The following is a 117,796-nucleotide window of genomic DNA, read 5'->3' as shown; positions in this document are numbered from 1 at the left end:
TACTCATTTGTGTGTTTCCCATCCACAAATCAATCAGAAATATGCTGGATGGTTACAACATCCAACTCAAGACCACCATGCAAGCAATTAATCCGAGAAACATCCATAAAATGATACTTATACTAGAGCTCAGTCTGCAGTCTGATCCTACAGCTGACCCCTGCATCTCCTGTAGGACTCAGGAATTGCTACTTGTGAGTGACATACATCTAGGAAAGAAGGTCTGCTAACACTAGTCCTAAAGTGAGGACAATGAAACTCTCAGGACCCCGAAATTGAACAGACTTTAACATGAACTGGGTTAGTGTTAGAACTGGAGTCTATCCTTAGTGGGTTATACTTGGTTTTCTGACTGATCGGATATTCTGATCTTTTAGTTAATAAGTTGAATGGTTGTACAATGTAGATTTGTATTTGGACTTACTGGAGCTGACAAATTGTTGTTAATACCAGATTTACAAGCAAGGGATAGTAGAGGAATGCAGGCTGAGTCTGGGAAAGAAGACTACATACATTTTAGGTTGTGTCAGGTGCTGTGCCTCATCCTTGCAGTGTAAAGATTTGGACTGATCTTTTGCTAGGATGGGATTGTTAAAAGCCGTACAGCTTAGGACAAGAGGAGTTTGCAGGGCCAGATTTCATACTGACTCCTCTCTGTTCTATAACTGAGACAAGAAGAGGTATTTGGAAAAGGCTCACAGCTGGCACCTCTGTGAATTCCTATCTGGATTTTTATCTGTTGTAGACATAGATCACTGGGCTAGAGCAGAGCAGGATTATGAAATGCTATACTGAGAGTTAACAGGCACAGGCAGAGCTGATTTTTGTATCAGGCTGTGACACCAACCATAATGAAATTTCTTCTTTGTCTTACTAGTAAGCAAGTGTTTTATAACTTGTAGTACCAAAGTTTACATCTCACTTAACTTTTTGCTTTCAGGGCTTTCTTTTTTAATATATAGAAGCTTTAAGGCCAACTTAAGCCCAGGTATTTTTGTTGTCCAGACTTCCTATCCTTTTTTTGGACTCCTTATGTTCTCATGGCTTTAGAAGTTTGTGGTAGTGCTAAACAGCATGTGAGGTAAACAGTACTTGCTTCTGGATGCAAAGAAGGTGACAAACTGCCACACGTAAAGTGCATATCACAAGTTTATTTTTCTGCACAAACAAATAGAAAGTGACTGTAAATTGCAAAAAAAGACAAAACAGAAAAGGAAAATGTCCTTCCAAGAACGGAGACATCAAATCTATTCACCTTTTGGGGTCACGTCTGCCACCAGACAGAGCACTGCTGTGGAACTCCCATTTTCAGAGCACTGATGAGTATCCTCTACGAAGAGGGCCTGGTAGGGTGTGCTGGATATTATAGCAGAAAGGGAGTAAATTCAATCAGAGGAACAATCCTGGATGGCACTGTGCTTGTGTCTGGTGATAAGTGACTCCTCGTCACATCAGTCTCTTTTGAGATAGGTCCTCTCAGCTGCTGCAGGAACTTGAGGTTATCCCTGGCAAGTGTTCCCATACATTCAGAGGGAAGAGACTGACACTTCTGAAGCCAAGATAAACCCTCATAATTGCCATAGCAGCATGCTAGAGAGGAGGGATGATAAGCAGTTTTAAATCAGAACACACATAGATGTCTTCAGATGCTTAACTAGGGGATACTGGGGTATGGCCTACCACTGCAGCTCATAAATTAGCAGGTGGGAGCTAAAACTTGTCCAACAACTGTTTACATCTGTGCTTGTTTAACAGCTGAGGAATTAGAAATTTGGAGAGGTTCAAGTGAATTGTATATGATTCAGCTGTGACCTAGCAGGCAGCCACGTTAGTTTCATGAGCAGACACTAGCAGACCTGCTTGAAGCCAGCAGTTGTCAAGTTTCTTCCCTATAGCTTAGCAGATGCATCTCAGTATTAGTTCTCATCTCACATTACTTGCAGTTACAGGCCTTGTTTGGGGTACTCCACAAGCATTATAGGCCTCATCTGCAGCACCTTCTCTTCTGCAGATCCTGCTCTGTCCTCAGCATAGGATAGATAGCTTTCCTTCCAAACCTGGCTTTGAATCAAGAATGGTAGAGGTGAAATGCAGGATTCCCAGCCTCCTGATTCTTTTCCTTGCACTGATATTTAATATCAGTTCTCCAGTCAGACCTGAATATTTTCCGTCTTCTGTCCGTTACTTATCAGAAGCGATGGACCAAATCCAATTATTCCACTCAGATCCTGTCATGTAACAGTCCACGGTGTTTGGCCATCATCAGTGTATCCTAGAAATCTGGAGAAGCACCATCCAGATACAGGCCAGATGCAATCTCACAAACATGATAAACCCAGACCTCTCTCTCTTTTTCTTATTTTTTTTTTTTCTAGTGGCAAAACAAAATTCCTTAGGTGCTCAGGCCCTGACAACACTTGATCTTTAAGTCCATGAGAGACAGGAACGCTACAGTAAGATTCAGAATTTCTGAGATTATTTCTTCACTGCAGAATTATCCTGAGCACCTTTTCTCTGGTCCACATAACCTCCCTCTACACCTGAGTTCAGTGATACTTTCTGCCTGGGCAAGCTGGTCTGTCTAAGGCTAGTGGCTAAAACTATCAGCCAGTGACAGCCAGCCGGTGCTCCACAAAAAGATTACAGACAAAGCTTTTGCAACACTACCAGTCCTTTAGTTCCTCTCCATAGTTTTTCTAGGAAAATAGAAGACTTCCTTTCCTTGGGAAGAATCACAGAGATTTAGCTTGCTAGGCACCTGGGATTTTTTTCCTGATATGATGGCAATGCAGCGCAGCATAGGATGAGTGAGAAAGTAATGGTGCAAGTCGGGTTTTGTAGTGTGGCTGCTCTCCCTCACCATAGTGAAGTGGGTTCTGGTGGTCTGAGTTAACTCTGCAATGAAGACTTGTGCTAAGACCTCCCTTCTGGGGTTTTCCAGGAAGAAATAGCACCACCTCATCATTTGGAGTTGGCTGCTGCCATGTCATACAACCAGTTGCATCCCTTTTCTTATTAACTCAGGACATTCCCAAAGGTTTTCTCTCCATCCTTTCCCACAGCTGATAGTTTGCCAAGAGAGAATGTAATTGTTTTTCTCCTTCTCCAGCATGATTTTCCTACATTCCAGGGTCCCCATCAGTGAATGCTGCAAACACAGGTCCTCAAAGCAAGCCCAGCCAGACTGTGAAGGATTCAAAGAGATCTGGTAGTACTGTGTATTGCTTTTACTTTTCTCTCATTTTCTCCCTCTCAAACTTGTCCAGGACTAGAGTTGCTAGTGAGATTCTCCAGCCCAATGTGTACTGGTACAAAAGGAGGAGAAAGGGCAGGGATGTATAGACCAGAGCATATGTGATATGCACACGCACATGCAGAGAAACCCTACTGATATCCTGAATTCTTCCTTAGTGAAGGGAATGCTTTCTTCTTATATGCTACTGATCTAGCCTGGGACATTCAAAGAATAACTAGTCCTATTTCCCCAGCACTGCCAGCAGATTGAGCTCTGCATGCACGTGTAAGAATGCAGATCCTCTGGGAATCTCAAAACACTTCAGTTTTTATCAAATAATCTCATGGATAATTAAGTCATTTAGTATGAAATTCCACTGGTGACTCCATTTCTCTGTCTCCCATTCTCCTGCTGAGACTATCTGTAAAGAGGATATATTTTCCAGCTCAACAGTTTTCAGGAAGTTTTATGTAGTGAATCATTTCCAATCTAGCTATATTTCTTTCCTAAACTAAACAAAAAGCTCATGTATAAATGCATATTCAATCCTGCTTCCTTTTAAAGGCAACTTTACCTTTTCCTACACAATCCTTCTTTATACTTACAGAATCTATATCCTGTTCCAGTGGGACCAGTGCTGCAGGGCTTGCTTGGAGCCTACCAGCCATAGCCTGAGCTTAGCTTTGCTGTTTATTTATCTCCAAAATTTAACACTTCCTTCCGTGATTCCTCCAGGTTGTGGTAGCCTAGCAAGTACATTGAAGGCCCCACTGTCAAACTGCTCCCAGACCTTACAGCTGTGTTTAGTGCCAGCTAGATGACACCCTTTCAACTCCAGCCCTGGTGACTAGAGGAACAGGCACCCATAGTCATCCTCCTGCACAGTGCACGCTGCTTCCATGTGTGCGCGCAGACACTCCTGCTCTGCTCCCTTACCTCCTTTCCCATGCCTCTCAGAAGGGGTATCCGGCAGAATTGTACATGGTAGAGCCCACTTCTCCTTTTGCTTCCTACTTAATGCTGTTCTCTGTGTGTGTACATGTGGACATACAAGTGCATGTGTGCAGACTAACAGGCTTTTAAAAAAACAGTTTTATGGGAAAGGTAGGACTTCTGCATTGGAATCCTTTCTTCTAGCAAGGCTTTTGTCCCCTCAAGACTTCTTCATTCAAAGCTGACTCCAAAGGCCTTAGAAGAAAACCACTTCACATCCTCTTGTGAGACAACACCTACAATTCACCTCGCCAGAGGTGGGCTTTGTTGCTATATGTGAGTTCCCAATCCTTGAGTACCACACATGCCCTTTCTGCACATTCTTCCTCCATCTGTAGCCACAGCCATAAGCCTTGTCACGAAGCTGCCTATCCAGGTTCAAAGAGAGGTGGGGGGAGAGGGTGGTGCAGAAGGGGAATAATTTTTTTTTCTCTTTTCTTCATTTTGTGTCACACCACCCCAACGTACTGAGCTGACAAGAAAGACAAAATGAACACTACCTCTGCAGGGCCATGGATGGGATGGGAATGATGCATGCCTCAGTGGTGGCCAAAGCTTGGCCTCCACACATTCGCCTGCATTCCTGTTCTGGCCGCTGAGAATTTGGGCCTGGCCACCTGAAAACGAGAGGCTGAAGCTGGGTTTGGGGAGGGCCCCAGGCTTGCCTGACCAAACTCTGGGGAACTCTGATATGGCTTAGGGGACTGGCTGAGCTCCATCTGGAAGGGTGCTGGTGTAGCAGGGGCAGAAGAAGCCATTTCTGTTCTCCACACGGGCTCATCCAATGTGGTGGCTGAGCGGGGCACAAGCACAGTAGGTGCCAAGCTGCTCGAAGCAGGCATGGGAGCAGGAGTGGAGAAGCGACGAATCTCCTGTGTCTTGGCTGTTTTCACAGGGACCTGCTTGGCTGCAGTGAAGGATGAGCTGGCCTGCTGGCCTGGCTGACCAGGAGACTTCTGAGTGCTGGAGTTTGGGGGATCTCCAAAACAGAACATGGCTGACTTTAATTGATAGGGCTGATGGTGCATTAAATCAATGGCCTTGTTCCCTGACTTCTGGCCAGGTGCCTTTTTCACTTTGCTCTCTGCCTTACTAGCCTGAGACTTGCTGGCTGCCAGAGGATAGAAAGGGGAATGCATTGGGTTGTAAGCTATTGGAGGTGGAGCCCGGATATTGGGTGAATATTTCCAGGATGAAGGCAGAGAAGGGGAAGGTGAAGGGGTCCTGGGCTTGGACTCTGGCTTCGTTGCTGTCTCCACCACATACTTGTCCATGCGGCTCTGGCGTTTGGCAAAGAGCTGTGCCCCCTTGCCTTTAAGCTGAGGCATGTCATGGGCTCCATTTACCAGTCCACCATCTTGCTGCTGAGGTTTAGGAGCCACTGGAGGTGGGGTCTTAAACTTGCGGCCTGAGGACTGCATGAAGTTGCAGGCCTCAGCACCCAGGCTGAGGAAATCCTCTTCAGGCCCAGACTCAAAGCCTGCCCCAAGGTGGTCACCTTTCGGCTTCTCATCCAGGTTCTGCACCAGAGACAGGAGCTCAGGATTGGGGGAGTGCTTCTTTTCCTCAACCTTACTGAACATGGGTTTCTTGTTGCCCCGCCGGCGAGCCTCCTGCAGAATGCCTGTGCGGGGAGCTGGCACGGCAATCCTCTGCTCTCTGGAGGTTAAGGGCTCAGAAGGAGGCCGTGGTGTTGCTGCTGAGTTGGCAGAAAGCTGCATTGGCAGCGGGGAGGTGCTTACCGTGTGCTGTGCTGGTGCTGGGCTAATATACAAGGAAGAAGAGGCTGTTCCAGGGACTCGTGGCTGGGATGCTGCAGAGGCCGCCTCCCCTCCTGGCTTTGAGGGAGTTGACAGGAATATAGAGGCAGTGGATGTCCGTGCAGGGCTGGCAGAAGGCTTGGTCTCTGGAGCGCTTCCTCCAGCTCGTGGCTGTGATTCTAGTGGTGTTGTTGGCCTGCCTGGTGCAGGAATATACAGAGATGTGGAGGAGCTCACTGGACCACGGTGTGTCGGTGCTGCAGCACTGGCAGGTGTTCCTGGAGCCAGAGATGAGGAAGGGGAGATCACCGTGCTTTGTCCACCAAGGCTTTCACTAGTTTTTTTGGGTGCAGACGGCCTGAAGATGACTGAGGATGTTGCTGGGCGTTGGCCAGAAAAACCAGGAGTGAAGGGCCGTGCAGATCTATTGAACATACTAGTGCTTGAAGAGAAGGGGTCAGGTGTGCCTGGGGGGTGTGGGAAGACAGTGGGGCTGGGGGGAGCCAGGACCTGAGTAAGTGTGGTGGCTGGCATCTTGCTGGGCACTTGCACACCTTCCAGATGGATGCTGAGGGGCACACTGGCTGTCTTCTGTGGCACAGGCATATCTCCATTCACCATGCCCGGCTGTGGCTGGGCAGCTGGGGTGAGCTGGGGGCTCCTCTGTGCAGGGACTTTCTCCACTGTGTACTTCCCTGCCCGTTCTCTCTGCTGTTCAAATAACCGTGCTCCTTTACCCGAGGCTTCACTCAAACCTTTTTGCTTCTCTCCTTTCTGCTCAGAGTCTGACTTGGACTTTTCAATGTCCAGGTAAGTGTTGTCCCAGTCGGAGTGATTTGTTAAGCTTCGGGCATCAGAGAAACCTTCCTCGTCAAATTCAGACTCACTAGTTGGAAAAATTCCGTCTTCCTCCTCGTAGGAACGGTCTTCGTCGACGCTCCCAAAGCTCACTAACGTATATTTCTTAGCCCTCTGTCTGCGCTTCTTGAACATCAACACCCCCTTGGAGTGGGGGTTGGGTGCGTCTGTCAGCAGGGATGCAATGGTTCTGCACTTGGTTTTGGCTTCTTTCACGTTCTTCTCTTGGATACTCTCGTGGCGGTGGAGCTCTGCAAGAGACAGAAAGACAAGCTCAGAGTTCCACAAGAGGCTAGATGGGCAAAGATGGGCAGTGATATGGCTATAGGTATTCTAGTGCTCAAAAAAGGAGACATACTGACACCATCTGCCCTACCTTTTTTGTCCAACCTTTGCCGATAAGCATCGTTTGTAACTGCTGATAGAAACCCAGGTCAGTTTCCACTTTCCATGCAAACACTATCAGTGAAGTTTCTATGGGTGCAGAAAGAGAACTGCCTTTGCTTCAAAGGATGGTTTCTGTTTTCTGGTCAGATCTGGGACTTCCTAATTCTGCAGCATGTGGACTGTATCTCACAGTGTGTTTGCAATTTGTGTCCTTGATCCTGGGAATCTGGAGCATTTACTTATCACCCTGTTACTTATCATCCTGAAGGTGGAGCCCTGCGATATGCAGACCTTCCTCCTACCATATGGAGGATTCCTAGGAGCAAGCAGTTCCTCTAGGGGTCTGGAGAGCAGCCATCAGTACTGTTAGTTTAGATGTGTGTGTGCAACAAGAGTCATAGTTTTTAGGTGCACAGCAGGAACAGCTGGTGCCTGGGCCCTGCAGTGCCAGTTCTAGTCTCTGTCTTACATCAACACTGTGTGCAGTGACTCACTGCTCCCTGCAGCAGTCCTGCAGAGCAGGAGTCATGCTTTTACCCTTGCTGCAGTCCCTTGTCTGTGCCCCAAGCCCAGCAAGGAAACAGACCATTTGCTCCTGAGCAAGAATCCCAGGACTCTATGACTGATCAGCCAGCCCAGAAGGAATCTACTTACACAGGCTTGCCTGGAAAAGCTGACACCTGTTGGGACACTGGCATGAAAGTGCAGGATAATCGTTTTCCATCTGCTCTGCCAGTCCAGTGGACAGCAAAGCCCCAGGGAGGAACACTGTGTTCTTTACCCCATGTGTAGGGAAAGCACGGTGTGAGCAAGATTCAACAGAAAACCAAACTCAGCTACCCTAAGGAAAGCACGGACTTCCCTGTAATCGGTATTCAAGTGACAGAAATCAGCACTAACCTTGCAGAGAAAAAAGGCAGAGCAAACCCAAGCTGCAGGATAATCTCCAGTTTCTTTCATTTTATCGTTTTCTTTAATCCCATTGTCTTTTTCCCAGCATGGGAGTACAGATGAGAAATCCATCCACTGTCTGCCTCTAATTGCCAAAAAACTGCATCACTTTGTCCAGCCTCTTGACTGTTTTATCTCAGAGCATTCATTCAGTGGGGACTAGCTAATGTGGCAGAGCTACTTGCATTGGGCAAGACCCCAATGGAGGGAAGGAAGAAGGAAGAGGAATTTATCTGGGAAGGACACGAGTTTTCCTGAGGGCTGCAGATACTCCCCAAAACCTGGCTAGGCGCTACAGGTGTGGTAGGTTCTATACTGCATTAGTGTAACCAGAGCAAAAAGAGCTCTCATAGTTCATGTTGAAAACAAAGTGTCAATTTGCAGAGCAGTCATCCTTGCAGAAGCTTAAGATAAAGCCAAAGGAAGACTGATCTCAAGGCTTGCAGCCATTCACAGCACATGCTGCTACCCTGTGATTTCAGCAAGGGCACCTGTTCTGTTTGTGATTACCTTAGCTGGATGCTCAGTCCACTCCTCCCCTTTGCACCAAGAAAGCTAGAAGAAGCCAAATCAGTTCTGACCTGAACAAATGGCTCATGATTTACACTTGCATTTGGAGGGTAAAGGCTCTTTGAAAAACTTTCCTTGCATATTGACTCCACCTTGCTGAACCAAGACTAACAGTGTCCAGGATTTTGTGGAGACTTAGTGCTATTCAGGACAGTTGTGGACTTCCCTCAAAGATCAGCTGTCCATGATGGAAATTAATTACAATCCCTGAAGGTCTGTTCACTCCGCGTAGAAATCTGCATGCTTGTGCCAGGGGAGGCTGGGTGTTCCCAGTGGAGGAAACAAGACGTTTCTTTCTTTCTACAAGCATCCAGTCACTACACCTCACCAGACTCGTATTTTGCTTCTACATTTACAAAGAGGAAGAGCATTGCTACAGAATTTAAATCACATTCAGGCTATGTAAGTTCTATGCACGTGACTCACAGGAGGACACTGTGCATCGGGAGCTAACAGCTAGGGAGCTACACCATCCAGAGTGAGTGCCTGAGCCCCTTTCGACACCAGTGCACTGTGAAAGGGTTCAACTCTACAGTGTGGGCAAGCAAATACTGTGGATAGTCTTGGTTATGCCTCCACCAACAGCTGGGCCAGACTCAGCATTAAAATCTACATACAGCTTCCTTAGGATGTTGGTCTGAACTACTCTATGCTATGAAGCAGCTGGAAACGGAGGCCCTGAGACTTGCTCTCAGGGCAAGACCTGAGACTTGCTTCCCTTTTCTCCCTACTTTTCTTCTTATCAAGATTAAAGTGCAGAACAAATTACAGCCATTCTCCCAACAGAAAAAATGATCACGGTATTCAAGCTACAATCTCTCACAATGGTTTAAGAAAAAAAAACAGAATCTTCCTGAGATGACTTGTTGGAAAAAAACAGGAAGAGTGAAAGCAGAACAGAGAAATTAATGGGGAACAGAGAGGTGTGGAAACGAGAGAGGAGAAGAGAGGGGAGGAGAGGAGAGGAGAGGAGAGGAGAGGAGAGGAGAGGAGAGGAGAGGAGAGGAGAGGAAAGGAGAGGAGAGGAGAGGAGAGGAGAGGAGAGGAGAGGAGAGGAGAGGAGAGGAGAGGAGAGGAGAGAAAGAGGAGAGGGAGAGGGAGAGGAAAGGAAAAGGAGAGGGAAAAGGAGAGGAAAGGAAAAGGAGAGAAAAAGGAGAGGAGAGGAAAAGAGGAGGAAGAGGAGAGGAGAGAAAAAGGAGAGGAGAGGAGAGGAAAAGGAGAGGAAAGGGAAAGGAGAGAAAAAGGAGAGGAGAGGAAGAGACAAATGAAAAAGAAAAAGAAAAATGAGGAGACACCTGTACCTGCATAAGGCTGATCCAAGCTTGAGAAGGCAGAGTCCAGACCTGGAGAGCTGGGCATGTCACAAAGCCTGTTTAATTCACAACTCCCCATAAACAGAGAGAGGCAATTGGAGAGAAGCAAAGCAGCTTCCTGCTGGATCAGAACCAAAAACTCTGAGGTGTCCAAGCCCTTTGCTATCAGTTCCACAAGCCTTTTAAAGCCTCTCTTTTGTCTCGTAGGCATTGCTGCCAAAAGCCATGAGGTCACTTTGTCTATTTTTGTCTTCTTAGTTTCATCACTGAGCAGTGTGATGGACATTGTCACCTGGCACTTAAGCATTCTCCTTTTTTTCTCCTCCCTCCAATCCCTGGGAGAATAACCTGTTCTTTTTTGTCTTAAAACAAGAAAATATTCTCTCTGTTCCCGCTGCTTCTGTGGTGCAAGCTTCAGGCTAGTTTCTAACTGGTACCTCCACAGACCCTTCAAATAGATGAGGCTAACAAATATCCAACACAACAAAGTAGAGAAATCCACCCAGGATGGAAAGAAACTTTCCTTCTCTGAACCCTCAGGGAGCACCCAGCTTCAGGCAAATATAAGGAACAAAAGAAGATGAGGAAAGGCTTTCTTTTCCTTTATACATCAACTTCCTTTCACATCTCAGGAGTATCAGCTCATGATACCGATTCCTGTCGTATGCCAGGACTAAGAGACATTTGACAGAGGAGCATTAGGATACTAAGTACCTGTAGTGAAGTGTTTGACTGAATTAAAATGGCAAAGGCTGTTACCTACAAGGAAGAGTGTGGCTATGCTCATGGAGGGCGATGAAGGGTTTGGAGACCAAGTGTTTTGGCAGCGCCATTCAGAGCTCTGGCACCAGAGGCTGAGAAGTGATGAAAGACAAGATGATGATAGTAAGAACTGGGGTGGACAAAGAAAAAGGGAACAGAGAGTGCTGGGAATCTACAAATCTCTGAGAACATCATCTCCAGTGATAGTGAGTCTAGAAAAAGGAAGGTCTGGCCATAGAATCATAGAATCATAGAATCATAGAATTATTACAGTTGGAAAAGACCTCAAAGATCATCTTGTCCAAACATCTACCTCCTGCCAAAACTACCCTCTAAGCCCTGCCCCTCAAATGCCACATGATGCCTCCTAAAATCCATTTGCCATCGCTGAATGCCAGGAAAGACGATTTCCTCAGGCAGTGTTATTGTAATAGAGACATGTCATGCCTCATACAAGGCTTTTACAGCAAAAGCAGTAAAAGTGACTCAGTTCCTTCTTCTCTGATTAATATTTATATACACAGGGATACAATCTCTTTGAGAAAATCTTGTTGAATCTGATATATATATAATATGCAATTGGAAATCAAAATATAGCTCTATATTGCTGAAAAAAAATAAGAACATTCAAATGGATACAACAGTAGACAGAAAGATTATGAAACTCTCCTGAATTATGCTGACATGGTGGAAAATTTCTATAGAAAACATTTTGTTAACTTTTAAAGCACTCAAATTTTGTCTGAAGTTCTGCTGGAATAATCTACAAAAAATAATCTATTAGCCAAAGCCTACAAAGACTTTTCTGTGCCCTAATTTAGCTAAAGCCCACTGAAGTGGAATGAATTAAGTTACTAATTACAGTAAAGAAAAGTGCAAAAGCTATACATTTTTTCAGGATAAGGACCCATTACAGAAAGGAATTTTAATGAATACTCAAGAAAACTACCGAACAAGCAGGCTTATACAATGTCAAGTAGTGTTTGTTTTCACTAGGAAATAAGGCTGGTAAATTTTATTACTAAAGACCACATTTTAGAAAAGCCAATACCAAGGCTTTTCTAGAAAATAAGGATGCTGCTAATTTCAGAAATTAAAAAAATATTTATGTGTGGTGAAATTCTACTTTATCTACTACCTTTCCATATGGGATCAACTAGAATTTTATTCTTCTAGCTATTTATGTTAGACAAGGTCATTTTTCCATGGCTAATGTTGCAAGTATCTCAGTAAGTCACTGGAGGATATAGACATTTCATGCTCTTCATACCTGGAGTCCTTTCAAAATAGGATTTTAATAGGTTATATGGGCTTTTCAAGTATGTCTCTCTCAAAAGCCAGTCTTTAAAGTTATGCCAATGATTGAATTGCAAAGAATAAGGAAGGAGACTATATATTCTTTTACTTAAAAGTTGTGGTATAACTCTGGGGGCACAACATTTATTTCTCATCCTTGTATCTTTGCGTACTTTTATCACATATGCTATGCAAACTATAAGGCATAAGTACTGGCTTTTCTTCCAAATTAGCATGCTACAGACATTCAGTCTCACAACATTTAAGTCTATCTATCAACTGTTTAATGTATAATTTAGTACTTAGCAAACCAGTATGTTTTCTGGTTGGTGATTGAAAGAGTTCCAAGTGAGACACTGCCCCATTACAATGCCCTGGTTTTAGAAAAAAAGAAATTAAGCTTTTCTGCAGGTGAATTTACAGCCACGGGAAAACAAACAAACAAACAAATAAATAAACAAACAAACTTAGTGGATTTTGGACCATTTATAGTCATTCTTTGATTCCCACACTGCTACAGCAGAACCCTGCTAGGCTGAGAAGGTTCATGCTATGCATGGCTGCAATTAGTTTGTGTATTAGTCTCATGGTATCCTGCTGGAGATCTGAATAGTTTGTTCACTCAAAAAAATCTCCCTTACATGATAGAGAGTTTGTGTTGGTTTTTTTTGTTTTTTTTTTTTTTGTTTTGTTTTTCCTGAGCTGGATGGAAATGTGTCCTCAGTGCAAAAGGCAGCATACATGGTCAGCATTCCTATGCTGCCATCTCACTCTAAGGCCCTGGATATTCCCTACACAGTCTTCTACAACAAGAGTGCCAGGACAGCACCTGTTGAATGTACTGGTGAATCTTGCATTTTTAGCCTGATTAACCAAGAAAGGTTTATGCAGTCATGCTTTACATCTTTTGATCTATCTGATTCATCCTAATAGCTTTTGAGACCATTTGTTAATTTTAGTCAAAACTCACAAAGCTACAAAGCTCCTTTGTGTTCGCATGAAAAGAGGTGGCTGGACAGAGACAGACCCCCCATAGGAAGCAAAAAGCCTGAGTGTGGTCTTAATTGGGCATCAAAAAATGAAAAACACACAAAGGATTAGGAGTTCCCATATGAGAACCATCAGGCAGATTCGCATCTACTACAGAATGAGATATCAAATCTGAGACACAAATTAAAAGGTCACCAGGATCTGTTAATTCTGCTGCTCACAAATTGATGTCTGACAGCAGGATAGTACTGATTCATCGTCTCTTTGTCCTTCAGTGTTTCCAGCATGCACACTGGTAATAAAGAGAAGCATATGTTCACCATCTGTGCACTTGATTAATCCTGTGGCACGTGTCATACATTCTTACTATCTAATTGATTTTAGTCCCTTTCTGCAACCTGCCAAGCTCCCATCTCATTCTAAAAATCCAGCCTTCCACAAGACAACTATATGTACTTTCCATGCTTTATGACAATTTCTGATTAACACATCACAGTCTCTACTCAGTCCTCGGGTCATCCATTAAAAATGGTTTTATTGCCATTTGCTATTACTGCTTGATAGATAAAACACATTCAAGAGAAATAAAAATATTTTAAAAGCTTCACTAGGAAGAGTTCGCTGTTCAAAATCAGATACAAAGGCCTGAGAACAATTCTGATCTCCTCAATCCAGTTAAACCACCTCCCATCCCAATGTTCCCCACACACCTGGGTTTCTGAGGGAAGAAAGAGCAGAAGAAAGCTGCAAAGTGTCTGAGCCAGGTCCCAGTTCTGAATAACAGCAGTTTAGGGACTGCAGGTTGTCCCACAGCACATGCTGCCTGTTCTGTCTAGGTGTAGCCAGAACACAAGATCCTCTAACACAAGAGAGGAGGGTTGGGATTTTTAATCATCTGTCTTTTCACCAGTCATATAACATTGAGGTGGAGAGGACATTTGATTGACATATGTTCATGTTCAAAGCTCCATGGGTGAAAATATAGAGGTAGCCCCGCTGGATTTAGAAGCCAAGTGAAACACTACTACCAACTTAGCCAATTAGCTAACCTGACATCATGAGCCATTAATAGTTATGTTTTCTGTTCTATTCTTAGCCAATTGTGTGGTCACCTTACAGTAGTCCCATCTCATCCATATTTCTCTAGTTGGAAAAGTCATGTGGAACCATATCAGATATCTTACAGAAGTCAACACATGCTATGTCCACCTTATTTCTTCAGCCACAAAGTATGTTACCTTACTGAACAAGTCACTGACTGGTTTCTTTTTTTCATTTCATTACTGATCATTTTGTTTTCCATGAAGTGTGTTCAAAATAGTTACTTCATTCAGCTAACTGAACCTAAACATTTTTTAGTCATCACCAAAACCCATATCTATAAGAAACGTGACGTTCTTGGTCTTTTTCCCTGAGTCTCTACCCATTATTTGGAAGTACTAACCAAGAGCTGAGGGTCATTCTGATACAATTTTCAGTGATTCCTTACATTTTACTTCTAGGGAGAATAAGATTTAGACTTGTCTTTTCAGTATACTCAGTACATCAAGGTCTGCTGAATTTTCTCCCCCTTATTCCTGCTTCCCTTTCCATTATACTAAGGGCCAGTTGCTTGGTTAACATCAGCAGTAGATACGCTTATGACAGTAAAGCTTTACAGATTTCACAACAAACTGATCTCTCTTCCTGTGATGGATTGAAGGAAAACTGAAGAATGATATCTGTCAGATTGATGTTTTTCTCCTCCCTACCATTAATTTTGTCTTATTGAGCAATGACTCTGTTATTTAATTGCCCTTTGTCAAAGTCCATTTATGACTCACCCTTTTATGCCTTTCTTTCCCACATCACTATCATTTTTTCTCATTTCACTGTTGCCACTGAGTAATTTTGCCTACTTGTCCCCATGTTTTTAGTGAGTCCAGTGTAACTTCAGATATGATGGAAACAACATTGGACAGGAAGAGGGATTCTTGTTGCCTGTTTGCATTATAATTTCTTCCAATTCAACTCCGAAAATCCTGGAACCTAGCAATTATTGGGCAAATTCTGCCCAAGGAGCTATTACATCAACCATGAAAATAACACCTCTGTGCTTGTGGTAGAAGAATATAAGCCAAAGGTATGAACTCAAATGCCATACTCAAACCTAAAACCGGATAAAAAGTGTTCCAGATGCACAGCATTGCTCTCACTGCTGTCTTTGTTAATAAATATATTTGAAGAAAAAAAAAAAAAAAAAGAATGTTAATACTGAGAGATTCATAAGCAAAGGCAGCAAAGGCATATGACTAGATTGCATACAACAGTGTATGTAAATTGATTTCCCTAGTGAAGGCAATTTCCAGGTCAATGCATGATGAAGTGAGATCAGACCCTTCATCAGTGATTCACTCACGGAGGTTGTTGTCCTTGTTTCCCTAGTGGTTGGCTGCTTTCTGGGTAGCAAGGGCCAAGGGCTATTCAACATTGCTTCATACTGCAAGGAGCAAACTTCCTGTAAGATCAATAGTTCAGGTGATTAATTTTAAGCTCCTGGGCCAAGTAAAGTGTTTTTCTGCTCTATTTCTAAATAGAAAGGATGGAGACCTAAACTTTTGGGTCTTCTACATTGCAGAGAATTGCAAAATGATTAAGCTAGCCTACCAACCATGTAGCTGCAATTATCAGTCACAGCTGTTGAAGGTGAAAGCCAAGTAGAAAATGTGGTGCAGTAAGTTCAAACTGCCATTCAGATACTTTATCTTCTTCACAACTCCTGTGACCCGTATGCATTGTAATACGCTGATAGCTGGCTTGTTGCTCTCACACTCTCTGCAGAGAAATGTGGCTACGCTGTTACCAGAGGTAATCTGTAAGACCCTCCAATGAACAGGCAACTTATAAATAAGTATCCTATCTCATCAAGTGATGCTGCTGTACATCCGCTTCAAACAAGAATGATTTCCTTTTCTGATACAGAATGTAGCAACTTTGATGAATCTGCTCTTGCAGTCAGGCCCATATAAAGCAGAAGAGGAAATTTCCCCACCCATTCTTCCCTCCCTTCCCCTGCCGTATATGGAAAGGCTCTTGAGTCCTAGGAATTAAAAATAGTCCAGAGGATAAGCTTAAATTGAGATATTTTGAAGCACTTCTTGCACTGACACAAATTCCTATGTGATAGCAAGTTAGGACCAGACTGCTGTCCTGGTATGCTTGTCTTCTGACAGCAACTGGTGTCTGCTGTTATGAGAAAGCCTGAGCCCATTGCACGTGGGAGACAACTGAAGATTGAGGGTGAGAATACAGTGCACCTTAGAGAGGCAGCTCTGGCTACAGAATGATCCCAAGCCTTGTTATATCTTCCTTTCTTTTTGCATTATCCAAACAGCACAGAAATCATATCAGGAAGAATCTGGACTGGCCCGTTACAATGAGGATAAATGGAGATCCTGAAGATACCCAGTGTCTCCAAGGATTAATTTATTTAAAATGGGCAAATTTCTTCTTTAGTGAAAAAGAAACACATTTCCACTTTTGTTTATCCAGACTAGGCAACATACTGGTTATTCACAAGTACGAATGCTCTCCTGTAGTTCATTTGAAGTACAGCAGAGTCTCCATTTGCTGGTTGTTCTCTTGCCCTCCTGAGCAAAGCATTAGGGTGCACAGTAGCCACTGGGTAGCAATGAAAACTGAAGTCTTATTATTTGTAGGGCAAGTTACTCACACTTCGAGGGTATGCAGCTCCCCCCTCTACCCCACCAGTCTCCATCAGCAATACTCTGAGTGAGTTTTGAGCAGGCATGTCTCTGCCTGTGTGTCCTCTGGGGAGCTGGGATGATATAGGTGCTTATTCCAGACTTTGGGAAAAAAAAAGGGTCAGTCACAATATGCAAATTGTGATAGAGCAAGAACTTTGAAAAGAGACAGGCTCAAATCTGTTGCCTGAAGAGACTATAAGCCCTTACACCTTCTGGAAAAGGAGAGCTACAATACAGCAGCTGACTATACATGGGGTATCCTAAGGTGACACCACTAACTGCTGAACCCCCCCCCCCCCCGTGCTGCTTTTGTTCCATCACATCCTCTGCCAAATCCTTGTTCAGGCTGTTTGTAATTGCCACTACACTATGTTCTGCTCCTGGGGTCAAACTGTTGGCTACAGTGAGTAAGTGAGCTACATTTGTTTTGTGTTCCTGCTGTTCAAAGCAGACATCAGACAGCAGTGTCACCTCTGGCAATTGCCAGATGATTTACAACAACATAGTACGGAAATAAACTGTGGTTGTCAAAAATTGGTAAATTTGATGCAAAAAAAAGTGTGTGCTGAAAAAATGTGAAAATTAACAGAAAATGAGCCAGTAACAACCAGAGAATAAAGACTGATAATCTTTCGTGATGAGGGTAGGAAAGAGAATGAGGGAAATATGGGAAGCATTTTGTAGTTTCGCTAATGTTCTCGGGTATGCAATCAATCCAGATCAGAAATCTGCAGTTCTGTTTGCCTGAGGTACAGGAAGAGATAAGAAAGGGAGAATGTAGCTTAAGAATGACAGTGAAAAGTTAAAAAGAATGAATACAAATAGAAAGAGAAAAAAAAAAATTGGAGAAAACATCACAACAAGCATGAGAAAGCTGTATGAGTACATTCTAGAAAAGAAAGGTGAGGAACCAGTTGGTTGACAGATCCAAAAAAAAAAAAGAAAAAAGAAAAAAGAAAAGGAGTTACTCATATTCTTACAGCGTAGTGGTGGAAGCCATAACGAAAGTGAAGATCAAAGAATCATAGAATCATAGAATGGCCAGGGTTGAAAAGGACCATAAACATAATATAATTTCAACCCCCTGCCATGGGCAGAGTCACCAACTACTAAACCAGGCTGCTCAGAGCCACATCTAGCCTGGATGGTCAGGCCAAAGCAAGGAGCATGGGCACCAAAAGGCAAACATCTGATTAGGTAGTCAGAATGGTCTTTAAATGTCTCCTGTGTCTATATCAAGTTCTAGGCTCCTGTGATTGATCATCTAAGTCAGAGCTCTCTTCATAACTCTGTTTTTAATAAGTTGTTTAGCTTCTAAACCATGAGCTTGGTTTTGTGTTCTGGTTTGGCAAAAGCCAGAAGTTCCCCTGTCCCAGAGTAGGCTACTGTGATTTGTATACTGCTAAGAGAGGGCAGAGAAACAGAGCTTTAAACTCCTCTGGCTCTGGCTCTGGCTCTGGCTCCATGGGAGCCTGGAGCAAGTGTAGGAGCTAAGGCAATTCATGTACAAACATCCTTGCAAGGCTGCATCTTTCTGGCAACGGCTGCAGTTCCTCCAACGGATGTGGCATCTCTACAGGCAGTCCCTTTGCAGGAATCAGTGCCTCTCTGCAGTCCCACACCCTCCTGTGTTTCTTCCAGAGGTAGCTCTGCTCACCGCATACTGAACACCTTTCATACCTCTTCATTCCTTGCTTCTTTCCTTCCTAGACTTACTGGCTATTGACGATAAATTTTTTTTAATGGCTACTGTAGTCCAGCATAATTGAGACAGAGTTTTACACTCACACTTACTGCCAAGATGCCTAACTCAAGAAAAATCCAAGCTGGCATTGTGAATTGCAATCCATGGCAGAACAACTCTTACATAAGGACGCTCATAGCCAAAGATGATCCCGAAGGGGGATGAGGGGTAGAAGGAGTGATAGGAGAATAAAATACAATCTCAGTCTCTAATGTTTCTAGGAACCCTACCTCTCGCTGGCATCGCAGTTGCATCACCTTCTGCCATGGGGTATTATTTTGCCATCAGAAATGTTCTGCATTGAATACCTGGTTTTCCTGGGAGCCTTCTGTGCTGACACTATCCATGGAAATAAGCCTTGATGTAAAGCATTTGCTCATCCACTGCTAGGACTATCAGATGGCAGGGAGCAGCTGAACATGCCTTTCTCACCATTCACCTCATGCTTGTACATTATTCAAATGGGGAAAAAATAGCTTCATCGTCAGAGAGGCTGAAACTGCTGCTTTCTTTGCTCTTCTAGGAAAAGTGAATGTTATAGACCAGGAAGAACTACTACAAGGCACCAAGTCAGTTGTACTGCCAAGCAGGACATAAAGCACTCAACTGAGTCTGTCCTCAACACAGAGCAGAGCAGATACAGCCTAGATTTGACAGTTACCTCTAAAGGACCAAGAAAAAGAGGAAAGAGTGGTGTAACAATAGCTTTGAAATATTATCTGGTCTAGGGAAAAGATGTCTAGTGTTTGAAGCAGAGAACCGGAAGTTAGAATCTGTGTGTTTTATTTCTGATTTGGTCTAATAACTTTTCTATGTCTCAGTTTCCCCGTCTGTTCTACAATTAAGTCAGTTTTTTGAAACCTGCTTAATTTCTAGGCTCAGAGAAGTATAAATTAATCATTTGACTGAAATACTCGTATGAAAAAAAAAAAAAAATTACCTCTTATTTGATATTATTGGCTAGATCGCCACTGTGAAGTCGAATAACATCTTACCCTGTCATCATGTTTGAGTTTGAAATACCATAAATAGCAGAAACCAGGAAAGATATTCACAACTGAGGTCACTTTCTGGTCCATCACCCAAGAACTACGCTAAATTTTTTAGTGTTTTATTCTACCTGGAAAGGTCTCAAGAGATACCCACCCTACAAGGAACTGTCAGATTAACTGATTTACCAGCTCCCACCTATATTTGCTGCCAGTACTTCAAGTAGATAGATTCTACCCTAGCTGCTACATGGCTGATTGTGTGGCTGGAGCTCCTAGAAGTGACTCCTGGACCCTAGGCCCTTTTTCTCATCTAGTGCTTGGGACATCCTGGGTCATCCAGACCCCAGTGGCAAATGTGCAATGGGAAACTCCTGTCTCTGCAGGGCCGACTTGGTTTCTTCACAAGCTAGAGGAGCTAACCCACTTGACATTTGCAGGAACGAGGAGTTTGGAAGGAGATCAAGCACAGGAAGAGGGCAAGGATGAGTGGCAGGGTACAAAGGACTTACTAGCCTGCTTGGCTTTCTCCGTGTATGTGGTGGTTAGATCTTCATCAACTGGGTGCTCCACTGGCCCCACCATGGGGATGAGATGGCGTTCCGCTCGGATAGCCTTGGTGGCATGGGGTAGGAGCATCGCCTCTGGAGAAGGCTCACGACCCTCTGTTGAGGACGGCCGCAACTGTCCCTCACTCTCTGAGAAAGGGGTGTCTGCACGGCTGCCGGGTGGGCAGGCAATCTCCCTCTTGGCCACCCCACTGCAGCTGGCCTCCTTGGCTTCCTTCTGCATGGCAGCTTCTGGCAAGCTCTCATAGCCGCTCTGCTCAGACAGGGACACCTCATCCTGGGGCAAATCTGCTTTGCTGTTGGTGCTGTCTGGTGGGGAGCGTGGGGACTTCTTGCGGGCTCGGCGGTGCTTCTCCTGAGCCACGTTGTCTGCATCACTGTCAGTCTCACCGTAGTAGGCCTCACTATCCGGTGGGGAGGTGAGGCTCTCCAGGTGCCTCTGTGGCCTACGGGGCTGTGAGGGCTGCGTGGTGGCTGGGGCTCCTGCCGGACCCGAGCTCAAGAGCTGTGCCGTGGGGCTGAGTGGTGATGGTGGGGAGAGCACTCGCTGCCCTGGGGAAGGGGAGCGCTGAAGCCGCGGGCCAGTCTGGTCCCCACCAACTGTCCTGTGGGAAGAAGGAAAAGCAGTGAGTGAGGTCTGGTTGGTGAGGGGAACTGGAAGGAAACTGCATGTGAGGAAGGAGCCCGCTGGACAGGGAAGAATGGAGGCTGAGCTGATGTTTCAGGTGTCTTTTGTGTGGGACAGATATCTACAGTGCAGACACTAAGGGCAGACTCATCTCTCACATCAGCTGTGTGCTCTCATCCCGAGTTTCTGCTTCATGACCTCTTCGGAAACCAAATCTTAAATACTCAAAATCAGTTTGATTCTGAACCACACAGCTGGGTTGGGGAACTTTTTCCCCTTGCCAGAGTCATGAGGATTCATTAGAATTATAAAGGAGCCCCAAGTATCTTCCTTCTGAGCATGCTTACTGGGAAGCTAGGTAGACAACATTGCCTCTGTAAAGGTGTGGGTTCGTGATATCAATTGTTTGTTATCCCACCTCTGAACTGTGAAAAATGTATATTCATGTCAAATGTAAATCTTGGTGGAAGCTAACTGTGGGGCAATTCTCCTGACAGTTTATTTATTTTAATAATATTTATATTATGAATTCCTACTGGGGAGAAAATGCAAAGCTCCCCAGGCAAAACAGAGATGTTCTTTCTTTTCTTTAAATACATAAGCAGATAACTGAAAATCATTGCTGCTTATAAGCTATTTTCTGTTGTTCTGCACTATCCATTCAAGCCTCAATCTTCCTCCTGTCTCTTTACAAACATCCCCCAGCAGAAATATATATATGACCTTGCATACTGCAATCCTCCAGCTACCTGTCCTCTCTAAAACGAACTGATTGATGTTGTCCCTGGGAATACAGATATGAAGTGTTGATAAAGATGTGTTGAGAAAGCAATATTTGATGAGTTCTCTGCTACACCAAAATGAAGCCAACTTTATTTATTGGTTACGTTATTCTCAATCCATCTAATATTGGCTCCCAGAGGGCTGATCCATGCATCCTGTGAGAAGCCTGTCACTTTGCTAATTCAAAGTGTGCTGATTTTGGCCCAAAGAATTTGCCTAGGCACCTGTTGGCTGCAGATGTGCTCCAAAGGGGTGAGATAAGGCCTTGGCTAGGGACCAGGCGCTATTCTGGCCACCCTGTTCAGGGCTCACTCATCCCAATTCATCACAGTTGGCTGACAGAGTGAGCACATCAGAAGGCACCGGCACCTTCCCTGTAGCCAAGGGAAGTAGCCTACATGCCCCTGCTTTCCTTCCTTCTCTGAGCACTGCTCTCCTTGACCCCCAGAGTACAGATGCCAGCAAGCAGGGTGGTTCTCCCTTCTCTTTGCTCACGGTGCTCTCTCTTCTGAGGGCTGCAGAGAATTATAGCCCCCACATCCCTTCACCAGGGTCTTATTTCCTGAGGGCAGATTCTGTTTTGGTGGTAGTGTGAACTAGTTAGGTCCTCACACAGCTTTGCTGCCTTCATCTTTACCTGATTGATTTACAGGTTGGCCCTCATCTAATATGCTCTGAAGCACTGGGCTAGCTTTCAAACAGGTCGAAACAACAAAGTTACTGGGATCGTTTGTATGCCTAAAATTTGATCCTTGTTTCTAATATTCTGCTGAACTGGAAAGCTCAGCAGAGATACATCTTTCCAGAAAAAGGACTCCCCTACCCACCTCTCTGTAGAAGTCAGTTCATATCATATTGGAATACAGTGGCCTGCTGTAGCAAATATCCAGGTAATCTTTGTGTGACTTTCTGGTGGCTCAGTTATCTAATATATAGTCAAATCCATTTCTGTAGAGGATTTTTTTACCCAGAATGAACTGGAGACTGTTAATTCCTGAGGTAAACTACCCTATATCAATCGTTTGGTTGGAAACTATATAGTTCATTTTTAACAGCATATTTCTTACATTGCAAACATTTTCTTCCAACTGGAGGGGCCGGAGCATAAAGGTATGGAGTCTGTTCAGCACCAGTACTAGGTACTTGGAGAGCAGCATAGAGACAGTGAAGAACTTTTGGATGGCCGTGTTAGCCATGGGAATCTCCTCTTAGTACACTTCACAGTATAGAGAAACTAAAGGCTCCCTGCTTGCCTTCCTCCTGCTGGATGTGGAGAGCTGCTGGGCTGGATGAAGCTGCCCTGCTGCCTGTACTGTCACAGCCCTGGTGTTTGGGAACAGCTTACCTTTTCACTCGGATATTGAGCATGCCATTGGATGAGTCAATGATCTGCATGGCAGAAGCATGGGAGAGGCCAGCACATGACTTCCCATTGATAGATACCAGCACATCATTTTCCCACAGGCCTCCACGGCATGCTTTGCTTCGCTTTCGGATCTGGAAAAAAAAACAAGAGAGAGAATAGGGATGAAAGGAAGAATAGTAGCCATTTAGTTCAGTTGCTCATCTCCTGCTGGCACTTCTATTGCTCCCTCTCTGAAAGAATAAAATGAGACCTAAGACAACTGCGCTGCCAAGTTGAAGGACCAGTCCTCATAGAAGACCAGTCGCCTGTGCCCTTCTGTTTCTGTATTCCCTGATCCAGCATAGGCTGGACCTGAACACCATCCCAGTCTGAGTCCTTCACTGCAAATTTAAAACTCTGGAGTACCTTGCTCTTGACCTCTCATGCCCTATTTCCTAAGTTGCTTGTGTTTCAGAGAAGGAAAGGAAGCTTATTCCAGACTCTCCCTATACAAGGCTGTGTGTCAGGATTCCCAGCTGTATCCATGACTGTGCTTCTGTGGTGTGACCCATGACACACGCACAGAGTCCCTGTGAATGCCGTCCTTGGGGATGCTGACAATGGGAGGAGTTGGGGGCTCTCTGGCACTTCCTGCCATCAAGAATTCCTGCTCGAGTGGCTTTGGCCAAAATATTTCTGGACATCTGCATCAGGCCACATGGTGTCCTGTTACACAAGTAACAGTAAATCTTTAGCCTTAACAGGAGTTGTGCAGGATATGCATTGCCATATCTGAAAATGGAGTTTGAGGCTCTAGTTTCAGACTAACACCCAATCTGGCCTCTTGTGGCCATCACACACCAAGCATTTACTCTTTCTTCTGTTCCATGACATATGTGTTGAACTTCTCATTGAAACTCCCAACACAGTCTAGGGTTCCTGCTGGGGCTAGCAAGCAAACCAAGTGTCCACTGAGCTCAAAAACACAGAAAACACAGACCTCTCATGTAGATCAGCAGTGTGACAACCTTCTTATAGAACAGCTTGGCACTCACAATGCACTTACTTTGCACATGCAAAAATAGCCAGACAAAAACACTGCATAAGAGCAAATCAGGATGAAATATGCTAGATTTGTAAATGTTTCTATATATGTTCTTCAGATCTTGCAGTTACTTGAGAAAGAAATCTGAGGAGAGTTGTTTGACAGAAGATTCAGTGACAGATTCCTGCAGAGATGTAATGCACTGCAAGGCACCTTCTCCCACAGCTTACAGCCTTGCAGCTCAAGCAACTGGACTCAGACAAAATCCTTTGGGAGTCTGTGTGGAACAGTACAAGCTTTTCTGCCCACACTACCATGGAAGGAGATGTGAGAGGATTCCTACTCTACTGTCATTCCCTCAAGGGGCAGAAGAGAGCTGAAGCTCTGAGGACATCCCTTGGCCGGGCTGGCTGGTCTCAGAGCCCAAGACTCTGCATAATCAGCATGTGACCAGGCTTAGCCCTGCCCACCCATGTCAAGAGGCAAGAGCAGTACTGCTTGTAGGTCAGCCTGTCAGCAGGACTGAGAGGTGTTGAGGGAGAAGATAGAAAGAGGGGCCCTATGCTCTGAGTTGTTTGTATGTTCACTGGCACTTTATCCCTCTGTAGCCTCTCCAGATTGACCCCAAATTTTGTCTGCATGCTTAAAATAGGGATTCACTCATCCCAGCTGCCACAGCCATCAGCTTCTGTCATCTTAGTCTTTTATCTCTCTTCTTGTTAATATAAACTAGGAATGAGAACTAGGAATGTGGGTCTGTAAGGCTGAAGAACTACATTTCTGCTGTTACAGTACAAATATTGCTTCCTGATACTCCCTCAAAGTGCAGCTGTTAACTAAGAAGAGATAGGAGACGTGTTTTCCATTGCTGCCTACTGGCACAGCAGCTAATGCAGAGGGTTAGTGTTAGGGCTGTAGGGAGGGTGAATGAAGGTATCTCATTGGTATTACTCAAAAGGACAGCTGCTGCTCCACAGCCAAGTGCTTTGTGCTCTGCATTAGAACACACTTACTGAGTATCTCTTCCAGTTATGGAACAAGGAAGTGGGGGTTAAATGTTGTCTGGAGGTTCTGAGAGCATTCTTTACATCCCATAGTACTCCTCCATGCTCACTGAGGCCAGCTGGCTCTGGGCTGGTGACCACCCATACGAGAGGCTCATGAGCTTTCTGCCAGCCCTTGGGCCCTGCTGGAACCTGCAGGGGAGCACTTGGCATTCCCAGGCAGGCAGCCTCCTGCTGCCCCCTCAAGCACCTTTAGCTCAGAGTAGGCTGCTGGGACATGTGCTGTCCTGTGTAGGTTGAGCAATGCCAGCAGGCAACCCATTCATTTTGTGGCAAGCAGAGGTGCCAGCCCAGTGATTCTGGCTTGCTTTGTGGTCAGAACTTACCAGGGCAACAGAAGGCCTATGTGCAAAAGTAATTGTGGTTACTTCAGTGCCGCTGTGGGAGCTGCAAGCTAGCCCTGAAACTCAGGAGGAGATTTCTGCCTCTCTCCATTCCTCCTTGGGAAAACAGGACCAGTGGCCAGCTCAGGAGGGACCTGCAGAGTCTGAAATAGCATGTAAGCATTCCTAGCTGTCAGTCTTCCACATGTTTATAAATCTTCTCTTGGAACTTTACAAATCTGCTTCCCAAAGGCAGAGGGAAACAAACAATTTACAGCTTCGTAGTAATGACAACTCCTACCCCCACTGCATTTGCTGGAGAGCAGAAAGGTAGAAGGGGAATCTGCAGAGTGAGGAGGCCAACAGCATGCTATACAGAAAGGATGGGACCTAATTCACAGTCTTGTCAGCAGGGTGCAGACTGCCGGAGGCCAGGCAGCCTCTGGAAGAGCAGCACCAGCCAGCCAGTTAGCGTATGACTGCCAGCACAGTGCTATGCAGACCTTGAACAACACCCTGCAGCCTGCACATCTCGCTCTCAGGGAGGGCAGCAGTCCTCGAGGCCCTAGGCCAGGCTGGCAGCCCATGCCGCCAGCCAGGCTCACTGCCCGCCCTGAAGGTCAAACTGCCCTCATACTACTACTTGCTCCCTGTGTCCAGAAGGTGCCCTCTCCTGGGCGCCCAGCAGCCTCAGGGAGTGCCGCTGACAGGAGCTGCTTGCACAGGCTGTGGGAAGAAAGATGTGCCACCCAGCAGCTCTTCTGAACGGTGTGGGAAAGAAGGGGGAAAGAATCCTTCTAGAAGAATGGGACAGCTGGCATTTCAAAGAGAAATCCCCTCTGCTTTGTGAAGCAGATCCCTGAATGCTTTCTTGGGCAAGCCAAAGGCAGCAGTCAGTGTCTCTGAGAAGTGGCCTGTGGTAGCTCTGCGGAGCTGCGCTTTCTGATCTCTGACAAGAACTGACCTCTCCCTTTGGAGGGGAAGACCTCACAAATTGTCTTGTAACTACTTATCTATTATACCTTCGATTCCTTGTCTCTGTAGAAACCTCCCTCCCCGCAGTACACCTTGATTCATGATGGAGAAATGTCCTCCTTAGATTATACTGAAGGATACATTTAAATCTCTGGAAGAAATTCTTTATTATGAGGGTCATGAAGCTCTGGACTAGGTTGCCCAGAGAAGCTATGGATGCTCTATCCCTGGATGTGATCGAGGACAGGTTGGATAGGCTTTGAGCAACCTGGTCTAGCAGACATTATCCCTGCCCATGGCAGTGGGGTTGGAACTATGTAAGTTTTAAGGTCCCTTCCAACCCAAATCATTCCATGATTCTGTGATTTCAGCTGCATTTATGGAATCTCAATATCAGAGCCTTACTTATTTATGCTAGAGGGAAAATAAATCAGTGTGGAATACTGGAACTACAACTTAATGAAACACATTTGCACATAGAAAATTGTCCTTCTCACTGCACTCACACCAGAGACTTCTGTCATGATAAAACAGCTCTCACCAGAGCAGCTTAGTTGTCTACAGGGCCTATGTACGTGCATGCACATTTCCTCTTTTCCTTTATTACATTGCCCTGTTCCTCTAATTGATCATACTGAATCAGGTGGGAGAGAAGGGACAGAAGTAGCTGAGACAAAAATGAATAGAGTGAATGGAGCAAATGAGAAATACAGGGAAGAAGAAAAGGTGTTGAAGGGAAGACCAGTGCTAGGCCAAGAAGGCTAGGATGAGGATCTGGCTATAGAAGAATTCTCTTAGTGCAGCCCTGAAGAAACAAAAGGACACACTGGCTATTGGATGTGTCTCAGGTGAATTCAGCCTAGCTTTTGGGAACAGAATGCAAGAGAGAAGGGGTCAGATGCAACTTGGCAGCATCTGTTCTTCAGTATAGACTATATTTAGGCAGTGGCATGTGGGGAGTGAACACACACTGTGATACTAAGAATAGAGTAATCCTGATAGTAACTCAGTGGCTTCACATCTTGCCTGAGAATAGCCCAGGGAACCTGTCTTGAAACTGCAACCATTCTCTCTACTGGCCGCCACACTTTCTTCATAAAAAAAGGTATTATGGTAGTCAGAAGGTCTGTAGTGCCTTTCAGGAATGAACTGTAATAGGCACTTCCCCTTCGTGTCTCCAAGGCACTTCCCACCTCCTCCCCCATAGGCATGATCTGTACAGCAGAAATTATATTACTGGTCTTCCATCTAATCTCTAAAATCTTTCCAGCACCAACCAAGCAAACTCAAGCCAAGTAAGAGTTGTATGTTGACTACAACTGAACTTTCCCTTCTCTTCTCTGCTTGTGTCTCACATCACGGGGCTACTGTCCATGCAATGCTCCATGGCTATGTGGCAGCTTTTAAATTTCATTTCCATTTAAGTGAACTGTAGTCCTGTCACAGGGTTCCAGTGGAGATGTAAAAGCTGTCCTGTTGTATAAAGCAGTATAAAGCATTACTGAAAGGAAATAAACTTAGGCAGAATCTGAAAAGCTGACTAACATCTGGATCTGCTAGTCCCAGAACCACTTGTTCAGCTGAACTACAAACACAGCAGCTGCAAAGGAAGAAGAACACCTCCAGCTCTTCTTCTTTGGGCACATCTGCGTTGACACCAGTTTGGTTACTGGAACAATTTGGTTTGATTAGGCTAGGGCCTAATCTTTTACTTGTGCAAGGACAGATACCTCGGTAGTTTAAGCACTAGACTGGCATCCAGGAGACCTGGATGAGTTTTTTGTGTGATCTTAGAAAAAACTCTCAGACTGTGAGCTGTAAATGACTGCAATCTGGTAATCAGGAATTACTTCAGTAGTCATTTGCTCTGACTCTTTTCTTTGTCTCAGCTGCTCACCTGAACATGAAGATCCATTAAGATAGTTTCTCTATGCCTTGCCTATTAAGGATCTTCATGGCAATTCTGTATTTTTATTAGAATAGAATATTTACTATAAGCTATTATAATTACACTAATTATTATAATTATACTTCTCAATTTAGTCCCAATAACTTCCTGCCTAACAATTTGTTCCAGTTTAAGAGGCGCCACTGCATGAATTTTCTCTTGGTAAAGCAGATCCAGCATTCCTGCAGACTATGTCAAAGGTCATCCGAAGTGAAGGTTAAGTAGAAGGTGTTTATCCAGTGAAAGAAGGGACAAAACATACATTTTCTGGAATAGCAAATGAACACAGAAAGGGAGGGTGGTGAAATAAGGTATCTTGACCAGCAAGCAGAACAGATTGGGTGGTTTCTGGACAAGGGGTTTGGCGATGAAACCTGGTGGTGGCAGAGGATGCTGGTGCTAGACAATCCATTCATTGCAAACAAGACTTCTTTAGTCTGTTACCAGCTCAATTGTACTGGTAAGGGGACTATTGCTATTCCAGTACTGGAGAAAGAAGACAGTGCACTGGACCAAATTCTGATTCTCCCAGTGAGCAATACTGCACAGTCTGCTATCTGTGCTTCTGAGAGGGAGTGCCTGCATAAAGTTACTTCCCTTGCAGGTAACTCCAAGCCTTGGTGATGCACAGAGATTTGTGAACCGGATCACTGGCTTATGTAATCGAAAATGGTGATTTGCAACTGTGACAATACAGTTTTCTCTTCAGGCCACCTTCTTACGGTTGTCCCAGAGGTCCTATCCCCTCATCTCTGCTAGGAAGGGCAGAGCTTCCCTTCCAAGCACTGCTCTCTGCTCACTGCTGTTCCAGTGCTGTGCACAGCTTGCAGTTCCTTGGCCAGACAGAGTGGGAGGGACGTGCCTCCACCACTCCCACTGCATGGTGACTGTGGCCCATCTGCCCCTCAGAAAGTCCCCTGGCACCACAGCCAGCACTCCCTCACTGGCAGCCAGTGGTGGCACCTGTCTAAGTGCTGACAGGTCATAAAACATGTACAGGAGCGCTCTCAGAACTGCCTGAGGCACTCCTTCCACAGCGCCGAGGGACATACTTGTCCTCCAAAACTAGCATTAGTGACTGCTGTAGACTAGACTGCTGTAGACTAGGCTGCCACGACTTTCTTAGGTGTGACATTCAACACCCATGAGCTCAGGTAGAGACCAGTCTATCCACCTTCCACTGTAAGGACAGGAAGACAGAGTGCTTGCAAATCTGCAAGCTTTCAGGCCTATTTGGGTTAGAGCTAGCAGCTGTCAGCAGGAATAATGTCACGCAAGCAAAGGTGAACTGGACAGAGAATCAGGCTGTGGATCTCAGGCATCAGCACCTGGCTGATAAGCCTACAGCATATAGGCTGCAAAAATATCTGCCACAGGAGAAAGGAGAAAGAGTGAGTTCGTAGCAGAGAAACATGCAAGAGGTGAGAAACAGTACAAAGGAGGTTGTGATGAACTGCTCTTAAGCAACAAAACAGTTGTTGCTTTTAAAACCTATACAGTCCGGTGTCACTGCTTCCCATAACAATTCACTCAATTGCTGCAGTGTTTGTACAGAGAAGAAAGAGGAGCCTCTCAAGCTTTCAGGGCCAATTCCCTGTTGTTTCAGATGCCAGATTGTTTACTCCACCCTAATCTGATTTTAAAAAAGCTTCTAGTTGTTTGTCAGGATTGAAAGGAAAGTTGTTGCTGAACCACCCTGCTTAGTTACCCCAGGTCCTTCTGTGCACACTTGATATGTGACAGTGCTGCCCTTTATTTGAACAGTGCTGCTGATGTTTGCTCAGCATCTATTTGTAGAAGGACATCACATCTTTCAATCTTTGCGCTAAGCAAAATAATTCTCCCTTCCTTTTCTATAGCTGCTCTATCTTGAATTACTTTTTCTTGAAAGAGGACAGCTCCATAGGTGCCGTATTTCCAGTGAATTCTTACTTGTACCAGCAGTCAGTAATACCAGCGTCTCCCTAACTGGGTTACACAGCTCATTTGAGGATCATTTGTTTGCCTTTTTTTTTTTTTTTTCCCCAGAAATGTATAATTTTGCTGGCTTGTTATCTTCATGTGAGTCACTGACAACACAGAATCACCGAATGGTTTGTGTTGTTAGGGACCTTAAAGCTCACCCAGCCCCAAGCCCGGCCATGGGCAGGGCTGCCCCCAGCAGCACAGCTGCCCAGCGCCCATCCTGCCTGGCCTGCAGCACCTGCAGGGCTGGGGCACCCACAGCCCTCTGGGCAGCCTGTTCAGATCTTCCTCCTCTACTATCAGTAGCAATTGGAAAGCTTCCAGTTTCCATTTATTTCTTCAGTATTCATTGTGAACCAGGCTAAGCATCTTTCAAACTAAGCACAAGGGCCTTCTGTGTTTTTTATAGCGTTTCTTTTTCATAGAATAAATCTTGTTTATTGAAGGTTCCAAAGGGCAGCTTGCATGCACTTGCACCATCTGAAAGTTGCCCTGTTAATTGTAAAAATTATTTCCCTAATACAGCTCCATATTATGTTCCTAGTTTGGTTGCTGATAAGCATAATGCTTACCTTATGACTTTTCTCAGACTGCTCATTTCACATTTTGTTTAGCTCCAAGTGCATTTGATGCACATCCACTTCTTGCAAAGAAATCCTCCAAGAACCTGAAGGTATTGTTCTCCCTTACTGTACTCTCTTTTCAGAACAGGTGAACAATCTCATCATTATAGATTCTCCTGACAAGAAATACTGTATGTGTTAGGGCGATGTGCTTTTTCCTAAGCCTTTCTAAAATAAAAACTTTGCCATCAGTGGGGCCATTTTGTTTCTCCCTGTTAAGCTTGTTTACTCTTCCTTGCTGCTGTTTATGACCAAAGATTTGATGTGTACTGTTGCTGCGTTGTTGTGTTACTACCACACAGCTATACAAATTAACCATCAGTGTGGTAAGGGGTAGTGTGAATTCCCATTATCCTTTACCTGCTTTCCTAAGTAAGTTAATTACAAATTTTAATAAGCCAAATGTAAAAGCACAGTAATTCAACTGAGTTTGATTGAAAGAACATTGCTGTAGCTAAGAACAGAATGGAGATTTTCCTTTCCTCTTTCAGTTCTTTACTCTTTTTTTTTTCCCTTTATTTGCTTCTCTAGTTCCCCTTATTCAAACATCATAATTTCTGCAGAATTATTCATGTCCTCTGTTGATCTTTTATCCTGCTGTGTTTCTACCTGCTGAGCATATCAATGTCTGTTGTTCCTCTGGCTTACTCATTACCGAGTTGATATTTTAACATAACCCTAATTTAAAAATCATCTACTCTTTCTACTGAGGGTTCCCCAGGCACTAATAAATATTCTTTTGCTTCTTGTTCATCTCACCCTCCACTCCTACAGTATCTGTTTTTATCAGACTGAATTGTTATGGTTCCACTGTCTTTCACATACACATCAGACATTTTCAGCACACAGACACTGCAAATGATTGTTAGGGCAGAACAAAATATTTAGTATGTGCTCTTGCAGGAAAGTTTAAAACAAAAGATGTTTGCAGTTACAGATCTGGAACCATGTAATCAGTTGAAGTCAATATTAGCATTTCAATCTTGATTATGTTATTGAAATTCGATCTTTTTCATCAATATCCACTGGGCGCTGCTGAATGGAAGAAGCAATGTGTTTTTCCCTGATTCTGAGGCAGACAGAGCTATTTGACTCCATTAAGGTTACCTGAACATGAGGCTAGTAATATTTGACCCAAGGAGCTGCCCACGAGCTGTGTAATTGCCACATCTTGCTCCAGGCACGTCCCTGAACCCATAGCCCATGGAGAGTGAAACATCAGAAGCACTTTGGCAGCTGAATCCAGCGTGTGAACATCCAGCTGCTTTCTTATCCTTTGTTGTTGACTAGAGTGTGTTTAGAATTGATCTCTTGTTTCATCCAACAGTTTAACTGTGATTCTGTGAAGAAGATGAGGATGTAAATTTTAGAAAGAAGAAAGGCAAGAGGTGTAAGAGGTGCCTGTGTAAACTGATCATGTAAGATAATGAAATGTGCAGGGATTTGTAATACAACAAAAGAGTAACAGGAAATCCTATGTTGTGCAACATTTAGTCTTTGGAATGCCTGACTGCATGATGTTTTTACATCTTTACTGGGAAACTGTATAACAAATAAAACTCAATCTGTTCACAAATAATTATGCTTACGTATAGGGTAAAACATCAGGATTGTTAATTCTCATTCGCAGTGCATACTGATAATCAGCTGGGGTGAAAGAATTTCCCTCTGCATTGCATGACCAGAAAATCAGATCCATTGTTGAAGTGTACCACTTCCTCTGAAATACTTTGTGTTGCAGGAAACACAAAGGAAGCAGGAAGCAGGAGATGGACTGATCATTAACCTAGCCTGGTATAGCAATTCAAGCATTTCTGCATAACTACAACATAAACCATTTCTATATAACTTACTTGTTAAGGTTGGTTCATTTCCACTTATTGGGCCCAAATTTGCTTTTTTTTCTGCTTAGCTTTTCTTCATCCAGAATGGTATAAAGAAACAATTTGATCCAATATCCAATGATAAGCATCTTTCCTTACCGCTACTCCTATTATTTTTATAGTCTAGAAGTTGAAATTGCCTAAAATGACAACTAGAGACACCCAGCTGTACCAATCTAATATTTCCTTGGGGGTATAGGATACTCATGTCTGTATCTCCTTTCATGTTTCCTACAGATTAATACACATTCCTGCTCTGTCCTTCACCATTCTGTCCAAATACATTTTCCTGTAAGAATCAAAGCAAAAAGAATAATTTCTGTTCTGCAAAACCAAACTTTTCCCAGTCCAGCACTCTCCTTTTTCCCCAAGAGGCTGTTCTGTGACAACATTCAGTTTACTAACAGACCTTTCTCATTTATCTAATCTGTCTTTTCATGCGCACACAGATCATCCTTCACCACACTAACAAACACTGTGTTATCTGACCTTACTTCTGTGAGGCAGGCTCAATCTCAGTGACACCTCCCCCTGACCCCATGTCCTGATGCTATGCAATGCCACTGATCCCATGGATGGAGGCAGAACAGAACAAATTGCGCATCCATGGCCAAAGAAACCCAGCTCCAGCAAACCAATGGAGCTCTAACAAAGCAATGCAGCTATAACAAAAAAATAATACTGCCCTATTTCTCTGTGCAGTGACATATGGCCACAATCCCTGGACGTGATTCCCTAGTGATGGGACCATTCCCATCTTCAGTTCCTAGAATATCCAGATACCGCTAATGACGTTAAGGTTTTGGGAGATGCTTTACATCGTTGGCATTTTGGCCCAGATTTCATCCTGCAAATGTTAACAGCAGCCTGCAGAAGAATGAGAATGTGAGCTTTCAACTCAAAGAGACAAAAACTGGAATTCTGACTTCTACTCTCAACATGGCCATTCAGAAGACAATCAGGACACTGCATGCCTTCTGGGGCTTTATGTTCTTCTATGCATTTTACTGGATTCCCAGTAAGGATCCCTAAGTCTTTTCTTTGGAGACTGATTAAACTATTGCTTTTACAACAGTGTTTATGGTCAACTGGACGCTATTAAATTCTGGATAATAATAGCAAAAAAATGATAATCATAAAATCAGTCCTTCAAGAAGAAAGTTTTACACTTAGATTTGTGTCAATTATATTTTCCATATATCCAAGTGTTGTAAAAATATGTATATTTTCATTTGCTAGTCTTAAGGCATGATACCAAGTTTGAGGTGAGAGTGAGCTCAATTTAGTATCTTTCTGAAAAAGCTACTAAACCGAGAGCAATATTCCATTCACCTTAAGGTGCAGCTTAGCATGGGTAATGGCTATTCTTGCTGCTGTTCTTTTATAATAAATCTTTGTAAGTTACTCAGTATGTCCTGCCACTTCAATCCCAGTTTCTTGTCTATTGGGAAAAAAAGTGAGTCAAAACAATCCCGCAGAGCTTACGTGGCCAATGAAAATCCTGTTTTGCTAAAACCACCAGTTCCAGATACCTGCTTCAAGGGTACTGATTATTTCTCTTCAGTACCCGAAGCTCTATGAATATGTGCAGTATTCCTGTAGAAAAACAATCTTTCCCTATGTAAGAAATGTCCACTCTGGGCCAAGCCATGGGGTTCCAAGCCATTTGGCAGAACTTACAGATAAACACTCCTTGACCTGGGGTCATAGAACATTTCATTTTGAAGTTCTCTGTCAGAGACACAATCTACTTAAGGAATCAGAATGGGGATGGGCATAGCATTTTTTCATTCCTGCTGCTGGGTGTCTTCCAGGGAGACATCCGTAGATATCACTGTATCAAGGCTAATGCAGCTGTTAGGAGCTTAATAAACACAGGACCATGTTCTTTTTCCTTAATTTTTAACCTAACCTCTAGTCTTTCTGTCAAGAAATCAGTAACAGCTATGGATTTACACAAGTGCAACTCAGAATTCATATTTGTTTCTTTTTTGTTATTTCACCTCACTTGCAAACAACTGCTTTTCTTCTTTAAATCAAACGGATCAAAAATATTCCTTTTGGACAGCATTAAGAAAACTTCATAAACAGCAGACTGTAAGAAACGAGCATCTATTTTGAAACTGGAATATAATGAAGGGTTAGAGACAGTTAAATTGAATTGCAGTATGGCATTTGTTGCTTTAATTTCAATTATTTTTTAATTAGTTGGATGCCTTACACAAGTCCTTAAGCCTTCATATGTGAGCTCTTTTCCTGAACTGTCACCATTGTTTGATCAGTGCTGACAAATGGGAAACATTGTACAGATTATAAAGTGCGTGAACTATCCAGAAAGCAAGCCACCTTTCACCTGACACTTCCACCTTAGCAGCATCCATTTCAGTACGCACGTCCTATCCCACACCCTGCCTGACCATTCCCCCCAAGTTTTCCTTTTGAGATCTGCTGTCATATAAAGGAGTTCAGGCACTCCTTTTACTAGCAGAAGATGCCTGACTCAGGAGGGATATCTGACTTCAGCAGAACAACCCTACCCTCTCAGTTCACACCTGGAGGTCCTACCTTTGACACTTGAAGGGGTCTTTTCTGCTCAGAGCCCCCTTGCAGCCGGAAGCCCCAGGGGGCACCTCCTGATAGAGTGATAAGCATTTCTTCTTCGGCTCCCATGATTTCTGCACTTTGGATATTTTGTCTTCCCAACTTCAAAACAGGCTCTAGTTCTTAACAGGCAGTATCTTCCATTCCCATCTTCACCATTCACATCACAATTCTCCAGTCTCCCCAAAGGCCCTCTTCTCAGTTTTTCCTTCAGGTTCACACACACACACAAGAAGAGAGTTAAGACTGTCAAGCCCAGCCTTCCCTGCTCTTCTGCACTCTCAGCTGCTGCTCTGCCTATGATTAGACATTTGATTCTGCTGTTGGTAAAGGGCCAGAGTTGTTCTGCACACGTGTCATGTCAATCTCACCCTCAGTGCATGGATCTCTCACCGGAGCATGGCTGAAAATAGCTCACCTCCTGTCTCCAGAGCTTCATCTGGCACTCTTAAAGCTGGAAGCTTTTCAGTAAAAATTTTATTTCCACTTCCCTTTCCAGATGTGAATCTGAGTCACCCAGCACTGGGGATTCATTAGCATGGCAGTTTCAGGCATAGATGTGACACAAACACAAACTCGTGCAAGATCAGGTGACAGCACCCAAACCTGAGAAACTGAACCAGAGTAGCCAGCAAGTGGCAACACTCTCCACTCGTGCCTTCCTTATGCAGCTGGTGTAACTACACAGGAGTGTCTTGAAAACCATGGGCAGGCTGGAGATGTGCTCCTCGCTCTCAGACACGCTCTGCAGCCAGTCCTAATATTAGACATGAGGACAAGAATAGTCAGGATTAGCCACACATATGGGATTCAGACAGCTCTCAGCAGGGGACCTCCCTTCCGGGCTTCTCGATGGCCAAGAGACCAGAGCTGCACCTAGGCCCAGCACCAGCTTCTCTTCAGCACCACACCGGAGGAGGCCTCCTGGCCACCCCAAACCAGCCCAGCTCCTGGGAGCGACAGGAGAAATCAAATCCACTCTCCCTTATGCTACTGGGTTCAGACGTAATTTTATTTGAAGACCTTAAGAACAAATTGATCTCTTTTTGCTCTGCACGCGCTGAGAACAGCCCTCAGCAGCGAACGGACACGGGTCGTCCCGTGACACGCAGACACCCTGGGTAACCTTTCAAAGGACGCGATTTCGCGTCGCACCACGGCTCAGTCACCGCAGTAATGCAGCACGGCTCTGCCTGCGCGCTCCAGCCGCTCTTCCAACGCCACTGCGTTTCGGTGCCAAAGCGGGGCCATACACAGACTTCTGCCGCAACCGCTCGAGTCAGGGTCGCGCGAGGCCCCGCGACAACAACCCCGGGGTTCGGTTCGGCCCGGCCCGACCCACCCACCGACGGCACGCGACCGCCCGGCTCCGCGCAGCCGTCACGGCGGCACTTCCGCCCGCACTTCCGCCCGGCGCCGTCAAGAGGCGCGAGCGCCGCCGCGGCGAGCCCGCATGTAAGCGAGTGGCGGCCGACCCGCGTCCGGAGTGACGTCACTCCGCGAGTGCCAGAACGCCTGCGCGGCATCCGGGCCCTTCCGGGCGGGGCGCGGCGGCGGCCGGGGGTTGGCGGGCAGTGCGGACGTGGCAGCCGGCGGGCGGGGGAGCGGCGCTTCCGGTGGAGCGGCGGGCCCAGCAGCCGGAAGCGGGCCCGGCAGCGGCACCAGGAGCGGCGGGCGGCGGAGGTGAGCGAGGCCGCGGGGCGCCAGGCCTTCTGATGGCGGTCGCGGCGGTGCCGGGGGACGCGAGGTCCGGACGCCGCTCTCTTTCCTCCCAGGGCCGAGGCCCGGCGGGACGACGCGCGACGCCCGGCGCTACCGCAGCCCGACGGCTTGCCGGGAGCGCGGCCCGGCGCCGTCCGCGTTGGGGGGGGCCCGGTGGCGGGGCCGTCTTCTGCGACCGTCGGCCGCCAGACGGGAGCCCCGGGCACTGCGAGCCGGGCCCCGGCGCCGCCCTGACAGCCGCTGGGCTGCGGGACGGGAGGCCGCTCCCATACGGCCCTCGTGCTGTCGGCCCCGCTCGTTGTGTCTAGGCTCCTCTTGTGCCGCTGGGCCCCTGAGGGGCGAGTATCCCCGCACGGGCGGTGGAACTTAAGGGTTGCCCGTCTGTGGCCTTGAAAGTGCAGGGAGGAATGTAGGGGTGGAGGTGGTGCGGCCAGAGCACGAGTGTGCTCCTGGAAGAGGCTAGGCCAGGTTTCATGTGTGCTGTTCAGTAGTGTTGGAGTTCACTTCTGTTTTTCGTTGTTGTTTGTTTGTTTTTTTGTTTTTTTTCCTGAGCAGTGTTCTTTGGAATAGAATGAAGATTCCTTTGATTCCTGCCATGTGTCAGGTGTTGTCCAGTTGTATGCGTTGTCTGAGCCAACTCTGAAGCTTCCTGCAGTTAAAAGGCATTGCAAAACCAACTGTAGGGCTTGTTGGGAGCTGTCACATTGTAGCTGGAGTTCTGCTTAACCTTACTCAAACTGAGGCAGACAAAAGTTGTTGCTGAAACGCAGGTGAATTACTTACCCTGACATCAGAAGTGTCTGCCACAGTTATTAGCATTTGTGTGTTAATGTAAGACTAGAGACTTCCAGTTTGATATGCAGTGTTAATTTTCAGCCATTAATGTGTTAGTTTCATAAAAACGTTTCTGTTTTTTTTCTGTTCTAAGATTCTTCACTAAATGTTTTGGAGAGATGCTAGAGGGAGAGAAATGCCATCTGACATATAACGTGCGGTGCCATTTTCTGTATGTAGACTGTGTGAAATTACATCCTTACAGTGAGGTGACTTGTTGATAATTGTTGTCTTGGCCTTACTCTTCAGTAATATGAAGTTGTCTCAGGTCACGTTGGCTTATAGGGTTGATAGAAATACTATTGGCCTAAAGCTCTGTCTAAAGAGGTGATTTGCCTTCACTGTACATAAGCATCTCTATGCATTGTTATGTGGAAAAGGTTTTCTGTGTCTGCCTCTTTCTGAGTGGTACAACTTGAAGTGAATCCTTTATTACTATAGAGACTGGAACATGGAGATTGATATAAGGATTCTGGCTTCTTAATATGCTGAGATAGTCACTGCAGATTCTAACTGCATGGCTAAAAGCTGAATTCTAGCAGTGAATAGATGTCTAAAGGGCTGTTTCTTTGAGTTGTTAGATGCTTGTACATCTTCAAGTGTTTTCTCTTGCTGCTGTAAGGCTAAATATTCTTCCTGTAACACTTATCATCAGAAGGAGGGTCAAAACTCCAAGGAAAAAATAATGGTTGGATAAGGAAGGGCAAGGTTCAAAGAGTGAGTAAAAATAATCAACAAGGTCTCACAGTAGAGAAAAAGGTGGATGATTGAAAGTCTTTATTAGCAATGACTTGTGAAGATAAACCTTGTTTTTTATGTTCAGCAAAGTTCATTGTTCACATAGAAGTCACTAAATGTGTGAACTGGGCATTTAGGCAGTAGGAAAAGCTAGTTCTGAGCTTTTTTGTTTATTGTGAGTGGTGGGAATTGCGTAATGCATGTTTGTGTAGAGGAAGTCAGAGTATAGAAGCTTTCAGTGAAAAAGGTCTGTGTTACAATTTGTGTGCAGAAGGCTTGTGTAGCAGTATGGTATGTGTCTAGTCTGTTGTATATTTGCCTATTTATCCATTCTTCTAGCCTCCTTTCCAATCTTTAAACTACTTTCCAACTTATTCTGATTAATTGTACTTGTGCAAGGCTCGCAGAAGTGAGTCAGATGACTTCACACATTGTAACATGGATGTGGAGGTACAGCTGGGGAAGAGAGAAGTCTTTCACTGCATTTTGCTGATGTGATGTTTTCAGTGACTTTTGCTTACACTGATTGCTTTCCAGGAGCAGTGCCCAGAACTGAGTGTTTCAGAATTTCTTTTCTTTTGTTTTAGCTTTTATTCTAGAAGAAGATACGTAATTCGGTGCCATCAAGAAATCTCAATCAGGTTTATACACTTTTTTGATCTAAATAAAAATCTGATGATGGTAAAGGTTGGAAATAGTGGTAGACTTAAAGTTAGATCCAGAGTAAAACTTCAAATTCTGTATTTAACCGCTTTCACACCCTTGTGACTTAAATGTTATGTTGGACTTTCCCCGAAATGGTGAATCAGCCTCACAAAATAGTGTTGAAGGGGTGGCTCTTATTTAGAAGAACACAGAGTGATCGCGCCTTAGATGTGAACAATGATTTTTTTTTTGTCCTGAAGATTAAAAGACTTCAGGGAAGACTGGCCTCCAGTATTCTTCTCCAGAACCTGTTGTGGTACAAATTCTAGTAGCTATACTCTGCAAATGCTTTTTTGGAACTCTTTTGTGAAAATACTGAGGCTTCTGGACTTGCACTGGTATTAAATTGTAAAACTTCATTTTGAATAGTGGGTGTCTTACACCTCTCCTGAACTGTTAAAACAGATCTGTTTTATGGCTGTGACTCAGAATGCATGGGTGAAGAGGATGTTACTGATGGCGTAAGAAGTTGAGAATCTGCTGAGATGGAAAGACACAGCACAACAACAACAAGCAAAAAAAAAAAAAAAAAAAAACAAACCCACAACTGAATTAAGAGTCAATTCCAGTAGTGCCACTTGGGTTCGTTTGGACAAACATACAGGATGCATGCTCTTGTACCGGCTCAATTGCCAGTGACTGACTTCCAGGATATCAGCTTCTCTTCCAGGGATTTTTATAGAAAAACAGAAGAGGTGCTTCTTGCATCTGAAGAGTTAAATGTGCAGGTGCCCAAGAAGCTGTAGCTGAAGAAAAGCAAGCATGTCCCCCTTTTAAAGAGTGATCGTAGCTCCAGAGTTGAGGCTGTTGAGGGTGGTATAACTTTGCTGTTTCTCCAGAAAGTTACATAAGAGATTCTATAAAAGCACTGTAAGTAATATTCTGGGCTGGTCTTAGAGGATGCTGGCTGTCCCCTTCTGTCCCATCTTTTGGAAAGGGTTTTGATTTCTCTGTACAGAAATATTTATCATATTTCCTTCAATTCCAGCAAAATACAGAGGCCGTGTTATCCTCGTCTTTTTTTAAAAAAAAAAAAAATCAGAACAAAAACCAACCAAGGTTCAGGTCTTCTCAGAAAGTGAAGTAAAGGGGCAGGGACCCGTAAGAAAAGGCTCTAGCATCTTTCTGAAGGAAAGTTGTTCTGCTGCATGTGCTTGCTTTAGAAAGCAGTCAAGAACCGATGAGTTCCATCATCTCAAAAGGTTTCAAAAAAGGGAATTAACAGTGAATGAAACCAGAGAAAATGATGAGTTTGCAGTTCTCCGTGACTGGGGAGACTTCCTGATTGAAACTCGTATGAATCACTAGTGTTGTTGCATTGTTTTTTTTATTTTTTTAATAGGCTGTTAAAAACTGATCTGTAGCCTGCTTTGTTTGGATCAGAAGGAATCTAGGTGCTATTGTAAAAGCTAAACATTTGTTCCCTATATTACTGTGTATTTTTCTCCCATCGTTTTGCTGCTACTCTGTGTTGGTTGTCTACTTAACAGTGTACCAGTATGAATTTTAACTGTGCACTGCTGGTGTTTTGACTAAAATTTCCATGGCCATTTGCCTTTGTACAGATGAATGGATGAAAATGGCACAGAGTGGTTGCTCTCTTTTGTAAGAAAATTATTTTAGTTATAAATAGTAAGAACCACTTGTCACAGGTGTTCCTCTCTAGCATCAGTGCTGATTATTTCAGCTTTCTGTATTGTAACTCATGAGTATTAGTGTGACGTTCAGCAGCATGTTATACTAGTATGTTTGCCTTCCTTTTCATAATGCACTACCGCATACAAATTAATATCCTCAGTATTTTCCATTAAATGGAACAGACTGCTTTCTCTCCAGTTTTCCTTATCTGGTGCATGTATTTCATTCTTTCTGTGATTTTTTTTTTTTCTTAGTGCCATAAGAAATAGAGCATGAAATCTTGCCTTTTCCCATATCTCTTCAAGTGGCCAACTTCTAATTTACATATATATTTTTTGGATGCAGGCAAAATGAATGCTGTTTGATAAAAATAACGTACCGAGGGAAAAGAAAAACGGATTCACTCAGTGACAACCCTTTTCTGCCTTCTCAGAGTTGAATTCTCTTGGCCTTGCCCTTTGTGGTATTCCACGTCAGTGATGAGGAAGTGTACTGCAAACCTTACATCTTGAGTAGGTTGAGCAACTGAGGTCAGTGAAGCAGCCTTGTCTGCAGCTTCAACACAAGCTAGTTCTTGAGTCATTGTCTTCATTTCTAGCCCTCTGCTTGGCTCTCTGCTGTAATGGCATAGGCATTAGCTTGTGCTGTAGGGATGTTGGCCTGTGCTGGCTGTCACAGGGACTAGCTGATGGTTTGAGGTGCCTTTAGGGCACTGATCTGTAACTACACAAAAGAGATGGTTCTGTTTTCCATACAATATGGGTAAATATTCTAAGACTTCTTCCTCTGGAAGATTTGCATTAAATGAGCTTGCGTCTCCGAGTATTGCTGAAGAGCAGGGAAGAAGCAGGTAACCCTGCCCACCCAAGTGGGAAATACTGACATTGACAGGAGTGAAGGGAGGAAGGCTGACAAAAGAATAGTTTACGATAATCAGGTAGGGTCACCTCCTGAATGTGTGCTCACGTCAGTTGAAAGTGGAACGTGATTGAGCTTTTGCCCCATTGTGCAATAGGATGAAAAGTTGATCTTTTCCAGCTCTGTGTAACTGTTTGGGCAGACATGAGATTTGCTGAGGAAAATCCACAGTGACTCCAGAGTTCTGTAGGTACGTAAAGGGAACCTTCATGGTTGTAGCTCAGGAGGTGTCCTGCCAGGTGCTGCTGCTTAGCCTGCAAAATGGGAGAAGGTCCCATTTGTAGGAACAGTGTCTGGAGGCCAAACTGGTCATGAAGAATACAATAAGCAATAGTGAGAGATAGGAAGGAGAGAAAGCAGCTTTCTTTCCTCGTAGCCTTATGTTCTGAGCTGTTCAAGTTGAGCAGTCTTCAGCTGTGTTCTCACTTGCTTTGTAAGAACTGTCCTGCTTTACTGGTTGCACTGGACAGAAAATGAATGTGGGTAGGTGTGTGACTGCAGCATGGTGACATGAGTTGCCTGCCTGGAGAGGAAGAAGTTAACCTGCAGGGGAGCTGGGAGCAGACCTGGGTCTCAAAGTCTGGATTTCCTGGCCCTGTAGCTGCTCCAGGTAGCCTGCTCTGCAGAGCTAAGTCAGAGGTGGAATGGAAAACCTCAGTATATAGCACTGACCCTCTTGCTCACTGTTGTTATGTTTAAAAACACTGTGGACTGACCAGAACTACTGTCATGCTTTTGTAAGTGATGTTGTATGTTACTCTCAACAGCAAATTACCTTTAAGTATTTAAGAGAAGACTTTTTTGTTCCTAAACAAAAGCCCTACGCAGCTTGAAAAATAGAAATATAAAACTTCATTCATTTCACGTGAAGTTAAATATCTAATTTTCAGAGTAAGCATTTGCATGCTTAGCATTAAAATTAGTGCTTAGCTATAGGAGATAAACATGGTATGCATGTATTAAGCTAGCTGTCTTCTGTAAACAAGCAGATCATTCTGTTGTGATATGTGTTCTCCCTGTTTGGCCGTGAAAGAATTTATTTGTATGTGGGTGATTCATAGAGCACTGTAATTCTTTTAGTACCCTTTGTGTATAACTGCAGTGCCAGTTGTTGAAATACTGCTTTGATGTCATCTTTCTGATAATGTAACGAGGCAGCCGTAGCGTTAGGTGGCATACTGTAATCAGTGAATAAGCAAAACACCTCGGGTATTTGTTATCCGCTTGAGTTAAGCTGTAGATTCCTTGTTGGGATTTAACTCAATTGGCTGGTAGCTGTTGGAGCTGTATTTGTCTCTTCTGTGTTAAGATGTGATATTTATTTTCAATGTGGGAGTTCATTGTGGGATTTGGAGAAAAGTGAAGGGAAAATTAGTTACTTGCTTTACCTTAACTTTGCATTTTTGTATAAACTGTAGTCTTTAATTAAATAACTCTCCAAACACATGTTTATGTACATTGTTACTGTGGATGCAGTTCTACCTGAAGGGGATAGTAAGTGGCATGTGGAGTGTCTGAAGGAGCCCAGGGGTCGCAAAGTATCTGTGAGAAGTAGGCCGTGAGGGAAGCTCCTTCCAATGAAGTCATCTGTTTAGCTCTGTGGCTTATCTGCCTGCTGGCTACCATGGTATTCCAAGAACTGCCTCCTTGGTTTGGGGGCTCCCAATGTCATTTGTGGTTTTGTCTTCATAAAGTAAGAGGAGTTGGGAGCACATCTATTAAGGTCTCTTGCTTTTCTCAGCTTTTCTGAGGAACTTCCTTCCTGCCTCTGACACAGTTTCTGTTCTTTCCCTTTCATAAAGCTCCCACAGTGACACTTCAGCCTCTGACACTTCCATTTTTAACATCTGTCTTAAATGAGCATGCTGCTTGTGGAGTACTTGAGTTTTCTGAAATTTGTGTACAGCAAGGACTTTAAATCATTAACTATTAAAAAATAAAGCAAAGCCCTCAAATCCTTTGTTGTCTCTGTTCTGTTTCTTTCAAACAGTTCAAGAAGCAGACTGTGTGGGTACTGACTTCTGTGTCACGGCAAGGAAGCATGAGCTAGTAGGCTAACATGGAGCTTAAAGATAAAGTTGTGGAGTATTAGTGAAGTGTTATGTTAAGGAATCTCTCATCTAAGTTGTTTTCTAAGTCTTGTTTGTTTGTTATAGAATCACAGAATAGCTTTGGTTGGAGGGGAACATGAAGGTGTTCTTTGAAGGGGGAAATAATTCATGAAGTGTCTCAGGAAGCTTCATAATTCCTGCTTTGGAGTGGTGATTTTTTTTTTTTTTTTTTTTGCTAAGAAGCTGACCTAACTAGAATGAAACAGTGAATGAGTGGATTGGAAACAGTTTATCAGATTATCATTTTCTAACTAGTTCCTGTAAAGCATTTACCATGAAAAACTGTGCAAGAGCAAATTACTGCTAAAGTTTTAACTTTTCTAGTATCTCAGGATCTCTCATTTCTGTGAAAGCAGTAGAGAAATTGGCTGGTTTGGTTTTATGTCTTCTAAAAGCCATTTCCTTCCCCCCTCCACTTTTTGCAGGTGAAATTAGTTTGGGGATGTGAATACAATGAGTGTAAACCAGCATACTCACGCGGGGCCTCCTTATGGGCAACCTCAGCCTGGATATCAGGGCTACCAGCAGCCTGCCTACGGAGGACAGCCATTGCCAGGGGTTCCTCACACACAGTATGGAGCTTATAATGGTCCGATGCCAGGATACCAACAGCCAGTCCCTCCACAAGGTACTTCTCAATCAAAACATCATGATTGATAATCTGTGAATTGTTGCGTTTATAGAATTTTTGTTTGTTTCCTATCATTGCATTTCTATTTCTTGATAGCAGTTATCTTCTGCACACAGCTTATGTGATGTTAAGAATCATGATCTGTATGTGCTCAGATTATTCCTGTCACTTGTCTGATTCAGTAGGGCTTACTCTTCTCTTAGTGGCTCGTATAATTAACGTGTTGAGAAACTCAGCCCACTTTCTTTCTGTATGTCCCTGCCCCCATGGTACTGAAGCAACTCAATGGGGTAGTATCTCGCTCAGGTAGTATTCCTGAAGTTATGTTGGGGGCAGCAGTGAGAGACTGTAACAGATTTATAGCAGAGGCTGCTTTACACTACTGTGTAGAAGGGTCTGTGCTCCGTCTCAGAGTTAAGGTATAGCTTTAGATAGGAAGCATGGTTGGAACTAGCTTCTTTACTATCTTTAAAAGCAACAGAAAGTTCATGGATATGTGGGTATGCTAATGTATTCCAGAATTCTCCTGGTTCTGCAGGATCATGCCAGTTTTTTTAGAATGGCAAAATAAGCCTAAGGTTGTATATTTTTTCTTTAAAACTTTTTTTTTCTGTATTCAAATGAAAGTCTAACGTAAAAACAAAATATCCTCAAATTTTTATAAATTTAGAGCACCCAAATTCTACTGGGAGATTAATAGTGGCTTTAGCATCAGTAATGTTGTAGAAGATAAAATACTATAGCTTTGAGAAGAAGTGTATCTACCTCTTAAAATGATATTGATGAATTCAAGTCCACCAGGATAAGCACAACACAGACTTTCACTCTGAAAGGTTTTAAATTTTGGACTGTTTTCCTAAGGAAATGAGCAATATACTAGTCATGTTAATGATCTCTGTGTCATTGTCCTTACAAATACACTTTGAATTTTTTGCAATGTGGAATTTAAGCCAGACTTGATGAGACAAATAGAACAATCAAAATACCCGCTGTCTTACTGAAACCGGCAGAAGTGGGAGACTGAAATATGCATCCTGAGAAGGACTTCCAGGGGAGCTGAATGGTTCCCCTGCTGTTTAGTTTGGCTGGAGTTAGCACAGTAGTGGAGTAGAAGAGGAGCATGTGGTATGCTGAGGAAGTGGATTATTCAGTTTTGTTCCATCTTCCTCTTCTTTCCTTAATCCTCTACTTCTCCTCCTCCCAGGAAATCTTTCAGCATCACTTTTAATGAATGAGCTTTGAACTAATTTCATGGAGGATTTAAATTCTTATACAAGCTATGAAAATCAGCACTGTGCAGCAGAAAGAAGCCCTGCTTCCTGGGAGTGCACAAGACAGAGCTTTGAGCACATTGGCTGCTCAGTGTACACATCAGCTAACTGGTGTTTTCCATTGCATGAAAGGAATGGGGAGGAATTGGGCTTAATTCAGTGAGAGAGAGAGAAGGAGATTCAGAAAGGGCAAAGAGTGTAGATCTGGAAAAGCTTTATCTGCTCTGCCCTTTAGAACAAACAAGTTTTGACAGACAGTAGTGTGAAGAATGTTTAGGATCTTTGTGAAAAAGAAATGAGTGAGCTTTTCCCATCAAAAATTACTTGCAAGACTGAAAGGCATTTCATTTTAAGGGAATTAGCTGGTTTTCTGCTGAATTGTTTGCTTTGGCTTTTTTAGTTTCAGAGCAGCAGAAATGTCATTCATGATTGATCAGTGAGAATGTGCCTAGAAATCTTCTCATATACCTATAAACCTTTGCAGATTAAAAACAGGCTGGTATTTGTGCACCAGTAGTGATTGAGTGGTAGCGTGACACTGGCAACATGTTGGACAACAGAGGCATATTGCAGTCCTTATGTCCCTCAGCAGTGTCTTGGGGAAGGGCCACCTGTAGTTTGTAGAGATCCCTCTTGTAGTTTTTTTTTTTTTTCTTAGAAGACCTCCCTTCCTAAACACAGGAGAAGGATCCTTCACAGACTGTACAAAGGAAATCCTGTCAGGGTGCACATCTCATACCTGCTCTTGCAAATTCAGGATTTCTGTCTTTAGAAGGAGGAAATGTAAAATGCAGAGCACGAGTGTAGCAGCCAGAAGTTAAAACTTGCTAGTAGGTGCTAAACGAGATCCAGGTAGAAAAGAGTGACATACGGTGCGTTAACAGAGCAGGTAGGTGATAAAGAAAAAAAGTCTCCATCTTCACTATCTTCGTCACGGTGTTTGTTATGAGTCTTTGCAGCAAGACCTGTTGTGACCGTATAATGTAGAGGGGAGAGAATTCAATTCAGAGATGCTAGAGTGACAGGAATTGAGAACACTGAGGCATGAAAGGTGCTGATGTTACTCTGTGGTGTGAATGTAGTCATCTTAAGGATGCGTTTGAAAAATAAAAAGTAAAAAGTGCTTGGAAAACTGACTGGAGAATATTGGCGGCACTTGCCATCCTTGGTCAGAGAAACTTTGTATCTGACTTATGACAAACCGTAGCTCTAACTGATGGAAACATCAGTTGTGCCAGAGGCTGAGAACTTGCTTAGAACAGAAGTGGAATACTGCACTGTTAGCTGAGAACAGCTTCTTCCCACAATAAAAGGGCTGAAAGAACCAGGATAATTTTGCATCAGTCTTTCACTCCTACAGTCAGTTATTTGCTTCTAATGAGATCATGCAGTTGGAAGTACAAATACAATTGTCTGTCTACCAGTAACAGTTAGGTTGCTTTTGGATTATTATGCTCTAGACTTAGTTCACAATATTTACATTTGTATTCATGTTAATGTATGACTGTGGTAACATACATTATGGGTGTAGAACAGTGAGAGGGAAAATAGGAAAGAAGTAGTAAATGGGACGTGGGTTTTTATATACGTGATACTTTCTGCACTGTAGACTGTCCTTAACATTGGAAATGCTGTCTTGGTGCTTTTTCTCAGGCTTGATTTACTGGTATTCTGTCTTTCCAGGTTATTTTCCTTCCTTGGGGTTCCCTTCGAAGGGCTCTCCTGTTTCTCTCAACTCTGACACTTCTCTTGCACCTAATTTCATAGGTAAATGTGGGAGCGTTTGTGCTGTGCCACTCCTACTGTGGGGAAGGGGTGGTTCTCTTAACCATCTTCTGTGCCACATTCCAGTTCAGCAGGGTTTTTGTCTCAGGGGTGTGGGTATTCTGTTCTTCAGGCAGAGGTAGATGGGATGCTTCCTACGCTATTTCTCAGCAGCATTCCAGAAACATAAATATGATATGAAGAAATAGTTGTAGTATAAATCCCTTATATCTGCAGATTTGTAGATTAAAAACTGACTTGTGACTAATGTTTTCAGAAGGCTTGTTTCGAAACCTGAATTGGCCCATAGAGTTCTGGTAAGAAGCAGCCTTAATTTTTTTTTTCTTGAAATGCAACAAACAAACAAAACCTATTCCCTTTGGGAAAGAACTAAAATGTGAGGTCTGAAATAAAAGCATTGCAGTGAAGAAATACAAAACAAACAGCATTGAAAAACAACCAATCAAACAAAAAAAAACCTCCCCAGCCACCAGGAATTTGGTCTTATAAAAATCCTTTGACTTCTAACTTGGATTTTCATTTAAGGAAAAAAACTTCTAGCCTTCTTGAATATAGCATAAAAGCCTTATCTGTTAGGAATAGTTCTAATTCTGAAAGCTGTTGCTTGAAGAAGGAAATACTTTTGCTAAGTCAGCGATGGAGATAGAGCAGTTAGAAACATTGCAAGAAATCATGTTGTATTTTTCTCTAAAATAAGGGAAAATTTTTATTTTTACCCTGAAATGAAGGGTATGTTGGAAGAGCCATTTCCATCAGTGTCTGTTAAAAAGAGTAGGCAGTCAAAGCTGGGCAAAGTTTGTGTAATCTCAGGACTTTGAATAAAATCACTGTCACTTCCCATTATTCTGCAGTCTGCCTCTATTTTGAGGTGTGTGATGAGTAAGGACAGTATTTTGTAAGTATCTCAAAGGTATTGAAAAGGAACTTAAAGGTTCCTCAAGAAAAATAAATCTTAAGGTGAACAAACCACTAGATATTCATATCCCTTCAAGTAATTTTTTTCAGTGGCTATTTGAGCAGTCTGTGGTAATGGTTAGAGAAGTATATTTGTGAGAAGAATTAGGAAAAATAAGATTTCTCAGGGTTTGGTTTTTGTTTTTTTTTTTTTTTTGGAATTAAAGGAGCATTTATCAAGTTGTGTGCCTGGTAAAGCTGAAAAAAACCTGTAAACCTGTAGTTGTAGTTAACAGGCACAGTCATATAGTTCTAATTATCAGAGTTTTTAATATAATCTTAATCAAATAGGAGTTAATATTTATTTATTTATTTAAGTAGATGCTATAGGAAGCAGTTCACTTTGGAAAAACTAGAAAGTATTCCTGCTGCTCTCCAACCTTAAGAAGCTGGAAGAATAGCCTGTGGTGGTCCCTGCTAGGCTGGGCATAAAAACAGCCAGTAGAGTGTAATTTCTCAAAACGGAATCTATTTACATGACGCTTACTCTTCAAGAGGGGAAAACTAACCTCTAATGAATGCAGGTTTTATGTAAATGCAGATAAAAACAAGTAGATTTGAAGGGGGAGGAACTTAAGATCTTTCGGGTAAGAAAACAGACATTTTTTCATCAAAAAATAAAGATGTCTTTTGAAGGTTTTCCACAGTGCCTATTTTCTATTTGATCTGTGTGGAGATGTGACTAGTGACAATGGCTAGAATAGTTGATTTCAGTTTTGCTACTGCTAACGTAGTTGTGTAAATGACTTGCTGCTGAGAGAGTACTGATGCATTAATTTGGCCATCCAAACTCTTTTTCACTTTTTTTCCTCCCTTGATTTTTCTTGGTAGCTATTTCAAGCTCTTATTCCTGTGAATAATTTGTGGGGTTTTTTTGTTTTCTGTTTTTTTTGTCTGTAGGTTCAGTCAGAGCCCTTCCAACTTCTGGAGCTCCCCCTCCAGCCAGTGGAACATCTCTTCCTTCTGGCCACCAGGGGTACAGTCAGTTTGGACAAGGAGATGTGCAGAATGGGATCCCAACCTCAACAGCACCAATGCAGAGGTATATACGGGAAGAGAAAATCATAATGCTAGGTCTCAGCCATTTGGCATTTAGTTTGCTTTAGATCCTTTGTTTTTGCTGTGGTGGACACGGACTTTTTTTTTTTTATCTTATTGCCCTCTCTGGGCAGCCTGTTCCAGTGCTCTGTCACTCTGACAGTAAATAAATTTTTCTTTGTGTTAGTATGAAACTTCCTGTGTTACAGTTTCTGCCTGTTTCTTTCTGTTCTATCATTGCTTGCCACTGAAGAGTCCACTCCCATCAACTTGATTTCTGCACTTCAAAATTTATAAATAGTTATGAGATCCTCTCTTAGCAATTCTTAGCAAATCTTTTCCAGTCTGAGGAGTCCCAGGTCTCTCAGCCTTTCCTTGTACAGGAGTTGCTCCAGGCCCTTTGTCATCTTTGTTGCCCTCCGCTGGACTCTTTCTAGGAGATCCCTGTCTTTTTTGAACTGGGGACTCCAGAACTGGACACAGTATTCCAGATGTGGCCTCACCAGGGCAAAGTAAAGGAGGATCACCTCCCTTGACCTCTGGCCTCGTGCTTTTTAATGCACCTGTGTTATGTGTATAGACATCAGATGACTAGTCAAAACCACTTCTCCAAAGTCTTTCTTTTGTGATAATCTTTTTCCCGTAAATTTCCTGGTTGCCAGAATCTGTCTTGTTTGGAAACAATTGCTTCCACATAGAAGATGTGTTTGGTTCCTTGACAGCATGAACTAATCTCAATGGAGTATTCTTCTGACTATTACTGCAGAGTGATTTCTTAGTATGTTCTGTTTTTCTTATGAAGATGAGTCATCTTCATCTAAAGTTTATGGTGTCTTCTCCAGAGAGATATTGCCATTACCCATGAGGTGAAAGTGACAGCAGTCTTGATATTTCATACTGATTACTGGTTAGAAGGGAAGGTGGTTGTTTTTATTGCTTTTTGGTTAAGCTCAGCATTGTCAGCTGGAGAGTCCAAAGCCTTTGAACAATGGAGCCTTCTTCAAGAGTTGTGCAGGCTCTGTTGTTTCTTATCATGTAGGCTCTCTTGCAGTTTTTCTGATTTCTTCTGGTAACTGAAATGGAATTAACAGAAAATGTTTTAAACGTAGAACTTGTGTTTTAGGAACCAGCAGGTTTTTATGATGAAAGAGATTCAGACCTGTGTGGGGTGTATGTAATTATTTTTCAGAAACTTAACAACAGTGCTTAGTTTATACTTCATGTAAATTATTGTCTAGTATTTATATGCTAGAACAACTTTAAAGGCATGGAGAATTGTAACTGCTTGCATAAGGGGTATCCAGTGAAATTTCTCGTCTCCCCTTCTCAGGCCGCCTGCTTCTCAGCCGTTCCTGCCAGGTTCAGCACCTGCACCTGTCAGCCAGCCATCTACGTTCCAGCAATATGGTCCCCCTCCATCCAGTGTACAGCAACTCAGCAATCACATGGCAGGGATGACAATTGGCAGTACTTCAATCTCTGCTCCTCCCCCAGCTGGACTGGGATATGGTGAGGTTTTCTGGCTGTAAAAATACATGACTGCTTTCAATCTGTACTACTTATTAAGTTTTGCTCTTGTCAATGATTCATTGCCATAGGTTGATGGAGATTATGTGAATGTTGATATCTGCCATGGTAAATAGTAGTTTCCTTGGCTGGTGATATCATCACTGGGGAAAAAAGAGCTGAGATTACTGCAGGGGTCAGTGCAGGAAGTATTACAGGACACAAGGAGGAATATTGTTATATTCTTTAATCATTTTACTAAATGAATCTGTGTGTGACACAGAAACATCTACACGTATGTAAGCTGAGAGTCTACATTCCTTGTCACTCAGCTCAGTCAAAAAATAATAAGGAAGAGGGAGAGTTTTCAGATCCCTTAGAGGAATGTTCACTTAAGGTTTTTATGTTGGTACTGGAATGTCCTGGAATCTGAAGGTGAAAGTAGTAGACCAGTTTAGATAATTTTGAGTGAAGGGGTACTGTTTGAACTGTTTTGAGTTTGAAATTAATTTTATAGAGGAAATTGGAAGAAAAAAATGATAATAATGTTTTCTTATTAGGTCCCCCAACATCGGTTCCCCCGGTCTCAGGGAGCTTCAGTGCAACAGGATCTGGTCTCTACGCACCGTACACTGCGAGCCAAGGACCCCCTCCTCCCAGTGTGCCTCAGGGTCTTCCTTTGGCACAGCCTCCCTTTTCTGGTCAACCAGTACCAACTCAGCGCTTACCTACTGAAGTCCCTGGTTTTGCTCCGCCTCCGTCTTCTACGGGGATTGGACCTTCCTCTTACCCTCCTTCCACAGGTGCCCCAAGGCTGCCTCCCATGCCCGGCCCACCGCTGTCTGGGCAGACAGTTGCTGGACCACCTATGTCCCAGCCTAATCATGTATCCTCACCACCACCCCCATCAACTCTGTCAGGGCCTCACCCGGGGCCTCCCATGAGTGGCCTTCATGGACCACCTCCACCCACTCATCCTCCTCAGCCAGGATACCAAATGCAGCAGAACGGTGAGTATTCCTAATGTAGAAATTGTTTGTTGGATGTGTTCTCTGTGTGCTACAGAGAAATGGATTTCAGGTTTCTAACTTGGAGACTTCTGGCTACAGTTCAAAGCTTTGCTCTTGTTTCCCTGTGATAAAGGACAAATCCAAGATAAACAGTAATATTTACCGTTCTAAACTATTTGTTTTATGGGTTTTAATCAAGTGATATGAAATGACCTCATGAAGCTAAAAAAAACAGAAGATGTTATCACACGTTAACCTATTACTGTGACTTCAGGCAAGTCAAAACTACCTGAGAGTTCTTTGCATAACTTTAGTTTATGGCACTGTGGGGTCATCCACTGACTATCTGGCTGTTCTGTGTGTAATTTTTTTTAGGCAGTTCTGTAGAATGTTGACAGTACACGATCTTAATACAAATTTTAATCCTGTTATTTTGAAAATAGTTATGTTGGTCTTAACCGTGTTTCTTTAAGCCTGGTTTTAAGGAGGACTGTGTCAGCTTACTGAATCACTGGTTGAGATGTACTAAGCTAAAATACTGAGAAATATTTAATCCTAATTGTCTAGAAAGCATGTAGGATTCTTGTTATTTTTATGATGACAGAACAAATGGGAAGTGCCTAATGAGGAACTGCCTCATGTTAGCTGTTATTTAATTTATTGTTCCTTTCTTGTAAGGTTCCTTTGGACAGGTGAGGGGCCCCCAGCCGAACTATGGCGGAGCCTATCCAGGCACACCAAATTATGGAAGTCAGCCTGGCCCACCACCAAAACGCTTGGATCCAGATTCAATTCCTAGCCCTGTAAGCTTACTTTGCTCTTAAGTGTGAACTTTTCCGTGGTGTCTTTACTTTAAACAAAACTGACAGAGACCAAAGCTGAAAGCAGATTTCTTGTTCCAAAGGGCAATAGCCTTTTTTTCCTGCTTTCTTTTCTCTATTATATCCAGCTTCTGTCACTTCTTATGAATAAGCCCAGAAGCACTTCTTCCCTTGACAACTGAAGAAAGACACTGCATATACTTATCACTGCTTTAATTCCTCAGGGCTTTTTCGGTACTGTGTTACGTTTTAGGAATCCTTGAGGGCTTAGATTAAGCTTGCTTCACCATTTCTGAATTCTTACTTTCCAAGGTGAACTAACTGCTGGTAGGTAGCAATCTACGAACTTCATGATCAAAGCTTAAACTAAGGTTCACAGGAGATGATTGTAATGTTTTCTCTTTTCCTATTGCCTGGTTAGTTTTCTTTGGATCATAAAGTCAGGATGCTACTTCAATCAAACATGGACAGCTTCACAAATTAGGATTATGTTTTGGAATGGAGGTTCTGAGGAAAAGACAAGCACTGGTGTGCAATGGCTAGCAGTGATGTGTAATATTAAGCCTGGATTTGCTATTGCCAGTAGTCTGCTATACTTTTCTTCCACAGCTCCTGGTGCTGTCATTGTCTCAGAAGGCCACAACTGTTTGGTAACAGGGAACTTTTCCAGAGCAGTGATTACAACTGGTTCTTAAGAACTCTAAAAATAATTTAGTTTTGAGTTACAGCTGAGGTCTTTACTGCTGCTATTCAGAAGTTACTGCTATTCAAAAAAGATGATCTATTTAGACTTCAGGTTTATATAAGGCTTAGGACTATTTTTTTCATGGAGAATAAGAATGTATAATTGCTTGTCAGCTTCTTTTTTCCCACTAAATGAGATCTCAAATGGCTTTTATCAGTTACCTTCATTTCAGCATGTTCTTGAAACATAAATTCCCAATTTCTAACTAAAATGAGCACGTGAGCTACTACTATGTGATAGCAGTGTGTCTCAGTATCGCAGCAATACTGACATTTGGGATTGGTGTACGTTGCAGAAGCTGGTATGTTTCTTGTTGCATGAGTGAATGTCCAAATATATCTAATTGCAGTGCTTCAAGTTGGAGTAGAGAGAAGTAACACTGTTACTTTTTGTTTTATTATTCTCTTCTCTTTCTTTTTCCTTCTTTTTTTTTTTTTGGTGGCACTCTTTATTTATATACATACTTAAAAAAAAAAAAAAAAAAAAGCAACTTAATGAGCTGCCACCCCAGCAGAAACCCAGACACAGAATAGACCCAGATGCAATTCCTAGTCCAGTAAGTGCTATATATATATGTCAATTGTAATCTGTGTTGGTGACCATCTGTGCATGCATGAAACCTGAACTTCACCTCATTAACCCTTCATCACTAATCCTATATCCTTTCCTTGCTATGTCCTGCTTGCCTTATCGAAATGAGTATGATAACACCACGAGAGGTTGTTAAAGTCTCTTCTGTGATGTTTGGTGAGGCAATAGAAAGTAGACTGTTTCAGAAACAGATCATGAAGAATGTCTCCCCTTCACTTTATCTGTTCCTTAAAATACAGATTACATGGCATTTTAAGTGTTAAGTCATCAGTGTAATTGTCCGTATAGTGTGTTCCATGTTAACATGCACACCTTATGAGTCTTTGTAGCCATGTCTTTTACCATTTCTGAGCAGAATTTGGTTACAGATCTTGTTGATAGCAGTACTGGGCTAATGCTTTGAACTTGTACAACTGAGGAGACACTGTTTTCTTTTGATGTTACTTGCTGATGTAAATCTTCTAGTTGACTACTATGAAGCGTGGGGAGCTAGAAACATTCTTTCATTATCTGTGCTAATTTGTAACCATTATATTTTGATTTTGGAAATACAATGGTTATGTCTTGAGAATTTTACCTGAAGAAAAAGCAGCTACCTTTTGCACTGGAAGGAGAAAAACCAATTACCCAAGTACCAGTTCTTCCTTGTTTAGCTAAATTTGGTCATAAAACAGCTACAGGCTGTGAGGTCATCAATGTCAATCAGTCTGTAGACTTTTGAGATGGAACTCGATTTAAGTGAGAGAAGTCTGATGCTGTGGGTGGTGTTTTTTCTGGCAACTTGGAATCTGTAGTGAAAGGGTGGAAGTTCTGTTGTGCACAGTTTCACATTTCACAGTTTAATCAAAGGTACATGTGGTGGCAAAATAAGATCAGAAGAATTGTTGCTAGTTTTAATTTTTGATTCAAGCACCAATACAGTAAAGGTAATGAAAACTATGCAATAACAATCTTCTGTTCTTATGCAAAGTTCAGTGGATATTTTAGTCAGTGAAAACTGTTCAGTGCTTTTCTGTTCTCTGTAGTACATTTGTATTAATGACAAAATTGTAGTTCTAATAAAAATGAAAACTTTCACTTGTTTTGTGAAGTTTAAGCCTGAATCATTGATAACTCTCTTTTGAAACTTCACTTCCCGCATCTCCAAAAAGCACCATGAACACAACAGAAAGGAAAAGCCAGGTCATCTATACAACTTCAGTCTGAGACTAAAATAAGCTTCTGATTTTAATTTGGCTACTATCAGCAAAAAAGGAATGTTAACAAAAATTCCTTTCCTGATCTAAATTTCTTTCTTGAGTTCAGATCATAGCACACAAAGTATACTACTGTTCAAAATACTTGGGGAAAATTGTGTAACTTGTATGTTATTTGTTAGTCATTCAGTATTATCTAAAATCCAGCTGAGAGGTGACTGCTTGGTAAAACTTATTTGCTTTAGACTTGTTATTTTTTTTAGAGCTAGTGATGTTTGCCTCAGGTTCCTTTTCACTGCCTTGCAGATGCAAATTTCTTGTTATCCAAGACTCGAAAGATTAACTCAGTGTTTTCCATTGTAGATTCAAGTGATTGAAGATGACAGAAGTAACCGTGGATCAGAACCATTTGTCACTGGAGTGAGAGGGCAGGTCCCACCTCTTGTTACTACCAATTTTTTGGTCGAGGATCAAGGTAAAATGACCAGCCAAAAAATGTTTCCCGGGGCAGGTTCCTGGGAGCAGCATAAGCAGCAGATGAAGCTTTTTCTATAGAGCTATATCATGATAGCTCAGAATTGAAATATACCAGCAATATTGTTTGAATTCATCTGAAAACAGTGTATAAGTGGGATGTCATTTGGTCCATGGGTTTCATAGAGAAAGAATATTTCAACTTTATTTCCTACACTTTTTTTGAGTTTTTAAGCTCCCTTAAAACTTCAGAGTCCAAACCCTATGGTTGGGTGCTTCACTTCTCAGCCAGACTTTTTAAAAAATAAAAAATAAAAAATTAGGAATTTCTGAGTTGAGATTTTTGCCCATAGTGTGATTTACTCTGCAGAAAGAATGGAACAGGAATTTTTTTTTTTTTTAGAGGTTTAAGTTTGAGGCTTAAGGGGAGTCAAATCTGCTTGGTTTGATTTTTGGGGCTTATATTATACATTGTTAATCATAAAGATGCATTCCGTTTGGAATTGAGTGTTATGTAATTATGGAATTAAGTTCATGTAATTCTTGTGGTTTCCTTCTGCTTCAGGAGATTCATTCTTTCATTTGGTGATTCTGTAGTGCAGGAGGAAGGGTAGATTTGTTTGCTAGGCACGTGTCTGTGTGTCCATCTGCTTGTTTGTGAGGTGAAATTTCACTGCGCAAGAATCAGTAAAGAATGAATTTCATGTGAGAATTAAGTACATAACATTAAAATATGCAGTTGCATATGAAACAGGGAAGTGTATTTTATTTCTTTTTATCAAAAGAAAATAGGGATGTTGTCTCTTTCCTTTTGTGAAAAGCCTTAGTGAAGATGTATGGTCCTCTGTTCACACAGTTCAGTGTTTTCTAATAGATGTTTTTCACACAATATCATCTGTGTTTTAAAAACTCAAGCATAGTCTTAAAGTGTACTTGATGATATAAATAAATCTCAAAGCACAGCTGATGGTCATCAAGATATCTTTCGACCAACTAAGTGAAGCTGAGAAACTAGAAACTTGCACACACAAAATGATGATCGCAGCAGAAATATTTATTGAAGCAAAATATTATATATTTTGAGGATAAAATTCCTTTTATAGAGGAATAGTCTTCAGAACAGCTGAAGCTATCTTGATTTCTGTTCTTGAATATAAACTTATTCTGAAATTTGTCGGGATTTGTTCCTTTGTTCTCCAGGTAACGCAAGCCCCCGCTATATAAGATGCACATCTTACAATATTCCCTGCACCTCAGATATGGCCAAACAGTCCCAGGTTCCTCTAGCTGCTGTCATAAAGCCGCTTGCTACTCTACCCCCGGAGGAGGTGAGAACTGTATGCAGTTACACATGTTCTGTATGCTGTCTGAACTTGTCAGGGGAGTGTTGTTCCGTGTTCACATTTATCAGATACCCTGTTTAAATTTCAGCAGTAGATGTGTTTAAGTAAGGAGAGCTGGGTAAATGTTGCTTGTTCTGTAAATATGCAATAGAGAAGCAGAGAAGTGTTGTGTTCAAAATATTTAGTATTTTGATTGCCATGCTAATCTCTGCTTTTTTTTTATAGTAAGTGTCAAGCGTCACTCTGACCAAATGACCAAAATACTAGGCTGTTAACAAATGCGTGCACTTTCAATTATCTCAATTTCTTTCTTGGCCTGTGATATTTAGATTGTTACTAATCACTGATATGAAGTGTTGCCTAGAGTATCGAGTTGTGGAATTGGATGAGAGTGTATCAGGTAGCACTCATTAAGCTAATGTTGTGTACATGCACAGCACTGTGTGGATTAATTGACGGTGCAAGACTGAGCACCAGGTTCTGCTGAACTGTGCTTGAATTTCTGCATTCATTCTGTGCAGCCCTTCTAGGTGTAATAAGTGACTAGTTAGCCTTCCTACCCACTCCATCTGGGGAGATAAAAGCTCCAATGATATTGGAGCTAGAAAGTGTATTAAAAGTATTACAAATACTGTGGTTCCTGTGTAGCATTAACTTACTTAGAGCAGTGACATAAAGACAAATAAACAAACCTGTGAAGTTTTAATCTAGGTTTGCAGTATTCTGTGCCTTGTTAAACTTAACTTCAGTGTCTCCTAAGGCAAGGAATGTTCTGTAGAGTTTAAGGGTAGGGGTTATTTCATCTTTTTTAATCTTCCTAAACTGTGATTTAGATTTTGAAAACTGGTTTGTGATAAAATTGAATTGTGAAGTTAATGCCTGCATTTCAGTGAGGTTTAAAAGGAGCACAAAAGGTGAATGCTGTCTTGTTGGAGAAACCTGGAGGCACAACAGCAGAACTGCATTCACCTCTTGTGCTCCTTTTGGTTACAAACCACTACTTAATAGCTCTATGGTGTACTTAGGCTTTGGACAACAACTTGTGATATCCAGGGGGGAAAAAAAAAAAAACTCATCTAGGATCAGAAAATTGTTCTGGAGACTGGTTAGCTTCCATCACTGGAAAGTTATTTATGACAAGGACAAGCTCCCTGTGGAGGGGACTGTTATGATACATGAAGGCTCAGCTGTTCAGAGCAGTAAGACTGTAAATGAAGCTAAAGCTTAACATATCAATAGTGAGAGGATACATAAGACTGGTGAGAATGCAGTGTTTGGATAAATCTAGGGTCTGTAAAATACAGGACCTGATTGCAAAATTACAGAGCGTTTGTCCTGTGCTAATGCGCAGTTTAGAAGTCATAAGAAGAAACTCTGTGCCTTCTGGAAATAAGTGGTTAATAACAACTTACATAGAGTAAGACATGTTTACAGCACCCTTGCATTTTTGAGTGGACAGAGGCTGAAGAAGAGGCTGTGGAAGCACAATACCAACATTGCCTGGCAATAATGAAACTTGAAATCTGGTTTCCTTAGAGGAGGTCAGCCTGAGGAAGATCTGGGAAACTCTGGCCACAAAGCCATTGTATCATCAATCATTCTACAGGGAGTCTTCCTCATTCCGAGACTGAGAAGCTGCAGAAGTTGCCAGACATCTTAATCTGTTTTGACCACAAACACATTGTTTTGTCAGAAATGGTTTAAAAACGGTTTGCTACACAGTAGTTTTAAAGGACTTGCTATATAGTCGGTCCAGGGCAAGCAGAACTGACAGATATGCTTCAATTCATGGTAATCTTCAAGAATGAGTGTGATCAGTTTAGATTTTTGAAGTTAATCTAGATGCTTTAAATTCTTAAATATGTGGAATGCAATGACTGACTTCTACTTTTTTAATCTTGCTCTTTACGAAGGGGAAATATAAGAGGTAGAGAATTATGTTTAAAAACAAGAAGTAAAAAATAAAATAAAATTGTGCTTACTCCTGTGAGGTTATCACAGCTATTATTTGTATGGCTTCAGTCTTCTGTGTTCGTTTGAGATCCATCCATGCTGTGTAGTGTGGCACTCCTGCTCTTCAAGCAAGCTACTATATAAGGTAGTGCAGCACCATGCAGCAGTACTTGTTTGTGTCAAAGTAGGATAGCCCATTAGTGACTGCAGCCCACAAGGGAACTGCTGTGTTGAGAGCTTGAGTTGAAAAACATTTTTGAAATACTTGTTCAGGCTTCCTCTGTGTTCTCTCCCACAGCTGCTGAAATGCTAAATCCTGTATAATGTACAGGGAAACTGTTTTAAGCTCTGCAGTATGTGTGGTCAATTTTATTTGTAATCATATGACCTTTCTTTTTATTTTCCCTGCTTGCACAGACCCTTCCTTATTTGGTAGACCATGGAGAATCTGGTCCTGTCCGATGCAATAGGTGCAAGGCCTACATGTGCCCTTTTATGCAGTTTATTGAAGGCGGAAGGAGGTTCCAGTGCTGCTTCTGCAGCTGTGTCACTGAGGGTAAGATTTCTTCTGAAAACCAGACTGGGCACTGCTGATCTTTGAATAAGATTCAAAGATTCAAAAGCAATCAATCTTAATTGTGTTACACTCGTTTATAACGTATGCTATGCTTTAACGTATCTACTTTTGGGAAAACAACCATCAGTATCCCCCCCAAAAAAGTTCAGTGCTCAGTTCAGAAATGATGCTCAAATTAAGTAGGTACTTATGCATTGCAGCATTGTAATTTTAAATTTGGAACATGAAGTACTTGTTGCATGATGTATAGTGTTTTGAGAAATTATTTATGGTACTGAGATTAACCTTCAGACATGAATTAGGAATTTATTTATTTATTTTTTCTTGCAAAGCCTCTTTGGACACTGTTAGGAGATGAGATTGCAAGTAGATCTGATGTGGCTGGATAGGAGTGTTCAGTACATGTCAGTTAGTATTTGTTGTTGTTCTAAATCAATATAAAGCACGTTCCCTCTTAAGCAGAAGTGGCTGTGTGCTGTTCATGGACTGACATCTGTGGGTTTATTTTGTATGGACAGTGGAAATGCAGGGTGCAGCAACCTTGGTTTTGAGGGTTTCATTTGGTAGGACTGCTGACTTTTGTTCTCATCACATCAATTACTCTGTGTAACGTGTCCATGGCAAACAACAATAGGAAGTTGGCTGAGGCTGGAAATGGCTGGTTTAAGAAACAAGAGAAACTTTTATGGTGATTTTTCATAGCCTGTGTGCATTCTCTGGCACTGTGCACTCAGCAGCTTTATGAATGGCTGTACTTGCAACAACTGAGCAGCTATAGAAAAGGGAAGGATGCTCAGAGGCAGCCAATGAAAGAAATGCTGTAGAAGTACAATGTAGTTGTACCTAATACTTAAGAACAATCCCTATTTTCAGCATTAAAAAAAACCACCAGCTTGTACTGAGTATATACAGAGTAGAGAGTGATCTCTTTTTTTATATATACACAGTTTTAATGGTATCACTTTGTTTTCCTTTGAACAGATAACATTTTGAGTGGTTTGAGTAACTCATAGCGAAAGGAGTGTCTCAGTTTTTGGTGTGCCTAAACAGAATCAGTAATACTGAAGCCTACAGTTTGCATCAAGATTCTATTGCAAGTCATTTTTTATTGCTTTTACAAGACTGGTATTTTTTTCCTGTGGACTGAATCCTTCAGAAAAATCCAAAGAGCATGTTGCAGTGATCTTTCTGATATGAAATGTAAAATGAGAATGTAAAGGAGATTAAAGAAAAGCGCAGTGGTGACTATACAACATGCCAATTTGTGCATAAGACAAACTAAAAGCAGTTCATCTGTTTCTGTTGGATTTAATGATACTCTTAGAGCAGTGATTTTTGTAATGCTTGCAAATTAGCCAGTTTTCCTGGAGTTTCATCTGAACCAGCTGTTGTCACGTTAGCTCTCTAGCGGCAGTGTTTATCATGGTTACATCTCTGAAGTTGTTTTTTTTCCCCCAGTGCCAGCTCACTACTTCCAGCATTTGGATCATACTGGAAAGCGAGTAGACTTCTATGATCGACCTGAGTTATCACTGGGTTCATATGAGTTCCTGGCAACAGTTGACTACTGCAAGGTACAGTATGTGTTTATTACTGTATTTTTGTTTTGCTTTTAAATAAAAAAAAAAAACTTTTCCATGACTTGAATAATACTCTGTTATAGCTGCCTCCATCATTCTCTTCTGGAGCTATATAAGCACTTACAGCTGGACTGTGCTTTGTCACCATAGCAATTCTGCAGGAGAAGGTGTCTCTTGATAGTCTTTGGGGCACAAGGAGAAGGTAAAAGAGGTTCAAGAAAAATGCAGTAGTGATAATATAATGTGCCACTTGGTACAGAAAATGAGCTTTACCTATTGAAATTAAATTTCAGCTACAGCCATGGTTGTTAAAAATGCAAGAGTAGAGTGGAAATACATGCTATTAGAGCTATCTCACTTTTGATTGAAGACTTAAATCATAACTAACTTCTGAGGATGACATCTGTGCAGCGCATGTTAAAGCAACTTAAATAGTTACTTAAATGTTGCAATTTTACACTAGTTACCTTCTGATGTTTCAGGTTTAGTGAAAGGAAAATCCATTATGTTGCAATTAACAGCTTAAGATATGTTTTTAAGTCAAATAAGATGTGATCTTCCTAGCTCTTCTGAAAATTCTGGTTTCCTTTTGTTCTGTGTGTATTCCTTTCAATATGGTTTACAGAATTGAGAAAACTGTTCTTTTCCCAAAGTAGACTTGATATTTGAGTAGAAGGGAAAGGTTTGCAGCTCTTGGAGGAAGATGTTTTGCTCTGTATTGTAGAAATCATCTAGAACAAGTTCTAGACAAATTCCAGGGCCTTAAACTACAGGAGATGTCACACTCTGCTTTCACTATCTGTCCTCAGTTGTGGCTATGCTGCTATTCACTGAGCAAAATCTGTCAGGGACATATAACACTGATCTGTTTTAAGCATAAAGTGCTTACCCAACTTTGTTAGTTAGGCAGGGATGGAAAGTGATCTGAAGAAACAATTGCTTTTCGTGGCTGGAATGGACATGAAAGTTATTAAAGTCTGGGCCAGCATTCATTTGTTCATGTTAGAGATCTATTAGATGAACTTAATGTGACTTCTTTCCCCCTCTTCCACAGAATAACAAGTTTCCCAGTCCACCTGCTTTCATTTTCATGATTGATGTGTCTTACAATGCTGTGAAGAGTGGCTTAGTAAGACTAATATGTGAAGAATTGAAGTCAATCCTAGATTATCTGCCCAGGTAAGGTACATTATAAATTATTGTATCCAGTCCAAATGGAGGAAACTTACTTTCTCCTTCTAAAAAAAAGTCTATGAAGCTTGTTTTCACAATGAGATCAAGCAGGACATCTTTGAGTACTTTCTAATTGTAACAGATTTCCTTCCTTTCATTTTTCCCTTATCCCTTACTGTGCTGTATTCTGTATAGTGATTTCACTCACTGTCTACTTAGATGTGAAGTATGTCTCTTACAGGGAAGGCAACATGGAGGAATCGGCCATTCGAGTAGGCTTTGTCACTTACAACAAAGTATTACACTTCTACAACGTGAAGAGCTCATTGGCACAGCCACAAATGATGGTTGTCTCAGATGTGGCAGACATGTTTGTGCCACTCCTTGATGGCTTTCTGGTGAATGTGAATGAGTCCAGGACAGTTATTGCCAGGTAACTGAAACTGAGTTATGATGTGTGGTGAATGTCTAGTTTGGTAGATTCAGGTGTTGCATTTAAAAGTGTAATGTTCACTGTTTCTTTGTCCTGTTATACACCTAGAAATCACTATGTATTAGCTTTGTATACTGTTTCAGATTAAACTTGCAGGACAAAACAGGACAACTCTTTAAGAGCGTATTTGACTTGTAGTCCAGCTTGACAGTGGGTGCATATAATGGAATTTGGGGCAGGTGGGTCTTCATGGGTAAACAAGCAAACTTAAAAGAAAAAAAAAAAGTGTAATTTATAAGAATACTGAATCATCGTCTTTAAAGCAGCTGCCTGGGTAACTGTAAAATAAGACAACAGATATTTCCAACTTTGGTTCTCTGGAGGAAATGAGCAGAATAGAAAAGATAAAATGTAGAAGGAAATTGGCAAAACTTTGGCAAACTAATATTAATTAAACTGTGATGTTTTGTTAAATAGGTTTTGGGAACTAGACAGTGCATGTTTTGTTGTTTTTTTTTAAGAAAATTACAGCTGTATATTATGTAGTGCATTAACAAGAACAAATATAAAGCTGTCTATTAAACCAGTTAATCTTTCAGTAGCACACAGATTTTGGCAAAGAGGTGCAAAGCATTGCTAGACTTAAGAGTTTATTTAGCAGTATACATTGGAATATATTAAAGCAAGAATACAAGGGAGTTGTTGATACAGGCATCAGCTGAAGCTGCTGAGAAAGTCAGTAAGGGATGACAAAGCATGAGTTCTTTTCTACTGTGAACTAATGATGTGCCAAAAACTGGGGAGAATAAGTGTTTATGTATATAGACATACACACACTTTATATATTGTTAAGGACACTTGTTTAAGCACCTAATCAAATAGTTCACCAACAGCATCTCTATGTGGCTTTACCATTTAAATCTAATCTTCCTGAATTTTTCCTTTTTCTTGTTTTTTTGTTAGCTTGCTGGACCAGATTCCAGAAATGTTTGCAGACACAAGAGAAACAGAAACTGTTTTTGGACCTGTGATCCAAGCCGGGCTGGAAGCACTAAAGGTTAGTAAATGCGTTGTCATGGCAAATTGTTTTTGCTACTCTGAAGTTCGTGTTCATACACTTCTAAGAAAAATAGGATGTTTTTTGAGTCTTCTTGCTGTTGATAGACTTGGTACGTGTAGGGAGTAGTTGGCTGCTAAAGAAGATGTACGTACCTCCAGTTCTATGTAGGTGGCTCTTTTTTGCTTATTTTTATAAAGCATTTTTGCACAAAGCGCAAGAAATGTGGCTTCACCTTGGTGACCTGGCTGCGTTTTTGCTTTGAACAGTTTCCAGAACCTACCAAAAAAACCCCGTCCTTCCAACACTAAAACCAGGTGCTGAACTCTATCATGTATATTTAGGCAGTCTGTAGTTTAGTATCTTTCTAATGCTGTGCTTGAAATATAATCTTTAGTTAAAGGAAAGAAAGCAATCTATTGAAGTTACCCATACCAATGTGTTAACCCAGAAAACTTTTCCAAAACTCTTCCATTCCAGTACTAGGTAACTGCACGTGTGATTTAGCTCAGGCTTATGTATACTTGATCAAGTTCATTTCCTGTATGATTTTCCTCAAATCTGTTCTTACAGCTTTATTTGTTTGTCAGGTATGTTCTTAAAAGTATCCCCTATGCTTAAATTTGGTGACAGTCCTTCAGTCAAGACACAATTCTAACTACCAATTGATTTCTCACATACTGGATTTGGCAGAGCAAATAATCTACTAAACACTGGCTAATGTTCTATAGGCTATTTATTTAAAATTAATGATTTCTCGAAAGTCAGATTACAAAGTCCTTTAACATTTCTATGACTGTCCACTGGAACAGGCTGTCCAGAGAGGTGGTGGAGCCTCCTTCTCTGGAGATATTCAAGACCTGCCTGGACACCTACTTGTGTGGCCTGGTGTAGGGAACCTGCTTTGGCAGGGGGGTTGGACTCGATGATCTCTGGAGATCCTTTCCAACCCCTACAATTCTGTGATTCTGTGACTTTTCTATTTTCTACAAGCTCAGCAGCTGTAAATCAGAATAAACCAATCTAACTTATTTGTGCAAAACCTTTTTTAGCTGCTTCAGAAAATTAAGATTTCTTTGTCGTCTTGTAGTCAGTTCTTTTCTCCCTGTCAGGGAACTACCGCAGGTCCAGAAGAACAGAAACTTCATTTTCTGTAACTGATCAGGAATCTGTGCTCCCAGTGTTAGGTATTACTGATATAACCAAGTAATTACTGAATCTGTATCTGATGCATGTTTAGTTCCTGACATAAAGAAATGAAGCAATAAAGATGCTTGTGTGCATGTTCTTGAATCACATTTTGCCTGAAGATTTTTATTAAATGTTTCTAACCTGAGCAACTTTATCCCTCTCCTGCAGGCAGCTGAGTGTGCTGGCAAGCTCTTCATTTTCCACACCTCTCTGCCCATTGCAGAGGCCCCAGGGAAGTTAAAGAACAGAGATGATAAGAAACTGATCAACACAGATAAGGAGAAGGTAATAATGATTTGCATGATGCTTATGGTACAGTTTTACATTGTACTTTACATGGGATAAAATTAATCTGACATCTCATTGAAAGAATGAGAAGGGGGTAGCACATAATAACCATCAAGGCTATTATCTTTCTACGTTCTGCTTTTATCTTCTGCTCTCAATCAGAGATGTGTAGACAGCTCTGGTATGAGAAGAAAAGTTATGTCCTACTCTTATACAGGATAAAATACTATAGGTGTGTTAAAGTGAACAAAATTCAGGATTAAAGCAACGTGTGAAGTAATTTTCATGACATTTCATTGTTTTCCAAAGGCAGAGTTAGGAAGACTATCAGATAACTCTGATTTCCCTTAAGTGAGACCTAGCCTAAGATTGTTTTGACTGTGACTCATGCTTTTCACCCCCACTCATGCTTTTCTTTTTCTTTAACCATAAACTTCTTATGTTGTCTCTGACTTCTTTTCTTAGACTTTGTTTCAACCTCAGACAAGCTTCTACAGCAATTTGGCCAAGGACTGCGTAGCCCAGGGCTGTTGTGTGGATTTGTTCCTGTTTCCAAACCAGTATTTGGATGTGGCGACATTAGGTGTAGTAACTTATCAGACAGGAGGCTCCATTTATAAGTATGCATATTTCCAGGTAAGAGCCCTGTTGAATCAAACTGATATTTGGTCTGAATAAAAGTTACTTCACAGTAACTTCTTACAGTGGTGTAAGCCATAGTGAAGAAGAAATTTGAGTAACACTTTATCTCCAAAGCAGTGCAAGAACCTTGTGGAAAGATTGTTAGCTTTGCCTTTACACAAAGAATGTTTTAAGAACAACAAGTTACTCTGTTAACTTTTAACATGATATTATAGCAGTAAGGCACTAAGCACTACATGTTGACTGATTTTTCAAGTACTACTGCAGTGATACCTTTTTAAAAATTACTTTGTAGTTTATGTAGCAGCTTTGATTTATGGTGAAACTTGAATTATTTATCATGTTTTAGCTTGAGACAGACCAAGATAGGTTCCTGAATGACTTAAGAAGAGATGTCCAGAAAGAAGTGGGATTTGATGCTGTGATGAGAGTACGTACAAGCACAGGTGGGTGTTAGCATGTGTAAGTTGTAATAAATTGACCACTTAAAGTATACCATATGGGAAGTAACAGTTTTTGCCCTTATTTATAACTTTCTGAGGCTATGCTATGCAAAAAGTTCTCTTAAAGCTTTGTCACTTTAACCATTTTGTAAAGACTGAAAAAAGATTCCTGCTGAGGTCTCTTGAGATAATTTGTTGTTTTCCTGATGATGGGATTCTCAGGATTCCAGAGGCTGTCTTGTTATTCTGCTGAAAAGTACAACTTATTATATACTTTTTGTATCCTTTGTTTGTAGGCATTCGAGCAACTGACTTTTTTGGAGCTTTTTATATGAGCAACACAACTGATGTAGAGATGGCAGGTTTGGACTGTGACAAAACAATCACAGTTGAATTCAAGCATGATGACAAACTGAGTGAAGACAGTGGTGCACTCCTCCAGGTGAGGTGGAGGGCAGAAGGCTTTCTAGAAAAAGGAAGGGAACTAATTCAGAATTGTTACCAGAAGTGTGCCAAGGCCAGAACCAAAGCCTAAGTTGGTAGTGTGCCAATTGAAGAAGATGATTGTTGCTTTGAAACTGGCACTCTCTCAAGGAACTGTTCATTGTTTCTGTCCATTACTGTACCCCTAACCTTTCAGGATACATGGTCTTAGGATGACCTCAAAAGCTTCAATTCACAATCTGTTTTCCAATACAAATTTCTATGATTTAAAACATTTGCCACTTGTTATCTTTCATTGATGCTGATTCTTAGCAGATGCTTTTAGCTTATTGTGCAAATCCTCTACATAATTTTCTTGCTTGTTAAAGCAGCTGAGTCCTAATTTTTAAAGAAGTATGTTCAAGCCCTGCTTAACTTATTGTAACGGTATCTCATTTTCCTATACCCTGTTGTTTTTGTCTCATACAGTGTGCTCTGCTATATACAAGCTGTGCAGGACAGCGGCGACTCCGGATTCACAACCTCTCACTGAACTGTTGTACACAGCTTGCTGACCTCTATCGAAATTGCGAGACAGACACACTTATAAATTACTTGGCTAAATACGGTAAGAATAAATATGTTAAGAAGAATCGTAAGATTTAACTGCCGTTCAAATGCTTGTTGTCATTCAGTGACACCTGTTCAGTCTTTTTTAATCAAGTGTCTGGTAGCAATCTTCATATTTCTTTCACTTAGGAGAAAGAGCACAAAACTGTGATGATAATACTGTTGCTTATGACAGGAGTTTCAAGTAGAAGGTGTAGGCTTATCTGTCCTACAACTTGTTATCTTTATTTTTAGAACTTTGTATTGAAAGCTGTCTGAATTCATAATTGTGTTTATTTTTGGACCATTTGTCCAAAGACATGCTTCAATTGTTTGTACTTGAACTACTCCCAAACTATAAACAATAGTTGTTTAGACTTACTTTGTGGAAATAGTGTTGTTTTTCAACTGTTTGTTAGCAGTCATTTCATAACTGTCCCATTTATTTCTTCTTTCTCTGCAGCATATCGTGGAGTTCTGAATAGTCCAGTAAAGGCTGTACGAGATTCACTGATAAATCAGTGTGCCCAGATCCTAGCTTGCTATCGAAAAAACTGTGCTAGTCCATCTTCTGCTGGCCAGGTAAGCTGTGATGCTTTAACTTGAATCATGGACTCAGATACTAAAAAGTGTTTTTTAGCTGATTCCTTGCTTATTTTCCCTACTCAAAAAAATAGAAAAGGAGAAGGAAACTACAAGTGAAACTACGGTTGAGAATGGCTTGTTGGACAATTTTCTGAAGCTCAGAAAGCACTACCTGCTCCAGTTATGTTACTTTTGCAGGTCCATATTATATATAGTTTGTCAGTTTTCTATTCTCACATTTGTACCACGCTGCTGGTTCACTCTAGCCTTGTTTTGTTAGGCACAAGCTTACTCAGCAAGAGAGCTGAACATCTTCTGTATGCTTGTGTCTTGTAGCTGATTCTTCCTGAATGCATGAAGCTGCTTCCTGTGTACTTGAATTGTGTGTTGAAGAGTGATGTCCTTCAGCCTGGTCCAGAGGTCACAACAGATGACCGTGCCTACATTCGTCAATTAGTCACATCCATGGATGTAGCAGAAACAAATGTCTTCTTTTATCCCAGGCTTTTGCCTCTGGTGAGTAATTTGAGACGTTCTTAACACTTGAGATTCGCTGTTGTCTTGACTTGTCCTAATGACTGGCATTTGTATTTTATCAATGGAAAGCCATTTGAGAGGTATTTGGGATCTGGCATCCGTTGAGATCCTTCAGTTAATTTCACGCAGTGATAGATGTATTTCTGCCTCTTGTGAATTTGTTGGAGGATTTCCTCTGAGCTGTGAGCATGTAACCAGTGACATGGAAAAATCTTTTAAATCTGTGGTAGCTTTTTTTAAATAAATTGTAAGGCTTTTTGTAATCTTGTTGTAATTTTAATTGTTGCAGGGAAACTACTCTTACTGTTCTCACTTTCCAGTATTGTAGTTGCTGAAATAACACTAAATACTAATTACATTCATGCTCCAGGAAGCAGTATTGAAACTACAGATTACTTTCAGAGCAACTTCTGTTTTCTTTTGTTAACCAATAATCTCTTATCAGTGTCTTATTCAATAAGAAAACTAGTCAAGAAAGATGATATTTCAATCACAGCTACTGCAGTGTTATAAACATTATATAGTGTTATTGTATACATTGGATAGTATTATAAACACTAAAAAACCACTAGGATCTTGTGGCAGAAATTTTCCAGACTTCCTAAATGTTTTTGTTTTATAACTCTGATTTCTTTACTTCACTCTAAAACAGACCAAAGCAGATGTTGACAGTGACTCCTTACCGGCAGCAATCCGAAACTCAGAGGAACGTCTCTCCAAGGGTGACATATACCTGCTGGAGAATGGGCTGAACATCTTTGTGTGGGTGGGAGTGAACGTGCAGCAAGCCCTGATCCAGAACCTCTTTGGAGTGTCATCCTTCAGTCAGATTAGCAGCACCTTGGTGAGCTGGATGGCAGTGTGGGAGATGCTGTGATAGTCGCCCAGTAGTTGAAACATTGAGAAAGCAAGTTGAGAAAATAGTTTTAACATTTTTGTGTTAGTAGGAATGAGAAGCATGGGTATGTGAAACCAGTGGAAACATCCAGTCTGAGCATGTACAGTTCTTTTTGCCTAGTTTAATCTGGCAAGCCACATTGCCATTGGCAATAAGGAGAACAGCTGATACAAAAATAATCAATCTTTAGTTTTGATACCATGTGACATTTTTAATAGCTGAAGTCAAGGAAATTGTGACAGTAAATACATTTGTAACGTTAAATAATATGCCAGTACTGCTGTGTTGTTTTTGGTTTTTTTTTTGATGCTGTTATATTTCTCCACCTGACTAATGGGGATTGGATGTCTTTCTTTCCAGAGTACCCTGCCTGTCCTGGAAAACCCCTTTTCAAAGAAAGTACGGTCTATTATAGACATGCTTCACCTGCAGAGATCCCGATACATGAAGGTAAAAATGCTGATTGTTATTCATAGCTCTTATTCACCTTCTCTTTTACTCCTAGCAAACCAGGAGATGCTAATCCTGTTCATGTAAAATCCAATGCTGAACACAGTCTTAACAACTGTGATTCTAACGTACACGTTTTTTCAAGGATCTGAAAAAAAATCTGATATTAGTTTTAGAGTTCATGCTTACCATAGCTCTAAAGCTAATGGTTTTTCAATTTAATCTTATACTTCTCCATAAACTACGTATGTGGAGTTTTCTTTATAAATATGATTGAGACTTAACACAGCACGAGTATGAAAGTGAAAGCACAGAAGCTCTATTTGCTATGTTTCTAGTTGTCTTGGTTGTATTTTGAGCTATCTAGTTGTTGTTTTTTTTTTCCCCGAGAGCATGAATTGTGCTAACTATCATGTTTTTGTTTGTAGTTAATAATTGTGAAGCAAGAAGATAAGCTGGAAATGCTCTTCAAACATTTTCTGGTGGAGGATAAGAGCCTGACTGGAGGGGCTTCATATGTGGACTTCCTGTGTCACATGCACAAGGAGATTCGGCAGCTACTGAGCTAGAGGAGGGAGTGGTGCTGGAACTCAGCAGTGACATTTCAGTCTTCTCTAATGATCTGATCGGAAGGTCCAGCGCCCTCAAAAAGGACAACATAGAAATCTGTACAATTCCATAATTTTTAATACACATGACATAAGCAGAAATCCTTTCAACCTCTCCTGGTCCCATATGAGAGATGAATTCTTTTTCCTGGTGAGGGCTAAAAAAAAAAAAAAAAAAAAGGAAAAAAAAAAAGGGCCTTTGATACCAGGTCTTTTACTTGTATCTAAATTGTTTCCTGTGCTTGGCAGGAGTTCACCCCCCACCCCATGCTCGCTAATCCCCTTGTAATGAATGTAGTTTTTTTTTCAGTTCACTGTACATGATTCAACATCGGGTGAAAAAGCGATAACTTCAAAATTTCTAGTAGTTGCTGTGTGTTTGTATGGGCGCGTGGGCATGCTCTTACTGTAAAGAGGATGCGCAGGTTGGGAGGGCAAGAGGCAGGTTGGGTGATGGGAGCTGGAGAAGCCAAACATTTCCTTTCTCTTTGTAGAGGAAAACATGACATTGCAGAGCACAAATGCATTGTATTTGTCTGAACCAGAAATCTCCCTCCCCCCCCAAAAAAAAGCATAGAAAGCCAGTAGGCAGCAGGACAGATTTATTTCTGCTTTCTTCCCTGTACTGTAAATTGATCTGCAGATCTGTACTGGAGGAAGTAATAGTTCAGTAAGTAACTATCAATAGCTTCGGAACAGCACAGGGGTAGTCAGTGCTTCTTGTTGGTGTGAGTGATGACTCCTTTCTCATTTCACAGCCCTGTGATAATATCGCACTCAGTCCATGTTCTGTTGCCTCTATTCTTCTGCAGAAGAATCTATCCAGATGGCAGTGAGAGCAAAATCCTCTTAAAGTTGAGCAGAAAATACTTGTTACAAGGTGATTTGGGGCTGTGTGGGAGCTGGATGATAAGGAAGTGGCCACTTTTGGCCACATTGTTGAGATTCATAGCAGACAAGCAGGAGTTATGAGTTCTACTGACCCAAATTTGAGACAGTTTTGTGCCCTGGATAACAAGGAACGGGGGACAAAAGCTGAGGTTTAGACTGCCCATACTAGGTATTGCAAGTACCTGATGTCAGTTACTGGGAAGGGTTTTGGCCGTAGGGAAGTTTCATCACTGGATGTTTATACCCTCTCTCCATTCTACCTATCAGCTTGCACAAAGCCTTTTTATAAGCCTGTTTGCTAAACTAAAATACCTCAGACACGAGCCCATCCTCGTTGGCCGCTCTGCCACTCCATTCTGCAGGGGTGGTTGAGAAAACTCCTGTGAAGAAGGAGCAAGTGCAAATCAGATTCAGAATTTTAAGGGCTTTGATTCTTCATTATGGGAAGGAGGATTGTGTAGTAGTTTGGGCACTTAATAAGTGTTCTTAAACTTCCCTGGAGTTTGAACACTACAAGGGGGAGGAAAAATTGTGGGGGGTTAGAGGAGCTATTGTCTGCGCTTGACGTTTCAGAGGAAAGTTCCTATTAGGATCAGAAAAATATCTGGCTGTGGTTTTAGTTCCATATCCTGTAGCATGTATGTAAATCCATTTTTCTTACAATGCTGCTGATTTGACTTCCCTCCCATCACTACATAGAAAAGGGAGTATGGAGAAACTCTTTGACAAAGTAGTTGATGAAACCTTCCTTGTTTTTGTATGAATGTGGCTGATGTTTCACTCCATGCATTGCCTCCAACCAAGAGCTCGAGGATTTTTAACCAGAAGGGGAAAAACTTCCCAGGAATATAAGGCTCGGCAACCACAACTTTCCACAGATACTAATTTCTAGTGTTAATACTGAGGGACTTGGGGGGTGAAAATGAGATCATAAATGAACCTTTCATTTTCTTCACTTGTTTTTTTCCGATGCATCTTTTAATTTGTAAAGAAATAAAAATATATTAAGATGTATTTTATGTCATTGTTAGTAAATAAACACTACTTATTTTTCCAAACCCTGTATTTTGCGGGAGGGAGGAAGGGGGAAGGGCTGCAGTCTGGCCGAGTGCTCCTTCACAACCTGCTTTTCTGTAGAGCAACTTTGGTCCGTCCTTTCTTGTGAACGGCGATAAGAAATTCAACGAGAGCCAAGGCACAAAAGGTGCTGTTTGATCTCAGCGAAGTTTTTTTATTTCAGAACTTGCATTTTGCAGCGAGCGGTCTGCACATATCCCCTTTCCCTTCATTTCTATACCAAAGGCGTTATTTCCAGGTTCGTGCAGGAGAGCAGCTACACGCGAGCTCGTTCAGAACAGCAGCTCCGCCCGGGAAAGAATCCCGCTTCCGTCTCCGGCAGGACGGAGCCGAGCTCGGCCGCTCGCTGCGCTGGAGGCAGAGAGGACTTGCGTTCTCGTCACGTCAGAGCGCAGACGCGCGGTGCCCCCCGCTTTCCCCCCCCGCCCCGGCGGTCGCCGCCCGCGCGCCTCCTCACGCAGCGCCGCCCGAGGGCGGGGCCGGCGCGGCCGTTTCCAGGCGGCGGGGCGGCCGGCGCGGGCCGAGCGGCGGGGCATGGGCGGCGGAGAGCCGGGCCGCCCGGCGCGGCGGGGGCCCGCTTGCCTCTGGGTGACGCTGGCGCTGGCGCTGGCGTGGGGCGCGGGGAGCCGCGCCGCCGCAGGGGAGGGGGAAGGAGACGGAGAGCCCGGGGACGCGGGGACGCCGTGCGGGGCGGAGGGCTGGGCGGGGGCCGCCGTCCCGCCGGGCCCGGCCTTCGCGGCCGCGGCGTCGTACCGCGGGCCGGGCAACGACGACGCGCGGAGCAACGAGGCGCTGCCCATCCTGCTGTGGTGGAGCGGCAGCCTCTTCCCGCACTTCCCCGGCGACACGGAGCGCATCGACTGCCCGCAGGGCTCCTGCCTCGTCACGCGCAGCCGGCGGGCGGCGCGGCACCGCCGCACCAAGGCGCTCATCTTCTACGGCACTGACTTCCGCGCCTACGAGGCGCCGCTGCCCCGCCTGCCCCACCAGACGTGGGCGCTCTTCCACGAGGAGTCGCCCATGAACAACTTCCTCCTCTCGCACTCGCCCGGCATCCGCCTCTTCAACTACACGGCCACCTTCCGCCGCGAGTCGGACTACCCGCTGACGCTGCAGTGGCTGCCCGGCGCGGGTTACCTGCGGGGCCCGGCGCTGCCCCTGGCCGAGAAGGACGCGTGGCGGCGGCGGGGCTACGGCCCGGTGCTCTACGTGCAGTCCCACTGCGACGTGCCCTCGGACCGGGACCGCTACGTGCGGGAGCTCATGAAGTACATCCAGGTGCGTGCGGCGGCGCGGGGCGCTGCGGGAGCCGGGCCCGCCTGGCCGCGCCGCTCCGTTAACGGGGCGTGTTTGTCCTCGGTTCTGCCGAGACGTGAGACGTAACGGGGGGCGGCAAGCCGCACAGAAACACTAGCTGCGTGCCTTCCCGCCGCGCGGTCCTGGCCGCTCCGCGTGCCAGTAGGGCGCTGTGGGGTTGGCCGGCTTGCGATCGGCAGAAAGTGGTGCCGAGCCTGCGTAGATCTTGCAGACTGAGTGCTTGCGCTGCTAGAATCTCTGGAGCTTTAGGTGAGCGGGAGGGAAGGAAGGCTGCGAGTCCATCGGCGAGCCTTGCTCCCGCTTACAAGAATGGGCGTGCGGTAACGAGTTTGCCGTGTTTTGAGAGTCTGCGCCTTGTCCCCCTGTGGTGGGGCTCTGCTGTGCCTGTGGTGGTTGGCTCCGCTGGGGCACCGCCTGTGGAGAGCAGCTTCACAAATTGAAACGGCGCCGCTTCTTTGGGGTGGAAACGAATTTAGTGCTTTCTTTTCTTAAAAACTGAAGGATGGTCGATAGGGGAAATCTTAGAAACGTCTTCTTCTGAGTTGGTTCTGCTGTTTCTATTAGCAGTGATTAATTTCTTATGCAAGTTCACTGTTTGTTCAGTAACAAAGCAAAGGCAAAATCTTTTTAGAAACCTGCCTCTGTATTGTCAAAGCACGAAGCAGACCGTGGATCAAGTATATTCTTTGTTTTTCCACAGTACTCTTCCAGCTCCCTGCATCCATCATTTTTTTCAGTCTAACAAATGGAAACTTTTGCCAAACTGCTGAGACTGGGAGCTGTGTGAAATCATTGTTTGGAAAAGGCCTGCTCCCTACGAAGTAAAAATATGACTTTTAAACCAACATGGAGGAAGCTGAATGGCCCTTTCTTAACTCTTAGTTTCTTCTTTGTTCTTTAATAAATATTTGGTTTTTTTTTTTCTGTGAAATCTTGTTTCTCCTGTCCTCTGCCTTACTTGTAGTGTAGTTTATGCCGCTTTGAGACTGAGCGTTCAGTTTATGACTAAAGCTGTTACAAGAAAAGTGGAAATCTAGGAGTCATCCAAATGGAATGAAGTTGAGAGTAAAGTGAGGCTCAACTGAGGTAGTTAGGAACTGCTTAAAGTTAGGAATTTTAGGAGGACTATGAGCTCCAGGCAAAAAAATCACTTTGTAAAGATGACTTGTTATTTTATAGGTTGACTCCTATGGGAAATGCCTTCATAACCGCGAGCTTCCCAGCGAGCGACTGAGAGACACTTCAACAGCCACTACAGAAGATCCCGAGTTCATGGCTTTTATCGCTAGGTACAAGTTCCACCTGGCCTTGGAGAATGCCATATGTAACGACTACATGACAGAGAAACTGTGGCGTCCAATGCATTTGGGTGCTGTCCCAGTATACCGAGGCTCCCCAGCCGTACGGGACTGGATGCCAAACAACCTCTCCATCATTCTTATCGATGACTTTGAGAGCCCCCAAGAGCTGGCCAAGTATCTTGATTTCCTTGACAAGAATGGAGAAGAATACATGAAGTACCTAGAGTATAAAAACCTTGATGGCATCAAAAACCAGTTCTTGCTGGAGAGCTTGGAGAGGCGGGAGTGGGGTGTGAATGACATGACTTTGCCCAATTACCTGAATGGCTTTGAGTGTTTCATCTGTGACAGGGAGAACGCCCGGGTCAGAGCGGAGCAGGAACACAAAAAGTCTGGTGGAAAAACTCCAGCTCCTGCACCTCACATAGCTCATTTCCAGCACATGGGATGCCCTATGCCAACCCCTGGGTTTGGAAGTGTTGAAGACCTCCCTGGGGAAGACAGGTAATTTACCAGCACAATACTTTCTGAAGCAGAAAAGCTTTAAATAATAGTGGCTGAAATTTGTAATAATATTTGATACTTAAAGCATCTATTAATACATTCCCAGTTATACTTTGTATTATGCCTTGTGGGTGCTATGGCACTTCTGCTAATATTGTGTAACACTGAGGCTGAAAAAAAAGGCTTGGCCGGTGGTGCTGGTTAGTGGCTTGAGAGACCCATAATCATATGTTCTGATGCTCTGTGACCTTGGGCAATTTGTTTTTCTTTTGTCTACCTTTCCCTTATTTTGTTTACTGCTTGGAGGAGGAGTGTTATTCAGTGCAGTGCATTGAGAATGGCTTAGATTGGAGGGGACTTTAATTATCACCCAGTGCCAGTCACCAGGTCAGGCTGCTCAGGGCCCCATCGGTCTGTCCTTGAATGCCTCTAGAGATGGGGCATCCACAGCTCTCTGGTCAGTCTGTGATATTGCTTCATCACCCTCTGAGTAAAGAATTTCTTCCTAACACCTAAACTAAATCTCCCCTCTTTTAGATTAAAGCCATTCCTTCTTCTCCTGTCACTGTCAGACCTTCTAAAAAGTTGGTCCTCCTCCTGCTTGTAAGTTCCTCTCAAGTACTGGAAGGCTGGAAGTGAGGTCTTCTCAGAGCCTTCTCTTCTCCAAGCTAAATAAGACCAGCTTTCTCAACCTTTCTTCATAGGAGAGGTGCTCCAGCCCTCTGAGCATCTTCATGGCTCTCCTCAGGATCCACTCCAGCATTGTCACATCCCTCCTGTACAGAGGTTCACTTGCTAGCCTGTGTTTGGGAGAAGCTCTGTATCTCATTATGAATGAATACCTGAAGAATAGAGTTGCCACGGTGTTTAGCGTGGGCCTTGTTCACTCCTGTTGACTTCTTTTAAAGCACAAGTATGGCTCACCCACTGTACTTCACAAGATATTTTGTGGCAACAGAGCAAAATTTTGGCCTGTGTTGAAGGACACAATCCCATTGATTCAGGAGAGGGGCCCTGCGGCACAAAATAGATTCTGTGCTTTTTGTCCTTTCCTTCTTGTATGCAGGGATTGGTACATTTGCTGGAATCTGCCGCTGTTGCAGTCAGCTCTGGAGTTGCCCTGAAGTTTGTCAGACAGGAATAAGGACACCAACGCAGAGGCAACTAATTTTGACAGGGAAAAAAAGATTCTGTTTTTGTTTTCATGATGTGTTTAATCCTTAGTGTTTGTACTGACTTGGTACAAAACAAGTCAGTGTTTGGGTTCCCAAACCTCAATTTTTGCCATGGACAGTGTTTGAAGCGTCAGCTGTTGGATGGAAGGGTTGTTGCAATTCCTAAAACATGTGTGCTCTTTGTAGTTCATATTGCTAGCGTAACATACTTGGATTCCTCCATGTTTGTCATTGTTCTCTGTGTGGTCTGCAACAATTTCCTTCTAGGGATATATTCAAATGTCTGCAATTCTGAGCCATCAGACAGCCAATTGCAACACTGCAACATGCTGATGTTAGTCCCGCTGTAGGATTAATCTATCATAACTTATATTGGTTTAGACCTCTCTTAATAATTTCTTAGACTGAGGACTTGAATACTTAGGAGCATTAAAATGCTAGAGGAAACAGAGTTGAAAATACAAATTTTCAAATACTCTGTAACCACACAGCTGAGTTCTGTGTGGATTTCAAGCTCTAAAAAAATTTTTGTAAGGTTATCTATCCACTGTAACTTGAAGAAAGGGCAGGATGCTATTTCTTCCTATGTTTGAGTGCTTTTGAAAATGGCCAGCTGAAATAAAGAAAGAAAAATAAGCTGAGGTAGTTCAGTTTCTTTAGGATATCCCTATCCCACAAAACTTGTCATGCATGTCACTAAGAAACATTTTTCATGATACAATTAATTCTTGTGTTGAATAATAGAAAAGTTATGCTGGTATGTAAAAGAGACCTGTAAATGATTTTGTAGTCCTCTGTTTTCTTGAGATTGGTTGATTTATCAGTCCTGATAGCAAAATGCGCTTTTCCCTTATCATGTGCTCTGTAGTATCCTAGTCTGTAAGTCAGCGTTCTCTTCATAAATTTTCTTGTACTTGAGCAGCAGATGGCAGTAGAGAAGTAAGTTTGAAGACATAGCCTGGGGTGCCTATGCCACTTAATGCACATTAAAATACTTCAATCTCCTGTGCAGTGCTCATGAGCACGGGGTTTTGTAGAGGTGGTCCGTAACCCAAACTACAGCTGCATCCCAGGGAAGTTTCCATGTCTTGCTGAAACATGGTATTCTCCCACTGCTTATAGATAAGTTGCGTCTCCAAAATATCGTACCAGGGAAACTTGTCCATTATCTGCCATCTGCTTTAGAAAGATACATATATATACCTTCTGGGGCTTAATTAAGAGGATCTCCAGTGAAGCATTGTGGTTTCTGTCCCGTAAGCATCTGAGCTTTCACTGTTTGTATCTCCAAAATGTAACATGATCACTACAAATAACATAATAGAAATTCAAAATTGCTACCAGAGCATGTTCAGGTAATGTTCATTTTTTGTCAGGAATTCTGCAGGAATATTTTGACAATGACTCAATCAGTTTAGATAACCATCTACTGAGCCATCAATCATTAATTTATTTCTTTACAAAACACCATTGTGGAAAAACAATGCAGGGATATAAGTGGCAAAATGTATGCAATATAGAAAGTCTGACTGAATGTTCTGTGGGTTCTGGCAGCTTCGGGAACACCAAACAACAGACCCAGATCAAGTCTCGATACTGTGGAGTTAGAATCCTGTTATATGGTTATGCTGTGCACATGTGTGCTCTAAATCTTATTCACAGGTGCCAGTTTTTTGTACTGACAATATGCTGAGTTGACTGAATATCTCTAACAAGTGTATGTAGCCAGAACACATCATTTAGTCTTTGTTTTCCTGTCATTTAGCTCTGAGTGTGGGGATGAAGTCAGTCACTGTATAGTGTACTGTATAGAACTCTAGTCTGTTTTGTGCAGAAAACAGGGGAGTTGCAGCACTGCTCGTGATGAAAACATGTTTGGTAGGAACTGGAATCTACAATTATTCTTGCATTGGATTGTGGTGTTTCAATTCTCTCACCTTTGTGAAGAGAAGTGTTTTGTTTATTTCCACAATGTGAAGTCTCAAAGGTGGGGTTTCAACAGGATAAATACAAGAAGACTGTGTCACAATACCTTTCCAGTCACCTGAACAGTTTTAATCTTTGGTAGTGTGTGTGTGTATATATATATATATATATATTTTTTTTTCTCCTTTGATCTTTTCAAGAAAAAAAAAGCCAGTGTGCCTTCAGTAAGGTTTTGAAACTGTCATGGTTTTACTAGTTTCATTTGATGGTGATATCACAGTTTATTTAGGACCAAGAAGAACAGTTGAGAAGCATATCAGATTTGCCGTACATACAGTGCAAGGTATTTCTTGCAGTAGAAGTGTGTAACCAGCCAAGATTAAAGGTGGATCCTTAGCTCGCGGTAACATTCCAGATGTACGTAGTTGGTAGTTTCAGGGGATTTCTGCAATTGTGTTCATCCTAGGTGCCAGTTTTTGTCCAAGTCATAGAATCAGAATGCATCTTGTTTCTTCAAAAACAGTAGGAAACTGTAAGAGCAGTATGAAAAGAAAAATACAAAAGCGTTCTTATGTAACGTGCTTGACAAAACATTTGGATACTGGGATTTCTCTTAGTGTTGTGATAGAACTCAGCCACAGAACAGTCACTTTCTGTGGCCCACTGCCTCTTGGCCTTGTGCCTGGATGAGGGCTCTCACTAATGGTGCCCTTACTCAGTGCTGCAAAAAACGTGTAACTCACATTGGTGCTCCCTGAGCAAAGGTTAAAGAGTTGAGTGGTGAAGGAGAGTGGTCTCACAGTGTGTCCGAGTGCTTCATTTTACAAAGGAAGCTGTAGGCAGATGTTTCTGTGTGCAAAAGTAAGCCTCTGTGATCCTTCATATTGTAATCAATGCTAACAGGTTAATTTTGAGCAGAAATGTCCCACCAAAGATGATTCTGTTCACTACAAAAAACAAATTCTCATGGAATACAAGTGTTATGCTGCTTCAGAATGAAAGTGCTTGTAACGTGTTCTGCATTTCGTATGCTTTTCCTGGAATAGTGGCTGAGATCTGTTTCTGGGCAATGCAGTCATGCTGGCTTTAATGTATGATGTTGGGAGTGAATGTCAAAGTACTGTGCTTCTGTCTGTGAGGGAGAAGTGTTCACTTGAGCAGATTAAAAAGAGCATCACATTTGGTCTGTACAGAATTTGTGCTGATTTGATGGGGTTGGGTAGCAGCTGTAATACAAAAGAGATCATCAGTCTGTCAGGAAAGAAGGATAGTAGTTACTAGCTGAACAAATTGTTGCCACACCTCAATACAACAGAAATGAGAGATGTAGTCTGCCTTAATATGAATGGGAAGGGAATTGGCGTGTTGTCTGTGCAATGAGAAGGTTGAGAATGGGTGCACTGAAAATGGTCTGGAAGAAAAGAGTAGAGCCAGCTGGGGGATGTCAGGATTGCTCTCTCTTGTTATGCATTCCCTGTACTGACTAACAGGAATTCTGTACATGTTTAATGGCTTATCTGAAAAGATTGATACCTTGATGTCTATAGCACGCATTCTGGCCATGGAAGAAGTTGTATGAGGACTACAGGATTTTATTTTAATAGCAGGTTTTATTCCTAACAATTCATGACTTAGTCTCTCTGGCTAATGCTAGTCACATGCTGATATTTCTAAAATGATCTGAAGCTAACAGCAAGCTTGTTTTCCATAGGGAATTTTCATAGCAAGTTACTTCAGGTGGGTTGGAGCACAATGGCACAGAAACAACATACATTGTCATGACTATCCCTGGAATTGTTTTCCTCTTAAATGAAAGGAAAAAACAAATATTAATGCTATTACAGTTCAGACACATTTGTGTTGTTTGTTTTTTTTTTTTTTTTTTAAATGATGTCTCTTTTTTTCTTCATTTGTTTCAGTTGGAAAGAGATGTGGCTTCAGGACTATTGGCAAAGCCTTGATCAGGGTGAGGCCCTCACTGCTATGATTCATCACAATGAGTCACATCAGGGAAGATTTTGGGATTATATGCATGAGATTTTTCTCAAGAGGACCAGGCAACACTGATCCATCCCTGTAAGAGCTTGGTTTGAAAATTGCATTGAAAGTTGTGACTGAGAATTCTTACTTCTCTCCAGATGTTTGCCTTGAAATAGAAGAAACTCTTGCAGACTTTTTCTGGTGCATGAAGTGAGTGATTCTCTGTTGTGATTTCAGCTGTGGAGATGTTAGCAACTGCTTGTATCTGAATTTCAGCTCTGTGGTGTGAAGCTCCTCCTGACACGCAGGAGGAGCAGAAGAGGAATTTTGCATTTGGTATTGCTTCCCTGTGGCTTCCTTGATTTCAGAGGAACGTATTTCAGACTCTGCTCAAATGCCCTAAGTTATTTCGGGAACTTTTTTATATCCAAAATACTTGTTTTTTTATATTTTACCACATACTCTCCTCATTAAGTTATACTTTTAACTGATATTAACAACTAGCTTTTCCAGTGAATGAATTCCAGAACACTTATGTGGAGAGCAGTCGTGCCTTATGAAATTGCAGCAATAAAGTCTCTTCTCTCCAAGTAAATGTGCCTCAAACGTTCCTCCTTCTCAGGGTAACTGAACAGCTATAGGCAAGTCACTTACTCTGCCTCATTTTTCTCTTACGCTAACTTTCCAGGTGACACATACAAATGAGACAAGAGCCTAGATTGTTTAATTCACAACTTTGAACCAGATATTTGACAACAGAGTATTGCCTGGTATTGTGCAGAACCAGGGTAGAATGAGCTGCTTTGTTTCTTACAAGTTTCTGTAAAATCTTAAAACCCAACAATAATCTTGACTAATTGATTTCTCCCTAATGCGATTCAAAGGCCTTTGATTTGTTCTTCTTGCGTATCTGCATCTTTCTGTGAAGACAAATACATTTTAATGGTGGTGCTTTTCCAGTGCTTCCTCCAGTTTGGAGATGAACCTTGCAGTCTTTTTGTGCTGAGATGGATGATCAGAATGGGGAACACAGAGGTGGCTTTGTATCTCTACCTAATCGTAATGCAGTATGACCCTGGTTTGTGACCGGAGTTCCTAAAAGTAAGTGATCACGTATAAATCACCTTTGCTGCATAACCTGTATCTCTTAATAAATAAATAAAATGTGCCATTGCCTGGCATGCTGGTAGTTTCCTGAAATAATTGATCTTGGATTGGAAGGAGACTTGTTTTTCTTGTCTGAGGGGTTGAAATGCACAGGCCACACACTTCAGTGATGTGTCTAACAGTCTGGTGCTATTTCTCACTTCTCCTCTCTCTTTGGAAATAACTACTGGATAAATAGCCAGAGTGTATCTATGCTTAAGGTAGATCATTGGATCTTTGAGGTGATTTCATTTTGTAAGGCAGTCCAAGTGTTGCTGGACAAGCCAGAAGTCTATGACTACAATTTGGGAACAGGACTAAATCCACGTTCTGTTACATCGTCATCTATTGTTAATCTGCATATGGATCAGTTAATCTCCTTTTTTCTCAAATTCCAATTCATAATATTTTGGGTATTCTATGGATATAATATTCTTATAGGTGATGACACTCATCTGAGTGTTTATTTCTCAGGAGATACAGTAATGCTGTAGTGTTGAACTCTGGGCATTGTGAACAAAGAAGACCCACAATTAATCTCTGCATTCTTGTGGGTATGGAAAATGCATATGTAATACACTGATCTCACCTGACTTTTTGTACAAGTCTTTTTTTCCTTCTGTAATAAAGTAACAAGTGGCTCTTCAGCTAAAATGCATTCACCAGTATACATTCCTTTTTTTCAGGTACTCGGGCTACAGGGATGATTAGGTGGCTATATCTGAATTATTTTTTCAAATGGATTATTCAAAACAGATTAAGATATAGATCTGTATATTCAGAATTGAAGTGGTCACAGTGTGCTTCAGAAGTAAATAAAGAAAATTAAGACTGCTTTAGCTCTGAATATGAACTTCTACTGAACTGCTTAATGAGATTTAAATAAATTGTCTGAATTAATTTCTTCAGTTACTCGAGATTCTCTTCATTTCATGTATCTGTATAGGAAAGCATTTGGTGCTCATTGACTGTCTTCTTCATTAGCTATTTTTCAAAAACCTTTCTTATCCAAGTTTTGTTGGGATAGGCAGGAGAAATTCCGATCTTGCTTCTAATACTAAATGTAAAAGTAAGGTCCACATGCTAGTACATTCTGCTTTTTGCTATTTTATTCTTTAGTTTAAGTAGAATTTCTAGCAGTGGGGGATGTATTGCCAAGTCTTGGTGTTTTATTATTTTTTAATAATTTATCTGCCATTACCAAAATTGGAATGATATATGTTATGTATTGTCCTTGCAGTAATAATGAGTAAGTACCAATGCAAGCACGTGTATCATAGCATTTGCTTAATTCTTGATTAATGCGGTCCTAACCCCGCACTTCACCTTTCTGCACAGCAAAATGAGCACGTCTTTGTCGACTGACAATAGAATTGAAGATCTGGTGGTACAAACTTAAGAGTAGCTAGTAAAAAATTTAATCTTTGCGACCCTCTATATGGATTTACTAGTTTGAAACCAAGTATTCCTTCACCATTATTTTTTATCTTTATTCAGTATATTACATCCACCAGTCCAACAAGTTCATTTTGTGTTTTTTTTCCCTGGGTATATATAGTACAAAAGGGTGTTTGAGTTTCATGACTGTTGCCAAATATGAGTTTTTTTGACTTCTCTGATCACAATATCCTTTGTTAACACAGGTGAGAAAGTAGCACAGGTATGAAACTAACTTTATCACAAATATTCTTTGTGGTTTTTTTTCTAAAGTTTTCAAAATACAACTTTTAGTTTGTTAGCTAAGAATCACAAGGCAGTTTCAACAGCTCTCTCTTCCAAGCTCTTAGTGTCTTCCTAGATGCAGCTGTGTTTCTTTCAGTCTCACAAGTGATGAGTTTCTCAAAAGGTTTTGAGTACCAGGTACCACTCTTCACAGAGTGAAGCCAAGATACTCACCCCAAACCTTGTGTTTCTCTTGTATCTTCAGATAGCAGAGTTTCTCTTGTACCTGCAGTGTTAGATTGTGCTCCCTGTACCTTCTCCTGTGTGTCACAGTTAACGCCTCTGATTTGTAATGGGTGTGCTGATGTACATCAGTACACACTGTATCTGTTTCACTTGTTGTGTACATTGTGCTAGGGCTGAAATGCTTGTTCCGGTGTGTGGTATGAAGTTCTTCTGTAGCTACCAGGCAGGCTCCTCAGGGGCAGGAGGAGCTGTTATCTTCCCAGCTGGCTGAAGAGTTGTGATTGTAGTTCTGTTCCAGGCTGCTGGCTGACCTTCATAACATCCAGTCCTGTGAACAGAAAAATGTTGACCCTCTCCAACATTTTGCTTTCATCTTCTTCAATTGTTCAGAGGACATAGAAGGAGAAGCTGGGTCTTAAAGCTTTGAAGAGCATCCGCATCTTGTCACTGTCCAATTTGCTTGTAGCTTACACCAGCTCTGGAACAAGAATACCCATCGCTCTACAAACACTCCCTTTTAGCTAAAATATTTATAACTGATAATCTATTTTTTATATAATTTTTGATATAATTTATTCTGCTTTTATTTTCCTCCTGTCTTGTCAAAGTATTCTTTCTGAGAATGGGTGTCTTCAAGGCTGAGTTCTACCAGGAATAAAGAATTTGAGATTAATTTACATAATAATTCATTTTGAGAGGATTGCTCTTTAATGTTCATAGACTACTGCCAACGTTAGCCAAAGTGAATTCAATTTACAATCCTAGTTGTCTTTCTACTAATGCAAATACATGAATGTAGCCAAGGAGGAAGGTCACTGCAGTAGTTATTCATACTTTGGAGAAAGGTGTCTGTTTGTGTAGGTTTCTTGGCAGTGGATTTCTTACTTCTCTGCTTTAAATCCAAACCAGCTAAATAGAGGCTGAATGTCATCACTCATGTTGTGACTGCTGGAAGGCTTACATGATACTTATCATAAATACTGTATACAGTCATCTTTTGTTAACCCTGTTCTTAGTGCACAGGTGCCCATAATCACAAAACCACAACTGAGCCTACTTGGAAATTTTAGCTAAGGATGTCAAATACTGGTGATAAAGAAATTACCCATGTGCACCCTTTGGCAGTCCTCTACTAGCCAGAGTGAGTCACTTCCCTGCTTGTCATGCATTTTCCTGTTTACTGTGTGACTAGAGGGAGGATTTCAGAGCTGTCAAGACAGCTTTATTCATTAGCATTAATGTTCTAAAAATAGATACCTTGTCCTCATAACTGCGTATGTATGAAACCATAGTAGGTTCTATTAATGCTGTATCTCAGAATTGACTTGAAAAATTGGGATAATTTATGGCCCTTGTGAGGTGAGGAAGAGAAATGTCTGACTGAAGGTTAAAAATCCAGTAATCCATTTCATTGCACTGGACAAGCTGAAGTTATCTTTCTCCTGCCAAAACTGAGATATCGGGTGCTGCTTGATTTCTTCAGGAAGAAGCTGGGTATTTTATTTGTTGAACTGGTAATCTGTGTTTTCTGTTCTTTCAGAAAAACTGCAGTTTCTAAGAAAATAGCCTCAATGGAGAATACTGATTTGATACCAAATATTGATTTTTGCAACTGAAAATAGAAAGTTTTTTTATTTCTGTCACTTTAGTAATTTTCAGTTAGGAATTCTAAAACCGAGCTAATGATCTCTGGGTCTGTCATGATAAGTAGAATGAAACACTTGAAGAACCAGGTGGCAGTGGATGTGTTTGAGGAGAAAAAGGAAAGAGAGTCTTTCTATCTGCAAAGTGCAGCATCTGGAGAATCACAGCAAAAGTTCTGTAACACCTTCACAAAGGGTAATTTTAACTGTTTTGGCAAACAATAGGTGGTGAAGAACGAGTAACTCCTGCAGGGCTGGAAGCAGTATAAACTGAATTGGAACGCTGTCAGGGACATCACTGTTTAAACAGGCTTTGTTACGTTAGACAAGTGGCCATCTGCCCCCTGTAACATTTTTGCAGACTCACACTTCGCCTATCGTTCCAAGAGAGCCACTCCCTTAATAATTAGCTGTCATCTATTTGGTTGAATTTAATTAAGATTGTTGATAGATTTCCAGGCACCTCCTGAGAAGTTGCATTAATCAGAAACATACAGGAAGGTACCCTCCTTCATTCTGCCCAGAGACCTCTACTGACAAGTCAAAATTAATCAGAGACAAAACCCTTTTAGTGATAGGACCAGCTGAGCCAAAGCCTATGTCAAGTTTTAACAGAGTGCATTTCTCTTATGATTCAGTGTCTCTAAGCTGGCAGCAAGAGATACATGGCCTTGCAGAGGGATTAGGAAGAGCGGAGAGGAGTGGAACTGCAGGGTTTGTTCTGGAGCCCTGATGGGACTGGCATCTTAATTTGTATTCTATGTGCTCTTCCTGCAGAAAAGACTCATCTAATGCTGAAGCAGCTCAGCTAAAGATGATTTTGGGGATCTTGGAATGGATCAAAACAGACCACAATGTTTAGAAACATCTCTGAACAAGTAAGGAGCCATCAGGTAATTTGTAGTAGAATAGACTGAAATTGAATAGGTCTGAGAATTAGGGAGTAGGGATGGCAGCTCAGATCTATTTAGGTAAACAGAATAATTCAGGGAGGCAGATATGGTTAAGATAGCTCAGGATAAGGTAGGCTAGCATTGTAATGTTAGGACAGTGACCTGAGAAAAGAAATCGCCTCTGACTTTGTGCTGATGAATGCACTAAGTGCTTCCACCATCCAAGCACAGTGTCCAGCAGAGGGGAGTAAGTCTGAACTGATTCTAATGTTCACAAAATGGTTAATTGTACTGCTAGTTAAAGTGGAGATGTCTTTTAAGGCATCTCCAATTAAACTGATATGCCCTAGGACAGCTAACACTGAGGTTAAGGAGATCAGGGTGAGACAGCTGAGAATAAATAGCCAGAGACAAGGGCATTGTGAGGTTGTATGGGAAGAATTAGGGCACTCAGGATAAAGTTGGGTGAATATGTTAGAATTTAATTGAGAAAAGATGCATCCGAGCAGTTCAGAAAGACACTGTCAACTCTATTCATTTCTTCCAGTACATCTTATTTGTAATTGTCTTTTGGAAACTACCTGGAAGTTTTAGATGGTGTCAAGAAAGAGAAAGATCCATGGTGTAATTTCTTATCTCTTAAGAAGATATTTAAGACAGGAATCTCATTTTAAGGATGAATCTTATTGCAGCATTTTTAGCATTGCACATAATTACAGCGTAGCATTTATTGCAGCATTGTAACTGGCTGTCATTCCATTTATGATAGGTTTTCTTTCCAGTTCTAGTGGTGATAGTTCATCTCTGGCTGATTTTGGTTTTGACACAGAACACAGCTGAAACACAGGGTAGGATTCAACTTCTAATGGTATTCATTCAAAAAAGAAGTTAGAAATATAGTTTGAATTTCACGTGCTCTTTATTGATGTATGTTCAGAATTCATAGTGAGACATCTGTGGGGTTTGTTGAGGGAACTGGGCTTCTGAATTTCCCTGAAAAATCAGAACTTCTGCCCCATCCATTTGTACGAAACACAGGCTACAGGGAGACTCAGTTATTGAGCAACAAACCTGTTCTGTAGTTTCACATTCTCCATTAAAACAAATGCTTGTTCCTTGCTTCTGATATGTTTGCGTAGTGTGTGCAGACGCCATCACATATATTATTCTGTCTGCTTGGGAATTTCAAAAGCTGATGCTCCAATCCAAGGCTGAATGCCAAGAGAAGAAGAAATAGTTTACAACGCAGAGAGCAATAACTGGGGCAGGAAGGTATTAAAATTCTCCTCATGTAGCTTGTCTTTCTCTTCTGCATCCCCCCCTCCATTTTTCTTGGAATTGTTTAAGAGAGATCAGCTTTTGAAGGTGAATGTACCTGAAGGTGCTGCCACCATTAGCTAATGTAATTTGTAAAAAGCAAGTGCGATTTACAATGACTGCAGTTCAGTTTCTCAGCTGGCTTACTAATTGCAGCAGTCAAATGCGGCAGAGAAAAATGACAATCGGAGATGTAAGCAGGAGAGGCAAAAACACGAGCAACTGAACCTCGCAGGGACTGCTGTTCTGCAGTGTCACCTGTGCGGGTTGAACTGCAGTGTTGGGCTGTTGAGCCCCCAGGCACATTCGGAGGCATCTGCCTGTAGTTCTTTGACACACGAGCTAGGGAGATGGCTGCTTTCTGTCTCACCGAAAAGCATGGGAGCAGAGAAACACCCCTTAGCGAACTGCTTCAGAACTGCCAGTCAGACTGAGTCGAAGGAGATGGAGTTTTATTTTTCCTAAAAAGGACCGAGAGAAAGATTTTATTTACTTGAGTGTGTTTTCTCCTATTTTTAAATTGGACTATAAGAAAATATTAGCTTAAAAATAACACAATTATGGTCAGATAAGCCAGAATATATTCAATATATACATAGATATATATGTGTGTGTGTGTATATATATGTATGTGTATATATATATATATCTACAGCTGCAGCAAAATCTTTTAATGGCGCAGAGAACTTTCTGGTGTTGGTGTGGTTCCGTTTAAACCAGGATAATGAGAAGCCCAGTGTCTCCATCTCCTTGAGTAGGTCAAAGACTGCTCGGGTATTTGTGTGAAATATTAAGTTTCACAGACCGGAATGCAGAATGGTGTTCCGAGGCCGAGGTTGCAGCTCAGCTGGCCAGCTGTAGGGCGGCGCGCTCCCGCTGGGCGCTGCCGTGCCGCAGCCCTGCGCGTGCTCGCGGGCGGGTCACGTGAGCGGCTCCCGGGCCGGCTCGCCGTACGGCCTGTCGCAAAGAGCATGGCGGCACCCCAGTACCCGGCCTGGGTGGGCCGATGGGTCTCCGGGCAGTGGCGGCAGAGGAAGCGGCCGCCGGCCGTCCGCCCCACCCGGCCGCTGGTGCTGGCCAACAAGGTGGCTAACCGCCGAGAGCTGGCGGGAGGTGAGTTATCGGCGCCGGGCCGTCAGTCGGGGGGTGGCAGCGTCCCGAGGCTCCGTGAGGTAGAGCCCCGGCGGTGGGCTTTCCCGCCTCGCCCCTCAGAGCTGCCGCGTCGCCCCCTGGGGCCTCCCGTTGCGGAGCGGTCGTGGAGGTGACGGCAAGGACAAGTTCGTGCTGAGAAGAACCTTGTGTTCTGAACGGAGATCTGGGGAGCTCCTGAATTTTGCTATACAACAAGGAGGTGTTTGCTGAGTACATGGAAAATGAGGAGGAAAAAACAAAAAGCAAAGTGAAAGAAAACGTCTGCGTTAATTGGTTAGCAGCCCCTTTGCACGTGGAACGAGACCAAAGGCATCCCAGCAGACAAGGGGACCTAATTTGTGCCGTGTAATTAGTACATTGTATGAGTTCTTCTAAAAAGCGCATTTTCCCGTACTCCAGCCCTAAATCTAATCTTTGTGTAAATTCTTAAGGTCAATGCTATATCAAAATGTAACAACGAGATGACTCTGATGGGGCAAAGCCTTCTGGTAGGAGGAATTTTCTCTAATTCAAGCAGTGTTGTTCCTTCTCACATGCCTCTACTCCATCTTAAAATTCTGTTGGGAACTCTATATGCTGTGGAGGCTGTTGGCATGAAATCTCAGATACTTGAGCTTTTATAGTTGTGTCTTTCTCTTCTAGAGGCGACCTGTCTTACAGAGATGTCAGTAATGATGGCCTGCTGGAAACAGAATGACTTCAATGATAAAGCTTGTGCTGAGGAGATCCGGACGTTCTATGACTGCGTGGCAAGGGCAGAAGTAATAAAAATCTCTTTTTGTGTTCTTAAAGTCCAGTAGTAGGGAAGGCGGAGAAACCTTCAGTCATTTTTTGTGTGACAACATAACAGTGTTCTGTGAACAATTTGATTTGTGCTTTGAGAAATTCAGGGTGATGTACATCAGGTACACAGTCCCTTCTGTTAGTATTTAGAATTTTAGTAAAGGAAAGAAATGTGGGAAGGGACCAGATATCTTGTATGTTATAAGTAGACCTGAACCAGTAATCACGTTTAGTCCTTTTGGTGTTCACATTCTAAAAGTAGAGCTCTGTTGCTGTTAGTTCAATTCTAACCTAGGCCATTTCTTTTAATTTGCTCCAGTTTTTAATCTAAAGTTTCAGCACTCGTGAAGCAGCAGTAGACACTGCTCATCTCCATACGCCATGAAAGGTCTGAATGAAGGAGAGTACAATTTAGAGCTATGACATAAAGCTGTGATTTATTTACTAAAGCCATATTGAGTTTTCACCTAATGCAATAAGTTTGAAATGAAGTCAGTTTCAAAAACTATCTAAAGGTAGGTACATGTACTAAACTTGTCCTTGAACTGTTGGCAGATTTTCAATCTTTTTTTAGTAATAGTATTGTCATTTAATAAAGTGTCTTTTTACTGTTGCATTTGACAGCATAAATGAGAAACTGTCCACACTTTATTTGGTAGATTACAATGAAAGCAAATTAAAAAATAGAACATAAAAACAAAACAAATGTATATTGTATTGATTTAAAGGCTTATAATATTGCTAAGTGAAAATATGGAGAGATCATCCTCACATCTGTCTCATTAATTTCACCATTTAAAGAAGCCTAATGCAGTTCTTAGAAGCCTTGTGACTATTTAGCCAACTGTTATTATGAATGTTGCTTGAAGCATTCTTTTCAAATAAGCATTTCAGTAGAATTATTATTAGTCTTTACAGAACCAATTCAGCAAATAAACAGGTAATATTCTTAGTTTTCTTTTTCTGTTTCAGAAGGAGCGCAAGGAAAAAAAGGACGAGTACACTCTGTCACACAAGGGAAACATGCCTTCAAGCACAGTGAACAGGCTGCTGAGGAGGTTTCCTAATATTACACGTTATGTGTGATGTGCTTTGCTAAAGGGACTATGGACAAGCAGTTAAAGTTGGCGTTTTTGGAAAATAAATGAAAAAAGGGTTTAATGAATGTTTAATGTCAAGTGATGTCTGTCAACACTGCTGGGTGGATCTCGACTTCATGTTTTATGTCCAGAGTGGAAAAAAAAATTCCATCGTGATTGTCGGCTGAGTTTGTTCATGAGGTTCTTGGATCTTCTGCTCTTAGGATTTTTGCAGTGAGTTGTCCAACCAGCCACTGTGTGGAGTAATGTACTCAATGTGAAATAAAATCTTCTAGGAATTGTGTAAACCTATTTTCTAAGCTAACGGTGACTTTTCTTTGGTTTATAATCTTCCTGCTTAATTTACAAGCTGCTGTCAATAAGTGTTCAGACCAGACACTGAGCCAACTTAAAACTGATAATAATTTAATGACTCGTACTTCTGCATGTATGTGTACACAATTTGGTTCCTCTTGACATTTTTAAAATTCTTGTTCCTGTGCAAGAAGGCTGTGGAATGAGGAAGAAATTTCCAGCAAAATACTTTGATAATACACAATGCATTGGTAAGGATTTTAGACCCCTTGGTTTGCAGGTGAGAAAAGTGTGGTGTCATGGCAGATAATTAGGTTGCCTGTATAACGATAAAATGATGCAAGATTGTTGTTTGGCATGGGTGAATCAGATTCTACAGCAGAATGTTCCATTGTTTCAGTTAAACAAACAAACAAAAAAAAGGAAGAAAGTTCAAGCAAGTGCTGGTACTGAAACTGTGTAATTAACTGTTAGTTTTGATTTGTTAACTTTCACTAGAGTACCACTGAACTGCAGGTAGGTTCCTGTTTTAGAACTGATACCTAACTGATTAAAATACATAGCAAGAAAAATGCAGTGCCACAGAGAACTAACAGTATAAACATATATGTCACTAAGTCTTTGGAGCATAAAGAAAAAGCAAAGATCAAGATAAAGAGTGGTACTCGCAGATTGTGACTGTGTATGACTATATAGTTTATTTAAATGCTCATTGATGAGTTACCCCACAAGGTAACTTATTCTGTTGTTGCTATTGTGGCATAAGGAGTCCTTCAGAAGAGCTGGGATGAGTAAGAATATTCTGTTTACACCTGAGTTTGGGAACACGCTTCTGTATGTAACGTTCCAATCCAAAAGATGCCTCTGAGGGCATCTTTGCTTATTCTTTATTTCTGAAAGAGGTGATCTAAGCTGGGAGTAAGGAACTGAATGAATTCTACATTCTCTTGTATTGATGAGTTTTCTTTGTATTAAAATCACTGTATCAAATATAGCTTTGCAGCTCTTAAGCTAGGAGCTGGCTGTGCTAAATGTATCATTCTGGAGTGTGAAGGACTGTCATTGTGTAAAAGATTGCAAGAGAATAACAACTTTGTTATATTTTTACTTTTGAAATTCTTCTCAGTTCTCATGAACGTAGGCAGCTTTATTCTTGGATCTTAACTACTTCATAGAGAGCTTCCTGAGTTCAGTTATTGTTTTTCCTGATAATTTTAAGGAGTGTATTTGTTTGGAGGTGGAACGGAGGAAAGAGAATATTTTTCTGATATACTCATGTTTTACAGTATTTCTTTTAGAAGTACTCTAGCAGCACTTTTGGTTGAGAATCCCATGCTGTAACCAAAAAGGCCTCCGAGTACTGATTGTCCTTGGCAATTTGAGTTGCTGCAGTTTCCTCTCACGTTAAGCTTATGTCGTGTTCCATGATGCAATTTATACTGGGGGGCCATTCCATTCGTTGCTCATATATACATGGCAACGTCCTTTGTGAGTTCAGGGCTTGTACAACTCCACGGTACTATTGGGGCAGAAAAGAAGGCTGGGTTCTGTTGCTCCTGGTGTTGAACCCACTGTATAAGAACATTGCTGCAGAGATCTGTATGTGATTGCACGATGGGGAAAGAATTACACAAAGCGGACTAGATGTTCTACTCTCCTAAGCAGGATTTACAGGATTTAAACAAATCTGCTGGAATTCCTTGATCTTATTCATGCACCTTATAGCTTGAGTATTTTACCAGTACTGTGTGTGATTGCTGTTAACTACCTTTCTTCTTAGGCTTTCACTGAAGACCTTTTATGGAGGAAGCACTGATTTTTCTCCATTTTCCTGAACTTCAGACCTCGGTGTATCTACCTAAGGGTAGGAAATTCTCAGACGTTATTAACGAATACTTAGATACAAACAGATAACTTACATTTCATCCATGAGGTTAGTCATTTTGACTAACATTAAAAGAGGTTAAAAAAGATGGTTTAATACCACTCTTTGCTTCTTTTTAGCCCGTGTGGCTTCTAGGCTCCCAGAGGGAGCTTTATTGACTTTATTTTTCTTTGTTTATTTAGATTTGCAAAACCACTGTGATTGTCCCAAATTTTTTAGCATCCCTTTGCTCCCTAATACTCCTCTTGGAAATGGGCCATCTGTTAGTTTCCCTGGTAGATAACCTTCAACGTCTGCATACTTGATGTCCCTAGAGGGACAGAGTAAGAGTTGTTCTTTTAGTATTTGTAAACATTTTTCCAATCTGCAATTAAGTTAGTTAAGTATTTGAAATAGATTTACTGTGCTTTTGTTAGTAGTCTGCAAACAAAGCTGATCAAGATTAGCAATCTGTACAGGCTACCAACAAGCATTCAGTAGGTACATGAACCAAAGGATGGCCTGTAGCATCTGTGTTTAGGTGACTTTAGGTGAACATAGAATCACAGAATATGCTGAATTGGACAGGACCCATAAGGATCATGAAGTCCAACTCCTGGCCCAAAAAGAACCACCCTAAACACAGATTGTAATGGTCACATGAGAAAGCAAAGGACCACCCCTTCTGAAGGTCTTATAGTTAAAAGATCAGAACCTGACAGCTAATGCATTGTCCTGCATTCTCTGCTGAGGAAACAGAGCTATGAGAATAGCAAAAACAGTAAGGTCTAGTTCTTGGCTCCAAGTCAGTGTTGGCACTGACTTGGACCTGTTCTTGTTCTGAATGTGACAAGCAGAATTACTTCCTTGCTTCTTAGCCTAGAGAGATGGAGATATACCTTTTAATGGGAAGACATGGCAACTGACAACTGTTTTTTTGTTTGTTTATTTTGTTTAAAAGAATAGTAGTCCTGCTAGTTCAGGAGTAGTAAGTTTAATTCCTGAGAAGCAAACTTATTTTAGAAGGCCATACTTTTGGTTTGGAAGTGTCTATACAGAATAATCTGGAAAAAAATAGGACAGAGAGACTCTGTTGGGAATTGTAGACTGTTATTATTGTACAACTACATTTATATCAGAGTGATGAAGTGATATGTGTTAAATAGTGGACCTGGATAATTACAGTTGTTTCATAATGATAAGAATAAGTACACGCAGGAATGTTCTAAATGTGACCTGTATCTAGAGGTAACTTAAAACATGTTTCAAGTGCTGTAGTTACATTGGTGCAATTTCCTTCTTAGTCAATCTGAAACACACAGACAAGGCTAATTTAGCTTGTGGTATCTTGAAAGTTGTTTAAGCCAGGACAGTCCAAGAGGGACTGTTGCCAGAATAACTAAGTAGCAAAAATCCTTTGGTGTAGGCAACTCTTGATCTTTGAATTGCAGCAGAATATGAGTAAATGGGTAAGGAAGAAGAGAGGAGTGTAGTATGAGAAGCTCTTTTTGAATGTCTGTCTCTCAGGGAGATGTCCTTCCATGTGCCAGAAAACCAGAGGGAGGTCTTAGCAAATAGGAAGTAATTGCAGACTTGCCACAGAGGAGACTGTTGCAAAGACAACAAAGACTGTTGCAAATACATCTTGGCTTCCATCGGGAAGCTGAATCCCAAACTTGGGCTTCTGTTGCTTTTGATGCTCTGGTCTGTGTTTTCCTTTTCAGTAAATCATTTTAAAATACCTAGGAAAGCCTTGAGTTAAGAGAGGGAAGCTACTGTGAGAGAAATCCAGTACAGACTTTTGCTAGAGGCTATGAACCCTATTAGTACATGTCAGATAGAGGTTGAATTGAGCTGTTCTTCTCTAGTCCTAAAGAGTTGAGTAGGTGAGCATCTTGGGAGCTAGGAAGGGGCATCAACAACATCTCTAGTCCTCGGTCAGGGTTAGAGTCCTCTGAATGCTAGTGGTTTTTCTGTTATTGTTTCCAGTACATTCTTTCCTTATGTTTTCACTGGAGTAACTGATTAGAAAATTCCAACACATTTCCATCTTTGCTTTTTGTTTTACTCCTTTTTGCCTGTGCCACCTGAGAGTTAGAGAATGCTGTAGCTTCTAAGCTATTTCCATGTCTGCCTGGCCTGATCATCTGCCTCCTGTGCTACAGGGATATAGGAGATTTGCTTCTAATTAACTGAGTGTAATTCTTGGCCAAATCCATCATGTCCAGAATGCAGTGTGGTATGAATCCACTCGAACCACTCCCTCCTACCACTTAGTGACTCCTGTAAAGGATCCAGATGTAGTGGAATTTCATTGCATTCGATGACTGACTAAAGATGAGGCAACACAAAGCTGTCATGTGAAGTGACTAATGGGCAATAAGTGAGAAAGGAAAAAAAGGCTTTTTGTCAAGCCAATGGATTTGTATCAGCCTGCTTCTTGTTTTTATGCTGAAAGTCTCTTTGAAAATGCTTCTCAGCAAGCTCGGCCAGAAATGAGCTCATTTCTTAAGGTGACCGTAATTCATGCTGCAGAATGCTAAGGGTTAATCCCTCCATAATCAGAATATAAATGTAGTAAATGCCCATTAGACTGAGCTTCAGAGCAGTATAGGAAATGTGAGAAATTTTCAAAATTAAACAATTTCAAATTGACCAAGTCTCCTCCTTAGGTTTGATTAATAATGTTTAAAATTTTTGTTGTATTTTTTGTAAAGGAGCAGTAAGTTCAAAATGAACTAGCTTAAAAACAAACAAACAAACAAACAGCCCTCCAAAACGCTTTCGGATCAATTGATAGCAATACAATAATAATTCAACTCTGGAAATTGCCCTAGCCAGTCAAGTGAAAATGTTACAGCCCCAAGGTCAAAGAAGCACTTGACGGGTAAAGAGGCAATACCCTGGATAGCGAGATGCAGGGCTGAGAAGTGGGAACGCTCCTCTGAGAGCTGATTTTTCCTTAGGAAATCTGGAAGCTCCTTAACGTAGTTTTCTAGGCCCCATTTACCTGAGTTCAAATCTAAGGAGAGTCTGACCTCAGGAAGCTGCAAGCAGCTAATCAAGGAGGCAGCGGTGGGAGGATAAAGTCCAGATTCCTTCCAACAAGTATAATCTCTGGCGAGCGTGCGTGCACAAGCCGTTTCCTTTTTCAGTTTTGCTGCTGGAGCTGTTGCAGAAGGAAGCCCCAGATCCTTTTTACTGCTACATCTTTTGTGCTTAAGGAGAGAGAAGGAAGAGTCAGCTGTGAAAAGCAGGAATTTCAGGAGAGGAGAGAGCGGCTGGCCGGGCTGCCGGGCGGTCGGTGGTGGGGAGGCGGATGCTGGCGGTCAGGAGAAATGCGTACCTAGAGCCAAGAGAGAGGCTGGGACAGCGAGCAAAAGGGAGGGGACAGCGGAGGTGCGGGAGCAGGCTGAGGGCTGCGCCCTGCCCGTCTGCGCTTGCCTCCTGCTGGTTTTAAAGGTGATAGAGAAATTCTGGGGACATGGTCTCCTTTCTATCCCCTTCTTTTTCCCTTTCTGAAGAGAAGAAGAATCAAGGAGAAGAGGTGGGGAGGGGATGGAGAGAGTGAGATTATAAGATGCTGTTGGGAACTTTGATCCCTTTCATCCTTTTCCCTATGCAGAAATGAAAGAGGCATCCCTCTCCCTCAAAGTGGCAAGCACCCAGCTCTCCGGGAAACTGAGCTGGAGAGTGAGAAGAGGCAGCACCTGAGCCCAGCAGCAAAATGAGACTGTGAAGCTTGAAGCTGCTGCCCACTTCGTACAGGAAGGATGAAGATCGCCAGAGTACTTAGGCTGTTAGTAGAGCTCTTGAGTCTGTTACCATGTCTCAGATGCAGGGAGGTAAGAAAATTAATATTCTTCTATCTATTTGTAAAAAGTCACCTACATTTTTATATATATATATATATTTTTAATATCCTCATTGTGAGTGGATTGTGTTCTTACCGAATGTTTTCTGAAGTATCTAGGCAGCTGTGGTCTCTGGGAAGGCTTGGGGGCTTGGGGAGGGATTTATTTCATTGTGCATATGAAATTCATAAATGGAAACAAAGCAGGATGTACAAGGGCTTGCAGATGCTTTGGCTCAGGTTCCCCACGTTACTGAAGCACTGCAGTGACCCTGGCATGAGAGATCCTTTGTTTCTTTTCTTCACCAATGGACTGGTGATCCCTATTGCTGTTGTGGGCAGATGCCATTTATAGACCATAGAGCTGGGGCAGTGACTGCAGCATGGACAGTTGCACTAAAATTTTGTGGTTTTGATGGTGACTGTTGGGGGGTTTTGGAAACTGCTACAGGAACTGGCAGCAACTAGTTTTTCATTAGAAGAGAAGCATATTACTTGGACTGGAGTTCTGTCACTTATGGTCAGTCTCCAAGAAGAGTATGCTCAGTCTCTTATACAGCCAGTTATTATAGCAACCCATCCCTCTATCTCATGTTAACTCACAAGTGTGTGTAAGTGCACACTAGAACATAGTATTTAGGGGATTTGGGTTGTGACTCATCTGTCCCGTGTATTATCTTGGGCAGTCACAAAAGTGTCACTAAGCTCACTTTCCTCTCTTTGCAAAGTGCTTTGAGATCCTCACGTGAGTCCTTCAGCGTTGTTGGTTTACAGAACAGCTGTTTACATGCACAGATGGATTTTTGGCTGAAGAGGGTTTGTCAGTTAGTTGCTGTTTTATCTATGTTTCCTCTTGTGCATTTGCACCTCAGCTCTGATTTGCTCTTTCTGAACCATGTTCAGGAATTCATCTTCAATATGCAACATCATATTCTGACTTTCAGAGGATGATGATGAAGCTTGGCCATAGCTTTGAACACTTGCTGACCATTATATATAAGTTTCATCTGTAAATTAAATCAGCCATGAATGGGTGTCGTTCTTGTCTGGTATCTATGGGGACTATCCCTGCTTATTCCAGAAGTGGGTTCAGTTTAATTCTGAAAGTCTTTCAGGAAGAGCTGAGGCTGAGAGAAGCAAAATTTAGTGCATTTTGAAGAAAAACAGGACCATTTCTGTAGCTAATTCTCTTAATTTGCACACCTCTGCTCTGTGAATTAAAACTCTTTGTTCATATATATCTGGCTGTATTTAGAAATGAAACAAACTACATGAAGCTAGCAGAAGCATGTACAGTTTCTTCTTTCTACTCTGGGTCTGTGAAGGTCTTGCACCTGCCTGTATATCATGCAATGTGTTGAAGTGGAGATCCCTATCTCTCAACCAGCAGTCAAGTTATAACCACCAAAAACACTGCCTGCAAGAGGAAATGTAATTTTGGGGATGGACAGGATGCTAGAATGAGGGCTTTATTTCATATTCTTTGTTCTTAGTTACTTAATATGATTTGGATAATAGTCTCATATGAGGTCTTGTACTCTCATATATTTAAAAACAAAATCCTCAAAAAGCCATGCTAGCTTTTCTTCTTCAGTTGTTTTCCACTTGGTACATGGATGTTTATTACTATCTTAACACGGAACCCTAGGGGCATCATCCCATCAGATAGCTGTGTTTGCTCCTGTGGTCATGGATTGCTTATTCTTTGCATGTATGGGGAGTGAGTAGTTATTCATTATTTTTCCTTACTAATAACAGTGATTTTTTTTCCAACTTTTCTTTCCATAGAGATCTCACTCTGGAGTCAGATTTTATTTGCTGAGAGCATTGGGGTTGAAGCCTTGAAAAGAACAAGCAGAGCCCTGTTATGTGCTTAGATCAAGGGTAAATCTCTGCAGGCCAGCAATTATTCATTTTATTGTTAGTGGGCAGAGCTGTGATTGGATTTGAAGAAGAGCAATGGAGAGAGCAGGGAAGAGGCTGGTTACCAGGGTGTGTTTGCCTAAAGCAGCAAAAGACCAAGCTGCTTTCAGGACATGCCCGTGTTTATTTCATTGGATAATCATCTCTGCTTTTGCTCTGTTTCTTTTCCCAGGCTCTCCTGGGATCCCAGCCCAGCCAAAACCATTTGCAGAGTGCAGGTAAGAACAAGAAGTTATTAATTCAGCCATCAGGCAGATTTTTTCCTGCAGTGGTGATCTGAGACCACAGGTACAATGAACCATGCTGTCTGGCTTTCTTCCCTTCTTTCCATCATTTCTTTTATCCTGTATGCCTCAATGTTTATCTCCTTCACCAACATGGCCAAACTGCTTTCTCTTCATCATGTCTAATACTCTTGCACTCTGTTCCTCCCCCATCTTCTTTTTCTTTCATCTCTATTTCTGCCCTAGTCTTTTTTCTCATGCTCACTCCACCTAGTAAGTACTGAATTCTTGTGTTCTCCCCTCTTAAGCTCCCAGGTAATCCAGAGAGCACAGTGTGTTTTCCAGGCATCTAACTGACCTAATTGTAATTGCTTGTCGCTTTTGTACATTGTAGCTAACCTTCAACCTTCAGCTGTCATTTGTCTCTGCTGTTTGTCATACATGTCTTTATAGCAGAAGAATTTTTCTGATTTTTTTTTTTTGAGCTATAACTGTTATCCTTTTATTTTATTTTATTTTATTTTTAGTCTACCTGTTTTATACATTCTTAAAAAGCACACCCTCACACAGAATCTTGTTCTAGTTTCCCTATTTCTTATTTCAGAGTCATGACTGGAGAGGATGGGTGTTTTTTTTTTTTTTTCTCTATTAAGACAATATTGAATTAAACATTGGGATTTCTTTACATGAGATTTTTATATAGACACTGGCCTGGAACACTGGCATCTATGCTCTATCTTGAAACTGGTTGCCTTTCCTAAGGAAAGGAAAGTTCAGACAGGTGAGGTGATACACTAATGTGTATAAAGGCATACGTACAGTGAATGACAATGCCATTTTCCATCTTCCTGATTTACACAATGGAATTACACCCAATTTTCAACTCTTCTCTATCTCAATCAATTAAGACAGGCAATTAATCTTTTGAAGATCTTAGAATCAAATTTAAGAGCATCATATTCAGATACCAAAGGAGGTAGAAAAGGGGAAAAGTCTGTGCCAGCCTCAACAGCAAGCCAGAGTAAGGGCATATGTCTATTGAAATTACTGGCAATGAGAACCAGTTCAAATTGTTTGCGTTTGAGTCAAATTAACACATTTTAAAGATCCAAGCAATTCATTATCTTCAGAACATTTTTTTTCCCTTAAGTTGCTCTGAAAATAATCATAGAATCATAGAATGGTTTGGGTTGGAAAGGACTTTCAAGACCATCGAGTTCCAACCACCCTACTATAGGCAGGGACATCTCCTTCTAGACAAAGTTGCTCAAAGCCCCATCCAGTCTGGCCTTGAGTACCTCCAAAGAGGGGCATCTACAACCTCTCTGGGCAACATGTTCCAGGATCTCACCACCATCACAGTAAAGAATTTCTTCCCAATATCTAGTCTAAATCTACCCTCTTCCAGTTTAAAGCCATTTCCCCTTGTCCTATCGCTACATGCCCTTGTGAAAAGTCCCTTCCAGATTTCCTGTAGGCCTCCTTCAAGTACTGGAAGGCTGCTATCAGGTCCCCCCGTGCCTTCTTTTCTCCAGGCTGAAGAGCCCCAACTCTCAGCTTGTCCCTACAGGGGAAGTGCTCCAGCCTTCTGATCATCTTTGTGGCCTTCCTCTGGACCCACTCATTGTCTTTCTTGTGCTGGGGGTACCAGAACTGGATGCAGTATTCCAGATGGGGGCTCAAGAAGAGCCTCAAGACCGTAGACATAAAAGGTGGTTCAGGAGATGAGCTCATACGTCTGATGTTGTCTGATCCTCCGTGTGTGATGCCTGAAGTATAGCTAACAGCTTTTCTTCTGTGTCCAGCATCCAGTGGGTGTGGCATCGGACCTCTTGGGTACTACAATGGCTCTTTGGCTGTCACTGAGGCTGGAGCAGAGTGCCTGAACTGGGCAGAGTTCCCTGATTATGTCCAGCAGTACCCAGACCGTGGCTTGGGGAACCACAATCACTGCAGAAACCCAGATGGGGGAACTACACCATGGTGCTTCTTCCGGCTTGCATCAGGGGCCATCAGCTGGGCTAACTGTGACTGTAACCAAGGTAAGACTGTTTCCTATCTGCCAGAGCCTGGGCTACTCTGTCTTAAGGGGTTAAGGCCAGAAGTGATGCTGCACAGACCTGTAAGTAGCAGTTAGGACAATCGGTAAAAGAAGTACAGTGCAGTAAATGTCCCAGTTTGTCTAAAGAATTAGGACTAAAAGCTAGCCTGTGTGGGAGAAAAACGTCTGTATGTACTAGGGGGTCAATTTAAGTTGCTATAGCCATGTCTTTTGTAGATGCTTTTATTCTCATACAAGGAGAATTCTCTTTTTTTTTTTTTTTTTTTTTTTGTTAACTTAGGTAATTTTGAAAGCAGTTTAAGTTATGTGGAAAACAACCCACTCCAACTCCTTAAGTCTTCGTATCAGAACTCTCCTCATGTAATTGTAGGAGCTCAAATACGGAAAAATCTTCTGTGATTAGATTTGTAAATCTTCTGTTGCAAACTGGGTCCTAAGCTTCCTTTAGGATTCCTTGCAGTGCCAACACAAGGACTGCTGCTTATTTTGAGGCATGCAAGGAAGCTCTCAGTGCACTGATTTGTGCAATGCTTTTCTGTTTGTCCTCATCTGCTGACTTTAACTGCATTTTGCAGAATGGATAATAAATAAGACAAATATCTTCCTTCAACAGTGTAAGTACTGTTCAAAGTGCTTCAAAGTTCAATGATAGCTTCATTAAAGTGAAGCATACAACAAGCATAGATGTGCTGTGTGTCTGCCACACACACCCTTACACTACTTCATGCAAGCCAGTGAAAGCACCATGAAACAGGATGTGAGGAGTTGGGTCCAATTCAGCTCAGCTACACTCAAAAGTCCAAGACTTGCTGATCTGAAATGTCTTTTTTTTTTTTTTCCGGAAGGTGCTGTGCGGTTGGCTGAAGACAGCAGTGTGGAGCTGTATTTTGGTGGACTCTGGGGTACCATCTGTGCTGACCTCTGGACTGACTGGGATGCTAGTGTTGTCTGCAGGCAGCTAGGTCTCAGGTGGGAATCTCAGTATGGCTTGAAGTGTTACGTGTTCATAGGTTCTTTGAGAGAACAGCCTCATTAATTACTGTCCTTCTGGAGTAATATGTAGGCTGTGGGAGTGGAGTTTGTTCTGTAAGCTGATTTCCCACTTGCTAGGGTTCTTCGCACCTGTTTTCTTTCCATGGCTATGCCTAACCCCAGTCAGCATTTGCAGGAACAGTATTTTCTAAAGCTTGATGTTCAAGGCTGTGTTGAGTGATTCAATTTTTAATATTATCATTTTAGTATTACTGTACTGATCTTTTAGAAAATGTTGCAACTATGAACCCTCTTAGGGGATCTCTTATTTGAACCTTCAGTCTTCCAAAGAAAAAGAGATTAGGTCCATAGAGAAGGAAGAATTTGATTCAGACATTTAGATGTGCTGACCATGTTACAGTCTGTTGATGGGTTTGTTTATCACTCTCCAATGAGGGTACCATTTCTGACCAGATCAACTCTGCTGCAGGGAAGATAGAATGTATTACATGGGGAGAAAATACTACGTGCTTGCTTGCTTAGACTGGAAATGGCTACTCCTTTAAGCTCTCACAATTAATTGGGCTCACAAGACGTGAAATGCACAATTGGGCTGGAAAACAAGTGTGAGTTAAGCAGTACAACAGTTTCATCATTCTGTTGCATTCTCCACACCAGTGAGATTGGCACAGCTGGAAAGAAGAATCGTCCTGGACTGTGGCCTATTCCCCTGCACCTGCAGTCAGCAAACTGCCATGGCGATGAGAAAACCCTCTTGCAGTGTGGCTATCAGGAAGCTGTGTCAGGAACTTGTAACCAGGGAAGCGCCATGGTAACATGTGTCCCTCCAGAAGGTAAATTTCTAAAGGGAAGTTCACTCCCTTTTTCTTTTGCCTGATTTACTTGGAATCTAGCGTTGCTGATAAGATATTAAATCTGAGATCATGATGCTGTGGAGAGTAAATCATTGGAGTATATTCTTCTTCCATCTGCTTGATGGTGATTACTTTCCTTCCAGTGGAAAATAATGTATTTTTTCCCAATCCCAAGTACTCAGTGAGCATACTTCTAAAATCACTGAAAGATGGCTGTTGTTTATGACCACATCCCTTTTCATTCAAAACAGGTTTTTGTTTACAGGCAGCAAAGTCCTGGTCATTGTAGTAGCCAGTTAAAGAGCCATCCCTGGACTAGTGGCACCTCCTGCTGTGGCTTGCAGTCATTGATGTTTCTAGAGGGTTTGGAGGGGAGGAAATGGTAGAATGAAACAAGAGAGTCCCAGAAGTGGCTCTGGCTGGTGAATAGCTCTGTGTCCTTAACTGCTAGATGTGCTTTGTTTCTATCTTGCTCTGTTTTATTCTTTTTTCCTTTTTTGAAACACAGGTGTAGGTGCTCCATTGCGTTTAGTTGGGGGAAAGGAGAGCTTTGAAGGACGGGTGGAGGTTTACCACGATGGCAAGTGGGGTACCATCTGTGATGACCAATGGGATGACCGTGATGCTGAAGTAGTTTGTAGGCAGCTGGGACTCAGGTACTTTCCGTACTGTTCACATGGAGTAGTAATAGAAGTAGTCTGAATAAAGAATGAGAGAGCATCTATCTTCACCATATAGCACCATTCCTTTCTATGGAAGGGTAAGAAAATCTTGGGGAAGATAATTCTAGACTTAATATCCTATTGTGGGATTTTGTACTTAGTTAAGTAAGTCAGTTTTATGGGTTTATGCTGTATAAAGAAGAGTTGGTATAACCCTATCCAACGTTTGTTTGTGTTTATGCCTGTTCATTATTTTTATATGTTTGTAATGCATGTATTCATGGCTGCAGTGCTAACTTGTGGTGACTTCCACAGGTGAATTGCAGTCATTTATTTGTTTGAATTCAAACACCTTCAGTTTCACTGGCTGTCTTTATCCTCTTCGTTCAGGGAAAGCAAGAGAGCACCTCATTCTCTATGCTATCCGGCAATTAATGCAAGGAACTATTGTATGCTAAATCAAATCTGCATAATTGCTCAAAATAGCTGAGTCAGGTTCGAGATCCTTCCTACTTTGGGAGTTTTGCCTTTCACTGAGATTGAAACATCATTGTCCTCAAATCGTATTAAAGAATTAAAGAACTTTCCAGTGAGATATATTGGTTAACAGTTGACAATGCCACTGTGTAAGAAATACAGATTAGCTATGGAAGGACTAGGAGAGACTCTGGGAAACACAGAATCCAAGAGCACCAGACTGTGACCTTCTTTACTGAATTTTCATGTATCTCTTGCAGTGGGAACCCAAAAGCCTTGTCATGGGCTCACTATGGTCAGGGATCTGGTCCCATCCTGCTAGATGAAGTGGAATGCTCAGGCAATGAACTCTCACTTGACCAATGCAAGAAGAGTGACTGGGGACAACAAAACTGTGACCATATTGAAGATGCTGGCGTCTCCTGTAACCCTTTCACAGGTACATACTTGCAGTTCTGTGTCGGTCAGATGCAGCCTTGCTCCTGTATTACGTAGGTGGAAATGAATCAGAGCCAGACAAGGTGGAAATGCTGAGGTATGGAAAGGCTGAGTTATGTTTGTTTTTTGAGTATCCTTAGGTAACTGTCTTTGGTTTCTTCCTGTCATGGGCTGTAGAGAGTCTTCAGCAGTGGGGCTTAGGCTGTTTATCTTCTTCCTTTCTGAGTGCTGATCTTTCCTTCTCCTACCCCTTGCAGAGGGCACTGTAAGGCTGACTGGTGGTCGCAGCCCCAGCGAAGGCAGGGTAGAAGTTTATTACAATGGAGACTGGGGCACAGTATGTGATGATGGCTGGACAGATCTCAGTGCCCAGGTGGTCTGCAGGCAGCTGGGCTTCAGGTAGGACTGAGAGTATTTGTAGTATCTGTACTTCCTAATTTCAAGGTTTAGATTCTATGTCCCTTTACCAGTATGGGCTGGACATTACTTTCTTCAGTACTGTCTTTGTTATTACCATTATGCAGTTTCGTTCAGGAAAGAATAATAGATGTCCACATCCTTTCCCAGGAAAAAATAAATATATGTATCTATCTTAATTATTTCTTGCTTTGACCTGTTTTGAAAGTAAATAACAGGCTTAATACTGTCTTAATGAATCCCTCAACAAAGTTAGAATTTTTTCTTATTATTTATTAAATTTCTAGCTGTATCAGCTCAGCACAACCACCCTGTCTGCTCTGTCAGCTAAGCTTTATCACCTGCTAAACGGTATCAGCTATCTGCACTGCTGCTAAACTATATCACCTGCTTTGGTACTTGAAGGAAGACCATTAGGACAAAAAAGAGTAGTGGTAGGGATTTCTTAATGAAAGCTGAAGTTGGTGAGGTGTGCAAGCTGATTGCCTGCTGTCCAATGTATCACTGAGTAGCTAAGTAGAGAGACCACCAGTGCCACAGCAGATGTCTCCAGGTGAGTTTTCCTTTTGGTTTGAGTTTGGGACCCTCTGTGGGATTAGTAAGTTACAATGACTTTGATGTTACGTTCTGTTTCTTTCCTCTAGTGGGCCTGCTACCCTGGCCTCTGAAGCGGACTACGCTGCTGGCCAAGGCTTTATCTTGCTGGATGATGTGGCTTGTGTGGGCACAGAGCTCTCTCTCCTGGACTGTCCCCATAGCAACTGGGGGCAGCACGACTGCTCACATGCTGAGGACGTGGGAGTCCACTGTTCCCCGGAGAGCAACACAGTCACTGGCAGCCTGGGTAACTTAACTTGTGTCTTGCTCCGGACAGAGGGAAAACATCGCTTTCTGGTCTGGTACTTTGAAAACTTTGGCAGATGTGGGATCTTTCCCTGTGCGGCCTCAATTAGAACTGCTTTTTGAGAAGGATTCATAGGAATAAGCCCTGCCTGTTTTGGGGCAGAGCCATAGGGCTGTGGTTCTTCAAGATGTACAGCCAGAGCTGCAGAGAGATGGAGATTGAAGAGAACTATGTTGATGGTCTCTTTGTTTATATGAGGCCTGGTACTGTTTTCTCTATTGCAGGAAACTTTCCAATTTGTCATCCTTTTTTTTTTTTTTTTTTTAATTCAAATATACACCATCCAATTTTTTGTTGTTGTTTTTCCTGGATGTGGAACACTTCTCTTGCCTAGAATAATGTAATAGTTATTATAATTTAATGGATTTATTTCCAAGGCATGTTTAAGCTTGTCCGCTCTTGGATCAGCAGTTAATAACTTTCTTTCTGCTCTTGTTCTCCTCTTTACTTAGCTTTCAGAAATATGGTTTAATGATTTCCAGTGTGTATTTAATAAATTAATATTCACCAATTTTGCAAGGAAGTGAAATGAGGGACATGGCTGTCAAATAGATCACCACTCTTCTCTTTCTCGTCTCCTCCTCATCTCCTCAGTTTTTCCTATAAAAACTAAGTTCTGGGCAGCTCATGCTCTTCGGTATTTTTGCTTGCAGCAACCCCTGTGTTTTTTCTTGTAGGACCTCCTTTGCGGCTGGTGGATGGAGAAAGCACCAAGGAGGGACGGGTTGAAGTATTCCTGAATGGACAGTGGGGCAGCATCTGTGATGATGGCTGGACAGACAGAGATGCTACAGTAGTTTGCAGGCAACTGGGGTTCAGGTAAGATAACTGGTACATGCGTCTTACAAATACAAATTGCTCTCAGGAGGAATACTTCTTTCTGAACCTGTTTCTGGGAGATTCATTTCCCTTGTAATTTCTCTTTAAAACATGCTGGTGCATCAGTTTCACCTGCCTCTTGCTTAATGCACACTAGCCATTCTCTTTCTCATTGCAGTGGTGCAGCAAAAGCCAGGGCGATGGCTTATTTTGGTGAAGGCCAAGGGCCCATCCATCTGGACAGTATAGAGTGCAGAGGCACAGAGCATGCCCTGGGGCAATGTGTCAGGCCTGACACTGGGATTCACAGTTGCTGGCACAGTGAAGATGCTGGTGTGATTTGTGACTATGTGGAAGAGAAGGTCCAAGATATCAGGAGAACAGGTGACCTGCCCTTTCTTCTAAACAGAAATCTGGGGCTCAAGGTTTAGGATTTCTGCATGCTTTTTCACTGTAGCTTTTATCTTTTTTGGTTGAAACTTTAATTACAAAATAAGCATGTTCTCTCTTGCAGCTCCTGGTTACTCTTCCTTTGTTTTCACTGTCTCTTCTAGTCTAGACTAGTCGGAGGAGCTCTAACTATGTCAGGTCTTTGAGCCTGCAGAACTTCCCTTGAGTCATATCATTATACTCTTCCTTAGAGCAGTAACTATAAGCAAACTTTAGGCTTTGGAGCACTGAGGAAATAGCTGTAGAGGTCCAGTTCTTGCCATAGCACTACAGATTCTGGAGGTAAGCACCTCCGCTAAAACTGAGGAAACCATTGGGAACAAACCTTATATAAATTCCTTTGCACAACGCAATGCAGTCAACTACCAGGAGGATTAATGCCCTCGGGGGACAGGAGTGATATCTTGGCTCTGTGACAGCAGTTGTTGATACTTAAGCTGAAGGTATCTATCCAACTGTGCTAACTTTACTATGCAGGTCCAGAGTCCAGTGTTTGTGGCATGCGCCTGCTTCACCGTCGCAAGAAAAGGATCATAGGTGGAAACAAGTCTCTCAGGTAATTGCTGAGAAAGCCAGAACAGGTTCCAGCTTTCCTAACTTCATTTGAACCAATGGTCTATCTAAGGGAGAATGCTTGTCAGCTGAGCTCAGATAGGGCAGAGTGAACGGGAAAAGCAACAACTCCCGTGTATGTGATGCTTACTGTTCTTCTGTTTCTTCTTCAGAGGTGGTTGGCCATGGCAGGCCTCGCTACGGTTGAAGGGTTTCCAGAGAGATACCCGTCTGCTCTGTGGGGCAACACTGATCAGCAGTTGCTGGGTAGTGACTGCAGCCCACTGCTTCAAAAGGTGTGTTTGTAAGTGGGAGCTCTAAGGGATTCTCAAAGACAAAGAGGTTGCTCTCCCAACAGAATGAAACACATGAACAAAGCTTCTAAATCAAGACCTTCAGTTATGATGTGTGTGATTTTGGAGCACTTATGGGGATGACTTTATCCCCATTGCTTTATCCCTTACTGCTTATACCTGCCCTCTTAACTTTGAGGTTTTACACCTTAAAGGGAACCATCATTTTGCTATTAATCATAGAATAATCTCCCAGTACTTTAAGGAAATGTGAAAAGAGAAAGCCATGAACCCGTTACAACTGTTGTAGCCCTTTTTATAGAAAGAAGTATTGTGCATGGTAAATAGTGACTGTAACAGCTGGCATTATCACATCTGTGGGAAGAGATCCCACAGTCCTGTAGCTGGCACTTCTTTATAAGTTTGTGAGGACATGTTTGAATCTCAAAGCAGTTGAGACTTGCATAAGTCTAATTCTCTGTTAGTAGAAATATCAAGGTATTGCATGTCTTTTTCTCTAGGTTTGGTGTTGATGTGCGGCGCTACCTGCTGCGGGTAGGTGACTACCACACAGGTGTGAAGGATGAGTTTGAGAGAGAGCTGCCTGTGGAGCGGATTGTCCTCCACAGGAACTACTGGGCTGGCAGCAATGATAATGACATTGCCCTGGTCCGAATGCGAGGCAGAGAGGGGCATTGTCTCTCCTTCAATAGTCACGTTCTGCCTATCTGCCTTCCTGATAAGAAAGAGAAGTCTGACATAAACAGGCAAGCCTGCATCATCTCTGGCTGGGGAGACACAGGTAAGTGACAAAGCTCTGAGGAGCAAGATAGGGATGGGGAGAATCTGGACTGAGGAATCTATATGCACCATTACTTTATGTCTGTTCAATTCAAGGCCATGTTTTTAATGCTCCTATTATTTGTGCCAAGTGCATGGTGTCAAGGAACAGGAAATTAAGCAATTTTTGTGCCACTGTTTTCTTCTGATATTAAGGTTGTCTTGAAGCCTGTCCATGATGGAAGTTTTGGTTGCCATAGCAATCTTTTGAAGCTGTGAGGGAGAGGAAAGATGCCAGCTCATCACAGTTCTCTCCTCCTTTCCCCTTTCTACACGCATGTTTGCCCACAGCAGAGCCCTTAGGCAATGACATGTGCAGAGCTGGTTCACAAAATCTGTATATTGTTCGGGGAGGTCCCCATGTTTCCATGGTCTCCTACCTTCTTTATAGATCACAGTAGTAAAGTGAGGGCTTTGCAGTGGAAGGAGTCTTCCTCATAAATCTTGCTTGTAAAGAGCATGTGCCTGGGTAGTGAGCTGGGACAAAGTGCTCTTTCTGTACAATAGGTGACCTTTCTTGGAAATCTGGCCACTGTGATGAATCTCCCTGGATATTGTTCCAGGAACAGCTGGGCTCTGACACTGGTTTCTGATCAAGCTTTGAGACAACCTGGATGTGCCGTTTTGCACAACATTACTCCAAAACTTCTAGGTTAAAGGGAGGAGGGAATATTCTAGAAAGTATTAATGACTAAATTGTAAACACTATCAAGTCAATGTTTTAAAATGCTGGGCTTGGTGGAGTTCTGACATGGATGCATTAATCTGGAGACAGCTTTGAACTCTAAGTAAGATGTTGTGACCAGTTGTGCAGTCCTTTCCCATTTGGGGTTCATAGATGCAAAGCAGGGCTTAAGGAAAGGAGGCCTTTCTGGGCTGCTGTGAGTGGAGAAAATCCATATGTTCAGAAAGACTTGCTGCCAAAACACAAATAGCCCCAGGAGTTTTTCTGTTGTTTTTGGACTTAACCATCCTTTCCAGCTGTTTCTCTAGCTGTTACTCAAATGTTTGATTGAAAATACAGATTTGCCTTTGAAGTCAGTTATACCAGGTGCACATGTCACTTTGGGGTGTCTGCAGAGGATCAAGGAGTAATTTAGTCAAGTAATTCCTTTAAGTTATACTGGGACTTAACAGCTAGAATCTCTCCCACACACCAAACCCATCTTTCTCAGTGAGTTAACAACTACCTTGTGAACTTACTGTAAGTCCGTAAATTACTTTAAACCTTGAGCACCAGAAGTTTGCACTCTAACACATGAACCTTAAATTCTGATCAAGTCTATAGTAACCAAAATTTGAGCAAATAGAGATAAGTCTGGCCAAAGATGAAGTAAACTCCCTTTGAATAATATTTAGATGCTTCTGAAATGTGTTCCAAAACTTCTCTGAGGATTGAGCATTTCACAAATGTTACTTCATTTATTCCTTTGTGAAAACACTGTCATCTTATAGAGAAAGAAATGAAGGCTCAAAGAGGTGAAATAAGCTGAACAAAGTTCAAGTTATTCGTTGGCAGAACCAGGAATAAGACTCATCCTTTGATCTATCCCCTTTCTCTAACCTCTTCCCTGCTTCTTTGATGTTACAGCTCTTTTTTGTGGTCTGGTTTTGCAGTTCTCTGAAGTTCTGGTCGTTCAGAGATGCTGAGTTTGGCCTAATTCTGTGCCCCAGTCTTGATGTGAAATGTACAAGTATCTGTTTCTGTGCAGAGAACTGTTGCTCTAGGTTGCTGCTGTTTCTGTATATGAATTGGTTTAGCTGGTCTGTTCTGTTCCAGGAAAATCTTATTCAAGAACACTACTGCAGGGGGTGGTGCCTCTTCTGCCACGGGAAGACTGTGAGGTCCGTTATGGGCAGAAGTTCACGAACCGCATGATTTGTGCTGGGAACCTCTCTGAAGATAAACGAGTGGACAGCTGCCAGGGTGACAGTGGAGGGCCACTCATGTGTCAGAAGTCAAATGGACGCTGGATCATTTTGGGAATCACTTCCTGGGGTTATGGTTGTGGTCGGAAGGATTCCCCTGGTGTGTACACAAAGGTCAGCAGATACATACCCTGGATCAAGAAAGTGACTAAGCTAAAATGAAAATGTCTGAGCCCCAGGAACCTCAATGTATTGTTCTTCTCCCTGCAGCAGCTGAAGGCTGTGGCTTCTGGCCTGTGACTGGTGGAAATGTATGTTGTCATTTGGACACTGGGAAAATAATTTAACATAGAACTGGGAGAAAAACAGCTATGGTTGATTATTTGGTCTCACTTTAGTTCTTAATCTCTGAGCAGACAAAGCATACACACTGGTAGGACAAATTAGCCTGTGTTGCTCTGACTGTTTGAGTCCTGTAATGCAATCAATGCTCATTCCTTTGCCCCAACACATGGAAATGGTAGAAATGAAGATATGCCTGTCTCTGTAAATCTGTTCACCAGTTTTTGTATGTTCACACACTTGAAAAACACTGCAAAGAGAGGTGAGATGCTTGGAAATTGCTGCCAAGCTCTGGCATACTTTTTCATAACATGTCTCTTTTCCATTCCAGAAATGAGAAGATTTGACCTGAGCTGAGGAGCAGGCTAACAATTGGCCTTTTTCTTTCCCCTGTTATGTCTCTAGGGGGAACCTTTTCTCTTCTGAATATTAGATTCTAAAATATCTGTCCCTGCTAGGAGGTGCTTGTCTCTCCAGCTGTAATCCTTGTGCCACACATTTCTGGTCAGATGCTACGGCTTTATTGCTGCTTTCTCAAAATTGTGGTTCTTCTGTGGTTTGTTTTTTGTTTCTCCATAAAGCAGCGTCTCCTGGAATCAATTGTTTGTGTGAGAGTAAATCTTCATTTTTAAGAGACAATAGATTTCTTGCTCTCATGATTACTGTGAATGACTTAAAAATGTGACTTCAATGTGACTAGAATAGACACTGTTACTTTCCTTTAAATCCAAATGTAGTGTTAAGTGTTCAGATGTTGATTCATAGTTTAACAGCGCTGCAGGGACTTCATCTTGATATTTTATTCATCATCATTATTAACTGCCCTTTGTGATCTTAGCCTTTAATATCTCTGTGTCCATAGTCCTCCCATGAAGCATGGAAATACTCTGGAGTGTAGACACCAAACAAACACTAGAGTGAGTAGTTTTCTTGAGGTGCAAAGTAGTTTCCTGCATTCCTGGAGTATGTGCTGCCTTTGGACAACACTTTCTCTCTTCTTTTTACGTTTCTCTTTTCATTCATCTCAGGGGAAGTGGATTGGGTTGGCTTGACTTAGGATCTGCAAGCAGTGCCATCAAGCTACTACTGTTTTAGGGTCAGACCTTCTCTACCTAGACAGAAATAATACTGAGAGAATACAAGCGTTACTGAACACTTCAATTTCTTCCTTCTCTCGTTCAGACAAATGGACGTAATTTCCTCCTCCAAGGCCTTAATTACTTTCTTGGTTAATTGATTATTTTTGAGTAGGGAGAAAAATACAAAAGCAGAAGAGCTAAGTGCGTTAACAGTTGTGCAGCTCACAGTGGTGTGTTCTGTCTACGTGTAGCCAAGCCAGAGAGAAGACAGGTCTGTTCATGAGCAGCCTTGGTGCACAACCAATGATCCAAACATGGAGTAATAATACAGTCTGAGACACGTGGAACTTTTGCCACATGTGCATGTTTTGGATTCACTCAGTCACACACTAGCCTGCTGACTGCAAAGTGTGTACTTGAGGCACTGAGCTATTTGGTACCTGGGAATTATCAAGGCAAGAATGGAAGACAGCACAACCTGTGGATTAGCTATGTCATATGATAGGAGAAGTAGTGATAGTGTATTAGAAATTGCCTTGAGTTAAACAAGCAGTGATTGCCAGAAGTTTTAATTTGTCTTCTCCAAAGTAGCTTAATCTAAAAGTGCTGACCTGCATAGGTGACTGATTTTTGTGTGTGAATGCTAAACTAAACAGTTAATTTACCCTCTCCAGTGATTACTGTACAGTTGGCTTACAAGTGCTTCAATGGACTTTGAAAATCATACATGGAAACTTTATTTTTGAAGAGTTAAAAGAATCTTTGAAACATGCAATGTCAGAACACCTGCAAATTGCCCTTTGAGACAGATCTGATCTGTTAGTGCCCCTTCTTGAGGGCTGAATGTCTGCAGTGTGCTCGTGCTGATAACTCTGTTTGAAGAGCTAGGCTTGGTCCTTGTAGTGCCATGCTTGGCTCTGTGCTGCCTGTGCTGTCCATGACTCCTGGCAGAGAGTCCCTAAGGCACAAGATGCAGACTGCTGGTTCTCTCTTAGGAATTAAAATGAGAGGAGAACCGAGGACAGTTATGTTACAGACCTCTCAATTCCAGAATGGCAGTAACAGTACCTGTTTGGGAAATGGGGAGGGATTTAGATTTTACTTTCAGCCTCCCCCAAGCCTGAATGCTACATCAGCTCAAACACAGTGCTGTCACACCTCTAGTTTAACCTGGTTTGAACTTCTAGCTTATACTCATAACCCCAACAGGCTTAGAAATATAGAAAGGATTGAAGGCTTTTTCCCTAAGCCTACTTAACTCATTGCATTCAAGAGTTAGAAAAAATGCTATGCAACATAAGTGAGACATAGATCTGGCACAGCATTCTATGATTCCTGTATTCCAATTCAAAATATTTCCCCTGGATTTTGTCACCTTGAAAGCTGTGAGAATCACTGTAGTTAACATTCTGTGAGTCCTGAATGAGCTAGGAGGAAGGGAGGAAGTACCTCACCTAGTTTTACACTTACTTGTGTAAGCAAACCTGCAAACACGCTTCTGAGTTGTCCTAACCTGTTCAGAACATCACTGTTGCTCTTTGTGGCCCAAACCAAACTCACATGCTTTGCCACAAGGGATTACTGGAATTATCTGATCAGAAGACCAGCACTCGCCACTCCAGAGTTGTATTTTATTGGACACCTAATGTTGGCCAGCAGCAGACATTTCAAAGCACAGTGCATGTGCATTTGTACTGAAAAAGTTTTAACAGCTTTTTTCTTTTTTTCTGGGAAATTTTGTTCTTGGACCATTTATGTTAATTACTTGCATTGCTATCACTGTTCAAATTAAAAGTACTAGTACTTGTCCTCCAGGTATTGTTCAAACACTATGTGCTATACTTTCATGATTTTTTCTTTTCTGAAGTATCAATGTTTATATCCCAAACTTAAAAAAAAAAAAATTGTTTATTGTAAACATCCTTCGTCTTTCACATAAATGTTTAATCTCTTATTTAATCCAACTAAGCTCTACAGCCTCAGTATTTTCTGACAATGAGAACCAATATAATTTCATTCTACACAGTACATTTGTCTTTTTATAGATCCTGAATGCATTGCCTTTTGTTTTTACTGAATCCCATCTATACTTGCGTTTTCAACTACGAGAGGAAATGAGAGGCCTTGCTTTATACTCTTGTCCATTATGCTACAAACAGTCTTTTGAAAACTGTGGCTTCTCTGTCTCTCTTCAATCCAAACTGCCTAGGTACCTGATAACGTACAAGCCGTCTGTCCATGCCTACTCTTTCTGCTGGGTCTTCAAGCTTTGGTAACCAGAACTGAAAACAGTTTGCGAGAGGAGGATGTGCCATCTGCTGATTACTTTCAGTATTTTCAATAGTGGGCAATGCTGTAGGTGCTCAGCACTGTGTGTGTTATTATGTATGTATGCTAGCTTTGAACTTGCTGGTGTGGTTTTAGTGGCAGCCTGTCTACAGCAAGGTAAAAACCAACCAACGTTGATTCACCTGGTGTTTCTGGCAGGTGCAGCAGCCCCTCCAAGCACAGCCAGCTGGTGTAGGTGTATCTGTGGAACTGAACGTGGCTCTGGGCTGATGAGCCCTTAGAAGCATTCGTTGTCTGGGTGACAACGGTCAGATACTTCCCTTCCAGGAACTGACAGTTCAGTTATTGACATCTGTGATGCGCTATGGGGATCTTTGTAAGACGAGTTCCTGCAGTAGTGTGGTGCACGTTGGTTGAATGAAAAACAGTGCCACTGTGATTGGGGAGCATTTGTTAGAAGGAGTGTCTAAGGAGCACCTAACAGGGCTCCAATTAGCCCTCTTCCTACAAGAATACCTTGGTGCTCTACAAAGGTGGACCCAGTGCTAGTGCCTTCCTGCCCTCTAGGGGCTGCATGGGTATCCTTATCAGCCCTGTCTTGACATCAGTCCAGGCTTTGGCCAGTTGAAGCTGGATTAAAGATTTATCCATTTCCTGTAGCTGAATGCTTTCCAGATGATTTATAAGAATTATGTTCCGTGCTGTAATTAATCAAGCAGCTATTTATGAACCTGAACAGGATTTCAATTACTCCCGTAATCCTTGTACCTTTGTAGCAGAGAATAACAAATCAGTTCCTCAAAGGTATTAGTGGAGGGATTGGTTAGGAACTAGGTACGTGAGTATTTGCTGTCTCAGGGATAGCAAAACAGGGTTTGCTTTATGTCTGTCTGCCTTACTTTCTGAAGCCAATATCCTGAAGACTCTTCACCTCCAAAGTAACTGTTGTGATCCATCAACCACTTAAAAACACACTTTTATGTATGTAAGAGGAAGGTTATTAGTAGGTGAACTGCAGTGCAGTAACATCTTCCTGCTAGCTTTTCTGGGAGTTCCTTGCAGCTAGAAAATGTGGGCATGGGAATAGAACACTCACTGGTAACCAGCCTGGAACTGCTCCCACTGGGATGAGGCACTGTGATCTGGAGCAAGGGCTTGGGCTATGTTTTTACTTATTCAAGAAAATATTTAATTCCCCACATCAAGAAGGAACATTTGTTCAGCCCACTCAGTCCTATTAAAAACCCTTTCTACTAACAAGGGCCTGAGCAGCTCTGAAATCAGTCTAGTGCCAAAACTGTCATGTCCCCTGGATCAAAACCAATGACTCACAAGATATGCTAATAAATTAATTGTGCTGTGACTGTGTGGGGCTCTGTCTTATTTTTAGTACAGAAACCTGTTCCAAGGGCAAGTTTTAGGATTTTTTTCCAGCAATGAATTATGCTAATTAAATTTTTGTATTAATGTTATTTCTAGAGGAGCTTTAATGTGTGAAAGAATGTTACAAAATCAGTTATCCTATTAGCTACCATTAAAATATAACACAACAGCTCTTCAAATGCCACATTTTGTGGCCATTTGGAATAGGCGGAGAGCACCTACAGATGAACTCGTGCTCAAAACAAACAGGATTTGCTATATCAGTTTCCTAGTTCATTGTTATTGTTGATCTTTACATGCTACTTTTGAATGAATTTGTTCAGCATGATTTTGTCTCATTTGACACTAGGATTCATGTGTCACCGAGTGAAGGGCCAAAGCCAAATTTTGGATAAGTGGAAGCAGGAGGAATGAAACATAACCTGATTGAGGCACTGACGTGAAAACACTGTTCTCTTCCTCCTCTCCAAAGCTGAAATTGTACTACTCTATAAAAGGTCTGTGTGGAAAAGCAACTCACTGACTGCTCCAGCAAATTTCTCAAGTTGTTAGGGTTAGTCTGGGGTTTGATGTGGTGATGACTGAAGGTACAAAATATTATAGCATATAATTTCTTGTGCATGCCGTCTCCAGCCTCCTGTTGGGAACCTACGTGCACTCGCTAAAGAGAGCGCTGCTTGTGGTTAACGCCTCCCTTGCTTCATGTTTGACTTTGAGGTTTCTACACCTACATGTTTCTGCTTCTGCTTGTGTGAAGCTGAGAGCTCATGGCTGAGGTTTTGCAAGAGTGTCTGGTGTGCACATATCAGTGGGCAAAGCAGAGTTACAGACATTTTAGTGGCCTTAGGCGCTGTTTCACCAAGTAAGCTCCAAAGCACGTAATGCTTGGGAAAGAAACAAAGTTGAAACTGAAGATAAGGTTACAAGTCTGTCAGGTCTCATATTTTGTATTGAAGTACTTGACTGCTGCCTTCATATTGTGAAGAGACATCAAGAAGAGTATGCCATTAGCTTACTCGTGGTAGATTGACAGCTGTAGGATAGTTGGCTTTGGATTTTGAAACTGAAGTAGGAAATCAGGAGGAAATAGGGTTTTATTCCACGCAATGTTCTAACTAGGATAGCTACCATACTCCTTAAGAGAGAAAGAGAAACATTCAGGTATCATCACTGACATTAAAAAAAAATATCTTACTTGGGTTCAAGTTCCTCTTTCTACTAGAGGAAAGACAGTGTGCTGCATAGGCAGCCTTGGTTGCTGGGCTGGATGCTGTGCCGCTCTTAACAAAACTGTCTTGTCCACAGGGGGTTAGAGATTCGCTGTAGGATCGTGCTTATGTGTGAAAGTGAAGCGAAAAAGTAGAGTTAGCAAAATAGATCATTGCATAAGTGGATGATCCATCTACAGCCATTTATGTTTAGAAAAACCTATGGATTTAGCAGGTGTGAATTGGACAGGAGTAGAATTGACCAATTCCAAGAAATGAGTGAAACCCCATTGCACCACTTGATGTTCCCCTCCCTGCTTTTCAAATCCCTCAAATTCTGCCAGAAATGAGTGGTACCTTTCTCCTCATAGATTTTCAAAATGAGGAGAGGAAGCTGCATTGGATCAGCTTTACCAAAAGAGATGTGGTGCTACTCTGACATCAGCCAAACAAATGGCCTTGTTTCTCCTGTTTGTATCTTTGCAGGCCTTCACACAGATGTTAGGGCAGCTTTAGCTCAAAGGACCAAGCAGGAAAGAGTTGTAACTGAGTGCTGTGTTCACACTGACTTGTTGACCAACAGGAGAAACAAACCAGCAAGAACTAAATATGCATTCAAGGAATCCTGCTGTGAGGTGTTTGTTAACATGCAAACATCCCGTGGCCACATTAGCCCGTGGCTCAGGATCCAGCAGCAGGTAACTGTCAGGTATTTCCATTAGAAGAGATCATGCAGAGAGTTGCTGTCACACTTGCGTGACATGCTAGCC

At 42.2% G+C, this 117,796-nt stretch overlaps 5 protein-coding genes across 14 annotated transcripts; 4 read left to right on the top strand and 1 right to left on the bottom strand.

Annotated features, from left to right (window-relative positions):
* Positions 1-1,131: 1,131 nt before the first annotated feature.
* On the bottom strand, positions 1,132-35,639 carry SYNPO2L (synaptopodin 2 like). 2 transcript variants are annotated; one of them, XM_003207976.4, is made up of 4 exons: positions 35,311-35,639; positions 22,920-23,071; positions 20,107-20,768; positions 1,132-7,097 (listed from the first exon to the last, which is right to left on the bottom strand). In XM_003207976.4, the coding sequence occupies exons 1-4, from the start codon at positions 35,413-35,415 to the stop codon at positions 4,768-4,770; spliced, it is 3,249 nt and encodes a 1,082-aa protein (XP_003208024.3). In that variant the 5' UTR covers positions 35,416-35,639; the 3' UTR covers positions 1,132-4,767. The 2 variants fall into 2 exon arrangements, with proteins under 2 accessions (XP_003208024.3, XP_085086044.1); XM_085229918.1 differs by lacking the exons at positions 20,107-20,768; positions 22,920-23,071; positions 35,311-35,639 and adding an exon at positions 10,056-10,368.
* A 1,236-nt stretch (positions 35,640-36,875) lies between these two features.
* Positions 36,876-72,729, top strand: SEC24C (SEC24 homolog C, COPII component). 5 transcript variants are annotated; one of them, XM_085229912.1, is made up of 25 exons: positions 36,876-37,029; positions 44,438-44,640; positions 47,598-47,681; positions 49,554-49,695; positions 51,022-51,200; positions 51,758-52,207; positions 52,886-53,010; positions 54,261-54,329; positions 55,924-56,035; positions 57,235-57,362; positions 59,748-59,886; positions 61,366-61,481; positions 62,542-62,666; positions 62,902-63,093; positions 64,057-64,150; positions 65,510-65,626; positions 66,095-66,265; positions 66,621-66,717; positions 67,011-67,156; positions 67,627-67,765; positions 68,210-68,328; positions 68,668-68,847; positions 69,521-69,712; positions 70,127-70,216; positions 70,645-72,729. In XM_085229912.1, exons 2-25 carry the CDS (start codon positions 44,466-44,468, stop codon positions 70,783-70,785), a joined length of 3,522 nt encoding a protein of 1,173 aa, XP_085086038.1. In that variant the 5' UTR covers positions 36,876-37,029; positions 44,438-44,465; the 3' UTR covers positions 70,786-72,729. The 5 variants fall into 5 exon arrangements, with proteins under 5 accessions (XP_085086038.1, XP_085086040.1, XP_085086039.1 ...); XM_085229914.1 differs by lacking the exon at positions 47,598-47,681; XM_085229913.1 differs by lacking the exon at positions 54,261-54,329.
* A 502-nt stretch (positions 72,730-73,231) lies between these two features.
* Positions 73,232-86,566, top strand: POFUT4 (protein O-fucosyltransferase 4). 2 transcript variants are annotated; one of them, XR_014884880.1, is made up of 5 exons: positions 73,232-74,070; positions 75,289-75,914; positions 80,935-81,091; positions 81,956-82,096; positions 86,470-86,566. XR_014884880.1 is itself a non-coding variant. In XM_003207975.5 (3 exons), the coding sequence occupies exons 1-3, from the start codon at positions 73,327-73,329 to the stop codon at positions 81,080-81,082; spliced, it is 1,518 nt and encodes a 505-aa protein (XP_003208023.3). In that variant the 5' UTR covers positions 73,233-73,326; the 3' UTR covers positions 81,083-81,590. The 2 variants fall into 2 exon arrangements, 1 of the variants encoding a protein (XP_003208023.3); XM_003207975.5 differs by lacking the exons at positions 81,956-82,096; positions 86,470-86,566 and having other exon boundaries at positions 73,233-74,070; positions 80,935-81,590.
* Positions 86,567-88,825: 2,259 nt separating this feature from the next.
* Positions 88,826-91,228, top strand: CHCHD1 (coiled-coil-helix-coiled-coil-helix domain containing 1). Its single transcript, XM_003207996.3, has 3 exons — positions 88,826-89,015; positions 89,697-89,815; positions 90,810-91,228. The coding sequence occupies exons 1-3, from the start codon at positions 88,874-88,876 to the stop codon at positions 90,921-90,923; spliced, it is 375 nt and encodes a 124-aa protein (XP_003208044.3). The 5' UTR covers positions 88,826-88,873; the 3' UTR covers positions 90,924-91,228.
* A 155-nt stretch (positions 91,229-91,383) lies between these two features.
* Positions 91,384-111,663, top strand: LOC100542902 (neurotrypsin-like). 4 transcript variants are annotated; one of them, XM_010714383.4, is made up of 16 exons: positions 91,384-93,095; positions 96,721-96,940; positions 99,044-99,089; positions 100,901-101,137; positions 102,003-102,126; positions 102,808-102,983; positions 103,513-103,660; positions 104,404-104,582; positions 104,839-104,980; positions 105,643-105,842; positions 106,580-106,721; positions 106,900-107,105; positions 107,649-107,727; positions 107,897-108,019; positions 108,538-108,818; positions 110,637-111,663. In XM_010714383.4, the coding sequence occupies exons 2-16, from the start codon at positions 96,869-96,871 to the stop codon at positions 110,945-110,947; spliced, it is 2,466 nt and encodes an 821-aa protein (XP_010712685.2). In that variant the 5' UTR covers positions 91,384-93,095; positions 96,721-96,868; the 3' UTR covers positions 110,948-111,663. The 4 variants fall into 4 exon arrangements, with proteins under 4 accessions (XP_010712685.2, XP_010712684.2, XP_010712687.2 ...); XM_010714382.4 differs by lacking the exon at positions 91,384-93,095 and adding an exon at positions 93,981-96,557; XM_010714385.4 differs by lacking the exon at positions 91,384-93,095 and adding an exon at positions 93,982-96,557 and having other exon boundaries at positions 99,062-99,089.
* Positions 111,664-117,796: the final 6,133 nt, after the last annotated feature.

The sequence above is a fragment of the Meleagris gallopavo genome, chromosome 8, assembly GCF_905368555.1.
Source record: "Meleagris gallopavo chromosome 8, MGAL_WU_HG_1.1, whole genome shotgun sequence".
Classification (NCBI taxonomy): domain Eukaryota; kingdom Metazoa; phylum Chordata; class Aves; order Galliformes; family Phasianidae; genus Meleagris; species Meleagris gallopavo.
This window is presented reverse-complemented; position numbering and strand designations above follow the sequence as displayed.

Coding starts and splice junctions, on each gene's coding strand:
- SYNPO2L (XM_003207976.4), bottom strand. CDS start 35,415: ATGGGAGCCGAAGAAGAAATGCTTATCACTCTATCAGGAGGTGCCCCC. Junction 20,769..22,919: donor CTCAATATCCGAGTGAAAAG/GTAAGCTGTTCC, acceptor TTCTTCCCACAG/GACAGTTGGTGGGGACCAGA. Junction 7,098..20,106: donor GGAGAAAGCCAAGCAGGCTA/GTAAGTCCTTTG, acceptor TGTCTCTTGCAG/AGCTCCACCGCCACGAGAGT.
- LOC100542902 (XM_010714383.4), top strand. CDS start 96,869: ATGAAGATCGCCAGAGTACTTAGGCTGTTAGTAGAGCTCTTGAGTCTG. Junction 104,981..105,642: donor TGCAGGCAGCTGGGCTTCAG/GTAGGACTGAGA, acceptor TCTTTCCTCTAG/TGGGCCTGCTACCCTGGCCT. Junction 107,728..107,896: donor GGTGGAAACAAGTCTCTCAG/GTAATTGCTGAG, acceptor TTTCTTCTTCAG/AGGTGGTTGGCCATGGCAGG.
- POFUT4 (XM_003207975.5), top strand. CDS start 73,327: ATGGGCGGCGGAGAGCCGGGCCGCCCGGCGCGGCGGGGGCCCGCTTGC. Junction 74,071..75,288: donor AGCTCATGAAGTACATCCAG/GTGCGTGCGGCG, acceptor GTTATTTTATAG/GTTGACTCCTATGGGAAATG. Junction 75,915..80,934: donor GACCTCCCTGGGGAAGACAG/GTAATTTACCAG, acceptor CATTTGTTTCAG/TTGGAAAGAGATGTGGCTTC.
- CHCHD1 (XM_003207996.3), top strand. CDS start 88,874: ATGGCGGCACCCCAGTACCCGGCCTGGGTGGGCCGATGGGTCTCCGGG. Junction 89,016..89,696: donor CCGCCGAGAGCTGGCGGGAG/GTGAGTTATCGG, acceptor TTTCTCTTCTAG/AGGCGACCTGTCTTACAGAG. Junction 89,816..90,809: donor ACTGCGTGGCAAGGGCAGAA/GTAATAAAAATC, acceptor TTTCTGTTTCAG/AAGGAGCGCAAGGAAAAAAA.
- SEC24C (XM_085229912.1), top strand. CDS start 44,466: ATGAGTGTAAACCAGCATACTCACGCGGGGCCTCCTTATGGGCAACCT. Junction 51,201..51,757: donor CCCAGCTGGACTGGGATATG/GTGAGGTTTTCT, acceptor TTTTCTTATTAG/GTCCCCCAACATCGGTTCCC. Junction 68,848..69,520: donor ATCCCAGGCTTTTGCCTCTG/GTGAGTAATTTG, acceptor ACTCTAAAACAG/ACCAAAGCAGATGTTGACAG.